The sequence below is a fragment of the Phodopus roborovskii genome, unplaced genomic scaffold (assembly GCF_943737965.1).
Source record: "Phodopus roborovskii unplaced genomic scaffold, PHOROB, whole genome shotgun sequence".
Taxonomy (NCBI): domain Eukaryota; kingdom Metazoa; phylum Chordata; class Mammalia; order Rodentia; family Cricetidae; genus Phodopus; species Phodopus roborovskii.
In genome coordinates, this window is record NW_026126409.1 from 29,963,408 (window position 1) to 30,104,976 (window position 141,569).

The following is a 141,569-nucleotide window of genomic DNA, read 5'->3' on the forward strand; positions in this document are numbered from 1 at the left end:
AATGGCCTCCTGCCAGTTGACATCAGAGATCCTGTTGGACTGTTCTGCCTGTTATCTCACTGGAGCTGACATTGACCTGGGGGTTGGATATGAAGCTTATGAGGGAGATCCTGTTGAGTGGGCCTTGATGTGAGCACAGGGAGGGAGCTGGGGACTCCTAGAAGATGTGGTCAGGGAAGGGGAGGTAGGTGTGGATTCCCTGCTATGTTAATCAGGAGACAGCAGAGGTCTCTAGACCAGCATTGCTGAAGTATCAGGTGGGTACCCTGGTTTCTAGGGAGTGTGGTGCCTCCTTTAAGAAACACAAGCCCCGTGTAAGAAAGGTTGGAAGTGGTACCAATGGTATGCTTTCCTCAGAACGTGAGCTGACACCCAAGCCAGGAGCAAAATGAAGGCTCACAGCAGCTGAGGAGTATCCAGACCTCCACAACACTCAAGTGTTAATTTTTATTAGCTACATTTTGTTTATGAAAAGGATTAGTGCATTTGGTTTATTGTGACATTTTCAATAAATAGATGTAAGCTTACAGGACATGTAATTAACTAAGTCCATTTCAAGCAGAAAACTGGTATCTAGAACTTGTATTTCTACATTCCAAGCTACCTTTCTCCATCATCTGCATTTTCCCTTTAGCATCTGATATCTAATCTCAGAAGAATAAAGAATATACTATGTGTGTATCTCTTTTGTATGAGGAAGTCTAGATCCTAAGTTCCTGGAGGTTGGGTACTATTTGGCTGCTTTATGCCTGCTTCAGACAGGCTAGGTGGGTATTTGTGCAGTTGGTTCCTGTGCCCAGTCCAAGACTGGTACTCTGGTCATTTGTCTCTTCTTCCTTAATGGAAGTCTCTGGAGACTGAAGATCTGTATGACCTTTGCATCTCTCAAAAGGGAGTGGTTCACTGGAGTCATAGATCTGTCCCAAGGCTGCCAAGACCAGGCAGAGCTGTCATGGCAGAGATGCCCTGCAGGCTTGTTTCTCAGTTGCTGCATCCAGGGACCATTTAATGTCCTTTCTGGCATAGTACTCTAAGCTGAGGAATGAGCCATCCTTTATAGAAAACCTTCTTCCCCCTAACTATTTGTAAATGGAGTTCTTAATTGGTCTAATTAATAAAAATCCAGAGTCAGATATAGAGGAAAATGCTGAGAAATCAGAGAGAAGGAGTAAGACACACCCACACTTTAGCTCCTTAGCATCTCAGCAGACAAAAGATCGAGTTCCTGTTTCTTCCTGCTTATCTCCTGTGTCTGCCCAGCAGTCTCACTTCCTGTCTAGTTTGTACAGACCTCCAGACCTCTATGGTTAGCTAGTGGCAAGCTCCATTCTCTGACCTTCAGACAGGTTTTATCTGTACAAGCAAGATGTCACCACACCCAATTGCAGTGTTACACAGTGACAAAAAAGTATAGACCAAGTCACATGCACTAATGATGTGATCTCAATCAGTTTCCTCCAAAGACTTCCAAGAACCTTTTGGGGGTTTCATGGGTCTCTTGTTAATGTTTGTACTGTGTGGTTTTGTGTGTCAACCTGATGAAAGCTAGAGACATCAGAGGAAAGAGCCTTGGCTGAGGAAAGGCCTCCATGAGATCCAGCTGCAAGGCATTTCTCATTTAGTCATTGATGGGGGCAGGCACAGGCCATGGTAGGTGGAGCCATCCTTAGGCTGCTGACCCTGGGTTCTACAAAGGAAAGCAAGCCAGAAGGCAGCTCCCCTCCATGGCCTCTGCACCAGCTCCTGCCTCCAGGATCCTGCCCTGTTTGAGTTCCTGTCCTGACTTCCTTCAGTGATGAACAACAATGCTGAAGTATAAGTCAAATAAACCCTTTCCTCTTCAACCTGCCTTTTGTTTATGTTGTTGTTTGTTTTAGGGTGTGTGAGTATGTGTGTTTCCCTTGAGCCAAATGTTGGCTCATGGGCAACCCAGGCTGGTTTAGAACTCAAACAGACTTTCCTCTCTGCCTCCCTTTTGCTGGGATTAAATACATGTGACACTATGGCAGCAATCTTTTGGGTATTTTCACATTTATTGGTACAATTGCTACTTACCTACTTTCATTTGAGTCCTTTCTAATTCCCTCAAAGCTATCAGATCTTACAACCTCTCTGAGAAACTGACCACATCTCACAGGTGTGCAGAACACCTGAGTTCAAATGAAGGTCACCATCCTCAGGAAAACAAGCACATAAACAAGTTCTTGTTCTTGAAGCAAAAGTCCATGATACTGGTGCTTCCCAGGAATCAGGAAGCAAACGATAAGAAACCTTTAATTCCCTCATAGTCACTGGTGTTCGATTCTGAAAGGCTGACTGTGTCTACTGCTGCCAGATGCTGAACCAGTCTCCGAGAACATAAATTGACAGAGACATGGGGCAACATAAACCTCAGATGGAAATTATGCTTATGATTAGCATCTGGCAGAACTTGTTGCACAATGTCACTCTGAATGCTACAGAACCAATGTTAGCACCAAGAAAAGTATTAAAAGCAGGAGCTGGTTGGGGTGTATGTGTCCCTGTTATAAAACCCACACTACTGACATTCCTGAACCTGATTGGCATCCCCCCTCCCCATTATTGGTACCTCCTGCCCTACTGAAGCAGGTCCAGGAAGAAAAGAAAGGGTAAGCATTAGTCTAAGTGCCCTGTGAGCAAGACAGCCAGACGTCAGTGACCCTTCTTTGTGTGCTAAGGAGCATTGGTTCATTCTACTAATCTCCAACACTTACATGAGTAAAGGGGAAAGCTCGTGAGGGAGAAACCCCCACTTCAGATCATAGTTCCAAGTCTCCAACCTCACCTCCCAAGCTGTTTCTCCACCCACTTCTCTTCCAAGATCCTGGACCATGAAATGATACAGAGGAAGATGTGGGTTGGTGAAGTGCTGCCCAGACAGAGCATCACACAGAACCACACATGTTGCTTAGGTCCGGTTGTGTCGAGATGCCTGGAACCTTGCATAGTAGTTGGTTTCACAGTGCGAGCCTTTGATGTGGTACATAACTGTTTCTTTGAAACAATCGCAGCACATTCCAGGATTTAAGAGGTACATGGCAGACAGCACAGCAAGTCCATACTCATCCCTTCCTAGCACGGGTGATGTTAAGGTTGGTGAAGATTTCAACAGCCCTATGGCTTTTGCTCCTCTGACTTCAGCATGGGACTGAAAAAGAATGAAATAAAAAAATAAGATGTTGGTGCACACATAGTTCTTTATACCTTCTGTGGTAAAGCCAGAAGGAGGCAAAATTAAGGAGCAGAATTATTCAAAAGCAGTCTTTTCTCCTTTTTTTTGAACTATAATCTGTTAATTGTACAGTACACAAATCATGAGTCAGTCCTGACAAGTGTGTACACTGTTGAACCTGCTTGAGCTAGTCATTATTTTTAAGTTCTCGGATGTCTAGCGGAAGAGCTAACAGGATAGCCTAGTTTATCCATTCTTTTCAAGTGAACCTGTATTTTTCTTCTTTCTTCCTTTTTTTTTTTTTTTTTTTTTTTTTTTCTCCTTTTGAAAGGTCAGGTCTTTGGGGAAGCTGCTAGCCAGAGGAGGGAACAACCTAATTCTTCCTTGGTCAAAGAGTTGTATTTGTTTTCATGAGGATAAGAACCTATTTTTTCTGGAAGAAGTAAGATTTCTGAAGAAGACAAATTCTCTTTCATTCTTGGCATTGTGAAAATCTTGAAGCATGTCTTTTTTAAAACTATTCTCAAATCAACTTTTTAAAAATCCAAACCCCAAACATCACTAAAGACATCTGAAAATTTTTCACAAGTAGATTTTATTTTTGATGTACAATCTTTATTCAATACATAACTGATTTGATACTTTCGTTTTGTTATATTATACGCTGTTCTTCCTATAACATATATTATAGTTATATGTTTAATGGGATATATTAAATGCAAAGACCAGCCAACAAAAGGGCTTAAACCAGAGTTTCTTGGGAACATCATTCGGTGGCTGCCCAAGGAGTAAGAGTAAATAGCTTGGTATTTGCTAATTCAATGTTTTCTGTGACTTCACAGAACATAACTATAGCAAATAGTGAGAGCTGACTGTGTATATAAAGCACTTAAAGTTCTTCCAGGATAGATAATATTGCAGAATCCTATGCTAAATGAAAACATCTTTGTAGAAATGAGAGAGAGAGAGAGAGAGATAGAGAGAGAGAGAGAGAGAGAGAGAGAGCAGGCCCTACTTGATGGAGGGCTCTGCAAGAAGCAGGATAGGAAGCTGGGGTGGGAAGGGGAAGAGTCCTGGGATGGGATGGGATGGGATGGGATGGGATGGGATGGGATGGGATGGGATGGGATGGGATGGGATGGGACAGGACAGGCATCTCCCAGATCTTTCCAGAAAAGCCTGTGATTTGCAACAGTGAGAATCAGTAAAGGTCCTGGAAAATTTGGTGACTGAAATTCCAAGACATCCCTGGGCTTTTTGAAATAGCGATGTTTCAGTAACCACAGCTCAGTATCACATTCTTGTCCCTTGTCCAGGGAAGCTGAGAAAACTGCTGCCTGCTGTGAAGTCAATAGTCTCATCTGAGAATTTTCAGGTCAGGTTTTCTTAGAGTCAGAACCACACAACCCTAACTGCTAGCTACTCCCCATGGCAGTGCGTAGGGAGACAGAGGTGCTTTGCATTGGGCAAGTAAGTTTCTGTTCAAATCCATCTGCATGGCCTTGGGCAGGTAACTGAAACCCAGTGAGCCTGGACTTCTTCACCTGTAATGTGAGAAGACACCCTGACCTTGGAGCTCCATCTCTGACTCTAGAGATCCAATGTCTGACATATTGTAGGCAGCCGACCTTTCTGCTTGGTTATCTCTGTCTGCTGCTCCTACTTGCTCTGTTCTGATAATGCACCCTTCTCCCCGGAGTTGCTCTGTTGCTTTCCAGTAAGATGGAAGACTTGATCTCAGTCTGATTGCCATTTTCCTCTTCCTCCCACTGGCTGGCTGACTTCACCTATCTGGGATAGAGCAGAAAGAACCAGTGTGTTCAGTCTTGCTCTTCTAAAGACTTCCACTGCTGGGGAAGGCTTCTTGGCTGGTTAGAATGTGCATCTGAAAGCAAGCACTGAATCTGATGTCAGCCTTTCCAGGGAACTTAATCTGGGGCCTCTGGGGCACTGCAGATACTAACATAGACCAGGTGGGGAGGGAGTGAGGGCACAGAGCACAGGTGGTCACCGCCTTCCTTCTGAGCTGCATCTACCACCAGCTGCGTCTTCCCCAGAGCTATCTGCAGGCTGTTAAGCAAGGCTCCATCTGTTTGCCACTGCACAGGGCATAGACATCCCCCACCCCCACCGCCTGAATAGGAGACCTTTCTATGGTGAGTTGGTCCCTTCTCACCTCCTTCCCTTCTATCCCAAACGTCTGGCCCAAGTCTGCCTCCCTTCCTGGACGTGTCCATCCTCTGCTCCAACTCCTGCCCTGTATCTAAAATTCAAGTTTCATTCTAGTTTGCTTTGGGCCATTCCCAGTATCCATGTTATTGCTGGGCCTCTGCTAAAGACTCAGTGAGTAGGAAAACCTTGTTTCCATTGGCCAAGCCATACTCTCCTGATAACTTCTACAATTTCCCTCAGACTCTCTGGTCATTAACTTGCAAAGAGATGTCAGCTCCCTGGCAGCGTGTGATGATGGCTTCCCTTTTGTTCCTCTTAACTGCATTTTGCTTTAATCGGTGTCCAGAGTCTACTGAACTTCAGTCCTGACCACCAGAAGACAGGCAGGCATTGATTGTGTGATCACTCATCAAAGAGCTTTGAAGTCAGTGGAATTTGCCCAAACTTTCAAACCTGCTCCATTGCTATCTTCCACACTAGCTGAAGAACCAGATTGGGGAGATTGGAAGGCAATTCCCAGACACATGTATCCACTCGCCTGACTTAGTGTCTGTCAAGCACTGTTGTGTTTTGTGTAATAAACCAAGGAGTTAGACAGTATTAGTATTAGTGTTACCTTTATTTTTATTGGTTGTTTTATTAATTAAGTAATTTGAACAACAACCCAAAGTTTGGTAACAATAGTGCTAGGTTCAGAAACCAAGTACTGTTCCTCAGAGCTGGGATTTGTAGCTCCCTGCTATACTGTGTTCAAAAACAGTATTTTTCAAGTGAATACATCATTTAATTTTATGACATCAGTAGTCTAGGGACATTTAGAGGATCATGGAGGACAGTTACCCAGTAGCCACCCACTTCTCTAGGCACCTGCTACAGCTCTGACCACTGCTTGCATCTCTGGCAGACAGTGGACATCTGAGTAAGTTTCAACTTGAAAGAGGAAATCTCAGGAGAAGATGTAACTCGGCAGACAGTGTTCCATTAGTCAGGGACTGTTTGCTTAGTATTCAGAACCCCAGCACTGAGCAGATGCTCTGACATATGGCTTCTGTGGTCTAACATCTGCTTGTTGGATGGGCAGATACTGTTTCCACTTCCACCTTCTCTCTCTCTCTCTCTCTCTCTCTCTCTCTCTCTCATTCTCTCTCTCTATTTCTCTCTCTCTTTCATGGATGAGGATATGAGGGTTACAGGGATGGGAAGGATATGATAGTGGTGTCAGCAGTAGCATGATCCTGGAAGTGAACCAACACTAACTGTGTCCCTTATCCAGTGAACTCACTAGCTTCTTGAGGTCTTTGTAAATCCTAGGGACTGAGAAACAAAACCTCAAGTTTTACTGTAATTCTAAATTCTCAGGAGTTATAAGTCAGGATTTGAGGACTGAGAGCCAGTTCAACATTAAAGGTGTTACTCACATCTCTGATCTCCCCTCTGTGTGGAGAACCCTCTTTCTGCTGGTACACCCAGGGCAGGCTGTTCCCTGATCTCTCTGGAAGTGCCCCTGGGGAGATAGCAATATTGAATTTCCCAGAGAAAGGAACAAACATGTATAGACAGTTATTTGGAAACATGAGATCAAGAATGTCACATGCAAATGAGATCATTATGAACACTCTTATCTCCAGAGATATCAAAGAATTACAGAGGCCACAGAGTTTTGAAGTTCCTGCACTAAGGCATACTGTCAGCCAGAGGAAAGAATAAATGCAACGAACCTACCTGTTAGTCAGTTTTGTCACTGCTATAATGAGAAACTGACAGAGACAACTTAAGGGAGGAAGCTGATGTTGCTCATGGTTTAGCACTTCCTGGTGAGCAGGGTATGGCAGGGCAGAGGAGTTCACATCATGGTTGACAGGAAACAGAGAGGGAAGGAATACAGAAAGAGACCAGTGTAAGACAAAGTTCTGGAGGACACGCCCCCAGTGACCTATTTGCTCCATCCAGGCTCCAATGTGCATTTCACTGCCTCCCAATAATGCCATCATACTGTGAACTCATCAGGGAATGAACTGACCATATGATCAGAGTCCTTGTGATCTGTTCAATTCTGGGAATGCTCTCCCAGGCACACCTAGAGGTGTGCTTCCCTAATGTTCTAGGTATCACTCAACCCTATCAAGTGAACAAAATTAATCATCATCATGCCACCAGCCAAGTCATTCCCCTTGAACTGATCTTTGTGCCTGAAAAGCTGACCACATAAACAACCTTCATAAAAGAGAACAATCCCTTTACTGGGGCACTGAGATAATTTTAGAATTTATTTCTTTTAAGCACAATATTTAAAATTGATTGCTACCTTACTCCCTCTGCAGCATGTGCATTAATTTTTCTGTGGTTGTTACAATTAATTACCAGAAGTCAGGTGGCTGAAAATGACAGAAACTTATTCTCTGTAGATTCTGGAGGTGAGCAGCCCCAGAACAAAATCCCTAGTTTAAAGTAGAAGCATGTTCATGAGGAACTAAGGGAGAATCTGTTCTCTGTCTTCTAAGACATCCTTCACCTATGGTGTCCCTCTCATCTCTGCCTCTACAACTACTTAATATCCTGTGTTTTCATTGCTGTGAAAAACAAAAATGCCTGAGGTAATCAACTTCAAAGAAGGAAAGACTTATTTGAGCTCATGGTTTTAGATGTTTCAGGCCACAATGGTAATTTGTTCCCAGAACTCTAGGCCCTGTAGAAAGGCAGAACATAGTGGTGAGGACTGCGTGGTGGAGCAAAGCCATGGATGCTAGATGCATGGTGTCCCTCAAGCAGAAAGACAGTAGAAGAGATGGAATCCTAATGCATCCCCCAAAGGCATGCTCACCAGTAACCTACTTTGTCCAATGACTTCCCCCTTCATCATCTATCTTCTAAACTTCATACTGCCTTCTCCACCTCCATGTAGTGTTGCTAACTGAGGAACAGCCTATAAATACATGAGTCTTGGGACCATTCCAAACTTTGACTATAACATCATCTATATGTCAGTGCTCCATCTACTTTCCTCTTGTGAGGATACTTAGAACTAAGCTAAGAGCATATTCTTACAACCCAAGATAATTTCATCTTAAGATCTTCAGTTCAATGATGTTTTCACGAATAAGTTGATATTTACACATTGTGAAGGAGATTCATTCAGCTACAGCTCCCTAAAGCCTTTGGTGCTAGAAAAATGCAAGACTCAAAGCTTGACAAGGAACTCGATAGTCTATCTTCACCTACCCACATGTACAGCAGAGAATAGTGAAGAAAGCAGGGGAAGGGGTATCTGTGGAGTCATCTGGATCTTCTTCTTCCCCTGGGGAGGAGGAGAGAACCTGTCCCAAAATTACTTCATAGGTAATACAGCAAGAGCAGAGTTCTTGGTGGTCTATTTTAAGTTGTCTCATTTGGGGATGTTCAGACTCTTGTTTTCATTACCTCCTGGGGAAAAGTAATGGCCTGAGCATAGAGACCAAGAGAAAGGAGTAGGGTGACATGAGTATGTATGTAGATCATGGAAGACTCAGAGAACAAAGATGGCCTACCAAGGATAGGACACTGAGATCCAGAGAAGAGACCATACTCAGAGGCCCCAAGATGGAACAATGTCCCCTGGTTGGCAGAGAGACAGCACTACTCCCATTAGAAGGTCTCCAACTGGAATGTGGCCCACAGGGAGCAACACCATAGGGGTCATGTCACACCGTTTGTCTGCTTTGCTCTCTTAATACATCTATGCCCATCAAAAAAGGACCTTCTGTTGCCTTGCCATCCCACCTTTTCCTTAACTCCAGTCCTGAAAAAGCCAAAATCGATGCCTGGAGGAGGAGAGGGAGGAGGAAGAAGAGGAAGAAGAAGAAGAAGAAGAAGAAGAAGAAGAAGAAGAAGAAGAAGAAGAAGAAGAAGAGGGAGATCGGGAGATCACAATGTCAAATCTGGAACTCAAGGCAAATTCACACCAGAAGAAAAATGTTAACGATGAAGTTTTTAATGTGGATGCCTACATTGAATAGGCCATTTTAATTATTGAAATGTTTAATTTGGGCCATTTCTGTTCTTGAAATACTGCATTCCTGCAGTAGTATTCATCTCATACTGGAAGATCTTTTAATAACTAAGACTGACAAAGTCTTGGACCAGCCTGGGCTTTCATCCAACCTTGGATGAATGAACCAGCCCAGAGAAATGCAGAATGGATTATAATGCACCAAAACATGTGTGTTGAGGGGAGATATATTCTGTGAACACTTTCTCAAGCTTAGTCAGCTCACAGAACACTTGATTCCTTTTTAATCACGTAGTCTCAGATAATTATTTTGTCCTGAAAGCTGGGTTTTGCTGTCCTTAACCTACATGGAAAATCAACCTGGGGTGGGTATACCAGCCATAAATCTTCAGGAACTTTTAGTTTCAAAAGTGAATAGCTGAAACAGCTTTCACAGTGTGTGTCATTAAGTCACAGGTTACAAAGATTTCTGTGTCATCAGGGAGTGCCCATGTCCCAACAGTCATCTGTGCCACTGATCTCCCTTGCCACAAATAGCCACAATTCAGTTGACTTCCAAATGCGGTCCATATACCCAATGTCAGTTTCAATATGGCATTCCTCTGGCCTAGGTATGAGGCTCACTCTGTCCCTCATCCTCCCAGCACTAGAAATTCCCCATCTTTCATTAGCCTTTGCAGGTGCTTCAAGTGAGACCTTGTGTCTGCATTTATCTGCTTCTGATGTCTAACCTTAACAGCTGGAGGAAACAAAAAGAGCCAAGAATGATACAGAACAGATGGATACCAGACTACACTTTTCAGTGCCTGGTCTCTGTAGATGCAGGTAGTGAACTAATATGGGAGTCAAATGGACAGAGTCTTGTCTTCCTGTAATCCCTGGGACACCAGGGCATGTCACTCTTTCAGTTTCAGTTGTCCTCAGGGTGGCCCAGGGCACGGTATGAACATGATTAAATAGTACTGAGTGAAAAGTCAGAGGACATGTGCTGTGCCTGTGGCTAAGTACCTCTGGTTTCTATGTCATTCACCATCAGGACTTGTCTAATAAGATCATGGAAGCAACTACAAAAAGGGGAGTAAAAGTGCTTGTAGGCATAATAGGTGGCACAAGGTTAGTTGGTCTTCAGTGGTTTCATTGGAGGTGGTGATGGAGCTCATGTATTCCATCCATCAAGGATGATGAATAGACCATGTTCTTTTAGCTACACTTCTGTCCCTAGACATAGAGTTACCAAGAATAGGACACGGGGTAATATAATAAGGTACGAGTGTGTGTAGTGGTTTTTAAAAATCTCGGCATATTTGACAAGTGACAGCACATTGTAGACAGATGTCTTCTAAGTAAACAGAAAGGAAAGCTGAGAAACAACTCAGTTTGCATTCAAGCTACAAGAAGCCTCAAGAATACATTGGTGCCCTGAGAAGAGAGGGTAAGCTGGGGGCATCACTTTAGACAGTTATAAAGGTTTGTTTATAAACCAAATATGGAGGTACATGCCTGCAGCCCCAGCATTTGGAAACCAAGAGGGGGCGGTAAGAGAGCTGAGTTTGCAGAGAGATGCCTTGTTTAAAAATCAAACAAACCAAGTCCTATTTACAAAGCAGTAAGATGTGAAAATGCCCTCCCATCTCTGTCAGTTGGATGAGTGGTGAGGGGTTAAGTATCCCTCTCTGTCCCCTACAGAAATTTGCAAGTTTATTGTCTAAAGAATTAAAGCAAATAAGTGGCTAGCAAGTGAGCACTGTGTGTGTAACAGAGCAGTGATGTTTGGTTGAAAATGGGAGAATTCATGGAAATATTCCCAACCTTTGTCTCCCATGCTCCTCCTGAAATGCTAGAATCAGGGGTAATACTCTCCAGACAGTGGGCTGAAGAGGTTTCTCCAGGAAAGAATCAGCTTGACAGAAGAAACTTGAAGACACACATGTTGGAATTTCCCACACAAATGTTCAGTTGTAGCCAACTTATATGACTCCATTTCTGCATAATATTCTCAACCTGGTTTTTGGCTCTGCTGGTCTGGTAAAGATCCAAGGATATGGATCATCTGAAGCAAGTCTCAGATATTGAAGATTCTAGAACAACAGAAAAGAGCAACTTGGAGCCCCAGAAACTATGCAAGGGCATGAGGATCACCTGCTACATTAGTTAATTGTGTCAGTGTGACCAGACTACCTGACAGAAAGAACTAAGGCAAGAAAGATGGATTTGAGCTCATGTTTCAGAGAGTATGGTCTACCTTGATTGGGAAGAAATGGCTGAGCAACTCTGATGTGGTAGGAAAGTACAGAAATGCTACTTATATAGAGATGGACCAGGAGGCAAAGAGAACTAGACCAAATGCAAGCTGAATTGTAAACTGAAAGGTCTCTCATGACCATTAACTAGGTCCCATCTCCTAAAGATTCTATAAGCTCCCAAACTGTTACCACCTGGAAACCAGGTGTTCTAAGGCATCAGGCTACAGGGGTGCCTTCCATTTTTCATTAAAAATATAGAAACACTGAGGTTGAGATGGTTCAGTTGGTAAAGTGATTACCACACAAATGTGGGGATCTTAGGCAGTCAGTGAGCTAGAGGAAGACAACTGACATTGACCCCTGGTCTCTTCATACCCACACAAACATATGCAGCACAAGGAAGTGGTATTATTATGGACAGGGAGATTCCAGTTATTAAAACTTAAAAAACAGGAATAGAGACAAGAAAGGAGTGTAGTGGGTATAACAAATAGTCTGGCCATCAATGGTTTACTTAACCAACTATAAGTCCCACCTTAAAAATATTCCCAGAAGTTTTAAATACCTCTAGGCTTAGGAACTAGGTCCATTGATAAAGTACTTATCATAGAAACCTTTTGATCCCAGCACCAATCTTAAAAGCCAGACATGAGAGGCACATGTTTGTGATTCCAGGATGGGGAAGTAGAAAAACGTGGATCTCTGGGGCTTGTTGGTCAACCTAGCCTAATAGTGAACCCCATGTTCTACTGTGAGATTCTGGAAACAAGGTAGAAAGTGCCTGTGGAATGACATCTGAGGGTGATCTCTGGCTTCCACACACATGTGCACAGCCCTTCGTGTATACATACATGAACATGCACCACCTGCACATGTGTGCACACACAGAGAGTGCCTCTGGACAGTACTTGTATACTTCTTTTCACCTGTCATTCTATAAACAATGCATTCTAACTACTGTAGAAATAGTGTTTACATCTCAGCATGTTTCAGCCATCCACAGATGGTCTAAAGCACATGGGAGGCTGAGTATATAATTAAATGCAAGTCCTGCACCATTTTCTATAAGAAGCTTTGGTATCTGTGTGGATCCCCTAACCAGTTCCCTGAATACTGAAGAACAATTGTGTTTATGTAGTCCTGACATTTGATCTCACTTGTATCAGAAAAAGTGAACAATGAAACAGTGCGCATTCCATGCTCTCATTTTCTGCAGAGAACAATGAATATCAATTCTCAAAGCTAAAAAGGCAAAGTTGCATTATAATCAATAATAGTGTCAGCCATAGACATCAATGTAAAAAGAAAATAGCTGGAATAATTCAAAGCAACAGCCTCAAGAATGAGGAAACATGACAGCTGGTGGCGGGGGGGGGGGGGATGTTGGGGATGAGACTGATATTTTTTGATAATGAGCTTTGATGAACTATCTGACCCTAAAATATGTGCTTTTTTAAAAAAAAATTAAGAAACCATTTAAACCAAATTATAGGAGCTTGTGCCCAAAAGTCAAGGTTCCTGGATTAGAATGTGGATTTCTTCACTAGTTCCCTTCAAATCTTGGAAAATATACTTAAATTCTGTCTTCTTCGATTTACTTCCTTTTCTGTTTGGATGCAGTGAAAAATGGTACTGCCATATAAAATTATATTTACAACCAATGAGATAACTTAAGAAGAATGCAGCATGGAACTTGGCATGTGGTATTCTCTTAGTCAGTGTTCTATTGAGATGAAGAGACACCATGGCCATCGCCTGCTTATAAAGGAAAACATTTAATTGTGGCTGGCTTACAGATCAGAGCTTTAGTCCATTGTCATCACAGTAGGAAGCATGACAGTGAGCAGAAAGACATGGTGCTGGAGAAGGAGCCAAGAGTCTACAGGCAGAAAGAGAGTGGGAGTCACTGAGCCTGTCTTGAACATTTGAAACCTCAAAGCTCATCCCCCAGAGACACACTTCCTCCAACAAGGCCATACCTCCTAATGCCTAAGCATTCAGATAGAAGCCTATGGGGGGCCATTCTCATTCAGACCACTACAAGTAGTTAATGAAGATTGCCCTGTGTTGTTTTTGTTGGTTTTCTCCCTTAAAAAATCTGGTATAGTTTGTTCCAGGTAAGGCTAGATATAGAAAGTTTTAAGAGCTGCTTGGGGGCTTCTAATGGACAAGGGAGATAAAGTCAGTAACCTGTAACTAGAGGAGGTGTCCTTCTGGATCTTTGTTGGAACCTTACCATAGCCATGACAGAGCTAGTTCCTGCTGCCTCTTGCCAGCCATCCCACTTCAGCCCTGAAGGACCTAATAATAAAGACACAAAGTATCACTCACTTTGATACCAAGTTTCCTGCTGTGGTTTGAGTCAGTCCCCCATAGGCCAGTGATGCTATTGTGACCTTTAAGGGCTGGAACCTACTAGTTATCAGGCCAAGTGATCACAGCTCAAGGACTCTGAAACAGAAAGCCAAAACAACCCCTTTCTCTTTATCAGTTGATTATCTCAGGTACTTCTTATAGTAACTGTCTCAGTCACTATTCTATTGCTGTGAAGAGACACCATCACCTACATGTGGGCTTACTTAGAGTTCCAGAGTTAGTGCATTATCATTATGGCTGAGAACATGGCAACATGCAGGAAGTAGTTGAAAACTTTAGCTTTACATATTGATACATATAGGAAGACTCTCTGAGCTTGGTGTGGGCTTTTGAAACCTCCCCACCCTGTCCTGCCCCAGTGCTGTACCTGTACCTCCTCCAAGGAGGACACACATCTTAATCCTTCTAATCTTTTCAAACAGTTCTACTTTCTGGTGACTAAGTGTTCATATAAGCTGGGCAATGGGAGTCATTCTAATTCAAAGTGCCATAATAACAGAAAATTAATCTGCCCATCTGAAAAAGCTAACATAAAAGTATTCTAAATTGAAACCTATTTGGGTTCTATAAATTAGTGTTGATTTCAGATTCATATTTACACAATGGATTTTGATGCTGAGACATACTGAAGCCCAATCTTCAGAATACTGAAAAAAAAAATCACAGTGCAAAATTTAGGGCTAAAAATTACTATGAAAAGAAAAAAAAATACCTATAAATATTCTCTAAATCTTTGTTGGATTCAAATGTTAACATTTCCAGAATATATAGTTTGACCAATACAAAAAAAATCTTAAAAGGAAAACTAGTGTATTTCAATTCTAGGAATTTACAGTTCTGCATTTCTGGGTTTCAAGAATGGCATCATTCCATTCAACTCCAAGTAGCCCGAGGCTGAAAAAGAAATTGTGGGCTCATGTGGTTGAGACAGCCTCATGGCACAACCAACAGAACAGGAGAAAGAGGTCAGGCTCCACCTAGAGTGGCCAGATAGGAATGGGTGGAGCTCACTCACATCCCTGTGTTCGTCTACGTGCAGGCTTGTTGTTGACCACAAAGGCAGAGATGGGTAGGAAGTGGGAAAGAATAAAAATGCAAACTGGTCCAAGTATAGAGACTTAGATGTGTGTAGGTGAAAGTCAAGGGGTGGACCCAGCCACGAGGGTGATCACCTAATGTGATGCTAAATAACACCTGGTAGGAAGTAAGGGACAAACTGGGCCACAGCCCAGACACACAAAGCCATCAATACGATCAAAACCTTGCACTTGTGTGTGTCCCGTTGCATGAACATCCAGGAGGACAGTGAGCTGTGAGGGTCAGGTGGACAGCAGGTTACAGGAGCTCACAAAGCTTTGGGCAAAAGGTTTTGCCTCTAAGTAAGACAGGAATTCTTCAGATGTCAGAGCTTCAGAGTCCCAGGATAGAATGAACATTTCAAAACCCTTCCGAGTGAACAACAGCTAAATGACCCCTTTGATGAGGAGAAAATCCACTGTGCTGGTCAAAACAAGTGAGACAGTCTGGAAATCTTCCCAGACAGACACCCTGCTCTGTTTTTGACTTTAAGCCTATCACAGGGGAGCTTGGTGACATAATCATGTCACTGGAACACAGTTGTCTTTCAGACGAGAAGATGAAGGGCCTCCCCGGTGGCTTCCCCATGGTGTGAAGAAAGAGCAGCCTTGTGGTTTGACCCCTATGACCAGGTCTTCTTTTCCTCCTGTGAAATCTTGAGTACACACCCCTCTTTCATCTCAGCCGCTGTCTCTTGGCTTCACTTCAAGTCTCACATGTGAGGTAATAACACGGTATCCAAGAGTCCCAACTTCGCAACCTCTTATTTAGCACCCATGATGGGTTGTTTCTGACTGATACATGAGACTTTGGCAAGGCCCAGCTTGGGTCACAGGCCCAATGTTTGGATCAATCATTGTTATTGGGAGGATGGAATGAAATGATTGTTCAGACCTGGACTATATGCCCTGTGTCCAGAGACAGCAAACATGTGTCCAGAATAGGGGAATTCAAAAAAGCTTTCTGTGAAGGGGGGTGGGGGGTAAATAGCTGTCCTCACATTTTAACCCATGAACTGTTACCTAAGTTGCTTTCCCTTTGGGGTCTATTTTCTTTGCTAGATCATGAAGAGTCATCCCCTCCTCAAACCCTCAGCAGCTTCTGGTCTGGATCACTCACCCCAAATTAAGATTGCTCTTTCTGTATCAAAAAATAAGGGACCCAGTTGAAAGCCACCACAATGGCAAGCCCGGCTGCAAGATCCAGGTTTGCCTGCCACTCAGGTGTGAGTAGACTGAAGGAGGGGACATGGTAAAGGTCCCCTGGGTTGCTGGAAAGGGTCCTTTCTGGGACCAGCTGGTGAGAGTCTGTCTCAGTGTTTGCTACACAAATATTTCCAGTTGGCTCATAGTACAGCCCAAGATAGTCTCCCATTTAAAGCAAAGCAGAGGGTTCTGAGCTTTTTATCTTCCTGCATTCTTGCCAAGATTCTCAGCCCCAAACTAGCCACACCCCTAGCACTTGTGTATTTTGGAAGACTTTTCTCTCTGCAAAGTTGCAGAGTTTCTGGCTTCAAGTCATTTACACATTCCAGCAATAGAGGACATCAGAATGTGTATTTAGGAACTAGTGGGCATCTCTGCGAGCTAAGGGAGGCTGGTGCTCCAGATTGGCACTGTACCATCAGATCCCATACCTGGTCCCTTGGGGCTGCCATCTTTATCCTCCCATCTAGAACACCTGCACCCAAGTCCCTAAGGAAAGCTGTTGACAGTTTCCCAGTCGCCTTACCGCCTAGTGCTGTTGATAGTAAACACTGCGAATTAGGCAGGCTTTATTGATTGCCAGACACCCTCCTGCATCTCTCATTTCACTCTGCATCCCATTTCTACTCTTCCACCACCTGGCCACAAGCAGACAGTTTTTCTTGCTCTTCTGCACTAAACAACTGAAACAACCGCAGTGTTTACACTACAGCCCTGGAGCTCAGAGAAGCCTGGGATTCTGTAAGAGTCCAAAGCAGTCGGGATTTCCTCCCTACACATGGAGAGGTGTGTGCATTTGTAAGGATGTTAAGCGGTGAGCTCCTAGAAGTGGTCATAAATGGGATGTATGTACCTCTTGGTGTTCAAGATTGGGTTTGACTCCCACTCAGAGGAGATTGACACATCAGGGTGAAGTAGATGAACTGTCCCCAAAACAGAGGTCCACCATCCCTGGGGGAGCAAGGATAGTCAATGAAGTTATAAGAATAAAATATTTTTTCTTTAAAAAAAATAAGTTTAAAAACTTTATTTTGGGATATATTTTAAAATGAATATCAATTCAGAAGTATAACTGTCACTTAGAACAGAATAAATCAATAGCACAGGCTATCTCTGGATGATAGAAGGCCCTGGGTTCAGTTCCCAGTACCAAGACACACAGAGAGAAATCAATAATATCAATAAAACGAAAGGGTGCATTGATATGGAGGCTACTGATCAAAATAGTTTTATTACTAGGGACAACCTGCAGGAACAATTTGAAGAGCATTAAATTAGAAGTTATGAACAGTCTTGCCTCATAGATTTGTAGCCTTATATCCTAAGACAAAGGATGCCTAATATAGGCCTGCTAAAGAAGGAGTGAAAATAGCCAGTGGTCTCCCAGCCATAACCAGATTCCTGTCGGGGGAGGGTGGGGGAATGAGGGGGGGTTGTTTCTGACTGGGACTTTGGTTCCTTCCACCTTCCCAGAGGGATTTAGATCATAACCAATTCTTGGAAGAGAAGGCAGCTGTGGTCAGACTGTGGTTCCAACAACTAGGCTGTCCTTAGTAAAAAGGCTGTCATGGCTCCTAGTCATTCTGTACTGGAAAGCTTTGATGGAACAATGTTACCCTGGGTGTGTTTAGGATTTTTCTCTAGAGGGGCCTGCACCATCGCCATCCTCTAAACTAGAGATGGCTGAGTATTGGCCACTGGGCCCATAACCTGTGCAGGAGAGCTTGTTTAACCTGTCTGGCTTCATCCTCTCCTTCCACATCTCCCTTCCTCCTTTCTCTTTTCCCACTGTTTTCCGCTGCTCCCCAGCTTCCGAGGATACTGACAGTTCACTCACTCCTCTCCCCAGGCAGCACAAGTTGCAGTGACCTCGCCCCATCAGCCAATCCTCATGGAAAAAACTATGGGGAGTCTGTTCCTGCTCACTTCCACACTTGCAACTTAATCCTTTCAAACTCCTCCTGGACAGAAGCACACACATACATATCACATACACACATGCACACACACACACACCACACAGACACATATACCACACACATACACACCACACATATACCATACACACACACACCACACACACACACACCACATACACACTCACACTAAAATCCTCAATTTAGGTGACACTTTTGCCTCCCTTTGTTCCTCATGCATCATCCAGACAAACCTACAGCTCCGTTCACTGTAGTTTTTGCACAGTCTCAAGGCTCAGCGACATGGCATGAGCATATCGTCATGTCTCTATTCCTCTACCATAGTATAAACCACCCAAGGCCAAGGTTGAAAACACTTCTCCACAATTGGTTCTTAATCCACTGAGTGCAGGAAGGAAGGAGACCTGAAGCCAAGTTTCTCTTCACAGTCCTGTCAATCCACTGGAATGAGAAATATGCAGGTGCTAACAACAATAGCAACAACAGCAAAGCTCCGGCCATTGTGTGCCTCCCTTTGCTTTCAGTGTGAAACCAATTAAGGCTGATAACTGGTTGAGCAGAGACCAGCAGACCAATTAATTACACACCTTGTTCAAGCAGCCTCCTTCTCCCCAAACTGTGAATCATCTGCTCCAGGTAAATGACATCTCCTGCTGGCTTGGCTCTAATAGTGGGATTGTTTCTTAAGATCATTTTTGGTTCTTAATCAAAGCTCACCCAAGATTGTGTCTGCTTCTTGGGGCCTCCGACTTTGCACCAGGAACTCTGATTTGCTCTTGTGTAGGAACACAGTTGCTGGAAATCTGCCAGTACTCCCCAACCAACACTGATTAAAATGATAGAAATGTGACTTTACATAAAGGTAATTCTCTTTTCTGGCTGTCCCCACCCCATAAACACCAATTGCTTTTTTTGCAGGGGGTGGGGGGTTGCTGGGTAGATCTAAAGGCTTTGTACATGCTAGATAAGTGTTCTAACATAGATCCCTTGGGAAGTCACTTATTAAAAATTATTTATCTAGTTACACAATTTACTAACTTTGATTACTAATTTCTCTACCTCACTTCATATTCTCAACCAGGAAAAAAAAAAAACATTTTTTTAAATGCTTGACACACATACCTACCTCTCTGACTTGCAAGCAAGTCAGATATTATTAAAAGCTACCCAGAAACCAAGGAGTGGGGGAGTGTCATTGGACCCTGAACAAACTCTATCAGGGTGCCTTTTCCTCCTAACCTCTCATGCCCACACCCCTGTCCCAGCAATGCATTCACAGAGAAAAAATTCTCTCACAAGCATGGCACTCCTGGATGTTTAAAAATAAATTTTGTGGGGGCTGGAGAAATGGCTTAGTAGTCATGACTAACTCCCACTGCTAAAACCAAAGTTCAATCCCTAGTACCCATGTTGGGCAGCTCACAACCACCTGTAACTCCAGCTTCAGGAGACTCTGAAGCCTGTAAGCTTCGTGGGAACTAAAACTCAAGTGCACCTACCCATACACACATAAACACAGAGAGACACATGCTCACATACACACACATACACAGACAAACAGACACACACCCACACACACAGGTGTGCACACTTGCATACTCGCATGCATGCTAGAACTAGCAACTAAAAATAAAAAGCAAATCTCTTGAAATTAAATCACATTCTTTCCCCTCTGGCTGAAACTATAACCACCAGAGGCACCACAATCTTGCCTAGAAAATAACTGACCGGCAAGTCAAGTAAGCAAATCAGAAGGTCATCAGCCGCCTCAGCACCTGTGAGCCTGAAGGTGACTTTCTAGGTCTCTCTGGATCCTTTAGACATTGGGTAAAAGTGAATTGTCTTAGTTAGGATTCCTGTTACTGTGACGAGGTACCATGACTATGTAAAGGAAAGACATTTCATTGAGATGGTGGCTTTCAATTTCAGAGGTTCAGTCCATTATCACCATGGTGGGACATAGTGGTGTGCAGGCAGGCATGGTGCTGGAGAGTTCTGCAACTTGCAGGCAACAGGAAATGGAATGAGTATTACGGCTGAATGAAACTTGAGGAAAAGAGACCTCAAAGCCCACCCCCCACAGTGACACACTTCCTCCAACAAGGCCATACCTACTTCAACAAGGCTGCACTTCCTAATAGTGCCACTCCCTTTGGGGGCCATTTGCTTTCAATTCACCACATTCCACTCCCTGGCTCCCCAAAGGTTCGTGACCATATTATAATGCAAAAATACATTCAGTCTAACTTCAAAAGTCCCCATAGTATGTCACAGTCTCAACAATGTTTAAAAGTCCAAAGTTCAAAGTGTCTTCTGAGATGCAATCACTTAAATATAATCCCCTATAAAATAAAAATAAAAAAAGCATATCTTATACATCCAACATATACTGGCACGGGATGTACAGTACATTTTAAACCACCACAGGCATTTTCTCCTTTTTCTTAGTGTCATTTTCCCATTCTCCCTGTTTCTACCAAAGGTTACTGTGAACACAGACAATATATTGTATATAAAAAGCCTTGAATCCCTACTAAGGAGGCATATGAGTTCAAACCACTGCTGTATTGAAGATGCTACCTTTAGTGTCTTTGGTAACACAGTTAAAAGTTCTGTGGCTGGTTGCTACTATTGGTGCAGAGTATGTGGATGACATTATACCAGTCAACTTTTCATCACTATGACAAGATACCTGAGAAAGTCAACTTAAAGAGGAAGAAGGTTTGGAGCACATGGTTTCAAAGATTTTTGTCTACTGTTGGCTGTCCCTTTTGCTTTGGTGTAACAGAACATCATGGAGTGTTACGAGTAGATTTCCCACCAGCCTGGTCCCCAAATGACACATAGAGACACTGTATTAGATATAAAGCTGTTGGCTTGTTACTAGCGTCTCTTATTGGCTAGCTCTGTCTTAAATATTAACCCATTTCTATTAATCTATGTGCTTCCACGTGGTCTTGACTTACCGGAGAGAGGATCCTGACCTCTTCTCTCAAGTCTCTACATGTTGAATCTCCTCCTACCTCTCCCTGACTCCTCCTGGCCTCCTAATCCCGCCTTGCTTTCCTATTGGCCAAGTGCTTTATTCATTAACCAATATGAGAAACATATTTACAGAATGACATCTCCCATTAATGGTGGTATAAGATAGAGGAGAAAGATGGCCAGGAAGCAAAGTGACAAGGAAAGAGGGAGAAGGAATGGTAGGGGAGGGGGGAACATTTTAAATAAAAGAAGCCATTTCAATGCAAAATTCCTAACTCAAGGCCAGATGCAATTGATCTTGGAAGGAAATAGCATGAAACCCTCTTTTCCAGTAATATCAGCAACTATCACAATAAAGGTCTATAATAGCCTCAGACAGTGCACCCATTCCTGCTGGTGTGGAATAGCTACAGAAAGCTGAGACCAACTTGGCTTCAACACTGGCCTTCATAGGCTCTTGAGAACACACACCCAGGGCTGCTGCTCCAGAATGGATGAGCAAGGGCCGATCACTGGTTGTGGTGAACCTGTTTTCTATCTATTTCTGCTTCCAGAGTGACCACTTCTCAACACTCTGTTATCCCAGAGAACCAAATGCCAATGGTCTCCAGGGGGATATCTGATGACTGGGCCATAAACTATAATAAAGGAGTTCTCCAGAAGGTTGACATAACCTCCTGCCATTTGGCTGAGTGGCGCCACTGGAGCTGCAGCTGGCCCTTTCTGGAGAGCACAATCCCTGGAAACAAGTTTTCTGGTTGTCTCTTGTTGGTGCAGGGCAGGGCCGAGCCCCAGGAAAAGACTTGTAGTTCCATCAATCACAGAGACCTGTAGGATATTATTGCCTGAGCAGATATTTGCAACCTAGTTAGCTTAACCCTTCATATTATATATAGGTGAGTGTCTGAGGCTGGGGTCTGACAGATGATCTGTCCAAGGTCGAAGTCCATCCAGCTGTATCTGAAATGCAAAGTATACCATATACCAGCCCAGGGCCCAGGACTCTTTCCCCAACACCTTCCACCTGTGCTCAGGCAGGTAGCAAGCTATGGTAAATTGGATACTTTGGAAGGAAACCCAGCTTCCCATCCTATTACCCTCCCTAAACAGCTTGAAGACATGCCACTCTCTGAGCTTTATTCTCCTCATTTATTACTTGGTATAATCATTCTTGTCTCTGTAGGCTGAATGACATGGGGGGCACTTCCAACACAGGTCTCTGTGAAGGGTAGCATTGATTACTGATACCACTTAGACCACTAAGTCATCTGTATGTACTGATCCTTATCCAGGGAAAGAAGCTGGGGCAGTTTGGGTCTACCCGGAAGGGTGAGGGTAGCCCAGAGTGCAGAGGATGGGCTCCAGGGTAGAATACAGGAGAATTCAGAAAGAAGTTTCTGGGCTAGCTGGGGACCAGGAAGCATAAAGGACTTTCCAAAGCTGGCTGGTTTGCCGAGACACTATAGTCTCTGGGACTGTCACATGCACACAGTGGTGTTCAGAAGACTATGGAGTAAGGATCAGCAAGGTATAAAACCCCTCCTTTGGAGGCTGGAAAAAGAAAGCCTACCACCTACTCAGCCTGCTGTGAAGGGACTGAATGTGTGAGAGGCAGGACTTAGCTCCCGCACATTTGTAACTGAGATCCTGGGCTCTGCCTCTCAGAGTGGGAGTGGCCTCAGAACACTATCATGGATGGTCCACCACCTAGGCTGTCATCAGTTATTTTTTGATTTGCTGTAACCAAGTACCTGCCAAGAAGAAACTTAAGGAATGGATGCTTGTTCTGGCTCAGGACTTGAGGGCACAATCACTCATGAGAGGGGAAGGTATGACAGTAAGAGCATACACCAGCTTTCTCCTTCTGGAAAGACTTCAAGACGCAAAGGGTTGGGGAATGTTAGTAATCAACCAGTTTCCTCCATCCCCATTTTTATTTGGCCTATGGAATGGTACCACCCACATTCAGGGCAGATCTTCTCAGGAAACACATCCACAGATGTGTCCAAAGGTGTGCCTCACTGCTGCCCTGGGTGTTTCTTAATCCAGTGAGGCTGACTATCCAAATTAGCCATGACACCAGCAGTCAAGTTGTGATCTTTTGTCCAGAAGCCCAGTATTACCCATGAGCATGTTAAAACTACAGAAAAGAGGATGCCCTGCCTTACACTACCCTGTCCTGCCTGACCCTACTCTACCCTGCACAGCCCTGCCCTGCCCTGCCCCACCATGACCTACTGAATCCGGAAGTCTGAGACTGATCTCCAGGGAACTGGTTACCAAGCCCTCTGGGTGATTCTGAGATTCAGTGAACTTGAAAACTATTGACCTGTGCATTTCCCATGGCATCTAATCTTGGCTGCACCTAGAAAACCCAGAGCCAAGGCTGCAAGCCAGATCAGTTGAAGTAAAACCTCAAAGACTGGACCCAGTACCAGCATTCTGAAAGCTTCTTTTCCTAGATGATTTCAACATGCAACCAAGCTGAAGACCCACTGACTTTGGGTGAAAGCAGTTATGCACACCATTTGTGTGAGTGTTCAACATAACAGTGTCAATCTACCTGGGATGCTGGACCAGCAGCCTTCCCTTCGCCCAGGGATCTCTGAGTGTGTCTGTTCTCCCCACTGTACTTTCTTTCTGGGCTGTTCTGGGCAGATCTATACCCTCACAACAAGTTCTGAGCATACTTACTCCCTCCCCATCCTCCCACTGAGAGCAATGATGAACGATGAAGTTGACTGAGGCGTAGTTGGTCAGTACTAAGGAAGACACAGAAGGAGGTTCCTTTGTTGATGGACCACAGACTGACTAATTAAAGACAATTAGAACTCTGCCATGCACACATGTCTTCTTTGTTGCTTTTGTCTACAGTGTTCTTGTATTCCAACATTTATTTAACCAGAGCAAGCTAACAAGTACCCATCTGCCTTATGGTTTATTTGGCCTTTGTGTTTCACTTGGTAACATCAGAAAGTCTGGTGGGGGAGGGGCAATTCATGCCACAGGATGTCCTCTGTGGGGAGGGGTAAGTTATAGAGGGGGAGTGAGAGAAGACTTTCCCCCATAGTTTGTAGATCGTGGCAGTATCAGGAGGCTAGTCTGTAGCCTTAGTTAGGACCAAGACTCCTGATTAAAATGCTATGCTCTGAACTGGGACACCAGAGGCTAGAGGGAGTGCTTTGGGCTTCTGATCGTTCCTTAGTTTTAGAAACCATCCCAGAAGCCCAATTTAGAAAATTGTGCAGTGTGTGCTTTAACAAGTTCAGCCTGATGATATCTATCTAATGCCCATCCCCAGGAACTTTTCCCCTCGGAGTCTCCACGGGCTCTGAAGCCACTCTATGAGCAGAAATGAATGCAACACATATTGAATGACCCTGTGCAATGTTTCTGTCCATGATACAGTGACAGAGCAACCTGATTTCCCTGGAACTTTCCCATTTTAATCCTGAAAGTCCCATAGGGACAAGAAGCCATTGCTGCTGAAAACTCTGGAATGCTTGGTTACTCCTGAATTCTCTCTAGAGCTAATTATTCCCCTCCCCTCCCCGCCCCTCTGTGTATGACACATTCCTGTGCCATCTCGCCTTCTACCTTGAGTCAGTATCTTTTGTTTTTCTGCTGTGTATTTTTGGTTAGCTAGCCTGAGAGCCTGTCTCTACCTCCCATCTTCCCATAGGAGACACATGGCTGTACTCATCTGGTTTTTATGTGGGTTATGGGGATTTGAACTCAGGTCCTCAGGCTTACACAGAAAACAGTTTTACCCACTGAGCCATCTTCACAGGTTTTATAACATCTTTCTTCCCTTATACATCCTCCTGTCTGTGATTCACATGATTCCTTCTCTACAATCAACACTTGTGTTTAAGAAGTGTGAACACACATTCACACCAACACCAATAGCCTTTTGCTCATGATGCTAACATGAGTGTGTGTGTGTGTGCATGCTTGAATTTCTCATCATTTTTATTATGGCCAGCACTACCCTGTCTCTCCATAAGGATGAGTCTAGACATCTTTTTTCCTTTCAGTCAGTTTGCAAGGGCAAATGTGGAGTGTATGTGTGGGGGGGGGGGCGGGTATGTGTTTCAGAAATAAAATAAAAGAATACCTCATGCAACCAAAGATAATGTCTTTTTATGTTGGGAAATAAATCTTTATCACCCATTGCTTCTGTGCCGACTGCTGTGCATGAATACCAGGCATCAAGTTAATGAATGTGACTAATGTGTCCCCTGGGCTGGGGAGGCTGGCACACACCCTGCATTTCTTTGTCTGTTAGTTCTCTACCATTAGGTAGGGCTCTGGGGCTTTGTTTAGCCACTCCTCACCTTGCACTATGAGGAGCAATGGGCTCCATTGCTGGCTAGTGCTTTTTAGCCAGAACACTGCTGTAAGAGTATTACATCCTCTCACTCAATTGTCATAGCACCTCCAGATTTCCCCCATGTTTAAAACATTAGTTACCCATCCTACATCACTGACTTATTCTCTACTCTTCAGGTATGAAAATTGACTGGTGGGATTCCAGCCAGCATCCACCCCTCTCCATCACATATCCTCCCTCCCATCCACCGCGGTCATTTTTCACTTGCCCTTTCATTGTAAAATAGGAAATATGTTTTTCCTCTCTCTGAGGCTACATCATTCATCTTTGAACACTTCTTCTCTCACTAGATAGCCCAGGCTGACCTTAAACTCAAGTTGGCCTTGAGTCCATGGTGACCCCCTGCCTCAGTCTCTCAAAGTTTGGTATTATAATATACTACCAAGCTCAGCTTTCAAATAACTGTATTAAAAAAAAAACTGTTTCAAACTTCTAAATGATGGGCTGCAAGTGTGTAATGTTCAAAAATGGTAGCACAACATTATCTGAAGTTGTATATTTGGCCTGATGGTTATATTCATTGTGATGTAAACCTCTTATGTCAGCTTTGAGGTCTCAAGGATGGCTGTAGCCCATGGAAATTCAGTTCTGTTTTCTCATAGAAACTAGGAGGATTTCCAAAAGGAAAACACAGTCCCAAAATTACTCAAAGAAACCACAAAAATCTCAATCATCTCAACCATGTACTTTAGGATTCCCAGTTTTACTCAGTTCAACTTGCCAGCACAGCACCTTACCTGCGGGGTGTGTGTGTGTGTGTGTGTGTGCGTGTGTGGGAGTACAGGTGAACATGTGCCACAGTACGCACAGAGGACAGAGGACAGCTTTGGGTATCAGCCTCCTCAGTCCACTTTGTTTGAGAAAGGGTCTCACACCTCTGTGTGTGCGTGCAAACTTTCTGTCCCTCTCCTGTCTTCTACCCAGAAGTAGAAACACTGGACTTGCAGATGTTCTACAGTGTCCAGCTGTATACAGATTTTGGGGATGAAAACTATGGTCCTCATTCTTGTACTTGACCATGCATTTAACCTACCCAGGCACCTGTGTCGATGTTTTCAAATGAACAGTTGCAAAGAGCTATGTCTTTATGTGACCTCACAGGTGACTGGTTCTTAGCACTGCTTTTGACCCCACAGTGCTGTGCATAGTGGCCAGTGTACTTTGGCTTTCTTCCTGTTCTCCACTTACAGCTCTTGTTGTTGCCTATTGACTATCTCACTCATGGGCAGAAAAATCTATAACCGCAGTAAAGACTAAATGGAACGTGTATGACTGTGAATCCCATAGCATTTAAAAAGCAAGCATCATGCTGTGACACAATGGGAGATGGCTCTCCCTGCACTTCATGCTGCCACTACCAGGTGTGGCATGAGATGCTATCTTTTTCTTTCGTGGTTTAGGATGTGCACGCTGGCAGAGGAGGGCTGCCAGAGTTATTGTTGTGAGAATTCTACATCATGCTCCACTGGACTCGGGAATATGGACCAGGGTTCACGAGTGCTGTCTTCATAGTAAAGCCATTTCATCTGTTTTCATTCCCTCTCACACTTTCCCTCTCATTACATGTGATCCAAAGATCTTCCAAAATGGAGTGCAGCCTGGTATGAAATTAAATTAATCTCTTATTTGTCTTGCAACAGAGAGGATGTATCCTGAGTGTTAGTAGGCCGGAAAGTGGAAAGCGATTATGGTTATTTAAAAGAAGGCAGAAAAGGGCTGCAAAGATACTCTATTTATTTGAAAAGGAGAGGAGGAAAGGTCATTCAAATAGAAGATTAGAAAAGAGAAAAGTATACAGTGTGTTATGCATTTGAATCCTCCAAGCTCCTTCCTTTGAGATAGGGCAGTTTCTCTCTGGGTTTGCCAATCTTGCTGTTCCTATTTACCATGCCCATTCTGTGTACAGGAGAATGGGAGCTCTCTAGGAAGTACCTTGCCCTGCTGGCTTCAGAGGGATGACTTCCATCAGGCAGTTCCTTTAACTCATTCTTTCCCTCTGTTACAGTGGCTGCATTTCATAAACAAAGGCACACACAGGAATGCTATCACACAGGAGTGACAGCCATCTTTGCAGTGTTTGTATATATGTCTGCACATGCCCATGAGTCTGTACTGGAGCTGGAAGAGAGCAGCCTGTATGTTTCTGTGTAGGGATTACTTCTCTGACAGTCCTCCGAGATGCTGCATTCTGCAGGCTGGAGAGATCCTTCTGGAAATGCCACACCCCAAGTGACCATGTCAAGGACCAGGCAATGCTTATAAGGAAAAGCCAGAAGGCAACTCATGGAGTCATAGGTGCTAAAAGACATCTGATTTAACAGGAGGACTACTGTGCTGCAGTTGGGAGCACAGTTTTGCCTTTCTTAGCTGTGGGAATTGGGGAACATCACGTGACTCTAGGGGCTGCAGCTCTCCTACTCTCTCCTACCTGGACAAATTAAATGTTTTAAGTCAGAGCATCTCCACCCTGATGCTCAGTAGACTCACTTGATTTAAAGGGAAAAAAACTGGGCATACACGGGCCTTACCTGAAACCAAATTCAGCCTACAGGGAGAAACCATAAAGATGGTGTGTTCTTTGAGGTTCCCACAAGAGACGCTGTGCATCTAGGGTAGGGCATCCCTGAGGGCTCAGCACATTGACACTGGAGAACTAGTCCCTGCCTCCATTAGGTGCCCTCTCAGCTCTGCTCTGTCTCCTTGACTGACCACATTGCCCAGCTGTTCTCTAACGGAAAAGCCCGCGTGCCAAAGTCATTAGGCCCACAGTTCCAGCACTCAGTGCTGAAACACCTGCAGTCAGCTAGACTCTGGCAACCTAAAGGATGGGGCAAGGCTGACAGCAGGGAGTGAAAGCTCTATTGTTAAAAGGAATCAAACAGCAGGATGGTGACGGAGCCAGCTCTTTTCTCTCTAGGACCTCTGAGCAGCAAGCTGGTTAGCTGCTACCCTGAGACATCCCTCCCTTGCAGCTCAGAGCTGGGATGCACAGATAAACTAATTGAATCCATGGCAAGAGTAGCATTTCATCTTGCAAGCATGTCACACAATTTCCTTTTCTAGGGCAGCGACAGACACACTTCACTCTGCCACGTCCTCCTCTCTCCTCTCAGAGTTCTTTGTATTCTTAGTTCTCAGCCTACCCAGCCCTACGTGGTCACCAAATTGACTGTTGCATCTAGTCTGAAACGTCCTCTACCGTCTTCCACAAGCAAGAAATGGGTCTGTGATACTCTCAGGTTCACCTGGAGACCCGCTGGCGCTGATCTGAGAGTGAACACTTAAAAAAAAAAAAAAAGAAAAAAGAAAGAAAGAAAGAAAGAAAAAGAAAAAACTTTTTTTCCTTTCTTTCCGCCCCTCCCCTTATTTTCATGCCAAACCTCATAAAATATAAACCCACCTACTCACTCATCTGTCCCAAACCAGCCACTAGTTCACTGTCAACTACAGAACCAAGTTCAAATGCTTAATCCTGGCATTCAAGACTTTTCATGATTTACTTGGCTCAACCGCCCATCTTCAAGCTAACTTCTACTGTCTTGAGCTTGGCACACGAGCGCTACATACCTTTGCCCTGGGCATTATGCTGGCCTTCCCCTGTCACCTGGCAGAATGCACTCAGGCAGTTCCCTGGTCAGCCCAGGTGCAAAGGACCCCTTTAAAAGAAAGACCTCTGGCCACTTATGCTCCTCTCTTTCTCTCCTTCCTACTGTTTCCCTGGAGCAGATAGGACTTTTCCTGCCTCCCTCTTCTCTTCTGTCCTCTCTCTGACTCTGTGTCCCTTTACCTCTTTTCTCTTTCCTTCCCCTACCCTCCCCTTTCTAATAAAACTTCTCACTAAGCTCTGTCTGCCTGGTGTGTTTTTCCCTCCGCCTTGGTCAACCTCACTCACCATGGAATCCACCAAGGTCCCACACACAAGGTTCCTCAAGCTTTATCCTAACAATCTCTCTTCTGAAAATTGGTCTGAAGCTTACGCACTGGACTTCCCTTTGTGCTCCCATGATACCTGCTTGTCACCAGGCATGTTTAGCCTGGAACAGATACACTTAATGAAGGCAGAAACCCAATGCCCCAAATAGGGTAGACACTGTTTTGCTTGTCGGGTGAACCCTGCCTGGGAAGGAATGGGGACCCCAGGATAATAGCATTCCGATCTTACCAGCATGCAGACTCTAGCAGTTTGACCTATGATCCCCTTCTCTGTTCCTCCCCCATAGAAAGCTCCCCAACACCCCCCCACACACACACACACCTCCCTGTCCTAAGATGCTCCACCTGGGAATCAGCTGCTCCCAAGTCCCCAGGCTCTTTTGGTCCTGGTTGGGCCACGACAGGCTGTGGAGACACACCCTGATGACTCCCATGTTGCCAGTGGTGAAGCGAATCCCTCAAGCCAAAGCTTAGGTCATTGTCCCTGAAAGACGACCATGTCTGAGTCAGGAGGAAACAGGTAAAGCAGGTGTGACTTTCCATTTGTGGGGGTGGGGGGGCATGTATCTTGCTTTTTCACAACTCATTTTAATGTCTATTTTGGTCTTGGGTTTATTTTGGGAGACAGTCTTTCTTGATCCCTCTCCCTTCTCCAGATAGCTGAGCCCCAGGAAGGCCTTACATGCAGGGGGGTGGGGGGGGGAGGGGGTAAAGGCTAGTCTCCTGCCATTTGCTCACTATAGCTCTTACTGGGAATGCCTTCTTGTCCCACATCACTGCCCACCCAGGTGGTTTCCGAGGAGGCATTGCTCCCATCCTCCATCCATACCTATTCGAGGCCACAAAGCCATGCAGCTGCCAGGACCAAGAACTCTGTGGGCCAACAGAAGCCACATCCACCAAGTCCCAAACAGCCATTGCCACCTTACAGTGATGAGACATCAGACCCTTCTGTTTTTTGATCGTCTGAGCTCAGATAGGATTTGGTGTTCCTTTGGTTCTGGCTCCAGCATTCCTAGCACTGGGCACAGGAACCAAGACTAGGCCGTCTGTGTCTCAGAAACCTACTGATATTTGTGATTTTATAATATCTCTATCCAATTTGCTCTCTTCCAATTGACAGTATCCTGTTCTAGCTAGTGTGCAATTGGGGTAAAGGACAGAATGACTTCCTATAGCCATCTGAAGTCTACCAATCCATTATCTCAGTCCTGTTTCCATTTCCTAAGAGCTTATCTTTTGAAAAATCAAAAGCCTCAGAATTTTTTTTTCCTTCTTTTGATCTTTGCCCTCATGTCCCTTCCCTTGCCAATGATCACAGTACACTCACTGACTGGAGAGAAAGGATGAGGATAGCCAAAGGGAACTTAAGGGAATTACAGTGAAGAATGTAAGTGTGTGTAGTGGAGCCAGCACCATTCTTCTGATGATTTGCAACTATAAATGGTTAAGCCCCAGCCATCCAATGAGGCAGGTTGACCATTATCATTCCATTCTACATCAAGGAATCAGAGGCTAGGCAGAGAGCAAGTGCAGGAGCTGAGACTTCCAAATGCAGGAAGCCTGGCACTGGAGAAGTGGTTCTCAACCTGTTGGTTACAACCCCTTTTGGGAGTACAAAACAAGCCTTTCACAAGGGTCATTGCCTAAGACCATTGGAAAATACAGATATTTGCATTATGATCATAACAGTAACAAAATTACAGTTGTGAAGGAGCAATGAAGTTTTATGGTTGGGAGGTCACCACCGCATGAAGTACTGTTTCAAAGAGACGAAGCATTAGAATGATGGAGAAAGGGGGCTCTAGATTCTTCACTCTAGCCCTCACAACAGCTTTTAGGAACCAATGCCCTGTTACCCATCCTTTCAGGATGTGTAGGAGGTGTGTTTAAAATATTATGATGGAATCTTATTTCTGCTAAAAGTTCTTATGTTGGGATTTAATTTTGATGACTATGAGACACCTGTCAGTCATCTCTAGGCATGCCAAAAGAAATCAAGAAAGAGAAGAAGATCTGAGACGTATTTAAAAGCATTGTCGACCGTCACCAGCACTACTGCCACCACCCCCATTGGCCTGTGCTTGTTTCCTTTGACGTTTCAGCAGTGGGCTATGGTACCCAACCTCCAAAAGGGTCTGCCAGTTCCATGTGTTTGACCTTGCAGGCCTTTGGTGGCTCTACCCATCCTGAGAATTACTTCTGTTCAAGACTATCTGCCTCCAGAACAGCCATCCTTAGTCTGGTTGTATTATTATTTGTTTGTTGTTGGTTTATTCTCAGAACTTTTTGCAGTCTCTGGGGTACTTCTCAGGGGAAAAAATACCATATAGATCAAATATGCATACAATTTTGTTAAGCATGTTTCTCAGGGCTGTACTGGGAGAATCCAGAAAGGAAGTTACTCTTATAACTTCTTTACCTTCAATATCCAGCAAAGAAGAAACTAATTGAGTTTAGCCTGTTTCCCCCAGACTCAGCCCTGGCCCATCAGTAATGTCTTTTTATAATAAAGTAAGAGACAAAACTAGCTGAAAATGCTTGGCACTAACAAAGGACTCTGTTAATTGCACATTCATTGTGCAATGTGCATTTACCTCTGAGAACCAAGCACAGAGTCCCTAAGAGCTGCTTAGAGGGACACTCCTCTAGTTCCTGGACAATGTGAGGATTACAGGCAGGAAAGTTCAGAGCTCTTATCTTCTGTGTAACTTCCAGAACTCTTTGATTGCAGCATAGGCAGTCCTCTATGGGATTTTTCTGCTTTGAGAAGGGAGTTTAACATTTCAAGTTTTAAAATAGAGAAAACAGTGGGGTGATGGGAGATGTCATTCTGTATATATGTTTCTCATACTGGTTAATGAATAAAGCACTGTTGGCCAATAGGAAAGGAAGATAGGAGGGACTAGGAGACAAGGAAGATTGGAGGAAGTAGTAAGGAGGAGTCAAGATGGAGAGTCTGGAGAAAGCAGAATGCTGGACGGCTCCCCGGTAAGATAAGACCACATGGAAATACATAGAAATGGGATAATACTTAAGACAGAGCTAGCAGATAAGAAAGTAGTAACGGGCCAACAGAATTATATCTAATACAGAGTCTCTGTGCGTTATTTGGGGCTGGCACGGCAGCAGGACAAGACTGGCGGCAGGCGGAAAAACCTACTCCTTACAGTGGGGTTCCCTGTACCTATACCTCTAGAACAGCAGCTCTTAACATGTGGGACATGACCCCTTTGTAGGTCCCATATTAGATATCAGATACTTACTTTACATTTCATGATAGTAGCAACATTACAATTGGGAAGTAGCGACAAAATAATTTTATGGGGTCACCACAGCATGGGGAACTGTATTGAAGGGTCACAGCAGTAGGAAGATTGAGAACCACTGCTCTTGAATACCTTGGGACAGTAATTACCTCAGCCTCTTACTTTTCTAATCAGAGAGCAGAGGAATAGCTTGGATCAAGGCCAAACATTACTCTTTCTCTGAAGGAAACACAGAGATGGTTCAGGAGAAACTCTGTAAGCAATTCAGAGCCCTTTACAAGAAATCATTGTACCAGCAAGTGCAAACACTGCCTAGATTATCATTCGTGGTTAGTTGGATTCATGCCACCGGGGTGATTATTAAAAATAAGTAGGGCAAGCCAAGCAGAGACGCCCAAATGAAGTTGGGAAATAGCAAGAAGACCTTCATTTTCATTTCCCTTTTCCTTTCTTCTTGTGTTGTGGTAACATGGTTGATCCTTCTTATTCATCTCTGTCAACATTCTCTATGACAGATGGTTTTGTTCCCGTGGCCTATTCCTTTTATCAAGTTTTGGATCTTAACTGTGTTCATGTATGTACCATGAGAAAGAGCATCTCAATTGTGTTCATGGGTTTCTGTAATACCATGAGAAAAGGCATCTTGGTTACTTACAGTGTTCTTGAGCCTTAGTGTTGCACCACATCTGTCAGTAACTTTTGTTTTGTTCTTTTGCAATGTTGGGGATCTGACCTGGAGCTCCTCAGATGTTAGCCAAGTACTCTCCTACTGAGCTGCATTTCAGGCCTTATCTGCCTTCTATAACCTCCATTATGTGTCTCTCTGTGACTCTGTAAATTACATTCCTGTAAAACTGGGAGTGCAGGCCAAGCCCTATAGAAGACTATATTTTAGCCTATTCTTCAGAGTCAAGAACTTGTGGGGCTTTGGGAAGTAATTAAAGAGTGAAGCTTTACTCAGCTCTTAAACTTTCCATGAGCTGGTAGTCCTTGAGATGCTTCTGATAGGCTCACCTAATCTGTTCTCCCACAGGGCTTGGCAAAGGTAGAAGCTCTTTTTGTTTGTTTGACTTGTCAAAAATAAAGCTCCTTCTAAATTAATTCATAAGGAAAATAAAACAAAGCGAGAAAAATCACAATAAAAGTTGATCAAAGATGGGGGAAAGTATACTGGCATCAAAGCTCTGAATTTTTGTCCTACACTGGGAATATTCAAAAGATGATTGCTTTGAGTTTTTGTTTAAAACAACTGGGCAAAATGGGAGAGACCTGAGACAAACTTTGCATTCAAGGAGGAATATCCAAGAGCAATCAAGGAACCTACAGAAGGGAGTGTTTTAAAAAGTATATCTGTCTGGGCACAGTGGTATACTCCTTTCTTTAATCTAGTTCTTGGGAGGCAAAGGCAGATGGATTTCTGTGAGTTAGAGGCTAGCCTGGTCTACATAGGGCCAGCAAGAGCTGTATAGAAAGACCCTGTCTCCAAAAAAAAAAAAGAAAGAAAGAAAAGAAAGAAAGAAAGGAAGAAAAGAAAAGAAAAGAAAAGAAAAGAAAAGAAAAGAAAAGAAAAAAGAGTACCTCTCTCAGACTTGGATATAGGTCAAAGGGGGGATATACTTCCAAGAAAGAGTCCAACAGTGCCCACTTTCAAAATCATTTCCATCCCAGATTTGTTCCTTAAAAGTACAGCAAACTGGAAAAGCAAGCAAACTAATAAACATTGTAAAAATGACAAATGATTTTAAAATATTCACTGATAGGAGTACCATCTTCCCACTGAAGGAACTTGCCTTCGACGAAGACCTCAAAATTAATAAAGGCAAATGCCCCAACAAGCATGCATTCACAGAAACATTCACACTAAGAACAGAAACACAGATATTATGAATGGAAGATTTTAAAATCAATTGCCAGATTACAAGATAATCCAAAAGGATAACTAATATTAAAAATATGGTAAAGTCAGCCAATCCAGATTACAAGGAAAATAAATGAAATAAAAACAGTATTGAAGGAATCACAGTTCAAGCACAGAAAAAAATAAAGTAGAAAAACAGTTGAAGACATTAAGGGGCTTGAAGAGGTGGTTCAATGGTTAAAAATGCTCATTGCTCTCTCAGAGAATAGGAGTTAAGTACCCAACATCTATGTTCCAACTCCAGAGGAGCTAAAAATCTTTTCTGAACTACTTGGACACACACACACACACACACACACACACACACACACACTAAATCACTTATAGTATTGTGTAGTGGCATCTTGCCTGTGAATCTGTAACAGAAGCCATGTCCCTGAATATGCTCTAGGTCATCAGAACACGCAGGTGCCAGAACTCAGAGTTGCTACAGAAATTGTTAGAATGTGTAAATTTTGCAAGTATCCTTCCTATTCATAGAAGTCACCACTGCAGCATTTTTCTGCTCTTCTGATCCAAAACCCAAGAGAAAGCCCATGAGGGAGAGACCAATCCTCACACTTTCCTCTTTCCACTTCTGTCCTCACCTGGAGCCATGCTCAAAGGGGTGTGGCCACTGTTACAGGTTCATAGACAAAATACCACTACAATATTGCACTAGTTTCAGAGTCAAACAGTCAGAAAAAAAAATGTAATAGAATGGGGATGATGTAGTATCCACATTAAAAATGGATAAGGGTTTTCTGTTATGTTACCATAAAAACCCAATTTTCATATTTCAAAGACTAATAATTGCAGAGAAGATTCAATTTCTAATAATCTACAACAAAAATTAACACCACCAGCATATGACAGAAAATAATGATATTTACTTACAAGTAAGCAAAAAGAAAACAAAAACTGTGTGTGCTTGTATGTGTACGTATAAAATTCACAAGGGACAACTAGCCTAGCAGCTGACTTCTTGTCCCAGCAATGGAAATCAGAAGACATTGGAATGAGCTTTTTCCTTAACCTAAGAAAAACAACTCAAAAACTAGACTTTAATCTCTATGAATTTAGAATGAGATTTCTCCCCTTAATCTAAGAAAAATAACTCAAAAATCATAAATTTGTAATTCAAAAATGAGAATGAGATAGATATTCTAAAACAATTAACAAGCAGTGATGTATAGAATAGACAATATCTATAGCAATTTCTGAATAAGCATTCCCTAACGAAAATATAAACCCCAGTCAGATGTATGGAATAAAAGACAAATTTTGAGTAAAGAAATTAGTAAAAGTTCTGGGTAATGTAATCAAATCATAATATGAGTACCATAACAACAACAACAACAAAAGATAAAACCAAAAAATATCCTGGGATAGCAGTACAAATGAAATAATTGTAGTCAAATGTGTCTATAGCATGTATTATTAAGACAATGGTAAATACGTCGATTAGTTTTAGATTTCTAAGTTTGTAAAATGTCCAAGGTAGTCATTAAAGTAATACATATGCAACAAGAGATTTGCATGTATGCACATGACAAAGCTATATATCTGTATGGGGAGAAAGCAGACAGAAAAGTTCCCTGCTTCTCCCTTCCCTCCTGAGTAATAACAGGGCTGTCTAATCCTCTTATTTGCTGTAATGACTAGTATGAACATTAGCTCTTGCCGCCTCTGCAACTTAGCCAATTGCACATTTCTTGGAGAACTGACTCAAGTCTATGATTTTCTTTCTAGGTCCCATAAACAGTCAGTACTGGGCATTGTATGTATGTATCCGGTGCTTAATTAATCATTGGCATATATGAGATATTATGAACTATAATTTGTGTGGGTTTAGAAAGGTAACCTATTGACTCATTGGAGTCATTATTATGTTCTAACACATAAAACTGAATGCCATGTCTATGAATTTGGGATGGGTTTAAAACTCTGAAAAGCACAGTTTCTTTTTATCTTGATTTGTTTCCTTCCATCTTCTAAACTACTTGATAAACTGAGTATATTAAAAGCAGCTTATTTCAGGCATTTTAAAAAAGAAGAAACTAAACATGTACACAGGCTCACAAAATGCACACTTGTCCTATGAGCAACTATACAAACATGTTTTAATGTCTTTATTCTGTGTGGCTTAAAAGCCAGCATGTGGAATGCATTCTGTGTCCATGTTTGTGTTTTCTAGATTTTATTTTAAACAAAAAACTCAGGAGAAGGCCAAGATAGAGTGTTGGATAGAGGCAGGGTCTTGTACATGCAACTGAGGATGAAGCATCAATTCCAGATACCCTGGTCAACACTCATGAGGGGCTTTAGGAACCTGAGAGTTGACAGATAGGTTGTGGCTAGAGAAGCCAAACTGAATTCTAGGCATTGGGGAAACAAATGACTTCCTGAAGCAGTGGTTCTCAACCTGTGGGCCATGATCCCTTTGGAGTCACATATCAGATATTTACATTATGACATAATAGTATTAATTCATAACATAATAATTCATACCAGTAGCAAAATTATAGTTATGAAGAGACAATGAGATAATTTTATGACTACAGGTCACCACAACATGAAGAACTGTATTAAAGGGTCACAGCATCAGATCAGAAAGACTGAGAGACACTGTTCTGGAGCCTGAAATCACATGGACAAAATCACTTTCTTGTGCATTCATTCCCATCCTCAATAGCCTGATACCATTATTGAAGATAAGAATGAGAAAGGTCCTTACAAATGTGTCTGCTGGAGAGTTTTTTGCTAATAATGATGGTTACTCTTCATCATTAACTTAAATTAAGAAATACCTATGGCATCATACTGGTTAGTTTTATCTGTCAACTCAACACAACTTAGAATTACCTGGGAAAAGAATCTTAATGGTGAAGACTCACCTAGATCAGGGCATACCTATGAGGTTTGTCTTAACTGTTAGCTGATCTAGGAAGATCCAGTTGATTGTGGGCGGTACCATTCCTTAGGCAGGGATTCTGGAACAATATAAAGAGGAGAAAGCTAGCTGAGAGCAAGCAAAAAGCAAGGGTTCATGCATTGTCTTTCTTTGTTCCTGACTGTCAATGTATTGCTTTAGGTTCCTGCCTTAGTTCCCAACAACAGGAAAAAAAAAAATCTTCCCAAGATTTGTTGTTGCTATTATGCTATTATATTTCATTAAAAACAAGAGAGCGCAACTAGAATGGGCATTGACATACACGGTGTCTTTCTATGGGCTGGAATCCTGGACTGAATGAGGGATTACGTCATCAGGCACCTGCTGACATTAACTCCACCATGCTTCCCCTGCCATGATGGACAGGAGCCAAAATAAGTCATCTTCCCTTTAAAACAATTGTCAGGCAGTTTTGACAGCATTTTATTTTCTTGCCACAGAAGCATTTCTTTGAGTGGAGGCATGGAGGTACCCACTGTGTCAAAGGTGTGAGTGGAAATGGTTGGGGCAGCTGAGAACACTGAAGTCTGACTGTTCAATGACCCTTAGTCAGTAATGATCTCAAGCTCTCATGCGTAAGAGAACCTCATGGCAGTCTTTTGAAAATGCAAATTTGGGGACTTCATCCTTGGGGAGTCTAGCTAGAAGGCCTGGGAAGGGTTTATGGGTAGAAATGTATCAGGTACCCTTAGGTATACAGTGCAAATCTGTTTTCCAATGTCAAGAATGATCCCTGCTTGCATTGCTAACAGTGTGATAGAGCCTGAGGCTCTTAACTCACTCTACTCCATCACAATTTCCTCTATACTTCATATATGAGGACACCAGATCTTGTCAGGTTTGTGGAAAGAATTCTAAGAACTTGTTGATCATAAAGCAACGGTGCAATGATGTAGAGCCTAAATTCCACTCTTCCCAAATTATCTTAACAAAAGGAAGTACAGTGTCTTCTTGATGGTGTGGAATGGGAAAGGACACCAGCTGAAGCCCAAAAATAGATGAATCATATCCCAGGCTCCATCAGGGAATTTATTCCTGACATTTGGCTTGGTTGGATTTCCATGAATGCACAGCTGCTCAGGCCATACAAAACAACTTCTGGTGAAGAAACAGGAACTTTACATGCTGGGAAAGCTGCTGGCTACTGCCACAACTCTTGTCTTGTGCTCTTGTCTAAGAAAGTAGGCACTGGTAAACAAGATGTTCTATGTCCACAATGGGAAGGGGGGCAGTTTGCAGAGTGGGAAATGCATGGGCCTTTGTCTTAGGTGTGGTAATGCATTACACTTTGTTGTTCACCCTGTCCTTTGCATGTGGCTCCGTTTATCCAGACATCTTATATTGGTTTTTACTCTGGTCAAATATCTTGAGCTGGGGAGATGGCTCTGTGACTAAATCATTTGCTCCAACAGGTTGAGGACCTGAGTTCAGATTTATTGAGATAGGAGGCAGAAACTGAAGAATCTCTAGAAGCTTGTGGGACAGCTAGCCTGGTGACACCAAAGAAAACATGTCTCAAACAAGGGAGAGGGTGAAGGCTAACACCCAAGGTTGTCCTCTGACCACATATGCCATAAAATATGAGCACACAGAGTACTAGAACACACATAGGCACACATATAGGCAGGTACACAGACACACAAGTACATACAAATCAAACACATGGTCAGAAAACTGAGTGGGTGGCCATGAGGATCATTTTCCTTCTGATGCACTTGGAAGACAGATCTGATGATGTGGGTTGAAGGCTTGACACCTAGAGGAACCTCAAGACTTAAAACCCAACCATTGAAATGTGGTATGTTTCATTTAGTATTTCTCTAGAGCCAAAGTTTAAGATAGTGTAGAACCTGAAGTTTGAGACAGTCTCTAGACTAATTCAGTAAAGAGATGTCATGTAACCAACTTGTTCTTTCATTTGAATTGTGGGAGTCCATGATCTTTCAACTTTTCTTTCTTTTTTTCCTTATCTTTTCCTTTCTTTCTTTCTTTTTTTTTTTTTTGTTTTTGTTTTTGTTTTTGTTTTTTTGTTTTTGTTTTTGCTTTTTGCTTTTTGTTTTTCAGGACAGGCTTTCTCTGTATTGCTTTTCCGCCTGTCCTGGAATTAGCTCTGTAGACCAGGCTGGCCTCAAACTCACAGAGATCCACCTGCCTCTGCCTCCCAAGTGAGTGTTGGGATTAAAGGTGTGCACCACCAATGCCCAACATTCAACTTCTCAATAGGAAGGAAATGGGCGAGTATTGAGCATTACTCTGACATTTTAAAAAATGTATCCAACTTTCCTAATAAAATAATTGTTCACTATGGAGGCCCTACTGCTGCATGAATACAAGGTTTCAAAATCATTCTAGCCCGGCTATTCTGTGCTTTCCCAGGGTGACACAATATGTGTTCTCAAGGACAAGTTTGAGTTTATTGTTTTTATGGTTTTAGTTCCTATTGCCACCAAGAAGGGTGTTTGATCACTGCCTCAGCCTCCAGGAGGAACTCAGTCACCTCAGCTCCTGAAAGTACACCTTTAGACCACACCTATAGACATGTGGTCTATAGAATGTCTATGCATATCCATGAAACAGCAATGCTCCACAGATACTTTGGGCATAGCTAAGTATGCTCACAGATGCTTTTTGAATCATGTTATACACACATAATTCCAGACTCAGATCTAACTTTCACAGAAGCCTTTCCCGGCTTCACTCATATCCTAAGCCAAATGCCACTCATCCACTCAAGGAAGGAGACTCTTTCCCTTTCCAGTTCAAAGCCCTACCCCTCATCTCCTAGGGTAATTGAGGATTCTCTCCTCTAGGTACCCTGCTCCCCACTGTGTGCTCACAGACCTCCAGAATTTGGCCATGCCCATCACAGAAGTCACAAGAATATCCTTATGGCTGGCATAGCTGCTTTCAATCCTGACACTGGCAGCAGCATGGGTGGCAGGGCCTCAAGTAGCCATTCTTCTTCTCATTCCTTTCTCTAGTCTGAAGAGAGTTTGGAAACATATATCCTTGCTCCCCATCTGTTCCCAGTCTTTCAAAGCAACTGGACCACAACACACACACACACACACACACACACACACACACACACACACACACACACAACTTCTGGGAAGCTTCTAGGGGTAATGCTGTTCTAGATCAACTGACATAGCATAATCATATTGCCACATACCTTCTCTGGCTTCCAAGTTCCCTATAAGCAGAGGACAGTTGTTTGCCTTATAGTTAATGTGCTAAAAGTTCCCACCCAGCCATCCCTGCTACCACCAGGGGAATCTCCACCACAACAATATTACCTTTACACTCAACCCTGTCATGCTCACACATCAAAAGATGCAGCCCTCTGTCCACAGAGTACCCCATTCATAAATGCTGACTTTAAGTAAACCTTTCCTAGAGCTGTCCAATTCAATCCCATACTCCCAGAATACTGGGCTCATCTACTCTTCAGTCACACCTTCTGTGATAACATCTGCAGTCACAGATGGTTGTCATCCATGACATCCCATACCACCATTGCACATGTGGCCATCCAGGAGTTAGATAAGGTGAAGATGTACAAAGAAAGCAGCACTCCCAAAGAGCAGCAGACAACTGCCTTTCTCTTCTTTATTGACATAATTTTGCACATACAATGAATTTCATAAGCAGTTTAGATAATGTGTGGTTGGTGCAACAAATACAGTCCATGGAAAAGCAAGACAGTAGGTGGCCTGCAAGGATAGAGGACCTTAATTGTTGTTTTCAGCCTTCCCAGATTGACAACTGGGATTCTAATTTAAATTGTGCTGGCAGAGAATATATTAGACAAAAACTACAGAGCCTTTGGTAGTTATTATTCTCACCTGAAATTTAAATTGAAAAAAAAATTAAAAGTGAAAGAGCAGTTGAAGAAAACTAATTCTAACCTTATTTAAATATCAGTTTCCAAATAGATTAATTTTACAGATTCTGAAGCCACTGAGTGAGGTTATCCATGTCTAAGAACTCAGAGAATTTCAGAAAAGTGGCTGTGGTTGCCACAGTTTGGTTTTACCGAGCATTTAAAATGGAGATGCCTAAATCTAGATTATACAAAGGCAGAAAGGATCTAGAACGTGCCAGAGAGACTCTCATCCGCCTGTTGATGCTGTCACAGAGCATAACATAAGTTGACACTTGGGAAATACTAGTTGAATTAGTAAATAGTCATCAAGTATCAGCTCTACTGGGTATTGAGTAATTTAAAACATTGTTTTCCTATTAGAAGTCCTTAACAAAGAATAAATTGAAAGAACTACATTTTAAAAACCATTTAATGGTTCAGACAAAGGAGCTTCTGGAATGATCCTAAAAGCACAAGCAACAAAAGCAAGAATTGCCATATGAGATGAAATCAAACTGAAAGGCTTTTAAGCATCAAAGAAATTAATCAACGGGATTAAAAAGAAAGAAAGAAAGAAAAAAGGAAAGGAAAAAAAAACCCTACAAAATGGAAGGAAAATGTGTGTGAAGTATTAATCTAAGGTGGAATTATGCTGAAGAGACAAAGACCTCTAGCCCCTGTCATAGTTTAAATAAAAAGTGCCCCCCTCAAAAGGGTCAAGAGTTGGAGGCTTGATCCTCCCCTAGTGAGTCTGGCTGTTGAGAATGATTAGATCGTGGGGGCTCTGACATAGTCTAACTAAAGGGTTCATACTGTGATATAATTTTTGGGAGGTCATGGGAGATTCCACAGTTAGGAGAATCAAGTCACCGGAGTATCCGTGTCTCTGAGGGCAATGTCATATTCCAGCATGAGCGAGCTCCCTCTCCTTTTTTCCCCCTCTTGCTCCTCCCAGTCACCACAAAGTGAGCAGCGAAGTTCTGCTACATGCCCCATGAGTGAGGTGGAACCTCCCCATGACCAAGTAACCATGAAGTCTTGTGATCATGGGCCCGAACCTCTGAAACCATATGTCTCAGCATTTCCTCGGAGGTGCTTGTTAAAGTAACAAGTAACACCAAGCAAATATAAACTCAAATGGCTTAACAGCAAAAGAAAAATAATCAGTTGAAAATGGACAATGACTTCAGTAAACATTTCTCAAGATATAAATGGCCAATGAGTGAATGAAAATAAAACATTCAACATGACTAATCATTGCGCGCCGCGGGGGTGGGGGGGAGATGCAGATCAAACCTACAGTGATATCTCATCTCAGTAAGATTGGCTACAATAGTACATACAATTTTAAAGCCCCAAATCACAAATCCTAGAGTGGACATGGGGAAGGAGGAACTCAGAGACTGCCAGGGGAAATGTTAACTAGCATGGGAACTATATGATATGTACCATACACCCACACACAACATGCGCGCCTGTGTGAGCGCACACATATATATGGAAAGACGTTCCTCAGAATATCAGAAACAGAACTACTCAGGAGTTCTGTGGAGTATATGCAATCCCACTGGGAAGTATATACAAGGGGAATGAAGTCATTTTGTCAAATAGCTGCTCTCCCATATGTATTGCATTCTATTCACAGTAGTGGACATGTAGAGTTGTGGATTAAGGAAATGTGGGGATATGCCAATGGAATACTACTCAGATAAGAAGAAGAATCCATGTTAATAATCTGTGGCAATATGCATGAGACCAGAGGAATGCATGATATATAAAATGAGTCAGACACAGAAAGACATGCATGTTCTCACTTATATGTGGAAGATAAAAACCTGATCTCAAAAATACAGAGTAGAATAGTGGTTACCAGATCTTGGGAAGGGTGTGGAAGAGGGAAGGAAAGCAGGTTGTTAAGGAGTTCAGGGGATTAGCTGGGTAGAATGAATAACTGCGGGATAGCTATGGCTAACAAAATTTTTATTAAAGTTCAGGGTCTCATGTAGCTCAGGCTGGCCTTAAATTCTATATTTTACTGAGGGTGACCTTGAACTTCTGATCCTCCTTCCTCTACTTCCTCTACTTTCTGAAATTACAGGTGTGTTGGCCACAGGGCCAAGTCTATGCAGTGTTGGAAATGGAACCTAGGGTTTTGACCATGCTGGTCAAGTGCTCTATCAACTGAGGTATAACCCTAGCCCCTGGAGGGCAACAAGTAAATGCATACCTCAAAGTTGCTACTAGAATTGATTTCAAATGTTGCCAACATGAAGAAATGATGTGATGAATATCTGAAGTGACTGACATGTCCATCACCCTGATTATTTTACATTGATTGACATGTACTGAAATGTCATGTGGTACCACATAAGTATGCTCAATTGCCTCCATTAAAAATTGTTAAATACATGTCAATCATATAGGTCACTGGAGAATCTGGGTTAGAATGTAGAAAGTGGCCAAAGGGTCTCAGCACTGGATGAAGCCTTACTCCTTGGGAACTGAGCACAGCCTACAAGTGTATAAGGAAACTGTGCCCAAGCACCGAGCTCTAGCATACACAGCAGCTTTCCATGCGGATACCAGCTATCACCTTACATGCAGACTGGAAGTGAGCAAGCAGATGGATGGGAAATGGCCGGGGTCAGGCATCAGCTGTTGGAATAAAAGTTGGCAGACAAGCATCGGTGAGTGCCTGCATTTAAACTGGAACACTTGGTATGAATTTATCTTCTGCTTATCTTAGCTACGAATGCATCAGAGTGTACTTTGCTTACATACAGAGTATTTATGGATGCACTTCCCTGTTCTGCCAACTTACGGGCAGGTCACAAACCTAGTATCCAGATCTTGCTTATAAATGGCAGCACCTTCCAATTCTTCAATGGGAGAAATGAGGGTTCATGGAAAAAGGAAGGCTAATTTTTGGCCTGGAGTTAGAAAATACCAAAGGAGGGTGCAGAATCTTAATAGTGGCCGAAAGTAAGCATGCTCTTCTAAAACCCACAAAAATAGCAAGAGCAGGGGAAATGGCTCAGTTAGTACAGTACTTGCTGTATGGGATTGAGGATCAGAGTTCCATCCTCAGAACACATGTATAAAAAAAAAAAAAAAAAAAAAAAAAAAAAAAAAACTGGGCATGATGATTTATGCCTGTAAACCTAGCACTGGGAAGATGGAGCCAGGAGGATAGCTGGAGCTTGTTGGTCTAGCCTAGGCTAATCAGCCATCCTCAGGCCAATAAAAGACCATGCCTCAAAAATCAAGGTGGGTGGCTCCTGAAGACTGATACTCTGGGCTGACCTCTGGCCTGTACACACATACTCGTGCACCTTCCACACACATGGATACACATGGACACATATGCACAATAAAAGGATATATCAAAGAGGTTCAGAAGCCACAAAGGATCTCATCATGCTCCAAGTTAAAACAATTTGAGCAACAAAGAAGAATCAACACGTGACTTAAAGTAAGAGTCTATGTCAACACAAAACATTGACTAGCCCTGGCTCCGGATCCTATTCCAAGCACTATGTAACACCTATCAGGTGCTTTAAAGCCCCTTCCTGGTTGATGACCTTGACATTTTGGGGGATGGGGACACACCACCTGTTTTGTAGAATTTACCAAACATGGATTCATTCCCTTTCTTTCTCATGACTTCACATGGGTTTCCGGGTTAGAGGAGGAAGAACAAAGTAAGGGGAAATGGGTAAGGAAGAGACATTTGTGCAGAAAAAATTCAAATAGTCTAAGTGCATCTTCTTGATGGTGATGAGTACAACTCTCTCCTTGTTGAGTGAGGGCTGTGCAGAGTGACATCCTCCAAGAGTGCATATGGAAAGGGGAGGAAAAGTGACTGGCCACTACAGCAAGCAGAATGTTCCCTCACTTGGAGATCGAGGTCAACAACAGCGAACTGTCACAATGACAGCAGATCTAATGGGTGCAATACATCCAGACTCCCCCCAAATCTGTGTGTCCTTCTTCCTCAAACCCGAAACCCATGTGGGGTCATGAGAAAGAATGGAGAAGAATTTCACTTGAGGTACATTCTACAAAAGATATGACAACTCTTTTCTCTCAAATCCCAGAAGGGGTTAAAGAGCATGTGATAATTAGATGTCACAGAGTGCTTAAAATGGGACCCAAAACCAGAATAAAGAAAAAATACTTAAAAACTAAGGAAATATACATAAATTATGGATTTGTGGGGGGTTTTGTTGGTTGTTTTAAGACAGGGTTTCTCTGTGTAGTCCTGGTGGTCCTGAAAGTTTCTTTGTAGACCAGGCTGGCCTCAAACTCAGATCCTGGCTCTGCCTTCTGACTGCTAGGCTTAAATTCATATTGATTTATGGATTATAGAAAACAGACCGTAACAACATGAGAAACTAGGCTCAGGGTATGTGGGAATTCTTTGTACTTTCCTTACATTTTTTCCTTTATCAACCTGTTAACTTGACTTCTGGGAAGCAGGCCTCCAGGCACACTTGTAAAGAGTTACTGGCCTTAAGGTTAGCTTCTGAGAATGCCTGTAAAAAACTGTCTTGATCTCATTCATTAATGAGGGAAGACCATTTTAATTTGCCGGTGGAGCCATTCCCTAGTCAGAGGACCCTGAACTGTATACGAGTAGAGGAAGTAAGCACTAGGCTACTTAATTGGCAGGAAAGAATATGATGACTTCTCTCAAGCTCCTGCCTCTCTATAATGATGGACTGAAATTTGGAACTATAAGCCAAATAAGCTTTTCAGTTGCTTTTGTCAAGAGCACTTTATCATAGCAGGAGTAAAATCCAAAACTGGTCTAAAGTTTAGTTTTTCCCCCTTCCATAGTGTAAACAACCAAATGCATATGAATCCTCAGAGAAATGGGTTTGAAGGCAGGGTGAGAGAGGGCTGGGTGCTTGGCTGTAACCAGGGGCTCTTTGGTGGCAAGGCTTGTGGCTTCTGGAATACACCCTTACACTTTGAACCTTGGCTGCGATAACTCCAAAGACGCTCAAGGATTTATGACTGTGTTGTTTAAGCATCAGAACAAGAAGCAAAGATTGGAGAGTCCTCTAATGATTAACCCACATGTTTGCCTTGTTCAAGTTACAAAAAAAGAAAAGTCCTTTATTTCCAAAGAATTCAATCAACCACTTATCAGTAAGACTTACAAAAATATTTTGTTTACATGACATATAAATATGTTAAGTAAGGATTCCTTATATAATAATAGTTCCTTGTTGACTTTTGAAATCCTTTAGAAGTCTATAGTGACTGGGTAATCACTCAAGAAACTCATTTTAGTAACACCTTACTTTTCTACATTTTCTTCTCTACATAGCTAATATTCTAGGTCATTCTTGGGGTTGAAAACTCTCACCTGTTGAGTTTATATTTATGACTTAAAAGCCCTTTGTATTACCTCATTTTTCATTGCATAAGGCCCATGGTGCCTGTTAAATTATACATTTATGTTAATCCTAAGGAAATCTTTCTTGGCTATAAATATTCTATTCTCCTATTAAAGGTTAATGTTTTGTCCTATCGGACAAAGTACAGGTTCTACCTCATCAACAACTTCATAGATGTAAGTAAGGTTTTGCTTTCATTCTCCGTGCCTCTTTCCAAAATAATTAGTGAGCATCTTCTCTGGTGAGGATTCAGGGAAACCTATATGGATGGCAGACAACATGTATCAGCAGCTCACAGATGCATAGGAGAAGCAGGTGAAGTTATAGGTAATCAATGTTACTGTGTGAGGATGAGGCTAGAGATTGAGGAGGATGCTCATGAGGAACCACTGGACCATAGCTGCTTTTAAGTATGCTCATGAGGAAACCCTGAACCACAGTTGCTTCTGAGGGAGAAGTACCTCTTTGTGCTTCCTTCCCATGCTCAAAACTTTGTTATCATTTCCAGATGATTCCTTCTTGGAATGTATCTGAAAGTTGATCCCTTTGAAATCAAACAAGCTACTTGTAAGGACCTGGACTCCTTTAAGCAACACCTTCTGCAAATACAAAATGAGGTATTTGTGATGAGTCTCTGAACGAGTTCTCCCCGATCAAACCCATAGAACAGGAGGGATGTATGAAAACTGACAATAATGACACATTGCTTTTTACAAAATTTAGTCAAATATTTGAGTGGGGAAGGCAGACATTTTAAGAGTTAAGTAATCTACTGAGATCATTTTTAATGGTTTTAAGTTGTTTTTTCTTAGACAACATTTGATCCTAAGGAACTTGATTGGGGGTATCTGCTTCTTACAGCAACTCAAAGTGGCAAATAGTTAACAAGCTATAATCTGAGAATGATTAAGCTGATTTCCGTGGCTGTCTTGGAAAAAGAATGCCCCCATTGTAATCTATAAGGGGTCAAAGTGGAATCATGTCAGAGGGTCTTAGTGTCATGCTTTTGCTCCAAAATGTGCTGAATGCCAGAAGCTTGTGTCATGTTACTGTGGGAGACAGTGCCAGTGTCAATACACAAAACCACATTATAAAGAGTAGGCAGAAACCACCAGCAAGTATCGTCAGTGACACTGTGATCAGCATTAGTCACCTCAGCTCAGTCTACCAACACTTAGCACTGTGCAGTCTAACTGTTTTTTTTTTATTAAGGGTGAATTTCATTAAAATTATTATTTTTCACAAGAAGGAGACACTTGAAGTCTATGGACATTGTTGGGAGAAAAAGGTATTGACACACAGACTCAACATGCTCACTGCTCTTTATATTGTATTTAAGTTGTACCTCAGAAAAGAGTTTATTAACACTGAATGTTAACCAAAAAATGCTAATGAGATCACCAGGGCAACATCTGAACTCTCCTTCATGAGAGGCAATAATGTCTGGAAGGGAAAGAAAAGTTACAAGGTGATTATCATATTACCTGGCTTCAGTGTGCTGTGGGTGGGAGCCCTGGGTACAGCTGTGGTGTTTAAACAATTGTTTGGTTAAATATAGAAAGTCCTGATGGTGGATTTTTGTCTAAATCACCTCTCTGCCAGAACAGGATGCTCAATTCCAGTCTAACTCAATGAGCTATAGCTTAACTGCCTTGGTAAACCAATATTCCAAGCATCTGGGATGCACAGAGTGTTGCCTCAAACTCAGGGATGGGATTCATTCATCTTCTCCAGTACCATCTGCACTCTGGAAATGGGCCACAGGGTGAGACAGAAGTCCCACCTAGAAATAGGCTATCCAGAACCAGCTAGTGAGGATCTGCCCATGACCTGCCTGGTGCCTGTTTTCCAGAACTCTTCTGGCAACTTCCTTACTTCTCTTCTTTACTTTGTTGGGAATAACCATTACTTACCCTTAACATCCTACTTACAATCTGCCAGGAAATAGCTCTTGCACCAGGACAGTTTAGGCAGCATGTGTTCCCATCACACCTGTGGCAAGACCACTCTCTGGTGGGTGAACACATCCTGAATCCCCTTGATGGTGGAATGAACGTGGCTTGGACATTTGCCCACGCACATACTGTAAAGTAAGGAAGCATGATGGGTCAGTGTTAGGGAGGAGAGTGGCTTGCAAGATCAATACTACTTACTCTGAAATCACTAGTATGGATTTCAGCACATGGGAGAAGGCCACAATTAATGCTATCACCTCAGATGAAAATCAAGATAACCACATCTTGGAAGCAATGCAGGAGAGATCTCAAAATCAATCCCAACAGGGAAAAGGTTTTGCCTGAAGTGTATGTGTGAGAGAGCTAGCATGTCTCTCTCCTCTTTCTGTCTCTCTCTGTGTGTGTGTGTGTCTCTCTCTCTTTGTGTGTGTGTGAGAGAGAGCGAGAGAGAACGTGTGTGTGTGTGCGTGAGTGTGTACATACATGTGAGACACAGGCATATATAGAACATAAACCAATCCAACAGGGAAAAGGCTTTGCCTAAAGTGAGTGAGTGTGTGTGTGTGTGTGTGTGTGTGTGTGTGTGTGTGTGTACATATATGAAAAACACAGGCATATATAGAACATACACACTGCTTTGTAAAAGAATGTGCCAACCATCTGGGATGTGTTTCCTCTGCCCCTGAGAAGAAATTTCTTGGCTTGCCAGGACTGGCACTAATTCAAATGAGATAATCCCAGCAGAATCAGTCACCTTGTCATTCCAAAACCCAGATAACATTTAGTTTTAAAGTAATTATTTCTGTCCTTCTCTCAAAGGTGATTAGGGCATACCACTAATTCCCAGAAATAAAGTGGTTGAAGTTTGCCACTTATGCTATTGGCACTTCCAATAGAACTAGAGGGACCCTATTCAAGAAAGCATGGGGACTGCGCTCCATTCCTGCCTAATCACTTTGGTCCCAGAGACCTAGCACAATTGTCTGATGTCTGTAAAATTCCTGAAATCAGACACAAGGAGACCAGTCTCAAAATGAGCATGGAAGAGCACAGTTTGGGATTAAGAGCACTACCTGGTCAGATTGCTTGGGAGAGTTTATTTTTAGAGGTCAGCAAGCTTTCTAGGAAGTGCCAGGTAGTTTAGCTTTGCAGATTTTGTATGGTCTTGGTCACAGCAGCTCAACTGTGGAAAAGGCCTGGATTTCCAAAGAAAATCCAACACATTGCAAGTTCTTTGTATTTATAACATCCGTTCTGCAGATTTTTTTATGTTGTAATCACACACAATGGAAAAAAGGATTTGGCATTTGAATGCTTGCTCTGCCCCTATTAAGCTATGTGACATTAGGCATGTCATTTGACTTTCTAAGCCTTGATTTCCATATCAATATTGCCACTAATCGTTTTGAATTGTGGTGAAGACTGAGGAAAATGATAGTTGTCAAGCATAATAACTGTTTAATGACTGTACTGTCACCCGCATTCACTGTCCTCAAAAGTCCCCATATTCGTCAACATGAAAGCCAAGCATTGCTGCCCCAGCCTGTAAGCAGTATGTGTAAGTTCTATAAACCATGATCAAGCTTGTCTCCCTAGAAGTTCCAAATCCTGATTGGCTCTTTCTGGGTCTCCCCTAGTGATCGTCATTAAGGGTAAATATTCACTTGTTGCCCTTAAGCAAATCCGCCTAGGAAAAGGAATCAAGCTCTTTCCATGTGCTTTAAATCTGTTTAATGCACCGTTTAATTGCATGTGCTCACATTTTTGTGTTCTTGTCCCTCTTTTCTAGACACAAGGTTCTTTTGTCTTCGATTTTCCAATAATTAGCACAGTAGTGATCACATAGCAAGCAGTCTGTAGATGTCTTTTGAAGGAATGTTGGCTACAGGATGGAATGGAGACAAGGAACTAATATAAGATCAAAGTAGGAGCCTGTGACTCGAAGGTTGTTTTCTTGGGACTCCGGTTTCCTACCCTGTATGGTGCCTCTGCCAGGGACAGGGCCATTCTCAATGGGGAGACTCACTTTGGTAGCTTCATTTCAGAGAGGAGCAAAGCTGATAATGGCATCCATTCTTTACACTCAGCTGAGCAAGAGGTTTTAGTAGATTTTTCTGTAAACTCAGCTAAAATTGTGTTTCTTGCTCCTCTATTCTCTCAGTAGAAGAGGCTTAGTCTGGTTCACTGCAGCTCCTTGAACCATTGTAGGATCCAGACTCCATCTAGTCCTAGGATGATCCCTGCCTGCTGCATCACTCAGGGCCACAGCACTGGCTAGCCCTAGGCATCAGGCGCACGGGAGTCAATGTGCTGTTGCTATTTGCCATCCTGGCAGTACCTGCCAATGTGGTGTATTTTCTCCTCTGTCCCTGATCCTTCAGGCACACACACAGTTGACTCTGTCCTCTACATTCTGATTCTGTCACACCCCTGGGGCAAGAGGCACTAATGTCCTAAGTGATTTATGAAAGAAGGGTAAAGGGTACAAGGAAATGAAATGGACACAAGCATACGCATACAAAGGAGGAAAAAGAAACCTAGTTAATGGTTCCGAATCGCTCTGCCACAAAGATCATTCAAATTAAGATGAATTGAGTGAGGGGAATGTGCACCTGTGTACAAATAGCCTGGGAAGTTCTCGGGAACAAAGCTTCTATAAAGTACCGAAGACATTGGGAAGTAGAGCAGACTTGCTATCTAAAGTGAACAAACAAGGACAACAAAGTTGAGATGATTACCAGCTGCTTCGGGGCCAGCATGTACCGGATCAGAGAATGCTCTCCTGAGGTTTTAATGCTTAGATACTCCAGAAGAGATGGATGAGGAAGGCCTAGATAGATCATCTTTAATATCATCTGGAATGTGACTGTTCAGGAAGGAATGTGTGTCTCTGTGTGTGTATATTCTCAGAGAACACAGGGAAGGGGAGGAGATGTAGAGACAGAAGTGTGTTGTTGTATTTTTTATCATTTTGCTCTTATGACTCTGCTCTTTTGGAGCCCCACAAGCCAGCTTCCAAATAAATACACTGGGAGCTTATTATTACTTATAAATATCCAGCCTTAACTTGACTTGTTTCTTGCCAGATTTCTCTTCACTTAAAACTATCCTATCTACCTCTTGCCTCTGGGCTTTTACCTTTCTCTATTTCTGTATATCTTTATTTTCTTTCTTATTCTGTGTCTGGCTGTGTGACTGACCCCTTCTTTTCTTGCTCCTTAATCTCTTCCTCCCATATTTCCCCTTCTATTTATTCTCTTTGCCTGCCATCCCCACCTATCCTTTCTCCTGCCTTGCTATTGGCCTTTTCAGCTCTTTATTAGGCCAACCAGGTATCTTAGACAGGCAACGTAACATAGCTTCACAGAGTTAAATGCAACACAAAAGAATGCAGCACATCTTTGTATCATTAAATAAATGTTCCACAGCATAAGCAAATGTAACACATCTTAAAATATTCCTCAACAGAACTGGGAAGGGAGAGGAAGAGGAGAAGGAGAGGGGGAGAAGAAAGAGAAAGAAAGGGAAAGGGAGGGAGGAAGGGAAAGGAAGTAAAGGCAAAGAAGAAGGGAAGGTGATGGGAAGGGAGGGAAGGGGAGGGAAGGGAAGGGAAAGGAGGGAAGGGGAGGGGAGGGAAGGGAAGGGAAGGGAAGGGGAGGGAAGGGAAGGGAAAGGAGGGAAGGGGAGGGAAGGGAAGGGAAAGGAGGGAAGGGGAGGGGAGGGAAGGGAAGGGAAAGTAAGGGAAGGGGAGGGAAGGGAAGGGAAAGGAGGGAAGGGGAGGGAAGGGAAGGGAAAGGAGGGAAGGGGAGGGAAGGGAAGGGAAAGGAAGGGAAGGGAGGGAAGGGGAGGGAAGGGAGGGAAGGGAGGGAAGGGAAGGAAGGGAAGGAAGGGAAGGGGAGGGAAAGGAAGGGAAAGGAAGGGAAGGGAGGGAAGGGGAGGGAAGGGAGGGAAGGGAAGGAAGGGAAGGAAGGGAAGGGGAGGGAAGGGAAGGGAAGGGAAAGGAGGGAAGGGGAGGGGAGGGGAGGGAAGGGGAGGAAGGGAAGGGGAGGGGAGGGAAGGGAAGGGAAAGGAAGGGAAGGGAGGGAAGGGAAGGGAAAGGAAGGGAAGGGAGGGAAGGGAAGGGAAGGGGAGGGGAGGGGAGGGAAGGGAAGGGAAAGGAAGGGAAGGGAGGGAAGGGAAGGGAAGGGGAGAGAAAGGGGCTCATTAGAAAACTAGCATATAGAGTTTTGGAGATTTGGAGGTTTGGTAAATCCAAGCTCTTTAGGGTAGACCAGCAGGCTGGAAAACCCAGGGAACTAAAGCTCAGGTCCAAAGGTCATCTGTGGCAGAATCCCCTCTTGCTCACAGAAGCCAACTCTTTGATCTATTAAGGTCTCAAGTACCCAGACAAAATCCACCCACATTAGAAGGTTAATCTTTATCCCATCTTATCCAAGAAACACTTCCACAGAAACACCCAAAATAATGACTGTCTATATACCTAGGCACCCCAGAACTCAGCCAAGTTGGCACATAACATTAACTACCATGCTGTGGTTCATAATAACTCATTCCAGTTTCTATTGAGTTTCCCACGTCCTGACAATCATGTAATATCAAATGGGTCTGATTTTGAAAATACCTTTTGAGATTCTATGAGGTCCTGTAGAACTGCCCATGTTTTCCACTTCTTTCTTCTCCATTCCCCTCCTCCCTTTTCTCTTTTTCTTACATCCTCCAGCTCCCTAGGGCTCCCTCCCGCAAAAGGAGAAAGATGCTGGAGAAAAAAATAAAAAGACAGTTTAACTGCAATACTTTTACAGGGCGATACCATGGCATGTTGCAACACTCTTATGCCTGAGGCAAATGTGTGTGAGACAAATTCCTCTTTTAGGTGCACACCATACCATAACCTAGCACCTACTGAGTTTAGCCCTTTGATGTCTCTATACGTATTTTTCTTCTTACTCTGATAGGTAATTTTCAAGATGAAACAAAAGTTTAAAGCACTGGTGTTTGGCTCCCAGTTTCCTATGGGAAAAGTTTTAAAACCTTTTGCATACAATTACTTATGTAAGCGCTATTGCAAAAGGCACTATGGGGGCAGACTCCTGTGGCTGTCCAGTCTTTTTACCCTGGCTGGTACAGATGTGGACAGGAAGTGGTGTGCTCCTGTCCATGTGGACAGACTCAGGCCCAGAAAGACAGAGGCAGAGACAATGATGCATGTTGGAATGTCTGTGACAATTTGCCATGATCAGCCTGCACTGGTTAGAATCATATTTCAAAATATATACTTCAAGCAAAAAAACAAACAACAACAACAACAAAACCAAAACAAAAGAAAAGACAGTTCTTTTATGTCACGCCAAACTAGAAGTGCAATTGTTATATAAACAAGTTATAAGTCTTGGTGTGGGGTGAGTTAAGTCAAGTTTAAGAAAGAAAGAAAAGGATTTTAAAAGGGGGGGGGGGCTTTATATACAACTACCAAACATGAGATATAGCCTAAATATCCATCAATTTATAAACGGATAAATAAAGTTTAGTAGGTTTCTATGTAGAATATTACTCAGAAAGAAAAAAGAGTAAGTACTGCTATGTAAAACAATATGACTAAGCCTCAGAAGTGCTGTGCTCAATGTGTGAAGCCTCCCTTGATGAAGCCTCACTTGAAATGCTAAATACCGGATGATCCTGTTTGTATGACATCACAGGAAAGGCAAAACTATTACGGCAGAAATAGAAGAGCAATGTTCACAGGCTGGGGATGACAACAAGGGAGGGAAATTTGGGGGTATCTTGACTGTGGTGAGTCCATGACTGTTTTCTTTTGTGTACATTTTTAGAAAATAATACTTAAAAGAGGGTGATTCCACTTAAAGTAAATCATAAAACAGTCACACCTGAAGATGGCTAATTTGATGTCCATAAAATATCTCAGGACATATGACCATGAAATGGGGTACACAATAGCTCCAGAACCTCGAGAGATGGTGATTCCTGGAAACCAGTTGCTGAGGAACAAGGAAGGTGACCGGGAGAACCTTGCTGACCTTTTTTCCCTTCTTACTCCCAGAGTGCCACACATCTATAAGACCAACGCTACTGCCTGGAGGGGAGAAAGGATGGGACACAAACCCCATTTCCTAAGTAATTCTGCCAGGTGAGCTTTGCCAGCACCTGGGTTGTTTCTCCAACACTTACCCTAGGTCTTGGAAGACTGGATACATACAAGTCAACTTAAATCTTCTGGGTACTTGCCTGTGAGTAGGGGTGGTTCCCCAGAGGAGTTTGCTGTGCTCCCAGCTGGTTTACTATCTGCATGGAGGCTTTAAGTGGGCTCCCACCAAGTCAGCTGTTCCTGCACATGCTCCTGTTTAAGTGTGGCTTGTGACCTCCAGACTCCAGTTGGAATTTAACCCCCATTGTGAGATAGTCAGGGAATGGGCATTTGACCTAATGCTGGTGCTTAGAGATAGGGCCTCTGGGGGGTGGTTAGAGTTAGATATGGTCCTGAGAGGGAGAGGGGGAGGCCTTGTTATTGAATACTCCTGTTTGTATAAGAGGGAAACAAGGAAACACACACTCACACACACACACACACACACACACACACACACACACACACACACACACACACACACAGAGAGAGAGAGAGAGAGAGAGAGAGAGAGAGAGAGAGAGAGGCAAGCACTGGCACCCTGCTTTACCAAGTGCTAGCCCACATCACTTCCCGACTTTGCCTGTAAGCAAGTCATCATCTGACCTGGGCCCTGGGCCCTGGGTCTTGAACCAGTACTCTGGGCCAAACCAGACTCTTAAAATGTATTCAGTCTTTAGTATTATGTTATAGCAACAGAAAATAGACTAATATAGTATCTTTGGATGTTATGCAAAAACATAATATGTTTTTGCATGTTATGCAAAAAAGACAGGCTTTTTACTTACCTTGAGGGATTGAAACAAAGTATATGGATGAGGTAAAGCCATCAAATTTCAGGACAGTGATGTTCCACTTACAGTGCTGGCCAACATTTCATTGAACCCAAAGCTATAGGCTGTTAGCCCGAAATGGAATAATTGAATCCTAATTAACTGAAGAGGAGGAAGGGGTAGAGAAACAGGAGGATTCACAAGGATGGGAAGATAAGCCAAATCAGATCCCAAATGGCACCCAACAGTGACTTGAACTATGGGGCATCCCCCGTCTAATTTGCATATCTTCTTATCTCCCTCAGATTCACCTGGGTCTAAACTTGTTTACTTCTTGGCTACATTGGGCCATTAATGCATGCACTGCCACTTGGCATACTGCTGCCTTGCATGAGCAGTGCAGTCCTTCCTTTCCTGTGAGAGCTGCAGAAAAAAATTCATCAATAGCACCATGCTAACTGATCCACTGCATAAGCACTGCAGAGACCTGACTTCTCTGAGTGATGTGCATTCCTCCACACCTGAGACCACTCATCTCAAACAACCTCCTGCACCAAGTCCTCTTCTCTGGGTGATAGTAGAGCATATCATATTTTACTGTTTCTTAACAACATGGCGACTCTGGGTTGAGTTGGACTTTCAGCTTTGTATGTTAGAGCATTGACTCCTTTTTGGTAACTTATCAGCTTGGGGTTGGCTCTAACACTAACCCATAATAATAAGGATTGCATAGGAAGAGATGAGGCCCCTCAGTCAGAATGGGGGCCATAAGGTCCTGGCGGGCCTGCAGGCACATGTGCACACACACACACACACACATATCCAATGAGCATCCTGAAGGTCATGCTGCCTGTGGCAGGAAGATCACTGGGTAAAGATGGACAAGAGGTACTTCAGGTCTAGTAGATCTTCTTCCACCACCATAGCTCACAGAACCAAACCCCCTGCCTGCTTCTTCCTGCTGAAATGCGGTGTGTCTATGCTCACGGGAGCACTCGTGTGCTACAAACATGGCAACCAAGGCAGGAAACAAATTTTGCCACAAGACCAAGTTAGAGTAAATGCCTTCTTGGCAAAGGTTGGCAAGAAAACTGGCAGATTCTAAAACAGCCACTGCAGGTGGGAATGGATGTCAAATGGTTGTAAATCAGGAATTCTAACCTCTGGTTTATTGCTTGGTTGGTTGGTTGGGGTTTTGTTGTTGTTGTCATTGAGACATGTAAAATCTTGTAAAATGTTTAAAAGTAACAAAGGGAGGTTTGGAAGTAACCCCTAATGGAGGCTGGTGGTTGAGACTTCAGGACAGATTGAATAAGAGGGCAACAGCACAGGGTGAGGGGTGGGGGAAGACAAATGACCTAAGATGAACATTGCAAAACAAACAAACAAACAAAAACCAGATAACATCTGATGCCCTTTTCTGGCCTCTGCAGGCATGTGACAAGCAGACATACATGCAGGCAAAGCACCCATACACATAAAATAAAATAAAAGTAATTAATAGAATTAAAGTACTCTTCCTCATCCCATTTGATAGTCAAGAAAATGGAAGTCAATAGAAGCACCAAGAGGGGCCATCCTAGAGTCAGAGGGATGATAGTGATGTCATCGTTGTTTAAATCCTTCAAAGGCTTGCAGGAACTGAATTTAAGAGTTGATTTATCCAGCCCCCCATGCTGCCAGATGGTGGTGGTGTAATCCATTAATCCCAGCACTTGGAAGACATTGGCAGATAGATCTCTGTGAGTTCGAGGCCAGCCTGGCCTACTGAGAAAGTTCCAGAACAGCCAGGGCTACACAGAGAAACCCTGTCTTAAAAACCAAAAACAAATGAACAAACAAAACAAACAACAACAACAACAAAAAAACCAAGCAAACAAAAAAGGTTGACTTATCTGGCATCCTAGCCATCCCTGTAGAGATACAATATACACAAATTGATATTTACCAAGACACGGCCATCTGGGATAAATCTGGGCTGAACTGATTGGTAATTTTTTTTTTCTATTCTCCCTCCCTCCTCCATGCCACCCAAATGTAGCCTCTTGCAAAACAAGGACTGGGGACCTTTTATAGCTCCATGAGTTACTGAGGCCAGTTTGCAAATCACAGGTTGCACTGATAGAGATGTGGCTCTCAGGCCGCTGTCTGAAATACAATAGCATTATGGTGTGTGCCTGTGCCACTGGTCAATAAACAAAGCTTGTCTGTGCCCTGATCTGAAAGTCACATTTCTTTTCCTCTGGACACTAACTCTGTAGGGCCCTGCCAGTGAAGGCCGCCGTCATCCCAGGCTCAGTCAGCTGAGTAGCAAGAGGTTTTTGTGTTTGTTTTGTTAGTTTTGTGAGAATCCATTTCTGTTTGAAGACAGATTCCTTTGTGATCAGAACTCCAGCTCTGTGCCATGGCTACGAGTGGTCTTGTGTCTTGAAATGCTGAGCTGGGGTGAGAATATTAGATAATGGAAGATTTATTTAAAATGCAATTAGAGATAACTCTCTTCAGATTCCTGGTGTCAGATGTTTTTCTATGATTTTATGTCTTGGTGCCGTATCTTTCTGGAACCTGCTTTGTCATCCAGTCCCGTCCCACCCCACCCCCACCATCCTCAGCCCTCCCAACCCCAAACACCACCTACACACACACACACACACACACACACACACACACACACACACACACACACACACACACACACCGGGCAAGCCTGTCTGGCAGCTCTGCGGGTGTCCTCTAGGCCTCTGCTCACAAAGCCTACTTGTTAATCAGCCCATCACGTGTCTTTTGACCCCCTTCCTACCCTGGTTTCTCCACATCTCTTCCAGCCAAGGACTGCTACCACTTTGAAAGGAGAAAAAGCCAAACAGCCCGTCAAAAGAGCTATTATCCTAAAGAGTCCTTAGCAAGGCCTAGAGCTTTCCAGTAAATGGGTTCAAGCTGCTCTTCCCTTCCCCCTTCTAGACCAGCTGACCCCTGCTCCCCAAACGTGGACATTCACCAGACATCATTTTGTCTTCCCCATCAGTACTAGCCAGGAGTGTCAATCCTCAAGTTTGCCACCCTCTGATTATATATGAAAGGCAGCAGTGGTGATAATAGCTATTGGGTTTTTGAAATTGGCAATGTGGTAGTTCAAATGAAAATGGTCCCTTATAGGTTCACAGGGAGCGGCATCATTAGGAGGTATGGCCTTGTTGGAGTAGATGTGGCTTTGTTGGAGTAGATATGGCCTTGTTGGAGGAAGTGTGTCACTGGGGTTATTGGTTTTAATAAGGATCATGAGAAGCAAATAGGCCGACTAGGTGTTTATTCAGGGAGAAATAACTTACAACATAGACAGATGAACACCAGCAGGTTCCTGGTCCCAAGGATGCCTCTGAATGTACCCCTGTCCCCGTGCTCTCTGAGCCCCCTCCTCAGACTTAGTTCCCCCCCCAACATGTGTCCCTGTCTCCACCCCCAATGGGCGAGGTCTATGCCACAGGTGCAGACAAGGTGAATATCTCACTACAAGGGGTGGGCATTGAGGTTTCAGATGCTCAAGGCAGGTCCAGTGTCCCTCTTTCTGCTGCTTGGGGAGCTGGATGTACAACTCTTAAGCGCCTTCTCCAGCACCATGTCTGCTTGCATGATCCTATGCCGTGCCCGAACTCAACCCTCAAATCACCAAGAGACCCTATCTGATGCAAAAGCAAAGAGTCTTTAATTTTACGAATTTACTCAGTTCCCCAGTCCATCCCACACAGCTGGTGAAGCAGACAGGACCTCAAGCAGCAGTGGGCCAGGGAATATATTGGGGTAGAGCAAGGGGAGTGTTTGGGGGTCCTCTAGTTGCATAGCAACAGTCTCAGCATTGATGCACCTCTGGGCTTGGGTGACCTGTGCTGTATTGATTGGTCAGCTGCAGGATGGTTGCTATGCCTAGAGGCCCTCTCAGGGCAGTTGCTATGCTCTGCATTCCATTGTTGTCAATAAAGCACATCCAGAGCCCACCAGCTAACTTCTGATTGGTTCCTCTTCATGTGGAGGGTATCTAGTTTCCTAGTGACTAGAAGGTCAGATAAGGTCAGGAGCTCAGCACATGTTGCTGAGTCAGGGGCCTTTGTCTTGCTGGGTCTTTTCTGCAGCCTGGCATGCCTGCCAAAGCAGGGGGCTGAGTGAGGGTCTAGGCCCTTCACCCATGCTCCCTGCCATGCTGATGATGGACTAAACCTCTGAACTACAGTCAGCCCCAACTAAATGTTTTCTTTATAAGAGTTGCCTTGGTCGGTGTCTCTTCACAGCGATAAAAATCCTGAAATACGGGACTGGGAAGAAAAATCTATTTTCTAGAATTCTTGATGGTGGATTATTGACTGGTCTGGCTGTGAAAATCTCCCACACTGAGAATCAAAGAGAAGAATATTAATTGTATGGGTTTTGGCTTAGTAAGATACAGATGTGCTTGCAGATGTCTCTGCAATTGGCCCAATCGGCTTAGAGAGGACCTTGGCAACTGTGTACTGTGTACCGGAAATCGATTGCTTTGTATATTTCAAATAAACAATTAAACAGAACTGCATGGTAAGTGTCATTATATGTCTGGCTTTTTTTTTTTTTTTTTTTTTTTTTTTTTTTTTCTAGATACCATTCCCTCTGCACTCATGAGTACTGGAGCAGGCCTCAGAATTTTCCTCTTTCCAGCCAGTACACCAGTTTGCTGCCTCTCCTCCTGAGCAATGTGGCCTATGCACAATTCACATAAAATTAAGGTCAGTGATAAATTATAGCAAATTGATTATATTGTTTAACCATGGCCAAAAGTCTTGTTTTAGGACATCTCCCCAAGATCCCTGTGCCCATTGATGGTGGGTCCTCATTCTCATATCCCTTTAGCTCCCTCTGCTCTATCCCACCCCACTCCAATCTCCTTCCTGTCTCCACAGACTTGCATTTTCTGGATACCCCGTACAAGTGGATGCTACCGCAAGCAGTTGCCTGTGTTTGTCCACTTTCAGGGCTGGTAAGGTTCTAGAGGAATATAGTGTTGTGATGTGAATCAATAATCAATAATTTCTTTTTTCTTTCTTTCTTTTTTTTTTTTTTTTTAGTTCCTGAATAGCAATTCCATTGTCACAAGTAAAGCACATGTTATTACTCATTCCTGACCAGATGGATGTACAAGCTCTTCCTACTCTGGCTATTATTGGTTATGCTGTATGACTGTGTGTGCAAGCCTTTGTGTGGACATTTTTTCATGTCTCCTGGGTAGATGACTGGAGTGGAACTGCTGGGCCATGTGAGCAGTTTAGGCATAACTTGTAAAGAAGTTGTAAAACAGTTTTCCAAAGGATCTATCCACAAGGGAGGGTTCTTTAGGGCAGCCTAATGGAACAGTCAAAGGGGGTAGGTGATGCTCTCATCTGCAGCCCCTCCTCACATGAAGGGCTCTGCTGCACCTGAATACAGTTTGGAGAGTAAATCAAGCACTGGAAGTCATGAATTAATTCCCAGGTTGTCCCTCTATGGCTTTGGTAAGTGTCACTTCTCATTGTCCAAGGGAAGACATCTACTTTTTTGTCCATACACATGAGAGTTCAATTATGGAACCAGGCCATGCTCCCAGCCAGACACCCTAAAACTGCAGTGGGGAGGAACTGTCAACGAAAAACGGGCATCCTCTTTGCAAATCAGCCAAAGGGGTGTAGACAGAATGGATATGTGAACTTCCCATTACACGGTGGCTTTCAGGAACTTGGCTCCTGAATTATACTCTTACAAAACTAGTCTTAGAAAACTATTTATCTTCTCATTGGGAGTGGCTGCCACTCACTGGAATGTTTTTGTTTTAATAAATATGTTAGTTTCCTATTGGCTACTCTAAAAAGCATCCAAAACTGGATAATAAACCACATTTTATTCTCACAGTTCTGAAATTCAAAATCCGAGTGTTAACAGGGCCAGGCTCTGTCTTTTGGTTCTAGCAGAGTTCTCTGTTGTCTCCCCTGGTGTGTGATATTTGTAGGCAGTGCTTGGCATTCTGTGTTTTATGGATGCAAGATGCCCTCTTTCTAAAATGGTGATTGGTGCTAGCAGACTATCCTTGGCATTCTATGACTTCATTTCATGGTCCTACTCATAATGTCGTTTCCCTTTGTGTCTCCACAGTGCTGTTCTTTATGTGCCCTTTTCTGTCCAAGTTTACCTTTTCAGAAGGATGTCAGCTACACTGGGTAAGGACCCATCCTAATGGCCTCATTTTGCCTTAGTTAGACTGTAAGGAACTTCCTGCCAAATAAGACCATGTTCTGACTTCTAGAGGTTAGGGTTCTATCATATCTTCTGGGGGCAGAGGGACACCGTTCAAACAACAGCAACATTTTAAAAATTGTTCCCTGTAAAAACATAGTAATGCTTTCTGTACATCTGATGTACATCTTCTGTACATCAACTGTACAGCTAATGAAAATTATTATATGAGAAAGAGAAAATGTGACCCACACACTCTGCATCCCAACATTGACATCTGGGCCATATAGCATGTAGGCAGGAAGAAAGATCATGAAGACTTGGAAATGAACTAGCTCTCAGTTCCATATGACTTATGATGTAGGCATCTTGCATTGATATTTAAATGCCTTCCAGTTTGGGCAGAAAAACCAAAAACAACTATCCAGTGCTTAGTATATAATGATTGATCCTGAATAAAGCTGCCTAGGACCAAAGTTAGAGAAGAATCAGGTGTTGTTGGGCAAGTTGCTTATGAATTTAATTTGGGTGAGATGTGGTGGCACACACCTTTAATCCCAGCACTCAGGAGTCAGAGGCAAGTGTTTCTCTGAGTTTGAGGCCAGCCTTGTCTATAGAGAGAGTTCCAGTACAGCCAAGACTAGGAAGAGAAACCTTATCTTGAAAAACAAACCAAAAAATAATTTAGGTTCTTTATTTTGGGGTGGGAATGAATTCTGGGGTCAACTCTTGCACCTACACAAACACTCTACCACTGACTGCACCTCAACTCAACCTATCAGTTTAATTTAGTTTAGTTTTGTTTGTTTTGTGGTCTGAGATGGGTATCTTGCTTACTGCAATGCAAAGTCTGGCCTCAAAACCCTGGGCCCAAGTGACATTCCTGCCTTAGCTTCCTGAACCCTTGAATGGATTAAACAATATTTTTGACCTATAAGGATATGACAATATAATTTTAGGGCAAGGATAAACTGGCAAAAGTTCTTCAAATGAGTTCAAGATAGTTCTGGGTTGGTGGCTGTAAAAGTCTGGAAAAAGCCAAGCTGTGAATGCTTAGCAGGCCACCCTTTCTCTGATTTGTAAGGAATGTCATTCACTAGTGAGAGAGAAGGAGCCCTGACAGTATTATTATTGTTATTATTATTTGTTATTGTTATTTTCATGGCATATGTGTGTTCACAGTGCCATGGTAGGTGTATGAGGATCAGAGGACAATTTCATGGTTGGTTAGTTCCAGGGGTCAAACTCAGGTCATCAGTCCTGTGCAGCAAGTCTTGTACCTGCTGTGTAATCTTGACACCAGCCCCACATCCAGAACACCCTACCCCAGGACAGTTCTTTGCGGCAATAATTCCTTCTCACTTTACTCACTCTCATTCTCTTCTGTGGTGGTGTTGTGACCCTGAAGGCCACCAGCCCAGGCCTGACATCAAGCCCAGGTCTCAGGGTGTACCTGCTCATGGCTTGCTGATGGTAGATTACCTGGTCAGCAGCCGCCACCACCTGCACCATGAGATGCTCCTGTTCTCTGTGTGCATCCCTGTCCAGCCCACATTACTCACCTGTCCACCTGGGTTCTTTCTTCTATGGTGTCCTTTGCAGTCTTCTACTGCTGTCCAAACAGTAATTGAGAGCTGAAGCTTGTCTCAAACTTTCCCCCACCTCATGCAAGTAACTAGGCCTGGAATTCCAGTGATAACTCCTCTTCCATTCCCGTCAGACAGAATTCAGTCAGGATTTTCAAAGTCTGGAGGAAAAGGGCTATCATTCATTTTCATGGTCTCTTATAGACTACTGTGTCTGACAATCCTCCTCTTCTTTAAGCCTATTTTGTTCGTTATCGACAGTGTGGCTCCTAGCACCACTCTTGGGATTGCAGTACTGTCCTCTCCCCTGCCAGATGGCTACTGGGGATTGCAGAGAGTCCTGCTAGCTGGGCAAGCTTTCCACCACAGAGCTATAATACCCACTGACTTTCTTATCTGTATTGAGAATACTATTGTCCTATCAGCCCTTAGAGATTAGAATTCTGCTGGGTATCTTTAATTCCTTTGTCTTCCTTCTTAATGTCCTCTACACCATAGTTCTGTGCGGTTTAAGTGAGAGAAGCCAGGTAATCACTGGGCACAGTCAATGCTTCATTATGCAGCCTGCTAAATATGGCACTTGGTCAATTTGTGCTATAATGGTCTCCAGGTCTGCCCCTCTCAAAAGCCACCAGTACCCATCTTTTCTGTCCTCCTTGCCTTGTCCTTATCAAAGCCCAGTGTCTCCCATGGACCTAGGATAGAAACTCTCTGACATGCGTCTTTCTAATTAATCTCTTCCTCCACTCCTTATCCATCTGGGGTATTGGGTCCATGGAGCACTGATGAGAAACTAACTAGGTGGCCCTGCTACAGAAATGTCCTTGCTTTCTATCCAGGGTCACCTTACTATTCTAATGTGTCTCCTGTCATCATGCTCCAGCCAGACTGCCAGAGAAGTCTTGGGCCACTCCCACATCCATTCCTTTGTAGATACCATTCCTTTAGTTTGGAAAGTCCCCATTGTCCCTAAATAGCAACCTTTCTTGTTGTGCAAAGGCCCGGCCTCCATGAAAGGATTGCCTGTGTCCCTTTTCCATACTGCCCCAACTCACATCCATTCCCTTCTAAGAGTCTCTGTCCCTTACTGTTTTTCCTACAGTCTCAAGTCAGTGCTTCCTAGGTTGAAACAACTCAAGAAATATTCACTGACTGAAATGAAATACTTCTCTGACATTGAGGTGACAGACATTTCTGTTTCATCCAGATGGAGAAAGACCCTGCATGAGAATTCTTTGGCCCAGTCTTCATGCTGTCTGAGCCCTCTCAAATATCCCAGCTTGCATTTTCCCAGAATAATTTAATGGCACACACTTCCTGATTGGGCCTCTTTGACTTTCTCGTTTTAAACTAGTTTACCTTACCCCAAAGCACCCCTATCCCAATCTCTCAATCTCCTAAAATTTAACTGTTCTCTTGTACAGAATGGTGCCTGAGCACTAAAACCCCCAAGAGAATTGCTCTTGTGAAAGGTCTGACTTGTATCAGAGACTTCAAGCCCCAAGTGGAAAGCACCATGCAAACCAACCAGTAAATCGCCAGACACAAAATGCTTTGTATACACAAATTGCACTGCATTGCAGTGTGCAGGGTACAAGTCCAAGCAGAATGTCCACCACATGCGTGGGCTTACCAGCTTCACAGAGGCTATAACACATTTAGCAGGGGCAGGAGGAGCTCTGTGCAAGAGAGTGGTATTTCATGTTCATCCCAGCCACTCTTTTGAATTGTTTTTCTTTTATTCTTTTGATTAGGCAAGCTAAAGCCGTCTTTGCAACCACGCTGCTGGCATTGAAAAAAAAAAAAAGCCACGTTATGGATCAGCAGCAGCAGTATTGTGCATTTATCTCCTGTGAGCACAGCAAACCATCTGAGAACAGTTTATGGAGCAGAAACTCCAAGTTAACCCTTCACTTGCTGTGGCATGCTATAGAGCCTGAAGTTTTGCTGTGTTGCAAACTTTGCTTCTTTTAATTATGCTCCTTGGGTTATTGGTACATTAAGGATAACTTAGATAAGGGGAGTAAAAAGTGTGAAAGTGTCTCTTGTGTGTTTGGCATGACCTTTATTTACCCTAGGAGGTGGGTGTGCCTCTTGGAGAAAGCTTTGCAGAGAAAGGACTGAGTGACTTGTGGGGCCTGAGTCCCAAGACCTCTGATGTCTCAAAAACCCTGGAAGAGGACCCAGTGTTACTGAACCACAAGCCCCGGCTGTGTTTGGATTGTGTTTTATACCTGGATGCTTGTTGGCACCGCCCGCATCTGGTGTCTTTGTAAGTGGCTAGATCCTTCATCAGAACTGAATGCTGCTGGAGTTCAACCAGAGTTTTCCTTATGTGTTTGTTGAAATGATTTCCCCTCTGGCTGACAAGAGAAGTAGGATGGAACTTACTGTATCTAGTAAGGTAACACACAGATGATCAGTGGTGTCAGGAGTCATGGTTTCACTTTAGGAGCCCGGGCAAATTATAAATGACCATCTGGGCCCGTTTTAGGCTGTGTAAAATGGGATAACCAGGTCCTGTGAGGTTGCCTAGCACAAAGTAGGTTCTTTATGAATGCTAGTATTACTTCCATCCATCTATATCTTCTTCCTCTCATTTTACCCATACTCTTACGACTAATGGGGAACATTGAGTGATGAGTAAATATTCCTTAAGGTCCCTTTCCACTTCTAACATAGACACCATCCATATCTCCCTCTTTGGTCTTTTGTATAGTCCTGCATTATTAATACCACATAAAGAGGAAGAGAACATGGGGTTCTGGGGTGGTACCTTCCTTCTCTCAGTGGACTCATCCTGATTAAGGACCAAAGTAAGAGTTACACCAAACTGCCTGTCTGTGAAACAGAGGGAGCAGAGGTAAGTATTCAGATGTGTTTGTGGGGGCTTTTCCATTTTCATTCAGGCTGAGCACTGAGAGGCAACTTCAGTACCTGGGTACTTAGGGGAACACCCAGGGCAAGGTGCAAGTCTGCCTGTCCTACTCAGGCAGCTGGAAGGAGGGAGGGAACCGGCTGGTTCATAGGCTGTCTTCCTCCTGGGAGTTAAAAGAGTTTTCACCCTAGGAACAATATCTCGAACTCGCTGTATCTCAGGGAATGACTCACGCACTGGAAACCGTGTAAACACAGGAGGAGGGACCTGGGTGCCCCAGCATGATTGAAGACCAGTCCTCCAGGCCAACTCTTGCATTCCATTGCTAAACATTAAAGTTCAAAGGGATGTGCTGAGCCATTTGCCAAAGACCTGGACACGAGGGGCTAAGCAGGACCTGGAGTCTCAGTAATGCTAGCACTGCTCCAGTCGTCTTAGCATTCTCTCAGGCTAACAGTAAGTGGCTGCGACGATGCCCACGCCCCTTTCACAACCCACCTCCCTTGATCTCATTATCACACTCTGAACCCTCTCTTGTCCTTTTTCTCGTTTCCCCGCCAGGGTCTCCCAGGGTCGCCTGGATGGAGTGATGCAGAATGCATCTACCCCGACACACCTATGTGTGCCTTGTGGTTAAGGAAGGCTGTGAGCACTGGAGCTCATCTAAGCCGAACTGTCCTGAGCAGAGACTGAGCTGGGGATGCTCGGGGGGGGGGGGGGGGGGGATTCTGCTCCAGGTCGAGGGGCACCAAGGCTCGGGCTAGGGGCGGAGCCTCGGGGTGGCGAGCGAGAGGGCGGGGCACGGTGCGGAGAAACGAGGGACCTGGGTAGAGAAGGCGGTCCTCCTGGCTAGTCTGGGACGAGCGGAGTGGCGGGAGGCACAGGCCCGGTGGGGACGCCGGGCACGGGCCGAGGACTGCGGGGGTGCGGCGGGAGCCGAGCAGGCAGCGTCACCAGAGGCGGAGGGGGCGGAGCCGTGATCGCAGCTGCCACCCGGCCGCCAGGCCCAGGCAGAAGACAGCCGCCCTCGGCCGGGCAAGCTCTCCTAGCAGACACGCTACAGACAATGCTCCGAGTCGCCCGGAGGGGCAGCGGACCGCTGGGCCCCCGACGGCGAGTCTTCGGGAGTGCAGTCCCGAGGTGAGCCCACCACGCTCTCTCCAGATCCTCCTGTTTTTTGTTTGGCGAACGTGGCGGCCCAGGGGTTTTCGCGGGGTCGCTGCAGTGGCCGGGCGGGCCAGCCCCTGCTGGCGTCCCTCGGGGTGACAGGCGACAGATCCGAGCGCAGGGAGAGTCGGACCGCGTGCGCCCCGTTGTGCCTTCCGTGAAGTGCAGGCGCCAAGCCGGGAAGGCTGGGGAGTCGGAGGGGTGTTTTCAATTCATTCGAGAAACGGTTGCTTTGAAACCGAGAAACTTTTCCTTGGAGTTCCGGGAAGGGGGAATCGATTGCTGTAACTGGTCTTGTTGGTCTGGCCACGCTGTTTTGTTTCTATGTGACTGCTTTACACCGTGAGTATTGTCAAAGGAGCTGAGGAGCAGAGGCTGTCTGGGCTGCTCCGACCAGAGCCGGAGGTGACGATTTAGAGGTTCAGATAAACCACCCCTAGGCTGCAGCGGAGATCCGAAGGACGGTGATGTCCCATTGCTGGACCTTGGTGACCACTCCATACCTGGAGGTGGCTCCCAACTTTTGCTTGTGCTGCACCCTCTCCAGCCGGGCGCACACACCCACATGAACCCACATGCACACGCTTGCACGCTTACACTTGGAAAACAGAATCTCCACTCGTGAGTCCTGGTAATGGGAATGGAGGAGGCTGGGCATTCCCAGCCCACAGCGCTCCCTCACTGTGTCTGTTCTCCCAGGTAAGGCTCTAGGATGGCTTTGAAAAGCCCATTGCAGAACCCAAAGGTCTAAGGGTGAGGAGTTTTGCAAGGATTCAGTCCAGAGTCAGGTTGCGAAGGTTGAACCGAACCGCTGCTCTCAACTCTCATTTACAGCTCCTGAAGACACTTGGCAGGAAGCCCCTGGGAAAGCAAGTGGGCTTTCCTGGGGTCCTTCCGAACTTTGCTCCCCTTACTGGTTCCAACTGTAGAGGCTGCAAGACCATATTCCTCCTGCAGAGTTAGATTGCTCAGCAACGGAGAATGCAGAAAATAAAATTATGTAAATATCGTCATTTACCCTCTGTGTCTAGCAGGGAAGATGTTGCCTAGACCACTCTGGCCAATGGAATATAATGCAATATAGATACTTTCCATACATCCTTTTTTGGATGTTGCATTAATTAATTTTTAAAATTTAAAACAATTAATGTTAATTTCTTTGTGAAAACAGAATTATTAAGATGAGAATGTTTCTTGAATTCTCACCAGGTTAAGGAATAAGCAAATTTGGATGCAAATATGAGGAGTATTTGGAGCCAAGATACTTAGTTTAATGGATCTGGCCACCCTGATTCTTCAGATTCTTTTTGAGATAGGGTGGGAGTGTATCTGACAGCTCAGCCTTGTAAATTGTAGCCGCAAACCTAGTGCAGAAGTTTGCAGAGGCAAAGCTATTTTATCATGACTTGGATCACAAAGAATGTGAGATCTTTTTCTAATCTTACACTGCATCCTCCCACTGAGAAATGGGAGAATTTGCATAATTCCAGGGGGCCCCACCTACCCTCAGAGGTAGGAATGTGAACCAGAAAGGTACCATTCCCAGGCTTTGGAGAGCTGGCACTGCCCAGGGCTCTCTGCTCCAGCTTTGTGAGTGTCACTTGCATGTTTCATCCTCTTTTCACTGAAAGCAAATAGGAGAGACAGTTCCAGGCACAGAAGTGCAAATCTAAAGAGTTCATTCTAGCTCTATAGACAAACTGGGGATTTCTGTTTGCAGCGACAGAGAAACCAGTTTTAACAGGACCCTGTGGGTCAATGATGGTGGGGAGCACAGGGTTTCCTTTGTTTCTTTTATTCTGTGACTGCCCCCTAAAATCCTTTGTGTTTCTGGCCAGTTGTATGGTCCATGTTTTTGGTCAGCCTGCAGAAAAATGTTAGAGTTGAGGAAGAGAGTAAAGGGAGTGCTCTCAAGGTAGCTTCTGGCAGGATAGTACAGTAATCAGGAGCCTACTGAACTCTCGGGGCTGCCAGAGGCAATGGCTACCAAGAAAAGGAGGGGGAATCTTAGAAAGTAGGTGTCTGGGTGTTCTGGATTGCCTACTGAAGAAGAGAGGAGATGCAGCCACCCAAACTGCTTCTGTGTGAATGTGTGGCAGCCTCTGGAGGAAGTGGTTGGATGCCAACCTCCTCAGCTTCCACAGCCTGACCAGGAAGCTGAGGAGCCCCAAGGAGCTGCTGTCCATGCTTTCTCCCCAAAGCCCACCGAGGGGCACTGGAGCCTTGTTTACAGTAGACATGGGCCTGAACGTGACTTTCCTGTGACCTGGCATGTCACACATCAGAGACTCTAGAATATCAAACTCTATTTCTCTGGAGACCAAAACATTTTCTTCTCCCACCCTCTCCTAACCCTGCTGCTGCACCCACCCCTTACAAACTTTAGCTGCAAGCCTATAGCTCTCTGGGACTTGTGCTTGTATAAAAGACATAATCTGGCCATGATTCCTCTGCTTGTTGAAAGCCTGTGACCTCTTCTGGAAGATTTGGCAGGAAGAACCTGCTATTTGGGTGTGTTGGGAGGAGAAGAGTCTAGTAGCTTCATTAAAGAAAGACCCTACAGTGAGGGTAGAAACATTCCCATTTCAGAGTGTTCATTTAGCTTAACGAGGAAGCCGTTTCCTCATTAACTGGCCGGAGTAGGGGTACATCTGGCTTCTATACTCATCTATGAGTGTGGGAGAATAGAGAAGGAGTGCTTCCCACAAAGAGTCTGGAATGATCTTTGGAGCTCCCAGTGATTGTATCTGGCTGGTCCTGTTGATTGTTTAGAGAGAATTAACCTCAGGCAGATTCCCACCAGAAGAGGTAGAGTATAACCGCAAGGGCAGCACTTTCCCTGTTTAAGGAGAATCTGTTCATCTCAGATTGGCCACAAGGTTTCCTGTTTAGAGTACTCAGCTCAAGGATGCCAACTCATCTTCAGTAAAGCAGCAAGCACATAATGGCAAGCTGCTTGGTACCCTGAACAAGGTGTGGGGAGGGGACGATCCAATCAGTTGGTTTGTTTTCCTAGCCCAGCAAACTTGGTTGGTATCGATGGCCAGATTCCAGCCTTTGCTGTAGTATCTGTACCTATAGAATGGGATTCACAGCTACCTTATAAAAATGCTATTTGGATTATCTGTGTGATGCCATAGCCCTTTGAGCTCTTCCTGAGGAGTGAATTTACTGAGGATTGTGGAAGCAATTGGGCTTTTATATTTATTTTCAGAACCAACGAGCTATTTTGACAAGGTGACATCTCTCCCCAGGGGTATTACAGGGAAAACCTATTGGGTAGATAACCTCTTCTTTCATATTTTGTCCAGTGTCTCTTAGGCCAGAACTGTCAAGTCAGGCATTTCTGTCTTCTGTTTCCAACTTGGCATGTAGCACCCTGCTTTGTTTACCTCAGCACAGATTTGAATGGTGTAAAGTAAGCAAGGGGCAGGACAGGATTCCCATGATTCCAAGACGCCTTTTTGGGACAGGTTAACACCACATCTCTTCCCCTCTTCAAAAACTTGTGAGAAGTATGGATAAGTTTCCATTTCAGAGTCCCTGACTGCTTCTGTTCTCATTTGGATTTTGTTCAAAACCTGCATGTTATTACCTATAAAACCTAGATTTTATTTGTGGTATTACTTTGTGGTTCTGGTTCTTGGGCTGTACAGGGTTACTCACTAAACCTGAAGCTCATTGATTGGCTAGACTTCCTGGCCATCAAGACCCTGGGATCTTCCTGTTTCCACCACTCAACTCTGGGATTATAGATGTATACTGTACCATCATGCCCAGCTTTGCAGTGGGTGCTGAGGATTGAACTCGGATCCTCACAATTGCACAGCAAGCATGTTACCTATTGAGCCCTCTTTGAAGTCCCTGGATGTCTCCTGTGTTGTCTATTTGAGAAAAGGGGCAATGCCTGTTTGTAGAGTTTTTAATAAATCTTCCTGGCTAAAGAATATCGAAGTTTGTGACAGCTGCGCACAGGCCCCAGAAAACAAGGACTAGTCCCTCTTGGCATCTTTACTCCTTTACTCTCTTCCTCATCTCCAGTCTTCTAGTAGTCTCTTATTGCTAATCACAAATCCTAATCTTCCAGGGAGCTGATCCAGAACCCATCTGTGCCTCCTCTAAGACCACATCAGAGAGCTGGGCCCAAGATGAACCCGCATCCTATTGGCTCACAGTGCTCCAGACCATTCCACTGAACCCGGAGAGCCCAAACATGTCTGCGTGCAGTGACTTTGTGGAGCACGTCTGGAAACCTGGATCCTGCAAGAACTGCTTCTGCTTACGGAGCGATCACCAGCTAACAGCTGGCCATCCCAAGGCTAGAGCAAGCAGCCTACCCACGGTAACTCGACTGCCTGCCAGGCCCGAGAACTGCCGCCTAGAAGATGAAGGCGTGAACGGCTTGTCCTACTCAAAGCCCACCATTGCTGTAAAACCTACCATGATGAGTTCCGAGACCTCCGACTTGTGGACTGAGGCCAGCCTGGGTCCTGAAGTGCCGAAGGTGAGGCTGACTAACCCAGCTGGTATTTTTACAGGGGCTATTCTGATTCTAACACATGCTGGCTGGCTGGCAGCCATGGAGGGCTATTGGAACAAGACTATTGCAAGCTGCCCTGAGCTTGCAGTCCCCCTGACAGCTGCTATTTGGCTATTGCCATCTACCTTTCTATTTCTTCCTTTAGACTAATGTCTGTTAGTCCTGTACCGCAGGATACTCTCCTGATTTGGAGACTTATCAAAGGGAAATTGAAAACAAAGAAAAACAAAAGCTTGGAATTACTGGGTGTAACTTTAGGTATTTACAGAAGCAGCAGCCGTTGCACAGTGACTGCCATGCCCTCAGCACCCCTCCACAATGAGCTTCTGCAACCCTCAGCTCATGCCCAGTGTCATTTCATCTCTCTCTCCACCCACTTCCCTTCCCTGTGCACTGCAGAGGAAACTGTAAGCACGTATATTTAAATGATAAAGCCTGAGAACATAGAGCCACGATGCACAGTCACATCTAAAATATCAGCAAAACAGTTCCTTGTAATTATTTAGTACTCAGACATTGTTCATGCTTGTAGCTTTTCTTTTTAATTTATATGTGTATGTATGGGTGCATGTGTGTGGGGTGTGTGTATGCGTGTAACTGTGAGTGTGCCTGAGGTCCACTAGGGTTTCTTCCTCAGTTTCTCTCTGCCTTTTTTTTCATTTGTTTGCTTATTTTTTAAAGATTTATTTATTTTTATTTCATGTACGTGAATAGTTTGCTGGCATATGTGTATACCACATGCACGCCTGGTGCCTGAAAAGGCCAGGAAAAGCTTTCAGATCTCCTGGAACTGAAATTGCAGTTGTTGTTGTTGTTGCTGTTGTTGTTGGCTACCACATGGGTGCTGAAAACTACCAAACCTAGGTCCTCTGGAAGAGCAGCAAGTACTCCAAACCTCTGGATTCTCACTCTTGCTGCTCCCTCTACCTTGTTTTTGAGGAGTTCAATGTTTCTCAGCTAGATTGACCGGTCAATGAGTCCCACAGCATCTGCCTGTCTCTGCCCGCTCCCCCAGCACTGGGTTACAGATTTATAACACCACACCCAGCCTCCCAGGAGACTTCTGGGTTTCTGTACTCAGAGTGCATCCTTGCATAGCATTGAGCCACCTCCCAGGCCCTCACATTTCCAGTTTTGAAGTAGAGGTTTAGTGAGCTCTATCTAGAATCACTAAGCATTATATCGCTAGAGGTTAGAGCTTTCTTTGCCTCCTGAAACAAACCCTTAGAAAGATGTAATTGTGGTGAGGGTGTGTGGGCCAGGGCTACTGGAGGCTGCTGTCTGTGGACGTGTCTCTGAGACCATATGCCGAGGACGTTCTAAGAACTCTAGTCTCGCAGTGACCTCTTCTAGTGTCCTGGATTTCCTCAACCCATGTGGTACAAGAATCAGGAAGGGTGTGTGAGTGTATGTGAAAACAAAGGTCAGCTTTAAATCTAGAGAGGTTTGTGTGAAGAGAGGCATTTCCTGTGGTGGCAGAAAGCTCCATGTCCTTTTATGAGCTGCTCCATTTTCCCTGAGCTGGCTACACCCAATTCACCCAGCAAGTCTTGGCACCTTCAACTTTCACCCATATAATCCAGTGACTCTGTATTCAGAATCCCCTGGGTAAGGAGCCCCATGCAAGCCCTGCTTTGAAGCTATCTGCACAAATGGGCGTGGGTAAGAAGGGAAGGAAAAGGGACAGTAACTTTGTTGACAGGAATGATCAGGTCACATCTTCGTCTTGTTACCCAACTAGTCCAGCCACTGAAGCAGATGGGATCAGAGCTCAGGACTGTAAAATGGCAGAAAGGGCAGTGGTGTGGCATGGCTCAAAAGAAAGTCTGTCAAAATGCCAGGAAGCCTGGACGCAGCTCAGAAACCATCCCTTTGCCTCCTGGTCTACACCTACTTCTCATATGAAGTGCTTTTTAAAATCATTCAGGAGCTGGGTGGTGGTGGCACACATCCTTAATCCCATGGCTTGGGAAGCAGAGGTAGGCAATCTCTGAATTTCAGGACAGCCTGGTCTATAGAGCAAGTTCCAGGATAGCCAGAGCTGTTAAATAGAGAAACTCTATCTGAAAAAAACAAAAAAAGCAATCAAACAAACAAAATCATACAGGGGGTCTGGAAAGATGGCTGCTCTTCCAAAGGACCCAGGTTTGATTTCCAGCACCTGTATGTACACTCACAAAAGTCTATGACTCCAATTCCAGGAAATCTGATGCCCTCTTCTGGTCCCTTGGGCACCAGGCACTCACTTGTGGTGCTCACACATACATGCAGCCAAATACCCATACACACAGAATAGCAAAGTACTTTTTTAAAGAAAGGGAAGAAATCATTGTGGCTCGTTTCTTCAGGAATGTGCCATAGCTGGGTTATCCAGTGACCATCAGCAGAAGGGAAGATTAAACAAAATTTCAAACACTTTTCAATCCAGTGGAATTCTTTCTCTCAGCCATTGTCAATTTTTACTCTTTCAGTTTTTGGTTTGGTCTTTTTTACCAAGCAGACATAAGCCCAAAGCATTACAACCCCTGGGTGGGATGCGTAGCTCAGTATCTAGAAAGACGAATGGCTCACTGGGTACCCTAATCATGACTGTCATGCCACCGGGTAGATCGGTGGGCATGGGCATTGCTTGTCCATGATCCTAGCATGGATCTGCATGCTGTCTGAGACAGGTAACAGTGTTATTGCTTGCTTTTCACTTTTTTCTCTCTTCTCCCTCCTCTGACAAAAGGATAATACATGTTTTTTAACCCTGGGGCTGTGTAGGTGAGCTGGAGAAGAGCCCCAGGCAAGTCCCCATTCCAGAAACAAGAGGATGGGCCAATAGTTTACCTAGGCAGTTTCCGAGGAATGCAGAAGCCTTCAGGCGCCCTTGCCTGCGCAGATGGCAACTCTTGTTGTCCCTCAGCCTACACCATGGTTGGACTGCACAACCTAGACGCCCGAGTGGACAGGAACACTGCCTTTCAACCCGTGAGCTTCCAGGAAGAGAAGGCTGGGAGGGAAGAGCTACCCTCAGCTCAGGAGAGCTTCCGTCAGAGGCTTGCTGCCTTTGCAGGGATGACATCCAGCTGCCCCAAGGGCCCCAGGCCCTGCCCTTCTCCACAGCCCCCCAGGGAGTCCCTCCCCTCAGAGGATGACAGTGACCAAAGGTGCTCACCCTCTGGAGACAGCGAAGGTGGAGAGTACTGCTCCATTCTGGACTGTTGTCCAGAATCCAAGGATGCTGTGCATAGCACGGAGGGCTCTGGCAGACGTGGAGGGGACTGCTCTCCCATGTGCTGTGAGCAGGGGACATGTGTGAGACCAGCAGAAGAGGAAAAGCGTCTTTTGAACTTTCCCAGAGAGTGTTGTGGCCAGGGATCCCCAGCGAATCCTCCCCGTCTGGGCCCCAAGAAGCCATCCCTTAACTCAGAGGCTGCCAGCTCTTCAGACGGCCTGTCCTGTGGCAGTGGCAGCAGCCGTACCAGCAGTCCCTTTTCTCCCCACCTTGAGAATGACCGCTGCTCTCTTGTGAAGGAGCCAGGCCTGGGGAAGCAGCAGGACTCTGGTTGCCATGTAATCCCCTCTGGCAAATGTGTGGGTCAAGCTGGGGAGCTCCAGCCCCCAGCCCTTCCTAGGGAGGCTGTGCAGCCTGAACCCATCTATGCTGAAAGTACCAAGAGGAAGAAGGCCGTGCCCGTGCCTTCAAGGACCGAGACTAAGGCTGAGCAGGTACCCTCTGGCCACAGTCAGGGCCAAGTATGGACAGGTGACACCTGGGCTCAGAAGACATCCTCTGGCTGGAGCCAGGACAGGGAAGGCACAAATGTGGCTCCTCAGGTGGCAACCACCATTACTGTCATTGCTGCCCACCCAGAAGAGGACCATAGGACTATCTACCTGAGCAGCCCTGACTCTGCTGTGGGGGTGCAGTGGCCACATGGGCCTTCGAACCAGAATGTACAGGCTGGTGAAGAGGAACCATTGGGTATGCAGGGGCTAAGCTCAAGGGAGAGCCATCCACATAATGTGACTGAAAACACGCCCAAAGAGAAGCCCGCCATTCCTCCTAAGCTATCCAAAAGTAGTCCGGGAGGGTCCCCAGCATCACCCACAGCCTCTCCTCTGGCTGACCACAGCGATGGGAACACTGGTGGCAGCTGTTCTGGACCCCAGCTTCTGTCTAGAGTTCCTACTAGCCGAACTTCCTCCTGCCAGACCAATGGTGTTGCTGCCGGGGACCCTGCCAAGTGTCCCCCACCAGCTACCCCTTCTTCAGCCTTGGATCAGAGACGGCCAAGATACCAGACTGGTGCTTGGAGCCGCCAGTGTCGGATAGAGGAAGAAAAGGAGGTAGGGCAGGAATTGTTGAGCCAAAGTTGGGGAAGAGAAGTGGAAAATGGTACCACAGACCATTCAAACTCCTCTACGTGGCACCGGCTCCGTCCCACCGATGGCTCCTCTGGGCAGAACAGCAAAGCTAGCTCTGGGATGAGCAAATCGGCTTCCTTTGCCTTCGAGTTCCCCAAGGACAGAGGCAGGATGGACGCGTTCTCACCACCTCCCCCTCCTCCAAAGTCAAGGTGAGTAGCACTGGCTGTTTGTGAAGAATCATAAGAAAAAAGCACCAGTCTGTAGGGCCTTTCCTAAAAACCTTTGCTTTTGCTGCCTCTCTGGAAAGCCTAAGGCCTATCCTGGAGTGCTGGATGCTAGGCACCAGTGTCTGCCTGAAGGCCATTGTGCATTATGTAAATTTTCCAGAGCCCCAGCTCAGCATCGGGAAAGCAGGAACTCTTGCTTGGTGTGTGTGCTCTGCAAACAAGCCCAAAGCCACGTGTGGACTGGCTGTTTGTAATGAATCTTACAAAGCAAAGAAGCAAGGGTGGGAGTTGTGGGAGGGGTTACTGTTGGGGTACAATTCAGTGGCATAGCACTAGTAGCAGATGTAAGGCTGTGCCTTTTTGATCTCTAGCACTGTTTTTAAAAAAAGCACTTGGGGCTGTAGTGTGGGCAAGCTCAGGGATATAACCCATGTTTAGCCCAAGTGAGGCCTGGGGTTGGATCCCCAACATCACAAAACAAGCAAAACAACACTACCAAGTTGTTGTTATTTTTGTCACTTTTTCTTTTTAATCTATCCCCTCCTCTGATCAATAAGAATCTTCCACAGTGTTTTCTTGAAAAGCTTTGGAACAGTCACCTGTTACAACATGGAAAAGAGGGCTTGGGGTGGGGGGAGGCGGGGTCACACTATAGGAATTAGGTAGATAAAGCCAAGAATGTTCACAATAAACTAGTACTGCTGTCTGAGGCCTTAGGGAACTTTTTTTCTTTCTTTTAAGGAAGCTTTGCACATGGTTAAGCACCTCTGATGTGGGTTTTTCAAGGGGGAAAAAAAAGTACAGTTTGGGGTCAGCATGCTGAACGAAGCTCACAGCTTTTGCCACCTTCTTGCTATTCTGCTGCTAGTTCAACTTGCCTTTCAAAAGCTTCAGGGAAATGTCTTTTCTAAGCTATTGAACTGTGAACAGAATTTAAATTCTGGGGAATCTTTTTTTTTTTTTTTTGACGCCGTTTTGGTGAAAGCAAAACTGATTTTGATCGAGAAAGGAGCAACCTGCCGTTACAAAAGTCAGGCTTTCCAAATGGTCTCTTTATCTAGACCTGTGGCTTCCCGTGTTCTGTTCGAGCAGCAACCTCTGGGTTGCTTTCACAAGCAAGGGGATTGACCACAGAGAGAAGCCGCTGTGACATTTGGCTTTGAACATCAAGGTGTTTTAGGCTGTGATGTGATCTAACACAGGCTTGCTCTCATGACCACTGCTCTGTTCTGGTATTCCATTGGCTACCCACCACACAATACTGACACCTTCTAGGGTCTTGGGTGATTGTAGACTCAGTCAGGTTCCCTCAGCTACAGTTTCATTTCCCTGAAGGAATGAATGGTTCAGTAGCCGAGTTCGAATTGCAGCAAGGATTCTTTTTTTCAGACGTGAGACATAATAACTCATTTAATTCTTAGAATGGACTCCCAAGAGATGAATTAGCAGCCACAGTCCACAGATCACAAAATGGATTGATAGCTGAAGAAATCTGTCCCTGGCAGCCTCGCCACAGCTTGTAGCTCAGCTCCCAACCTTATAGCACACATCCAGGCATACAGCAAAAGAGCAGGGTGTGAGGACGGACCACCAAAGTTGTGCCTGTGTGCACCAGATTCAATATCACAAAGCCAACCCATGCTGTCTCACGGTTATCGGTTGAACAAGCCGCATACTGTCTCCCAGAGTTTCCAAAACACTAAACTGTTGTCTACCCTAACCCTAACCCCATTATAGAAATGAAATGAACAGGGTTTACCCAGGAGGTTAGCTGTTACTAAGGTGAAAGGTGCCACAGGGTGTCAAGTGTGACAGTGGCACCCCTATCTTGTAGGGAGCAGCCTGACCCAGTCCTGGGAATACCAGCCAAGTCTTAGAAAAGTAACTAAAACTTCTCACTTAAGAGTCTTGGTACTCAGAGGGGGTTTGAATTAGCATCTAGGGTGAAATGAGAAATTCTAGGTCCAATATGCTAGGACAAAAACCTGTGGATTATATGTGGCTCAAATGAGGTAAGGACCTCAGGTGTTCTGGGTTCCATTTCCTCAAGAACAAACAAACAAAAAATTCAAAACCATGGCATCAATTTAGAGTAAGTCAAACTAGTCCATGTGAGCAAGCAAGCATTCTCATTTTTCTTGTGTTGCTGGCATTGTCTTCTCAATCTTTACATCTCTCCTGAGAGCAGGCTTGGGACTATAAACTGACTGTGAATTCTGGAACTCACTATGCATTAAATTCTTTTAAGAGTGCAAAGGACCCCAAAGTATTCTCATCTCCGAAGTCAAGCTGTAGGCAAGTGATAACCTTAGGGGCCACACAGCCCCAGATGAATCAATTCCAATCATGGGGCACATCGGTAATTAGGGAAGATGATATCAGTTTTCCAGGATGGAAATTGTGGAACATCTTCAGGCAACATGGAAGTTTAATCCAATTTCCATGCATAGGGCCAGGCTTTGTTTCTAGTGATCAGCCTCGTTGTGTGTGTTGTGTCTGCTTAGCACCTAGACAGAGGTTCACCTGCTTCCCGACCCCTCCCTTGAGGGGAATGGCTTGGCTTTCTTCTGTCCTATATTGAGTGTTAAGTGAGTAGCTTATCTATATGTTTGAGATATTTAACCTCCTGCTGTAATGTTTTGCAAGATGGACTCTCTAAGCCTATTTAATGTGCCTTTCTTGGCCAAGTCTGGACTCTTTACTGACTGCTGCCAAGGCAATTGCCTGCACCCACACTGTTTAGAATGATGGACCTTGCCAGGTTTCTGGGTCACCTTGTCCCTTGTTCAGGGCAGGATTTTAAGATAAGGATTGACAAGTACTGTTGGTTGTTGGCTAGGAAATAAACAATCCAACAAACAAACAAAACTGCAGGCAAGAAGTGTGGGCTGTGCGTGCATGCATGCACACTTCATCTTTGAGACTTGAGGCAGTTAAGGGAGAGCAGCAGCACCTGGGCAAACAATTAAGATGCCCAAGAATCCAATTTCTTTCTGCCTTTTGTTTCTGGGCAGATGCAAATCTAGTTTGACATGACTTAACGACTTTTGAGAGACAAGGTCAGCAGAAGGCTATTTGTCTGGTTAGGACCAGCAGGCAGGCCGTTCACAAAGAGACCCAAATTAGAAGCAAAGGCCAGGGCTCAGAAGTGGACTTGATGGTGGAGTAGGAGAACAGTTGGGCTTATGTTTCTGCATGGTCTGCATCCAGGTAAGGCTAATCCAGAGAAAAGTTTCCCACGGAAGTAGGAGGTATTTTTTGCTTTTATGTCACCAATTTTCTGTTTAATCCACTCCATGGAACATTTTCTTTCTCTTTTTGGGAAGCTAGGGAGCGATGCTGTTCCTTGTTCAGTTCCCTCCCGTGTGAGAGGGACAACGCTAACAGTAGAGTTCTTTCCTGTCCACAAAGGCAGCCACTTTTCTAGCAGGAGATCTGACACATCTTCATTGTGTGGTCTCTCCCGAAACATGGCCACACAGCATGACCTCAAGGATAGAAAGGCCGTGAGCAAGATGGCTGTTTGTCCTCAGCCTCCATATCCAGTTTGATTAAAGCTTGTAACACTTTATTTCAGCCCCACTTCGTGCTGTAGTAAATTATAGGTGGTGACACCAATGCCTAGCAAGACTTCATGGGCTCATCTGGGTGGCAATTTGAAAACTCAGTTTGTATTAGGAAGCACTGTGTGGGATGCTGCCTTTTCCGGGCTGCAGCTGGAACCAGCCGACTAGCCCATGGTTTGTACTTGGGGGTGGGGGGTGTAGATAAAGAAGGGCTAGCTAAAGAAGTTAAGATACAAGATGGAGACACAGGAGAGCCATTCATTCCATACTGAATTCTATGTAGTCCCAGCTACTCGGTGGCTGAGACAGAAGGATCACTTGAATCCAGGACATCTGGGCTGTAGTACCGAGCTGGTGATTGCACTAAGTTCTAGGCATCAATATGGTGACATCCCAGGAGCGGGGATCATCAGGTTGCCTAAGAAGGGATGAACTGGCCCAGGTCAGAAATGGAGCAAGTCAAAACTCCCATGGAGCAAGTCAAAACTCCCATGCTGAGAACGCTCTCTAACTATGTGTAGCCTCTCTGGCCATATTTAAATTAGAGGTGGAATTGTGTCAGGGAGAATGCATACTGTGCATATTCTGTGGGAGAAACTCCACCCTCCACACACAGTTTAGCAAATGGAACATGGCACATATGTCAACAGTGAGGTTTATAATCCTCTATGCCATAAGCAAGCCAGCAGTTGGCCCCTTCCCATGAGCTTGTGGACAGAATCTGGAAACGGGGAAGGAGGAAGTATTTAAATTAACCCCTGTCCTCTTGGTTCATAATTTTTTAAACAATTTCTGACTTGATGCATATATATCCAATATCTTTAAAGAACTTCTATGCAATTTTGAGTGCATGTTCTTGACTATGCCTACAAGTTAGATAATCTTTAAACCATTGGACCTGCTTTTTATTGGGCTTTGTGCAAGATGCCAAGAGTCCAGCCACAGCGTTTTTTCCTCTTAGGGTCTCTATAGGGTTTTCTCTCTTGGGTTCTGAGGGTGTCATCAGTGTGAATTAAATGAGCAGGTGTGCAGTCTGACCACTGAAGGCCCACCCCTGCTGTGACTTCCTTTGATGAGGCTGTTTTCATAGATCAGGATTTTCACCACAGCTTGAGCTCTGTTCAGCAACAGAATCATGGACTCAGTGCAGCATGCAGGACTCACTGAGTGACAGCCCTCTGTCTCACACCCTGATGATGTCACTCTCCACAAAAGCACCTCACTCCTTCCTTGACACAAAGCAGGTGCTCCAGAGATGTTGGCAAGAGACCAATAGCTTGGACTATGAAGTGTCCTGAACCCAGGTTTCTTGGAACCCTGTGCTCTGTGCATGCCTCACTTTGGGAGGGTTGTACAGTTTGCCTTGCATTGCACTAAAGCTTGACCTGTGTTTTCAGCTACTCAGGAGCTGAAAGTCCAGAGAGTGCATGAGTTATGTTTCATGTGTTCCTGCTGAGCATTTCCATCATACCCTTTAGCACAGAGCCAGCCATAGAGCAGATATTCAGTGCAGAATCAGTTTTTTAATAAAAGTTTCTGTGGACTGGAGAGATGGCTCAGTAGTTAAGAGTGTTTACTGCTCTTGGGAAAGACCCAGGTTCAGATCCCAGCACCCATTCCAGTTACAGAGGATCCCACACTCTCTTCTGACCTCCACTGGGAAGCTGTACATAACACACTCAGGCCCACATAGATACACATAAAATTAAATAAATAAACATTAAAATTTTATTGCTGTGTGATATGTGTGGGCATATGTGCCATGCTGTGTGTCTAAAGGCCAGAGAACAATGTTGTGCAGCCAGTTTCACCTTTGTGAGGGTTCTGGGGATCAAACTCAGGTCAACCAGGCCTGCACAAATGCCCTTACCTGCTGAGCCATCTTGCTAGCCCAGAATTTTTAATTTTTAAGAAGGCCACAGCACACTATGGATTAAACAACTTTTCACCTGACTGGCATCACCCATTGCAACTCCATGGCTGTCCCTGCTCAATAGAACTTTGCCACCTTGAGTTCAATAGGCTGAGGTTAGTAATTGCTCCTGCTTCAAGGTGGGCAAACATGGTGGGGCACAATACATTCTTTCATGGATTAATCCCTTCCCGGTGATTGTCCATTTTAGTCTTGCAAGTGGCCTCTCCTACTTACCTTTGCTGTTTGTTTGTTTGTTTTAAGCAGAGCCAGGTGTGTGGAGCCAGTTCCCCCTTGCCACAAGAATGTTCCTCTCAGGAGGTACTCGTCTAGAACCATTTTCTTCAACAGTGAATTACAAGAATACAAGAATTACAAGAGGCTGCTTCCCTGAGCATGACTTTTATGTCCTTTTTGAGGGAGGTTAGGAAACACAGATTAATGTCTCTGTGTGACAGAGACCTCTCAGTCTGCATCTAGTAACCAAAGGGACTTGGTTGCTGGGATCTCCTGACTGCTTTGGGAGCATGGGAGTAACCAGCTGGTAGGCAGCTTTCTCTGTTGGTGCACCACGGGTACACATGTGAGTGCACATGCTCGCTCACACACACACACACACACACACACACACAGAGAGAGAAAGAGATATGAAAAAGTATGGCAATAGCAATAAAGAGAAATGAAATTAAGAAATAGCAAGCTTGCCATGCACCAGATTTATACACCAGATATTACCAAATTTTGGCAAAGAATAGACTAAAGCTATCTATGTCCTACTGGTAAAAGTTGAGGCTGAAGTGATTTTTATTTTCATAATAATATGGTAATGTCTCATAAAACTATTAGGATACACCACAGCCACACAATCTCCATTCTTGAGAAATGCACAGAGGGGTCAATAAAAGGACATATACAAGGAAAGCCATTGCATTATTGCTGACAGTAGCAGGAAGTTTGAACAATCGCAGATACTCATCTGTAGAGAAACAGGTACGAGAAAGGTCACTGAGTATGAAATGGGACTGCTCAGACTGAAAGCCAAAAGCAGTGAACTAAAAATGTGTGCAAAACCCTAGATGGACCTCAGATTGGAGTGAAATTATTGAAGGATCAAGGACACATTGCAGAACACAGTTAATATAAAATAATGCAGACACAAAGTAACAGTGTAACATGCCATATCTATGGGCTGTGGGGAGGTTTCTGGCAAGTGAACCCAGAATCTGGTACATGCTAGACAAGTACTCAACCACTGAGCTACACACCAAAGCCTTTCTTATAGCATAGTAAGATGGGGTTTCACTAAGTTGCAGACTAGTCCTGAATTTGTGATCTTTCTGTTTTCCCTATTCTTCTCCCACAACTTGCTGGGATTATAGATCTGTACCGCCAGGCCCAGCTTCCCTTCCCACCAAAGGAAAGATGCTTTCACATCTTTTTAGATTATTTTTTAAGCTGTGGTAAGTTACCCCTAGCATAGTTTGCAGTCTTAAGCCATTTTTACATGCAAAGCTGAGTAGTAAGTGCAGTCAGCACTCCATATCCATAGGAGATGGATTCAAGCTTTACCCACGGGTACCAACTTCTCCTCATGCTTAGGTCTCTTGTAAAGTAATTTAGCATTTGCATATGACCTACCCACATCCCCCCAGTTACCCTTAATCATCACTAGAGTTATCTAAGCAATTCACACAATGTAAATGATTTATAAATAGTTGTTGGACTAGAGTGTATGGAAAATTGGGCGAGAGTGTATGGAAAACAATGGTAGGAATCAAAGTGTGAATATTCTCAACAGAGACCACGTTGACTTCCCAACACTATCTCTCTGTGGCTGGCTAGGTCTGCAGAAAAGGAACCTGTGGGTTGAGAGTCAACTACATACTCACGTAGTTGTACAGTCGATCTCTAGAGTTCTTTTCATCTTTCAAACTGAGACTGTACATCAAACAATAATTCAGCACTTTCCCTTACCGTGATAGGAGCCATTCTATTTCCTGTTACTGATTCTGTGCTAGATATTCATGTTAAGATGTCTTTTTGTGATGGGCTGCTGTGCTTGGCACAGCACCTTCAAGTTTCAGCCATGTTGTACTTTGACAGAATTCCCTCTGAAGGCCTAATATTCTGCTGTGTCTTGTCCTTTGTCCATTCATCTGTTAATGGACACTTCCATTTTTATAGCTGTTGTGAATAATGTTGCTTTGTGCATGGTCTCCTGTGCCCTGCCTTTGCTTTGGGGACGTATATAGCTAAGAGTTAGAATTGCAGGATCATTTTATATCAAATTTAAAAAAAAAATTTGGAGGTGCTGCCACACAGCGATGTCCCTTAACTGTTGTGCTACTATTATTCCCACCAGTGGTAAACAACGGCTTTGATTTCCCCACATCCTCTCCAAAACTTGCTACTTCCTGGGGATTGTTTGCTTCATTTTCATATAGTAATTCTCCATATGAGTATGAAGTAGCATCTCATTGTGATTTTGATTGGCATTTCTCTAATGATTAGTGATGTTAAAAAAAATCTTTCCATGTGTTTTCTGGCTATTCTAACCTTTGGAAGGAGGTCTCTTTAAGGTCTTTTCCCTTTTAAACTTCTGTTGTTACATTGTCATAGTTACTGACTTGTGGAAGTTCATGGGTACTGCATGCTGAATTCTTATTAGAATCAGTGTTTACAAATGTATTTATTCCAGCCCATGGGTTGCTTTCTCACTGTGCTGTGTGTGTCCACTGACCTATGAAAGCTTTTCATTTTGATGCAATCCTATTTATCATTCTCTTCTGCGCATCCCTTGGTTCAATTCCCAGAAGTCATTGCCAAATGCAGTGTCATGAAGCTTTGGTCCAATTTTCTTCTGACAATGTGATTGCTTTAGGCTTTACGTTTACCACATTGGGTTAGTTTTCATTGGCTAGGTCCAAATCCATCCAGTGCTCTAATCTAGCATCTCTTATTGGAAGGTCTGTCTTTTTCCATCAAATGGTCTTGCCACCTTGACAAACATTGTCTGAGCATGTGTGTCTCGATTACCAGAGTTTTGTGACGACCTTTTGTATTAAAAAACCTGAGATTTCCAGTATGGTTCTACTTTGACAATATTATTTCATTTTGTTGTTGTTGTTGCATATTGTGTTCCTATCAATCTTAGGATAAAATCTCCAGTTTCTGGGGGGACCTAGCATGAATTAATTGTGGTCCTAGAGACATATTTGTACATTTTTTCTAGAAAAGTGCTAGGCAGAAGCAAGGATGGCATGTATTTGGAGTAATCCAGACTGAGAGGTTGGAGCTGAGGATGAGAGTAGGGAAATGGTAGCATTGAGGAAAGAGTTCTGGGGAACAACCAGGGAGTGTGAAGAGAGCCTGTGAGTAGTTCTAACCCTTCTTAGATAACAGACTGGAGCAGTACAAAGAAGACTCTATCCTGTTAACTTTTTTCCAAGCAGCCTTCTAAGCAAGGAGGTAGAAATGGGGTCTACTATAAATATACACTGATTTCTTAAGACAAGTAGAAGGATACGGGTGCATCATCGGGAAAGTGGACTTGAACTTTTTGTCAACCAAGAACACAAGTATGAAAATTCAGAAACCAGACTCACCAAAGCCAAAAGCTTAGAAACAAAAATATTACCACCAGGTGTAGATAATCTTCATGGGTGGATTGTTATAAGAATAGATAGCTTAAGAGTACAATCACAGTGACTCACATAGAGACAAGAGGTCACTACTGGCTTGATTGGGTCAGCCACTAGAGGTATTTGCTGGCTCATGAGGAAGAGATAGGAAGAGGAAGGTTTTGTCCTAGGGAACTTGAGATATTCAAAGGAGATTATCTTCTGCAAATGACAGGATAATACAATAAGGGTTGTTCTTTTCCTATACTTGCCTATACTGAAAGCCAGGCAATGATTCGAGTAAACTGATTGGCTGGGGACAATGAGTTAAGTAACTTGATTGGCTGGAGGCTGTGTTGGCATCTGCATCTGGACCTATACTCTAAATGATCCAAATGTATAACACATAGATTCAAAATGAGGTCTGAAAGATGAACAAGTCAACTCTTCCTGGTTAATTTAGAATAAAATATGTCCTCAAAGCATTGTCTTGGTTGTCCTTCCCCCTTTAGGGTCTCTAAAATGCCATAATGAAAACAGAAGCATAAAGGTAGAGTGAGCCCTGTAACCCTTCTGGTTTGGTAGTGACAAAGGTAATGATTGATTTACTAGAGGCTGCTGAAGTCATCATTCTGTTATCGTATCATTCGTCCATCCTACCATCTATTCCTCTGTTCATCCATCTAACTAGCACTTTCTATATGCATGTAGTACTTTGTAAATACTAAGAACTTTCCTAGCGTACTTAAAGACACGTGGTCATTTTTTACATTATAAATGGGAAGGCGAAACAGAGAAACTAAGTACATTTTTTTTCTCAAGACACACCCAGTAATTTTGGGAAATCCCAGTGTTTTGGCTAAGCTACCACACTAGTGGCCTCTGAGGTGACCCGGAAACCCGTTCAGGAGCTAAGTCAATTGCTTTGATGGCTGTTCTTCCACAGGCTCTCGAGGGCCCTACCTGTGTACAGGGCAGGTCATGGGAGTACTCCCTGTGAATGGAAGCTGCTTAGTTTTTAACTGCTTTCATCTCCTCTCCCAAGGCATCCATCCCTCTTGTGTGAACAGGAGTGGGAAGCTTCCTTCTTATAAACTTTCCAGCCTATGTAGCTGGAGCATGTGTTCCTAGAGGGTTGTCCTGGAGATGAAGGGTCATGGTTTGGGCAATGGAGTCTAGCAGCTGAGCTCTTCAACACTCAACATTTCTCAAATGGCTTTGTCTGCATCTTCAGCCTTCACTGAAATCTCATCCCAGGAAGCTCTAGGTGTCTGCCATCTCACCCCTGTATCCGGCAGCCCAATACATCTATGAGAAAGCACACACTGTGGCATAAGCTCAAGACTGCTTCTAGAAACCCAAACGATCCATCTTTAACAAATGTTGTGTCTTTTAGCAGCAAAGTGTAGAGTTAGGGCAGATACCTGCAAATTTCTGTTGACCAATTTTGATCCATTGACTAAAAGCAACTATTAACCTGACACTGTGTGTGTGTGTGTGTGTGTGTGTGTGTGTGTGTGTGTGTTTATGAGACTATCAGTATGCTAGCCAGCTTACTGTCAATGGCAAAATACCTCAGTAAAGAACTTCAGTAGAGGAAGGATTCATTTTGGCTCATGGTTCAGAAGATTCTGAAGAAGGGTCAACTAGCTCCTTTTCTTCAGGCCTGAGGCAATTCAGAATGTCACAGCAGAGGAATCTGCTGGCCTCCAGTCATCCAGAAAGCTTAGTGAAAGTGAGGTAGGGGCTGTGAACAGACATATCCTTTAGGCTACTTAAACTTTCTACTGTCTCACAGTAACGTCTCAGGTGAAGGACCCACCCAAGAGTGGCTAACACCCCAGTGAGGTCAGAGCCCTACAATCCAGTCTTCTTCAAGGACATGGTTGTGCTGAGGACCATCAGCATATGAGTTTGTGGGGGACATATAGTCTGTGGGTGATACTCCAGATGCAAAGTCTAACAATGGGAAAAACCAGTCTCTCTTGGTCCAATATGCTCACTCAGCGATACACACAGATGACTTCTATGATCAAATCATGGGACCTTTCTGAACACATCAAGCACTTAGTTATGCAGATAACAGTGTCCTCTGATTCAATCCTGTCTTGTCAATTTCTGCCTGGAGACATTGTCAGGTCCCATGGTTTAAGGTCTTAGTCCTTGGTTGCTTCTGCCCTCTTTCAGATCTCAATGACAAGCTCAGGGTTGTTTTACCTGTGCTTCTAACTAAGCTGTAAATCGGGCTCCCATAATTCCTTCCCTAGGCTTGATTGATTTGCTAGAGTTACTCAGGAAATAGATCCATTTACAGGCTTATTATAAAGATTTCCCAAAGGTTTCTGATGATAAACAGGTCCAGGGTACATGGCCGGGGTGTGGACCTTCTGTGTCCCTTCTAGTGCACCACTCCCAGGAAACAGATGTGTTCAGTTCCCTAGAAGCTCTTTAAGCCCCATCCCTTAGATATGTGACAAAGACATGATTGACTAAAGCATTTCCTATTAGTGATTAATTTAACCAACAGCCTTCTCCCTTCCCTGGAGCTTGGGAAGTGGGGCTGAAAGTCCCAACCCTCTAATCTTGCTGTGGTCATCCTTTCTGTGGCCAGCTTCTACCCTATAAGCCCTCTAGGTGCTGTCAGCCATTACTATATAAAGATACTTAGCATTAGTATAGAAAAAGATACTTAGCAGCTTGAAAACTCTAAGAATTTCAGAAATATGTCAAGGAAACTAGGGCAAAGATTAAATATACATTTTACACTACCATAGTTCCTCTTGAATTAATTATGGTTTTATTTACATTTTTATTTTATTTAAAATATTAGTTCTTACTTTTAAATGTTTGCACTAAATGCAAAATTGAGCCAAGAGGCCTTTGAGGCTGTAAAATCTCATCGGAATGGTGGGGCACTGGTTGCACATGTAAATGAACAAGCCTGCATTGTGGGGACCAGGGGCATCATCTGACCACAGATAAAAGTAATTTTCTATACTTATACATGCAAATAAGTGAGTGGGAAAAGTTCCCCAGAGCAGTCTGTTCCTTTTAGTCTTTCCAGGTGGCACTGGGGAAATAACTCAGAACATCTTCACCAAACAGCATGGATAGGGCAAGTTCATGGACATCATCATTAGTTCTCAAAAGTTGGAAGCCAGCTTGGAATACATGAGGCCATTTTTAAGTGGTGTCTCATGCCTTTAATCCCAGAAGCAAATGCAGAAGCAGGCAGGTCTCTGAGTTCAAGATCAGCCTGAGTTCCAGGACAGCCAGAGCTAACCCTGCCTCAAAACAAACAAAAAAACAAAATTAAAAAAGTGAAAAGCGCCAAAGACAATAATAAATTCTTTTTAGGCTTGTTGCCAGTCTAATCCCATATTCTCCAAAAAGACTATGCAATGTATTGAAATGTAGGCTATTTTAAAACTGTTGTATTGTGTGGATACAATCAAAAGTTGCTAAGCATTCCTTCCTCTTGCATGTTTTGCCAAGTGAGGGTAATTCTTTCTTAAGGAAACCAATTCTTCTCCCAGATGCCAGGGAGATATTGAAACAGAGGCAGATAAACTGAATCAAGAAGTATTTAATATTCACTGTGTTCCAGCATGCCCTGCCTGTGACACAGGTCTGCAAGCAGTGCCTAGTTTGGAAAAAAAAAAAAAAGCTTGGTTCACATGAAACAGCTAGAATATTTTAACCAGGTTTATACAGCTAGGCCCAGTGACATGATTCACCTGGTTCAGTGTGAGTTCCAGGGAGAGGGGCTGCCAGAGAAGACTGGAGTAGGGGAGGGATTTGTGGGTAAATGAAGGCTCAGGGTGGAAGGCTGGATGGGAAACCAGGGGAGTTCCTCTCTGCCTGGACAGGGACAGGGGAAGGAAATGCTGGATACTCCGGTGTTGAACAGAAGATGAGTTTTGTTTGAACAAAGAATCTATAAGGGAAAATGGTAGTATACTGACCCAAATGGTGTCCCCTTTTGTGTGTGTAGGATTGTTTACATGCTGTTGACTTTTTCCTTGAGCTGCTAGCTCATAAATAATGACATGTAGGCTTCTTATTTGATTATGAAAATGAGGCTTGTTCCTAACTAGTTCTTATAAATCAAATTAACCCATTTCTATTCTACTTCCTACCGTGTGGCATTGCCACATCTTGCACTTCCTGTTTCCTCTCTGTGTCTCCCAACTTCTGTGTGCCTACATTCCTCCTCTTCCTTTTTCTCCCTGGAGATCCCGCCTATACCTCCTGCCTAGCTATTGGCCAGTCAGATTTTTATTGCACCAGTCACAGCCTGCTTCCAGTGCTATACTCATTCAAACCAGGCCACACCTCTTAACCCTCCCAAACAGCTTTACCACCTGGGGATCAAGTGTTTAAAAGGATGGGCAGGTTGGGGGGCATTTCATGTTCAGACCACCACATTACTCATTCAGCTAGGTCACCAGTTCTCAACAGGGTCACATGTGAGATACCCTGCACATCAGACATTTCTATTATATTCACAACAGCAGCAAAAATAGTTATGAAATGGCAAGAAAATAATTTATAGTTGGGGTGATCATAACATGAGGAACTATATTAGAGGGTCACAGTGATAGGAAGGTTGAGGGCCACTGGTCTAGATGCCTTCAAGTTCTGTGATCTACCTCCTTCCACCCACCCCTGCCTAGTACTGTGTTTACAGACTTGTAACAGCAGCGTATCCAGCTCTACTCCCTGGTGGGTTTTCTAATGTGTATGGGAGAAAAACTATGGCAAATAAGATGAAGCATCCCTGTGGGTACTCTGTGTAGGACTCTTCATTTAGCTGTCAAAATGATAGCATTATTCCAAAAAGAGTTTGAGCCGGGATTGCAAGACTTTCTGAGGATGTGGCTTGCATTCTCCCTAAAAGAGTTTAAGAAATATATTCACTACCTGTTTGCAGGTCTGAAGCCAGGGATTGTGTTAATTCCACTCTCTCATGCATCCTCCAGCTCCTAACACAGCATTCAGCACAGAACAGACAATGTGTATATAACATTAGGGGTCCTAGGACTGACTGCTACTGCAGCAAGGGCCTGCTGCAATTAACACACCATCTGAGAGAAGTTCAAGGAGGGGCTGTTCCTACTCATCAAGCAAACATGAATCACTTGATAAACTTTCAGAGAGAGGCCCAGTGCTAGAAAGTTAGTAGAGAAATGCGCTGTATTTTTAGAGCCAGCCAAACAAGACAATTGGTGATTAAAGGCGCAGGTCAGAGGCAGAGCAGCCGTCCCTGCTTTCCTGTGCCCCTGCAGGAAGTGCATTTTATAGAAAAGTCAGAGAGGAACTGAGGGAAGCTGAGAGCCTGGAACTGGGGACCCACAGCAGTGTAAGGAAGGAGTCTGGAGCTGGCCCTTCACCTCACAGGCTGCTCCATGCAACCCCGAAGTCAGCGGCTGGCCAGTCACAGGGCTCATGAGGGCACCCTGATTAGGACAACACCACAAGCTGGAGGCTAGGATGGTAAGAGCTGTGCCTTGTTTCTAGATGCATTCACTGACCGTTGGAATCTAAAACCAATGCTTGACCTCTACTTAGTGATTTTGAAGGGTGTGTAGAAATGTTTAGTGGTTTCCACTTCTGGAATACGAATGTTGTTAGCCTTGCAGTTTTTTCCCCTAGGTCTTCTCCATGTTGTCACTAAACTTATTAATAGATGTGATTGATCCTAACACTTGGTGGTGTGTTTATCAAAATGGAAAGAGTTTGCTTCAAACTCTGATACAGGTGTTACTTATGTTTTCAGATCTTTCGCCAGAGGCAGGAAGCTTGTCTCTAGGTGTCTAAGGGCTAAACTAGATCCAGCGGAGAGAATGGCAGTTTGCTTCCGCCACACTGTAAACCGTGCTGTCATCCGTGGGTTCTAGCTGCCATGTGAAACTGGAGATGTGGCCTCATGCACATGGCCTCCGTGAATGGTTGCAGCCATTCTGAAAGCTCTCATTCTGGAGGCTCTGGGAGTATTTTTAGACGAGGCTTATTCCGATGAATGAGGAAGTCTGGCAGATGGTTCTTCCGGCTGACTCCTCCCCTGCCCCTGCTCCCCTCTGCCTCCCCAGCTTTCTTCCAGTGTAGTATAGTGACCACTCTGACAAAACTTCACTCTCAGGACAATGGAGGGAAAAGCCCATTCTAAAAGCACCCAGCAGCAGCTGCAGAGCGAGGTGTGGAAAGACGCTGTGCCACTGAGTTGTGTGTTTCACTCAGATCTCCTGTGACCCTGCACACAATCAACAGTGGGAGGTGGGAAAGGAAGTCTGAGCAAGAATAGGTTGTGTGTCACAGGACGGAGCAGACATCATGGGATCTATTTCCCCACCAAAGAGAAGAGACTAGTGTATGTGGGTTTTGTCCATTGAAGTTACTTCCTTAAGTCATAGGGTGTCAGATTTCATTTTATAGAGGGTTTGCACCAGCTTTGTGAGAAACAAAACAAATTGAATTATGCATTGTAAGTATAGCTTTGTTATGCATTGTTAACCCACTCCTGTTATCACTTGGCCTTACATCTGAAGGAACACTCCACTGAGGTTCAGAGGCCACCTTTGGGATTTTAAGCCCTTCTCATAGAGTCTTAAGAAGTCTATTGCACACACAGGCTGAAGAATCAAAAACATCTTGACTTAAGTCTGGGCTTTGATGGCAAGCTTGCCTTTCATTTTAAAATTTGATGTGGTTTGGCTCATTCCCTGATTAAAGTGGCAGTCCTCAAAGAAGGCAGATGGCCCGGGTTTCCAGTGTGGAAGTTGTTGATGCTGTTCTGTGAGAGCCATCACTTCTGAGATTCAGCTGCTGGTTGTGTGATTGGCAGCAGTGAGGATGAATTACAGGGCTTCATATACATACATAGGCAAGTGCTTTACCTAGTGCATCCCTAACCCTTCCTAACATTTTATTTACTGTTTTGTTTTTAATGGACCCTCCCCCCTTCAGTATATATATCAAAAAGTATGTCCCCTTGAATAGCCAAGCACACCCAAGGCTTCTGGATTTTTAATTCCTATGGGAATCAATTGCATGAGATTTACCGGGGGAGGCAGAATTTTACCTCAGATGTGAACATTTGCCCAGTCTTCTGGGTACCTCTGTCCTTCTCCAAATGCGCACACTCACATACACTGAGAATTTGTCCTGAAACCAAAGACAAAAAAAGGATGTGCTGTGTCCACTGAGTGAGACTCTAAAGAGATGGCTTCTCCATTATATGGGTCAGATTCAGAAGGACTAAGATCTGAGAAGCACCACTTTTCCATCCACAAACTCTCTTGATGGGGAATAAATAATCACCGAGCCTGTGGTTTCCTCGGGGATTGGATGGATGATGTGCTTCAGGTCATACCAGGTCCTTGCCTTCCATTCAGGCTCTAGTGGGTCCTGTCCCATCCCCACACCTGAAGGAGATATACTCATTTTCTACATATCATATATTTTAAGCATACAGTGAAATCTCCCTGTAGATATTTTCTGGTTGTTTCTACTTTGTTGAAATGAACTACTGGCTAGTAAACTTTTGTGACCACTAGAATGATTTAGCTACTCATTCTCTGCTAGTGATTTTAATAACTTCATTCAAGGATAAGTAGGTCTAGGGTGGACACTGGGTTAATTTTCAGGATTCACTAAATTGGTGGCGGTGGTGGTGGTGTGTGTGTCTGTATACTAATTTATGATCCCACAAACAATGCAAGCAACTCCCCACTCTCCTACATCTTTAAAAGATGCCTATTATTGTTATCCTGCTAGATGAAGCCAGAAATTGTTTGTCTTACAGACTTTTTACTCAGGGAGGCTGACCATCTTTTTGTTGAGTCTTGTTTCATGAACTGTTTCTTCACTTATATTTCCTTGGGAAAATTTTAAAACTCACTGAGTACATGTGTGTGGGTGTGTGCTTGCCATGGTGTATGTGTGGCGGTCAAAGGGCAACTTTTGGGAGCCAATTTTCTCCTACCTTGCCAGTTCCAGGAAGGCTTGGGTGTACTCACTTTCTGAGATATTGCTGTCCTCTATTGCCTTTTCAAAACTGGAGTTGTTGGTGGTTTTCTTTAGGTCTTCTATGGATATTCTGGATACCAACTTAATGGTGGATGGGGGGGGGTTGCAGATATGTAGCTTGTTCACCCTAACACTCATTTCCCCCCTTCCTATGCAGTGCTTTCCATCACACAGAAGTTTAAAATTTTAAAGCACTGAAAATTATCTAGCCATCCATCTACATTTCTTTTTCTTTTCTTATTTAAGTCATGGTTTCTTACTGAAGGTCAGAAACGTTTTCCTTGAGAGCTTCTGCTTATATAGATTTAACCCTCCCCCTTTTCTTTAACCTCCAAAGAAGTCATGTTGTATACAGTCTGAGATGCAGTGTCTGTGTCCCATCATCACTAGCTGTTTGATAGTTCAGACTCACTTGCTGCCTTCCCATCACTCAAGTTCTGCATGTATCACAGCAAGTTCTGACCATGCAGGGCTGTACCTGGGACACTCCATGTCCTGGTTCTGTGATCGCCAGAGCTCATTCTTTACTGATGTCACTTGCACTGGGAGGCCTCCGTGGATTTATGGGAAGTTCTAGTGACCTTTCAAGAATCGCTTAAGCCTTATAAAAATGACATCTAATAATTGAAAAAGGAAAAAAAATGACTCAGTTCATTTTGTACTTCTGATGTAACCTTTACAAAAAGACAAAGAAGAGAAATTGTGGCTGGCCTGTAAATGAATATAAACATGAAACCCCTAAATTACATCAATAAAATTCAGCAATTGGTCATAAATCGTAAATAAAAAATGCCTACCAGAGCCCAAAACTTGTTCATATTTTGTATTGAAGCAGCCTTCGTCCTGCTTTCGTATGGAGATTGGCATCCAGCACTCAAGAGCTCCCTTTTCTTTCAAATTTGGCACACCGGCATGTATATGTGTGTGTTCACACATGTCCAAGTTTGTGATCACTTAGTTTGTTTATTTATACACAAGTCATTCAGGTCTTTTATACACAAGTCTCGGTTCTTTTGAGACAGGGTCTCTCTCTCTCTTCTCTCTCTCTCTCTCTCTCTCTCTCTCTCTCTCTCTCTGTCTCTCTCTCTCTCTTTCTCTCTCTGTAGTCCTGGCTGTCCTGGAACTTTCTTTGTAGACCAGGTTGGCCTTGAACTCATAGAGATTTGCCTATGTCTGCCTCCTGAGTACTAGGATTAAAGGGAAGTGCCGCCATCACCCTACTTTCTCGCTCTTTCTTTGTATGTGTATGCAGGAACATGTGCCCACTTGGTCATGCAGAGGTCTGAGGAAGCCAGATATCTTCTATTGCTTCCTGCCTTATTATCTCAAGATAGGCTCTCTCATTGAAACAGCTCCCCCTTTCACTAGGCAAGACAGCCAGAAAGCTCACAGGATCCACCTGTCTCTGCCTCCCACAGCTACACCTGCCTTCTAATGCAGGTGCTGAGAATCTGAACTGAAGTCCTCATCTTGCAGACCAAGTGCTCTTATCCACTGAGCCATCTCCCTAGCTACTGATTGTCTAGGTCTAATGATTGGGCAAATCTAGAGAACACTTTGGAGCCAGCCCCTCTCCTTCATGGAGTTGTCCTCATTGAAGCTTAGTTGTCCTCATCGAAGCTTCATCTCGTGATTTTTGAGAAAGCCATTTGTGACTGTATTCCATCCCAATGACTTGAGAAAACCAACCTGAAGGAGGAAAGGGTTCAGTCCCTGAGACTTGGATCCAATGTTTCTGGGCCTGGGACAAGGAAGAGCATTATGTCTGGTGTCAGGAGACAGAGCAACATGCTGCTCACTGATCACTTCATGGTAGCCTGGGGACAGAAAGATAAAAGGAGAAAGGACTAGGTATAAAACATACATTTCAAGGACATGTCCCCTATGACCTGCTTCCTCCAACCAGGCTTCATCTCCTAAGTGCTCCATTGCCTCCCAAAAACCCATTATGGTCTGAATTTATCAAAGTATTCATCCATCCATGACATCAGAGACCCAGTTATCCATCCAGTCACCTTCCAAAGCCTCCACCCTTGAACTCTGCTACACAGAAGGCCAGAGCCTTTAACACACTAACTTTGGAGGCTGCTTACACTCTATAAACTACAATGCTGTTGCTGAAACAGCTGGTGAGAAGATACATTGTTAATCTCACCAGAGGCTTAAGTAAAGACCATTATTCCCATAGGTGAAGAGGTCCTTGTTGTTTGCTCTGTTTTCATTTCCTTTTATTTCTTTGTTGGTCTTGTTTTGTTTTTCAGATCTTGACAATGATCCTAAAATGTTAAGATTTCCTTTTACCATTATTGTCATGGTCACTCAATATTTGATGGCTTGAGAACAAATGTTATCATGGGTCTTGGGGTAGGGAACTACATGATTTCTGAAGAGCATTTTCTATGATAGCAAACAGGCTTTCTTTCTTTCTTTTTTTTTTTTTTTTATTATTTTACATGTCGATCCCAGTTCCCTCTCCCTCCCTCCCTCCCTTCTTCCCTCCCTCACATTTACCCTCTCTGCCCTCTCACATGCACCCTAACTACCCTCCCCTCCCATCCCCCCACCCCAATTCCATATGTAGGGGAATGCCATTCAGTTGGGTTCATGTAGGTCTGACAGGTCATGTGAAGTAGGGACTAGGGCTTCTCTCCTGTCTCTAGATTAAGGCAGTTATCCCTCCATGGGGGATGTGTTTGCGAGGTCCTGTTGAGCACCAAGGATACATCCTGGCTCCACTGTCTGAGGTCCCTTAGACTGCTCAGTCTTTCTGGCTGAGACCCATATTCAGGGGGGCCTGAGTCAGTCCCATGCTGGCTTCCCAGTATGGGGGCCCATTAGCTCCTCCTTATTCAGGTCAGCTGTCTCTATGTGTTTCTGAAGCCTGGTCTTGTCCTCTCCTGCATCTGGGTTCTAGTTCGACTCAGTGTTTATGTATGGGTGTTTGCTCCTGTTTCCAACAGGTATTAGATGAGGGCTCCATGATGGTGGATAAGTTAGTTGTTGGTCTCACTATCTGGGAAGGGCATTTAGGTAGCCTTTCCATGGATGCTCAAATTGTTAGTTGGCAGCAGTCTTGTAGTTCTCTAGACCTTTCTTTGGGTTCAGTTTTATCTTCAAACCAATATTGGCTCCCTCTTTTATGTTCTCTCTCTCTCTCTCTCTGTGTGTGTGTGTGTGTGTGTGTGTGTGTGTGTGTGTCCCTGTCTCTGTCTCTCTCTCTCCTGTCTTCTATTCCTAATCGGGCTCAATCTTCCTGGTCGCACATGTTTTCCTTTCCTCCCCCTCATTTTCTCCTACTTCTCTCTCCATTCGCTGCCCCCCCACACACACTTCACCTGAGCTCTGCGGGACTTGTCCCTTCCCAGTTCTGTGAGGGACTTTATATGAATCTCTTAGAATACACCTTGTATCCTAGTTACTCTGGTGGTGTGAATTATAGGCTGGTGATCCTTTGCTCTAGGTCTAAAATCCATATATGAGTGAGTACATACTATGTTCCTCTTTTTGTGACTGGGTTACCTCATTCAGGATGGTTTCTTCAAGTGCCATCCACTTGCCTGTGAATTTCAAGATACCATTATTTTTTTCTGCAGAGTAGTATTCCATTGTGTAGATGTGCCACATATTCATTATCCATTCTTCAATTGAGAGGCATCTAGGTTGCTTCCAGGTTCTTGTTATTACAAATAGTGCTGCTATGAACATAGTTGAACAGATGTCTTTGTTGCATGGATGTGGATCATTTGGGTATATGCCTAAGAGGGGGATTGCCGGGTCCTGTGGTAAACTAATTCCCATTTTCCTGAGGAACCACCATACTGATCTCCAAAATGGCTGTACAAGTTTACACTCCCACCAGCAGTGGAGGAGTGTTCCCCTTTCTCCACATCCTCTCCAGCATGAGTCATCATTGGTGTTTCTAATTTTAGCCATTCTGGCAGGAGTAAGATGGTATCTCAAAGTTGTTTTGATTTGCATTTCCCTGATAGCTAAGGATGTTGAGCACATTCCTTAAGTGTCTTTCAGCCTTTTTGATTTCCTCGATTGAGAATTCTTTCTTCAGTTCTGTACCCCATTTTTTAATAGGGTTATTTGGTGTTTTGTTGACTAGTTTCTTGAGTTCTTTGTATATTTTGGAGATCAGCCCTTTGTCGGATATAGGATTGGTAAAAATCTTTTCCTAGTCTGTGGGCTGCCGTTTGGTCTTGTCCACTATGTCCTTTGCCTTACAGAAGCTTCTCAGTTTGAAGAGGTCCCATTTATTAATTGTTTATCTCAGTGTCTGTGCCCCTGGAGTTATGTTCAAGAAGCGGTCTCCTATACCAATTTGTTCAAGGGTGCCTCCTACTTTCTCTTCTAAGAGGTTCAATGTGGCTGGATTGATATTGAGGTCTTTGATCCATTTGGACTTGAGTTTTGTGCATGGCGACAGACATGGGTCTATCTGCAGTCTTTTACACACCCTCATCCAATTGTGCCAGCACCATTTGTTGAAGGCAAACAGGCTTTCTGTAAACCTTTCTGAAAAAAAAGAGAGAACTTAGCCACAAAGAAGCATCTCTCAATTCCTTGACTATAAAATTGTGGACATCAAGTGAGGCAGTTCTGCTGCCAAATCAATACTACTACCACGTTGAATGTTTCCTATAGCAGATACTGTGTCTACCATAGTGAGACATAGTAAGACGAAGAGGCCATCGAAGAATGTCCATTTAGGCAAATGGGGATGAGCTGGACTGATGGTTGGTCTGTCACATTTCACAGTGCCACTGTCAGGTGACAAGTGAACAGTCATGAGGCTCTTAAAAAGGAAAGGAGGGGTCAGTGACCTGAACACTCTGCCTGGTGCTGCTTGTTTAAAGGCAAAGCCTTTGTTCTTACAGTCTCATAGAAAGCCAAAGTGCAGTTTGGGCTTAAGGGTTAATGTGATTCTGTTCAAGCATTCCACTGGAAGTCTGGTTAAAATTTAAATAAACTTTTTCTCGGGTCCAAGGAGCAGACCACTGAAGCTGTGGCAGAAGGGCACCAGCAAACAAAGGCTTCCCATGGTTTTAGCTCTAGTTTGCAATTCAGTGCAGGGCTTGCAAAAGCATCCAATTTCTGCAAGCTCTCTATACAATCTCTGTATGTCACTAGGAAATCTGGATGATGTTGCTCCCAATTTTTTTTTCTTTTTAAAGCCACATTTCACAGAATATAGTAGATGACATCAATGGCAGATGGGATTAGAGGTAAATCCAAGTTCCTCCCAAGAATGTTGGAACTTGTCTGAATTCTTTGAGTCTTCTAGGCCAACTCAGCAAATACCATTCATGTGCATAAGATGTCATAAGAACCCCTGTTCTTGCTCCCCAAAATTACTTTTTGTATAAGTTCCTGGTGTTGGGCAGCTTTTGGGAGCATGGGAGGCCTGTGACCCATCAGCAGAGTCTCTCAATGGAAAGCAAATGAATCACATGCATGGTTTGTTCCCTCTCCAGGCACCTGTTAAAAATGAACAAGAGCAGCTCTGACTTGGAAAAAGTGAGCCAGGGTTCTGCAGAAAGCCTCAGCCCGTCCTTCAGAGGGGCCCACGTCAGCTTCACCACGGGTTCCACAGATAGCCTCGCCTCAGACTCCAGGACCTGCAGCGATGGAGGTAACTAGTGTCAGCCTTTCTGGAGTCTTAAGGAAAGTCAAAAGCAATCACTGGAGTCTGTATTTATCTGCAGCAAGAACTCACTGGTGAGGCAATGTATCTCACTGGTGTTTTGCATCCATGATGTGGCCTGAGTTGAAGAAAAGGTCATCCCAGAGCCCATCACAGCAGTAGTTTATATAAAAATGTTAGGAATTTATCAAGGTTGGTGGCTAAAGTTAGAGATCTGCTGTCCAGGTTTCATAGCAAAAGAAAAATTTTTAAAAGAATGTAAGGTCTGGTGGTGGTACCCACCTTTAATGCCAGCACTCAGGAGGCAAAGACAGGTGGATCGCTAAGGTCAAGGTCAGCCTGGTCTACAGAGCAAGTTCCAAGCAGCCAGAACTACACAGAGAAACTCTGTCTAGAAAAAAAGCCAACACCCCTCCCATATATATCTATCTCAAACCTGTTAAAAATTTTTCAGTATTTTACCTAACTTTTAAAGTAGCAAAATGGTATTTTTCTATCATTGTAAAATTTCCGCTTTATACCTCCATCAGATCTTATATCCCTCCTCATATATCCATTAGGACATTTTGTCCTTGGGGCCAGTGTGTTAAGCAGAGTCAACTGGGGAGCAGTTGTTTAGATTGTGCTTGGTTCAGAAAGGACAAATGTGATTATAGGGCCAGGTCTGTTGTGGAGAATGGCTGGCTGGCTGTGAGGGCTGAAGTCATCAGCTAAATGGCTACCAGAAGACTCTAAGGCTTCACAAAGTCACCTTTAACTATACAAGCATAAAGCTGAGGATGGTGGTACAGAACTACAATCTTAGCACTTGCCTAGGGGAGGTAGGAATATTAGACGTGCAATGTCTTCCACAACAATGTGATTGGAATCCAGGTCAGCCTAGTGTTTAAGAGACACTGACTCAAAACAACTCCAAAAACCCAAATAAACACAAACTTACTGTCATATTAAGATCACTTCCCTCTTTGATTTAACTGAGTAATTCAACAGATGGAGGTTAGAACTTGGTGTTTAACAAAAGCCATCAGCATCAGCAACAGAGAGGCAGAGAGCTCTAACCATGCGGTGGACAGTAGAACTTCACTCAAAGCAAGAGCCAGAGTGCACCACTGACTTATTGTATAGCTAAAAAGCCAGAGCTAGAGCAACGTAACTAAACACTATGGCAATAATGAGCTTGTTTTTCTCCACAATAATACCGATAAGCTTGAAAATAAAACTCGCATATGTGTGGGTGGGTGTAGGTGTGTTTGTATGCATACTCTGTCATTCATTTGATAGATGTTTGTTATAAACTATGTGCTGGGTACAATTTCAGATGCTGAAGAACCAGGAATAACTGCCCAGTCCCTTTCTTCACAGGGCACATAGCTAGTTCCATATGTGCAGTAAGTACAGTGGTAAAAGAGCAAACCAGGAAGCAGGAAGCTGGTGGGGAGGGGTAGGAATGCCTGTCAAGGCAAGAGACAGGAAGTCCACAAAGATTAGACTGTAGTCAGAATGAGTGACAGCTTGACCTTCAGCAAGCACTTGTCACTTCTAGCTCTACATAAAGGAGGTCATATTTTCCAAAAAAGATCCTCAAAAAGCCATCGGCAACTGTCAACCTAAATTGAATGTGTGCTTTATCAGAAAGGCTTATTAGATTGTTAGATCTTAAATCCATAGGTTACCTAAAATGTTATGTAAGTAACTATGCTAATACAGTATATGACCCAGTCCTTCAAAAATTGAGTTGGGGATTCTGCCTTGGGAGATGTTCCTGAAGGCCAGGGGTTTGTTCCGGAGGAAAATATATTCCCTTTAAATACATTCTTTCAGTATCCTGAGCTACCCTGTCAGTAAAGAGGCTTCATCTTAAGTGGTTTTCTTTAAACTGAGTTTTAAGCTATTACTTCAGTAAGTCACATGTATCTGTGATTAACTATCAACCAATGCAGAGAGGTATGCGGTGAAAAGTCTCTCTCCTGACACCCATCCCAGTGCCACTGACACTTTGAACACTTTTTATATGTCACTGTGAATCTCTCAAATGTCCTAAAATTCAGTTATATACGTTTTTGTGCTTCAAGTCTTTCCATCAGAACCTTTAGTATAATTCAGTTTTAAAAATCGCTGTATATGGGGGGGGGTGAAAAAAAATCGCTGTATATGTTTTTCATTATGAGCCATCATTTAAACCCTTCACTTACCAGTACTTGTTTAAGTTGTCCTTAGAAAACTAAAGTAGGATCCTGAGACAGACACTGGGGAGATTTGGTTAGATTATCTGAGATAAATTCTTAGAAGATATAGAGTGGTGCATTATTTCAAGTAGTTATCCTCAATTTGTCCTCTTAAAAATGTCAGCTTTCCTGACATTGGAAAGTGATTTGAATGACATTTTATTTTAGCTACCTAAGAAGAAAGCCCTCACCAGTTGTGAGACAGCAAAAGGTGAAAGTCCCCCCCCCCCAGCTCCAGAGCCCCAGATGGGGTGCTGGCTGGCAGAGGAGGCAGGGGGCTATCTTCCAAACACAGACTTTCGTCTTTCCCTCCATGCAAACCACATTGTCGCTTGCAGGGCTGATGGGATGGTCTAGAGAGATTCCTCCCAAATGCCACATTTTCCAGCCAGCTGCAAAATGCTAATAACATGCTTCCAGTTCAAGCCACATTGATCTTCTTGGAAAAAAGCAAGTCATCCCTTTGAAAAGAGTGCTTTGCTTTGTCCCTTTATTTTTCCATGTGATATTGAGCCTCTTCGGCTTCTGCAGCCAAAGGAGAAGCAGGCACATGGTCCCTTTGGGAAACTGAAGCTCCAGAACCCCTGAGCCCCTCCCTACCTTACCCATTGGTTGGCAGAAATCTCCCAGACTGCCTCTTCCTGCATGCCAATGTGCCAACACAGGTGGTTTGGCTATACTTTCCTCATCTAACTAGGGATCAAACTGCCCCAAGGTCTGGGCAGAGTTTCCCCCATTTGATTTGTTTCCAATGTCTTACATTTAATAGACGCTTAAGGAATATTAACTGACAAGTAGGCAAATCTATGAAGCTTTTCGTTCAAATGTCAATTCATAGACTATTCCAAGTTTTACACACACACACACACACACACACACACACTCACACACACACACACATTCAGTTCACTTTGCCTCATCCATAGTTGGAGCAGTGGCTAACACACTTACACAGCTTGGTGATCTCACGAGGGACTATGCCTTCTGCATCCATGCTCGCCTGGCTTCAGGCAGCAGAGCATGGTGCATGGAAGAGCTGAATGGTGCTCACTCATGTCTCAAAACCAGGCTGACCACTTCCTCTGTAAGCCCAGCTCTCATTTGGCTGTAGAGACAGTGGAAGTACCTATTAAACCCAGCAAATAAGAGGAGACTCTGTCATAAGGTAGACCTCATGCTACCACATTTGAACTTTTGCCCTGTGCTCTGAGTGGAGACTAACCTGTTTTTCTCAACCATTGAAATTCTGACTTCTTCTTTGTTTTCTAAATATAAATATAAATATACCAAACCAGCATATATCCTTCCTCCACCTTTTTGAGACCCACCCAGCATGCCACAGGTGATGCTTTTCGATAGAGGAACCTCCTCTTGTCAGAAGTACCTACACTAAAGGGGTGCTGGGTGTTCATCTCTAGCTGAGCATATGTTGTGTGTGGAATGGGAGATTGGAAGGAAAACTTGGCAAATGGTGTTCAGAACCCTTTGTCTTAGTTCATACGCAAAGTTACTCAGCCAGGAATTTAGCTCAACATTAGAGTGTTTGCCTAGTTCCCAGAAATTTTTCTCAGTCTTTCCTTCTGCTCACTATAAGCCAGAATTTGGAAACAGTGGCCCAGTGCCAGCATAAAACCAAAATATAGTAGAAATAGTTTCATGTGCCATTGAATTTGATCCTTCTGGCTATTGGCCAAAGTCATTAGGATTTCTTTTTAGGCAGATTTCCTGGACCAATCTATGGCTTACCTGTGAATTACGAAAGCATTTTGGTGTCGGGGGATGCTTGTCTTCTCCAGGCTTTGCTGAGTGCAGAAGGTAACAGCTGCTGTAAATAGGCAGATGCAGGCAGTAGCAGCTGCTGTAAATAGGCATTTAGGCAACACAGCATTCAAAGGCTATTTGCCCCAGGGCAAGAGTCGAAGAACTAGTTCTCCAAGAATCAAGAAAGTTCAGAGTCACCCTGGAGTGACAGCTTCCTCACAAGCTAGAGAAATCTGTTCCATGTAGAAGGTCACATGGTAGCATCCATTTCCAGGTAACTCCATTGTATCCACACTGGAGAGATTATAGGACCCTGCAGCTGCCTTCTCAGTGGTGGCTTGTGGCTCATATACCTGGTTGCACAGATACACAAGTGTGCACATTTGTGTAAAGGTCAGAGAACAACTTCAAGTAGCCTCCACATTTTGTCGTTGTTGTTGGTTTATGGTTTAAGGCATGATCTCATTGAGCTGAAACTAACAAAGTAGCCTAGAGGGACAAACCCTGGGAATCTGCCTGTCTCCCCTCCTCAACACTAGTCATGGAATTTCAAGCTTGTACCACCATGCCTTTCTTTTTCTATGGGTTCTGGAGCTCAAACTCAGGACTCTTTACCACCTAAGCTATCTCTCCAGACCCATTTTCATTAAATAAATAAATAAATAAATAAATAAATAAATAAGCCTTTATGTGTGTGCGTATATAATGCCTAGTTGCATACACGAAGTCCACACTTCAAGTGAGCCAGCCACCACTATTTTGTGCAACTTCATGCTTTTGCTTCTGTTGGGCAGGTATATGATGCGGTGCCTCCACAGGAACCCTGTCTCTGGGCCTCTGACCCTGGGAACACTGATTCAGGTCCGAACCCGAATCAGATTTCACTCCACTCCCAACCTTCACTTCTAGCCCTTACCCTGGTGATAATACACTGCCATTTTCTGGTACCCAGAAGGCTAAGTGATGAGGAAATAAATGTATCTAAAGCACCCGCCATCTTGCTCCTAAACCCAGGGATGCTCTCACCTGGGCTTGGGGGCCTCATGGGCAGATGTCATGTCATGTCCTTGACATTTTTTTTATCTGGGGTATCATGAAGCGACAGTCCTCCATCCACTTTTCCTGCTAGCACTGAGAGGAAATGAATCATCCATAAACTTTGTCCTCATTACTGACCCAGTCCATGGCAGTAGAGCCACTTTCCTGGGGAGCATGAGACTAGAAACCCGAGAACTCCAGGTTTACAGAGTTCAGTGTAATCTCCCTGCCTCACACTGGCTGGTTCTGGAAACTGCTGTGACTATGAGGAGAGAATTCCTAGACATGGAAAACCTGCAGGTCCCCACTGTGCCACTACCACTGTTATTAACTTGAACCTCCTGAAAGAAACATAAATCATTCTGGCAGGAACACCCAACACTCCCACCCTCGCTAAGCCTGCCCGCCGTTAGCTAAGCAGGGCCAGGTGGGAAGGACAGCTGCTGTAATCCTGATAAACTGTGTGTGTATGATAAACCAGGAAGCAAGGGCAAAAGCCACGGCAGGCTGGAACAGGGCAAGGAGAACAGTGTGTCATCCCCTGTCTTCCTGTTTGATTTTCTTCCTTTCTTCCTTTCTGTCTTTTTTTTGTCTTGAGATAGGCCCTTGTGGAGCCCACGCTAGTCTTGAACTCAATATGTAGCTAAAGATGATTTTGAATTTTTGATCTTTCTGATTTCTAAACTTTCCCACAGACTTGCCTTTCTCTGATGTCAGAAAGGTATTTGTGAAAGCCCAAAGAACTGCACACTAAAACATAGAGCTCTGGACTAGAGAAAAGGCACCATCATTAGAGTGTTTGCTATGCTGTAAAAGCATGATGACTTGCATTCCAGAGCCCATGTTAAAATATATACATACAAATATATACATACATACATACATACATACATACATACATACATACATACCAGGTGTGGTAACACCATCTATGATTCCAGTGATGGGGAAACAGAGATAGTTTCATTCCTGGGGCTTGCTGCCCAGGGTGCTTCTCACCCTAATGGTGAGACCAGACCCTTTCTCAAAAAGCAGGTTGGATGGCACCTAAGAAATGGCATCCAAGGTTAATCTCAGGCTTCCACATTTATACACACACATGTACTTGTGCATACATGTATAAACACACATGCACACATCACAGAAACACAGACATCAAAGAAGGGGAGGAAGCACCCTAGTAAATAATACTTCCTTAAACCTGGCTTTTCAGGAAGTGAACTCAATCACATAAGTTATGTTCGTTCAAGTTTACTATTGCTATTACAGCGTTGTTTACAACACCTTAGAATCACTTGAGTGTCTGTCAAGGGACAGCTAGTTAAATTGTGATACTTACCTCCAATAATATATTATGACACCACCACAGAAGAATGAAGGAGATGAACTCTCTCCAAGACATGAAAGAGAAGCAGTAGTCCAAAGACGACTCCCATGCATGCAGGTTTAACTGGGTTATTAGAACAATGTGTGAGAGATTGCTGACAAAGAAGTCCTCTGATCAAAGGTACACAGTGCTAAGGGGGAAAGCAAAAAGCATTCAGTCTACTGCACATATACCGTCTAAAGAAATAGAAAATAAATACAATAAAATGAACTGCTTTGATAAATTAAAAAAAAAAAAAATCCTATAGCACCCAAACCAGTAGCATTGATCTCTAGCCTTATGTTTTTTCTTTTTATTATTTTAGGTCCATCATATGAACCTGCCCACTCACCCACCATCAGCGGGAAAAAACTCTTTGCCCCTGTCCCTTTTCCATCAGGCTCCACAGAGGACGTGTCCCCCAGTGGTCCTGCACAGCCTCCCCCTCTACCCCAGAAAAAGATAGTGAGCCGTGCAGCCTCATCCCCTGATGGCTTCTTCTGGACCCAAGGCTCCCCTAAACCACGCACAGCAAGCCCCAAGCTGAATGTAAGCCACTCAGAAACCAATGTTTGTGTCCACGATGAGCCTCCTTTTAGCTATTCCTTAAACTCTGGAGACCCCGCCCACCGTGTCTTCTCCTCTTCTGAGCCTCTGGAGAAAGCTCTCAAAGGCAGCGCCCCCTGGGGTCCAGCTTTGGGGCTGGCAGGCAGCAAAGGTGTCTGTGGGAGCCCCAGTCTCCAGTGCAGAACGGCCACTCCCACTTCATCTTCCCAGCTCAGTGTGTCCAGCCAGGCCTCCTCCAGCAGCACCCAGCTTCAGCTGCACAGCCTGCTGAGTAGCATCAGCAGCAAGGAGGGCACCTATGCCAAGCTGGGGGGCCTCTACACACAGTCGCTGGCCCGCCTAGTGACCAAGTGCGAAGACCTCTTCATGGGTGGCCAGAAGAAGGAGTTGCGCTTCAATGAGAATAACTGGTCACTCTTCAAGCTGACGTGCAACAAGCCTTGTTGTGACTCTGGGGATGCGATTTATTACTGTGCCACCTGCTCTGAGGACCCTGGTAGCACCTATGCTGTGAAAGTAGGTACCACCCCCTTCTATCCTGTGGTCTGGGAAGCTGATCCTGGTGTGTCATTCCAGCTCTCCAAGCTTTTGGAAGTGGCTAGTTAGCAAGCTTCCTTTTATACTTGGTACTTGGTGATCTCTCTCTGCCTGGCTGTGGGAAGTATAATGAGAACTGTGGAATGAGTATAAGATGTGGTCTGTGTTCTTATGTTTCTGGTCCAGTTGCAAGAGGAAAACAACTTGTAATGCAGCAGGGTTCAGTCATGTATTCTCCAGGGTTTTACTCTCTGCTAGGTATTTCACAAAAATCTGAAGATAAAAGGTGTGAGTGCAAGATTCCTTATGGAGTTTATAATCCAGTAAAAGAAAGGGACAGTTAAGGTGCCTGCTCCTCAAATATTGGATGTTATGAGTATGTTTTCCCACCAGCCTGGTCCCAGAGCCACGTCAGCCCCAAATAACACACAGAGACTCTGTATTAGATATAATGCTATTGGCCTGTTACTAGCATTTCTTATTGGCTAGCTCTGTCTTAAATATTAACCCATTTCTATTAATCTAAGTATTTCCATGTGGTATTATCTTACCAGAGAGAGGGCCCAAAGTTCTACTCTGTGGGTCCTACATCTTGAAACTCCTCCTACTTCCCCCTAATCCTCCTTCTCTCCTAGTCCCACCTATCTTGCTTTCCTATTGGCCAACAGGGCTTTACTCATTAACCAATAAGAGAAACATATTTACAGAATGACATCTCCCATCAGTTGGAGGCAGGAGCATTAAATTTAGACATTGTCCTGAACTGTGTAAGTAATGGTAACATTTGCTCAGTTACCTATGTCATTGGAGTGAATCTTACTTGAGGTTTTTCTTTGAAAAAAACTTGTAATACCACCAGAATGGACAGATTGAGAGCCCTGGTGAGTATGTTCATGGAAGCTCTGTACACTTAGAAGTCACCCTCTGTAATGCAGGTACAGGCACAGCTTCTAGAAAGCTCCGTATAGTTATACAGATAACACCAGATCACAAAAGACCAAGAGAATAGGGAGAAAATACTGCCAGGTCTGGTGATCCCAGCTACTCAGGAGGCTGAAGTAGGATGATCCAAAGTTCACAGTGAGCTCAAGGCCAATCTGGGTAAGTCAACCCAACTGTCTAAACTGGAAAAGGGGTTCTGGTATGTGACTCAGTAATAAAGTGTATGTGAGAGTCTTGCTTTAGTCACCAATGCCACAGGAAATAGAGAGAAGGGAGGAAGGGGGGAGGAAAGCACCTGTCTCAAGGAAGCTTCTATGATGTTAGTTCTTGGACTTCATTGTCCCTTCATGTCTGAACCTAGAACCTGACTTCTGGGTAAGCTAAACTTCACGCTCACCCCTCCTCCCCACCTGCCCAGCACCTACCCCAACCAAAGTTAAAAGGAAAGGGCCCACAGTTTCTTTTTCTGTTAGGGTGGCTGTATCCAATATATTTACTTCTTGACTTATGCTGAAGCTATGTCCCCAAATACTCATTATAAATTGCAGACATGGGAAGTTGAAAATGCATTGAATATTCTCCCTAATGGCTGGCTCAGCAGTTCAGTTAGTGTGGAGTTGCTTTTGTTTCCCATTGTGATTAGAAGTGTTTCTTATTGCCCCTGCCCCATCCCAAGGAAGAATCTCCCTGCACCTTGCCAACTGAGGGAAAGGGCAACTGGGAAATGCAATTGCTATTGAATTTGTCTTTCTGTCTTTGCACCATCACAAACTAGAGAAGATAGTCATACTTGTAACTGTTGGCAGTCAGGGATCATCTGAAGGGGAGAGGGTGATTGGAAAATGATCTACACAAAATGAACCAAATGCCCCAGGTTACCTTGTGAACTCCCTGAGCGGAGAGGGTGGAGGGGAATTTAGATGTTCAGTGAGTGTGAGAACTTGGTATGTGACTCATCCTTGACCCTGTCTTCTGCTCATGAGCTCCCATTACAATCACCCTTGCTTCCTGGTGCTGAATCTGGAGGTCTCGTGTGGTCTTAAGTCTAATGCTCTCCCAGCTAAGCTATTTTGGCTATGTTTTGGTTTCATGTAGTCTTAAACAAACTTAATTTGAAGAAAGTGATGGGATCACATGGCAAGAACCAAGGGAGGGTCTAGTGCTGAATTCAAACCTTGGATAGAGAATCTTTACCTATCTGTGAGTGATTGTGCCAAGTAGCTTGGGATCTAGAGCCAATGTTCCCCAATACCTAACAAAATGTTCAGCCTTCCCAGAGGATGGTAGAAGCAAGCATTGATCTCCAATTAAGAAGGTTCCAGAGGGTTCCTATTTGACTTTCCTGGAGAGGTGATAGTTCATTGAACCATCTGTAAAACGAAGTCTGGAGAACACTATCAAATACTCACGATATGATACTGTAATTGGGGAAGCCATTATGACTTTATAAATATGCCTGGGCTAGTGATGGGGGGCGGGGAGCTGTGAGCATCATTTGGCACATGCAGCTGTTGCACTTCATTAGCTCTGCAGTCTAGACAGAATACAGTCATCTGAGAGCCCGCAGGAGGGGGAGCTGGGCTCCTTCCCAGCCGCTGCCTGTGTGTCCCTGAGCTCAGTTCCTCTGTGCATGTTAAGCAGGTAGCTGACACAGAAATCAAATGCAGCATTGCTTCTGAATTCCCAGTGAAGAATGGCAGATAGGCACCTGCCGGCACTTGACTGGAGCCCGCAATCATAGGTTCATTGACCTGCAACATCGAGAGAGACATAAACTGGCTCTTAGAGCTTGACCCTGTGAATATATAGCAGAAAGAGGAAAATAAAACCATTAGTCCTTTTGGGGGTGTGTGTGAAGCTGTTTCTTAGCCATGTAGAGATACAGTTCATAATTACGGACCTATGAACCTTTTTTCTTTTATTTACTTATATATCGCTTAGCAGACACGACTTAGTACAGACTGTCTCCCATCAATGAGGCTCTATTTCTAAAGCTTAAAACAAGACAAAGTTTGCTAGCTGAGCTGAGCCCAAGGTCTTTGGCAAGTTCCAGAGCTGAAACCAAGATCAGGGTCCCCTGGAAATGAGATGGGTGGCAGAGGAGGAGGTAGGGATGATGACTACTGTCGCTTCTCCATTTCTCAATCTCCATCTCACACTGTAGAAGGATCTTGGGATACTTCATCTAGGACTGGGAGGGGGCTGGTTTGCTGCTCCTGAAAAAGCTCACTGCAATGGGGTGGGTGGTTATGGTGTGGGCCCTTCTTGAGACCCTGCTCATTGATTTTGTAATGTATCCATCCAGTTACTATTTACCCAGCTCCTTCATTTACATCTCTGCAGAAAATGGCAGTGGCTCAACTGGGGCTCTGGACCCCTGTGTTTTATGGTCTGGAGTCCTTTATACCCTAAAGGAAAGGCAGACTTGGAAGCCCTTCCCAGGCCCTGGCAGCTGCTCAGTTAGGGGTTGTAGAGAACTTGAAAACCAGCTCTGGATAGCTCTGCCCTACCACATGGCTACAGACATAATGGCAAGAGCAGTCACCATAGCAACCCTTTCATTACAGGCTCACCACGGGCCAGGCTTGGTGCCCAAAGCCATACCTGCATCATTTAAGCTAATCCTCTGGAGCCACCACTGTCCCAGTTAAAAGCACAAAGAACACAGAATGAGAGATAAATGCCACTGACCCTCAACATTGTTGGTTCCGTGTTCGTCACACAATCTGTCCCCCTGAAATTCATTTGTAACCCACAAATCAGTACTAGAAGTGTTTTCTCATCCTTTGTGGACTTGTGCAGGGCAGGGGGAAATGGTGATGGCCTAGAGTGGGTGTTTGCAGCTGATGGGGAATCAGGGCACACTCTGCACCTGCTTTCTGTTCCATCCAAAAGCATGCACTACTTTTAAGTATACTCAGTGCCTCCCTTTTCAAGGTTTTTGTGCTTTTCATTGTTGATATTGTTCATGAGTTTGATGTTTAACACCCTCTGCCTCAAGTGTAATGCTGAAGGATTGTTTGTGTTTTTAAGCAGGGAGCCCGTGATCCCATGATGGGACTTATAGAGAAAATATGGATTATATATTGTGTTAGCTGTGAATTCACTATCAAAAATACAGATCAAGTAAGGCCTCTCTAAACAGAAACTCATGTAAGACAAAGTCACCTAGCCAGCAGTTGTTGAAAAATACTGTGACCAGAATCACTGAAACCTTGCCTTATGTTTATTGGACCGTGCCTTGTTCCCTGTTTGTTGATTCCATATTTGAAGCTCCTTTATAGACTGCAACTACTTCAGAAAAGACCCTCCTGCTACTTGTCAAAGGTTGTAGAGTTGACATTTAAACCCACATATTCTCCTTCCCAAAGCCAGGGCATTTGACTTAGAGAACATTTCCCAGGTGCCTAGTCGAGTAGTTTCAACTCCCAAAGCCTCAGTTTCCTGTCTGTGAAAGCATGCACTGCTTTGAGTTTTGGGGGGATTTAGGGAGACATTGTGTGAGAGCCACATTGGCAACACAGTGCCTAACACATGCAAGAGTCCTGCATGTCTCTGCTGTGCATGAAGAGTGACAATCCCCTACCTGTCCACTGAGAGCTTGACAGTGACTGGGCAGTCACTGGGTATTGACAGGCAAGACCTTTTTGAGGACCTAGCCCCAGCAATTTCCTTTCATTTAAAAGTGTCACAAGGCCAAAGGACTGGCTTAGCTGATAAAAGCATTTGCTGTACAAGCCTTACAACATGAGTTAGAGCCCCAGAACCCACTATGGAAGGACCAATTAGGGGGAGTTGTTCTTTGATACCCCCACCTCTCCCACACTCCATGGCCCACACTCATACACAGCACCCTCCCCTCCTTGCACACACATGTCATCGTCATAATAAAAATAATAAAAACACTCAACTTAGTAAATGAAAGGATTCCAGAGGAATGTCTAAAAGCAGTATGGCTGGGTATGGTGCAATGAGACCCTGAGGCAAGATACTTTACACATGGATTCTAAATCAGTTGTATTAGTACAATAGGGAGTAGTGTCTGGTGTAGACATACTTTCCTTTTCTTTCAAGTCTGCCTCCACAATAGAGAGATTAGTGCATTAATGTGTTACCTACTCCCTAGTTAGCTTTATTTTTTTAAAAAAAAAATGAGGCTGAATGAAATTTTTGGTTTTACAATTCCATTCTGTAAGGCTGTGAAAGGTATATGCAACTGAACTTTGGAAAGCTTGGCCCAAAAGCTATGTGGCACTTCATAAACACAGTGGTGGTCAGTCCTTGGCTGCTGGCATTTCCCAACCCTGGGCAGCACTGCATGAAAGCAGAAGACAAGACAGGCAGAAACACACAGAGAGAAAAATCTTTAGTTCCTTCCCATGTAATTGCAAGGTAACTGAGACCCAAAAGTACCTCCCGGGTTGACTTGAGAATCTCCAGTTGAGTTGGTTTCAATGACGATTATTAGCTTTCCTCTGTTGGCTGACCCCATCAGTGAGTGCAGAAGAGACCTCATCATGGCTGTGTAGATTCCCCCAGGCACTCTCCCATAGGAGAGTTGGAGATCATATGTCTTGTTTATTCCAGCTTTCAGTTCTGAGGATGCGCTCCAGCCCTGTGGGCTCAGTTCTCAGGAGAGGAGCAGTTTTCTTCCTGCTGTTGTGGCTCTGCCTTGGAGCAGAGTTCAGCATCCTGCACAGCAGCTGCCATATCAGCCCTCAGGTGGTTTTAGAGAGCAGGCATTGCCTGTTTAACCTAGACCTAGGGAGCAAGGCTACTGAGAGAGCATGGCCAAGCCCATGGTTCCTGGAGTTCCCTCACGGTGAAGCACCACCCTGCTGCGTTCACAGGAAAGGATGGGGAGACAGACTGAGTTTGGTGGAAACTGATCAGCTTTGTGAGGCTGCATCCTGGCCGTTCTGTGGACAAAGAGACATCTTCCTCTTGTTCCACAGTGCCCCTGAAGCACCACGGACTTGATTTATTTTCTTCTGTGGACAACACTTCTGGTATGGAAGAAAAGAAGCGGTGTGTGTGCTGCTTAAACTGAAGTCTCAGAAATGCTGTCATATTTTTCTAAAATTTGAATGCTTTAGCACTAACAAGCCTTTGTGAGCCCCATTGAGTGATTTTTTTTTTAACTTATGATATGAGGTATGGAGTTGTCCACCTCTTGGTACGATACCAAATATCCCAGCATTTGTTCACAGAACCCTGGATCCCACTCCTAACTTTGCTTATTCTTCTCTCCACAGATCTGCAAAACCCCAGAACCCAAATCAGCCTCCTACTGCAGCCCATCTGTGCCTGTGCACTTCAACATCCAGCAAGACTGCGGCCACTTTGTCGCATCTGTGCCCTCCAGCATGCTCGCTTCCCCGGACACATCCAGCAAGGACCCTGTGCCCGCTGCACCCTCACATTCCCCTTCCCAAGAGCAGGACTGTGTGGTGGTCATCACCCGGGAGGTGCCACACCAGACCGCCTCCGACTTCGTGCGGGACTCTACGGTCAGCCATAGGGCAGAGCCCGAGGTTTACGAGCGGCGGGTGTGTTTCCTGCTTCTTCAGCTCTGCAATGGGCTGGAGCACCTGAAGGAGCACGGGATCATCCACAGGGACCTGTGTCTGGAGAACCTGCTGCTGGCGCACTGCAGCCCTCAGGGCTCCCCCGGACCCTCTGCCACTCCCACCGCTCCCACCACCACCACCACATCCCGATGCCCCTCTGCCACGCCCATAACCACCGGTGCCTGCCAGGGAGGACCCCATGAGAAGCACCTGCCCAGGCTCATCATCAGCAACTTCCTGAAAGCCAAGCAGAAGCCAGGCGGTACCACCAACCCTCAACAGAAGAAGAGCCAGGCCCGGCTGGCCCCCGAGATTGTGTCTGCCTCCCAGTACCGTAAATTTGATGAGTTCCAAACCGGCATCCTCATCTATGAGCTGCTCCACCAGCCCAACCCATTTGAGGTGCGGGCCCAGCTGCGGGAGCGTGATTACCGGCGAGAGGACCTACCCCCACTACCCACACTATCCCTTTACTCTCCCGGTCTACAGCAGCTGGCTCACCTGCTGCTGGAGGCCGACCCCATCAAGCGCATCCGAATAGGTGAGGCTAAGAGGGTGCTGCAGTGCCTGCTATGGGGGCCCCGGCGGGAGCTGGTGGAACAGCCATGTACCTCAGAGGAGGTATTGTGTAGCACTCTGAACAACTGGATCGATATGAAGCGAGCCCTGATGATGATGAAGTTTGCAGAGAAGGCGGTGGACCGAAGGCGGGGTGTGGAGCTGGAGGACTGGCTCTGCTGCCAGTACCTGGCCTCAGCAGAGCCTGGAGCCCTTTTACAGTCCCTGAAGCTCCTGCAACTTCTCTGAGCCTCCAGTCTGGCACTCCCACCGCCGCCTTCCATGCCGGTTCCATGCCCTTTCCTTGCCTGCATCCGGGTTACCCTGGGAAATGGTACAAGTGACTGTCGTCCTTGGATGTAATATTTTTTATATATATACATATATAATATAAATATGAAAGACCGAGGGTGTGATTTCACACATGCCAACCCCCTGTCCTCACAGAGCCCCCATGCCTCCACAACCACCACCTGTGTAATTATGTACAGTTGCAGCTTCATGCAAGGTCCTGAGGACAGTTCCACAGACAGAATGAAGCTTAGCCACCTGCCTCACTACCCCACAATGGCGTCTCCTCACCCTTTTGTCAAATTGTTATTTAAAAGACAACCTCCACAATAAAAGTCTTACATTATTGTTGTTGTTATTATTATTTTGGGTTGCATCACAAGCAAAGCCCTTTTACCTCCAAGTGCTTGAGTGTACTGTACTCTTGGATGAGTGGAATCTATTATCCACGGCAGAAGAGTGGATTGGCTGGCGCGGCCTTTGGTCTTGCTCCTCTTACCAGGTATAGCAGCACTCCCCAAAAGTCTGGGTGTTTTGGGTATGTCAGTGTGGATCAATGTTCCCTGTTTCTCTTCCCACCCAGCAGGCTGCTAGAAAGAATCCTTGGATGGGCTCCCAGAGGTTTGAAATTTAATCCTACTGCTCCAACCTCATCTCCAGTTTGCCAAAGCTGTCAGGATTGTTTCATTGGGAGACCTGGCTACAAACAAAACCCACCTGACTAGTTCAAAGGAAAAACCCTAACAGTCTTCCTAGAAAGTATGTGGGCTATTAAAGGGACAAACAAACGCACAGGACACTCCTAGAAGGTGTTTGCTGTGAGGCCTCTGTAAGCAGAATTGGAAGGGTAGAGTTTCCTGTTGCATCAGTTTCCTTCAATCTCCAGGCTCATCTGACAGCAAGGAAGCTTGGATGATGCCACCAGGAGCATCACCTCCCCAGGCAGGAAGAAGGAGAGGGGTGCCAAGTGGCAAGTAGCATACTTCCCTGCCAGACAAGACCTGTGCAAGGTTGAACTCTGGGGTCTAGCTGCCAGCAGGATATCTCTGTTTTAAACCCTCTTATGGATCTATTTTCTTTAGCAAATAGATGGTAGGTAGATAGATAGATAGATAGATAGATAGATAGATAGATAGATAGAGATAGATAATTATTTAATGGCTGTCCACAGTAATCTCAGAACTTGAAAGGCAGAGGTAGTTGGATCTCTGGGAACTGGAGGCCAGTCTGGTCTATATAGCAAATTCCAGGTAAGCAAGGGCTACATAGTGAAATTCCGTCTACAAAACAAAACTCGTCAAACTCATTTAACATGTGTTAATACCTTCTATCTACTGAAGCTAATATTATTGTTATGTCTTTTTTTTAATGCAAAGAAATAAGAGGCGGTAGATCTAATTAAGAGAATTAGAATCTAATTGAAAGAGTTAGGTTTTCTAAAACCAGATGCACATACTGATGACTCAAAGAGAAATATCTCCAAGGCCCTTATATTCCTACCTGAGGATCATCTTCCAGCTGCTAAATCCACAGGTTTCTCATTCCTTGTTAGTGGCTATGGTCAATTTTTAAATACACACAGAAATCATAAAATAATAGATGTCTGGGTGATCTGGGGTGTGATTAGCAGCCAAGCAGGTTGTCCCTATCCACACTTCACTCCCCTAGCAAGCTCCATCCTCTGGCTTCTCACACCAGGTAAACATCCATTTTTTTCCCTCTCATCTGTGATGAAAGAGCACCTGGGGCATCTTCACTTGTCACTTGAGCATTGAGGAAAGAACTGGCTCAAACTAGCTCTCCCTATGTCCATGGAAGGTCTTGGAACTTAGAACATGCAAATCGCAATTCCCTGTAGGATCTGGCTAAATGGATGGAGCCTTGTTTCTCTGCTGTTTGTTGCTGGGAGTTTTCCAGGCAAAACCTCCGCCCTTGATGCTGTCTTTTGTTTTCTTGTCCTTTCTCTTGAAATAAATAATGGAGAAGGAAGAAAGGAACGATTTGCCGGAGGACTATAGGGTCAATTGAAAGCATGCACGGCATATTTCTTTTCAATTAATTGTTCCTTTTTAATATGCCACCTACATCAAGGAAAGAAAGATGTTGAATTTGAGAGAATGATTTTAGTCACCAAATAAAGCAAAAATGGGAGGGGAGGGGATGAGAGAATAAACAATGGCAATGAGTTCTAGTTGAGGGTAATGGAACAAATTACACTTACTTTTGGACTCACCAGCCTCACCTAGAAGAATGCACCCTCTGGCAGAATTCTTTCCCTTGTAATTTTAAGGAACTACCCACGGGGGGGGGGGGAAGCAAACTTTTGCCCAGCCCTTGGTTCTACAGGGACTTTGTTGAGGAGTCTTCATTTGAAGATTTGAAATAATTAACATCCTAGTAGTGTTTGGGAAGGGAAAGAAAGAAAAAGTATTTTTCTAAAATAGGGCAAATTCTTATATCCACCACAGATAAAGTGTGTGTGGGTCAAACCTCTTCCCAGCAAAGGCAGATCCCTGGAGTAATTGTGACATCCAGTTGCAAGTAACAGTTTGGCAAATAGCTTCAGCCATGCTACATTTGGAGGGGCACTAAAACTGGGCTTGTTCTTGCTGAGTTCACCTGGGTGTGCTGCTTCGTCTAGCTCTAAACACAACCAGAAACAACAGTTTTGTTGTTTCTACAGTAGGGCTGTAGGACAGAAATAACCCAGGCTGTGAGGACCTGGTACAGCACCTGGCTAGTTAACACTTCCTCTGGGGCTGAGAGTGAAGGTTGGTGTAAGAGGGCCAGCTTAAGCCTTCCCGAGCCCTTGATTCACTCACCATCACAAAAAAATATTTCAATGCCGTGAACCAAAGATTGTTAAAAACAAATCTACTGTGAGCTCTCCTCCCTCTTTCCTCTTGGCTTGAAAACTAACTACTGGTATTTTTCTTCTCCAGTTCTGAATCTGGTCGCCCCCATATTCTTTGCACATATGTAATTTTTGTTGCTAATGGGCCTTCCCTACTTTTGTGCTAAGAAGTGGAATCTTTTTTACTTTGCCCAAATTCTTTCTGTAGGAGTTGTGACACCTCGCAGCTGAGTCCTGAACATCACTGCCAAAAGCAAGACAGGCACTTCAGGGGTTGTTTGTTTATCATAACACATGGCTCGGCTCTAAAAAGCCCAGGCGCTACAGAGCTACAGTTACCACTTTATATAACACTTCCTGGTTTTCAAGAGCCAAGGGTTGGAGAAAATGCATGTGATGTACACATGCATACAAAATATTATGAACATTTGGGAGAGGGAAGATGCATATTACATCAATGACTTCTCTGAAATCTGTGTTTCAACTGCATTGCCAAGAGGGTTGGGGAGATGGCTCAATGGATGAAGAACTCAGTATGAGAACATGAAAACCTGCATTTGGATCTCTACCAACCAAGTAAAAGCCAGCCAGCCCAGCACGCACTTCTAACCCTAGCACTTGGTGGGGTGAAGTAAGCTAGTCCCAAGTACTTACTTGCCAGCCAGTCTAGCTAAAATGGCAAGCTAAAGATTTTGGGAGGTGAAGATCCCTAATTGAAGATAACAAACGTCACTTTTTATCCTCCTTCATACACACCCACAAATGAGCATACACACATACATACAAACACATACACATCCCAAAATAGTAATCTAGCCAAACCATGGTCCATCTGCTGCCATCTAAGAATCTTTCAAAATCTACAGATAAACCCAGTAAATCTCACTAGAAGTAGTAGATTTTTAATAAAGGGAGATGGGAATGGAATTAATTCAACAGAGCCCAAAATGTGGGGCCTTGGACAATCAGTCGGTAAATGCTTGCCAACTATACAAGTGCAAACATGAAAATTTGAGTTTGATTCTCCAGAATCCATCTTATAAAAGACAAAACAAAAAAGCCAGGCACACTGGGGAGCCCCTCCCCATGATGCCATCATTTTAACTCTTTTATATATGTGTATCATTTCTTAGGAACCTTCTACAGTAGTGGGTCTCCATGTAGCTTTCTCAAAAGTCTTTAGTGTTAGTTATCCCTCCCCATATAGCTACTACATGCTAGTACATTAAAAACTCCAATACCTCTTTTTAAGCTGTTAGACAGTAGGGTCCCAAAGATCTGCCACCCCCCCCCACACACACAGACAATATAGGGTGTTGTCACTGACCTTGGTTATCATCTAGAATTTAACAGTAAGACCCTATTCCTGAAGATACCAAAACTTGAGTTCTAAAATGTAGAGAAATCAAGTAAGTAATGATCTGGAAGTTTCAGCCCTATTGGCTAGCCAGATGCTGCTTTGTATGAAAGGAGAGAAGAAAAGTACTCACTAATCTCAGTCAGCAAGAAACCCCATGAGCTACAGTGAAGACTGTCCCGGCAAGTATGCCCACTGGCGAAACTGTAGAATTAGTTTTATGGTAGCAACCAACCAGCTTCTGGTTGGATTTAAGGCCTCCTCCATGAGATGGAACCAATAGTTGGTACCATTTTTAGGGCCAAGAATTTGAGACTAAATGGATCATGAGACCTAGGGGAGAACCCTAGAATTTATTCTGCTACTGGGCATAGATTTAAAACTACTCCTAACGACTTATTGCTACACCCAAACATTAGTACATCTCTAGATATCACCAGAGAAACTCCTACTTGCAGTAGACAGCCATTAATTCAGAGACCCACAAGTGGTCAGCACGTAGAGAATGAGAGATTGCAGAGTGCTCAGCCCTAAGTGAGACATCCACATCATACCTCCTCCTCCTAAGCCCCAGGAATCATCACAGAAGTGCAGGAATCATCACAGAAAATGAAGAAGTAGAAAGTTATAAGTGTGTGTGTGGGGGGCTGACTACAAGGAATGATGCTTTCTAGACTCCCCAGGGAAGTAGTATATATGAAATCACAGTGGTTGTGATCTATGTGAGCTCAAATCTGACAAAATTCCAGCATGAAGGTGGGAAGTCCCTCCCTATTCTGAGGAGCTACTGCCATTCCATACCTGCTGGAAGAGGGAGGGGCAGCTTTCTTTAAGGTAGTGACCCCTGGTAAGTCATCAACGTTCCAGGGAAGGCCCCACATCTAAGAGTATTGGAGCAACACAAGTTGAACTCACTAATGGGGATAGAGAGACAGAGAGAGAACACAATGGATAGGGAGGTGGTTGTCCACCTGTAAGGATTCGCAAGAGGAAGATGAATATGATAAAATGCATAGCATGAAATTCTCAAAGAATTAATAAAAATATTATTACGGAAACTAAAAGCCAGGCATGATGGTGTGCATTTGTAATCCCGGTGCTAGGGGTGTGAAAGAGATCCTTGACACTTCCTGGCCTATTTGATGAAGTCCAGGCTAATGAGAAGCCATGTCTCAAGTTTACAATGTGGATAGCATGGAGGAATGACAACAAAGTTGTTTGTTCATTTTGGTTTTTGGTTTTGGTTTTTGAGACAAGGTTTCTCTGTGTAGCCCTGGCTGTCCTGGAACTCACTTTTTAGACCAGGCTGGCCTTGAACTCACAGAGATCCACCTGCCTCTGCCTCCCTGGTGCTGGAATTAGAGATGTGCGTCATCACTACCAAGCATATGATCATTTCTTAAAAGGCCCTTCCTAGACACCATCCTGACTTCTCAGAAGTAACTGAGGGTAGAGACAGGTGGAGAAAGTTGAACATGGATGAGAGTACAAGATGATAGGACAAGCTGCCCACATCTCCATATGCTTACATCCAACCCTATGACTGTCCCAGCATCCCTGAATGGCCGTTTGTGTCTGCCTGCCATTACTGGGATCATAAACACACTTGTCTGACTGTGTTCTTCTTACACATCTAGAGGAAGGAGGAAGCTATACCTGCTTCCCATTTACTAGATTGCAGGGAATTCAGTTTCAAAACTGGCAGTCCTAGATTCCTTAAAGATTAAAGGACTATGAGTTTCCCCTTTGGCACTGAAGGTGGAATTTAGGGTTGGGCAAGCTCAGGAAGCCCTGTGTTAGCCCTCAGCCTAGAGTGGTGCCACCTCTCATGTCCAAGACTGACGCTGTCTACCACCATGATGACGTAAACAAACCTGTGTTTTCCTAAAGGAGTTGTGGGATTTTCTTTCCTTTCAACCTTGGCTCATTGGGTTTTTGTTTGTTTGTTAACTAAATAATAGGTGACAATGAAAAGTTAAAGATTTTCCAAACAGTAAACCAAGAGAAATATCTTTCTCCCATGCATCCAGCCTAATCTTGTTCCTCCCTTCTTCCTTCTATTCCTAGCACTCTGGCCAGTCTCTGCTTTATCCTCCCTGTGTTTTATCTGCACAGATGAGCCAGACACCAGTAGCCCTTTTCAGCTGTGGCTTCTGAATGTGCAGAATCACCCAACCAGAGATTATGAATATTCATTAGAAAAACCTTGCACCTGTGCTGAATACACATTGACATTTTTCTTGTCATTATTCCCTAAACAGTACTGTGTAACAACATTGTGTTAGGCATCATAAGCAGTCTAATGTTATTTAAAGTATAAAGGAGGATTGCATATGCAAATACTCTTCTGCTTTATGTAAAGGACTTGAGTATCCAAGAAGCTGGGCATTCGCGGGTGAGGGGGGGTGGTAGTGTGGGTTTCTCAGGACCATGGAGGGATAACTGGGTACACTTCTTATACTGCATTAACACAGTAGAAAGGTAGGAGCATTTGGCCTTCCTCCCGTCACACTACCTCCATAGGAACAGTCTTGAAAAAAGCAAGCATCTGTCAGGATAAGTCTCGTCACCTCTTCCGCCCTTTGCAGGCTTGGACAATCCCAACTCAGCAATTTTAAGTATCTCGTCTGGTCTTGCCTCTTGGGTTAGGTTTTAGGACAACCCATTCTATTCCCTCGGGAAATTAAAGATTGTTTTCTTCCCATACAAAAATCTTCTGCTGTACCCTAACCCACAGCTGGCGTTGGCAGAGGACCTCCGTGTTAGTGCCTAGAGCAACACTGCTAGTGTTTGCATTTGAACCTCCACTTCGAAAATATGGCTTTGATCTTTTGCAGCAAACCCAACCTGAAGACTACCGCCAGTTCTCAGGGGAAAGTACTTGAGCATAAGCTTCCAGACTGGGTGTCAAAGGATGAATGAGGCTGTATGACTCTGTGCCCTGGCTTTGTGATGGCTCCACTGTAGTAATTTCCTTCTGTGACCTTAGCGAGCTTCAATGTATGTAGCAACAAGGACTCCACTCGTCGCAATCAGTTGTGGAACTTGGACCCAAAGGACCTGGTGCTATTAGTTTTGGCTGACTGAGCCACTGGCCATTTAAAGCACCTGATCGAACATGGACAGAAGGAAGCCAGCTGGCTGGGTGTGAACCAGTGGAACTGTTCCCTGTGGAGATAGGCTTCGGAGAGGGACGTGGGGGCACACACAGCAAAGGGCACAGGCACAGAGCAGGCCTTCTCAGCCCCAGTTCCCTGAGCCCCTGCAGCTGGGCCTGGCAGGCTCCTCCCAACTATGAATCACACATTTGATAGCAGCCAAGACCTGGGCCAGCTGCTGGGCTCTGGCTTATCACCCCACAGTCCCTTTTGTTTCAAGTCTGAAAAGGCAATAATAGCTCACTGGGGACAGCATTGGAATGACAAAAACTGAGGGTATTGTTCTGTGGAGATGGAGGCCATTTGTGTCTTTTTGGTAGGCTAACCATTTCTAAGCAACACCCAGCTCATGTGTGTTCCTACAAAGGAGCTTTATACTGGGGCTCAGGCCTGGGGGTGGGCGGTGCTTTGCTGGGGGGATATTATCACATTCCAGGGAATAGGCCCTGTGAGGTCTGGAATTTCTCTTTTGTGGACAATTCTCTGAAGGGGCAAAAAGGGGAGGTGGAGAAAGACACTTAATATTCCGAGAGAGTGGTGTGGTTGAGAGCAGGCAGGGAGTCCTGGGAAAGAATGCTACCACTGGGCTCTGTGTGGTGTCTGTGTGTCTGTAAGTGGACACCACTCCCTTTGGTGACCAGAAACTGGCCTGGCATTCAGGTCATCTGTCTAGCTTTCACTCAAGATCCCTGTGGTCTGTGGGCCAAAACAGTTAATCCATCAATACCAGTGACCTATTATGGTTGTGTGAGCCTCTAGAGGCTTTAGTACAGTGTCTGATGCAAATACTGGAAAATTATGAATGATGTAATTGTAGGCTCTTTGTTTACCTGCCTTCTCTATTTCAGAAGACTTCAGTGAGTCTTCCTATTTGAAATATTATTGTACCTCCTTATAACATTTCTGGCCTTTATGGGGAAATCTGGACAGGTAAGCCAGAGTTTAACAGAAACTTAATGCTTACAAATGTACATGAATAAAGAAGGGTATATTCAAGCCTAGAGTCTGTGTGGGGCCAGTTGCACTCTGTGCTAAGCTAGGCACTGATGTATGTGTTACTAGATGTCTGCTGGGTTCAGAGCCTTCAGTGTTTGGTATCCCTTCAGCATTCAGTTCAAGTCATCTTGACTTGACAGCTAATGCTTCTTCCTCTGACTGCCTTTCGCTTCTGGATCCTTCTTGATCTGGGAGATATGGCCCTTTGTTCCATCATAAGCACATTCTTTTCCATTAAGTAAACTGAAAGCCATTTGACCACGTTGGTCATGCCCTGCACAACTCTCCCACCTCCCTAGTCTCTTGCATTGTATACAGTAAGTGTTAAATAATGCCACTTCTCTCATCACCTCGACAGAAAGAAACAACTTAGGGGGAAACCATTTCTTCTGGTTCGCTATTTCACAGAAGTTTCAGTGTGATGTGAAAGGAAGAGGGGTACGGGGGCTGCGGTGGCTCCTCCTGTAGCTGCAGAATCAACCAGGCCCAGAAGCAAGCAGCATCGGGTATAAACCATCAAAGGCCCACTGGTGACTCACTTCTGCCTAATTGCACCTCCTAAACCCCACAACCCTCAAATGAGTACCAACAATGGAGGACCAAGTGCTCAAAACTTGAGCCTAGGAAGGACATTCAGATTCAAACCATCACAAATATGTTATCACACCTCTGATGGTTGCTTGCCTTACAGGTGATGACTGATAAACAAATGATGATGCCCTACAAGCTGTACCAGGTTCATAGTCTGTAGGATGCTTTTACATGCTCTATCTCCCTACAGTGCTCTTGGATCAGACAGCATCCTTGTAGGGCTGCAGGACAATGAGCTTCAGAGAATTTGAGTTGCCAGAGAGTCCTATGACTGATAAGTAGCAGGCTCAGCAACAGTGTCCTTTCCACCACAATGTAGCATCATCCTTGTTTCTGAAAAATGGGAACAGGCCATTGTCCAAGGACCTGAAAACCTCTACCCTTCATGCTAAAGCTGCTACTAATTTTTTTTTTGTCTTATGTCCACCACAAGGGTGACAGCATGGCATATCATTAGCAGTATTAAAAACCAAATTCATCCAGGTGTGATTGTACACACCTGTAATCTAGTATTTGGGAAGTTGAGGCAGGGGGAATATCATGAGTTCAAAGCCAGTCTAGAGCATAAAAGAAGACCCTATCTCAAAATAACAACACAATATTAAGCTCAATGTTTTGTTAGGCATGCCATGCTCATAATATCTGGTTTCTAAAGCATATAGCAATGAGATAAACAGAGTGATAACCACATATCAGTGAAAGCTTCTTTTTGAAGGACAAAGACTTGCTATACAGCCCAGGCTAGCCTTGAACTCATGTTCTCCTGCCTCAACGCCTAAGCAATAATAACAGAAATATTCTACTCTGTCCAGTCCACATGCTTCTTTCATTATAACCATTTTCAACTGAATAATCTAATTGCATTGGTGACGTCCCCTCTGGTACCTTGAAGGAAGACAATTCTCTCCTGGACCAGGCCCTCCATCCAAGCCCATGCTCTCTCCCAATGCCAGATTCTTATTCTGAGACCATGTACATCCCTGTGAGATGGGTGAGGAACCAGCCTAGTTCAGCCCCTACCAGCCTGCTGCATCCGGCCTCTATGTTCTTCACACCCCTGGTAGCAAACCTGCATTCAAACCTCTGTGATGCCACACTCAGCTTCCTGAAGTGATTTTGTCCATCGTATTTCACAGTGTTCAACTCCAACTTGGATGAGAGACTATGTGAAGATGTAGAAGATTCCCTGATTTTGCTGCCTACCAAATAGGCTGTCTGTACAGAGAGGGAGCAACAGCCCTTAGGTTTCCTAAGCAGCATGCTTTGTGCTCTACATTATGAGTTCTTTCTCTAGAAATCTTAGTGTTATTGTGATGCCAACTTTGTCGGGTGCTCGTATTTGTGCTAAAACCATCCCAACAGGTTTAAATAAAACTAGTCCAGTACCACTAAATGTAAGTGCTTTCAGAATTCACAATTTGATAGAGAATCACAGAGACAAAAACCTTTAAATATTGTCATTATAAAGGAATACTGACCCAGTTCCTGAAAGAGAAAAAATTCACGAGTTTCCCAAAGTTTGGGTTTGCATTAAAAGATACCCTTCAATTTTTTGGCAGTGTCTTCCAGTGCTTTCTTTCAGAACTGCCTCCCACTGTTCTGTTTTTACAACAGGGATTTGGTTTTCCAAAATAATTTTTCTGGCCTCCTGGGACTTGGGAATCTGAAGAAGCCACCCCAGTACTCCTGCACTGAAATCGGTGGATTAGGACTCTGCCTGATTTCACTTCCATTTCTGTTCTGCACGTCTGTCAAAAGGAGGCAAACCCCAAGCAAACCATTTCACAAGGCCTCATGAAACTTTGTCAGAGCTATGGCAGGAAGAATGTGGTTTCAGGAACTACTTCGAAGGTGCCAGGGAAACTAATCTCCTCAACCCAGGACCCTGAAGATCCCATTGCCGGAAGTGGAAGTGTGGATATGATAACTCTGTGTCCTGCACACAGATTCCTTCCTTCTTCTCCTGCTTCCAAATAAATAGCTATATGGGCAGTGAAGCTTACATCAAAAGCTACTTGTCACTCAGTGGGCTTCCCAGATGGGAAAGTGTTTGTTTTGGGTGAGAATGACAATTTTCTCTGCATCTGGAGTGGAGAGAGGGGCTGCCAGCAGGGACTCTGGCTGGCTGTAGCAGGGTAACCTTGCAGTTGCTGGTTCTTCCCAGCTAAAATCATCCAGAAAGGTTAGTGGAAGGGAGTACAATAAAGGCAGGCTTTCCCAGCACACACACACACACACACACACACACACACACACACACACACACACACACACACACACAAACTGGAGACCAGCAAAAAGGATCAGAACCTACTGGCTGCCAAGGCCTCCAATCTCATCTCTGGAATGTAATGAGCAGCACTCAATGCTTGGCAAACTCTGATATCTGATAGAGATCTACATTACCTTCAGATTAAAAATATACATATTAATGTGTGTACACACAGGTGCGTTTGCCTCCATGACACACATAGGGAGGTCAGAGGCCAATTTGTAGGGAGTGCATGCTTGCCTACTTTGTTGAGGCAAGGTCTTGCTTCTGCTGTGGAACAGGATACTCCAGACTAGCTAGTTCAAAGTTTCCAGGTGATTCTCTTGTTTGCATCTCCCATATGGATGTAGGAGGGATGGAATAAGAGATAACTGCTATTACATCCAACCTTTTATGTAGGTTGTAAGGACTGAATTCCAGTCTCTGTCAGCTCCCTAGCCCTGAAATGATTTAAAAAAAAAATACCCAAGAGGTAAAATTTGCAAATATTAACAGTTTAACCAGTTCTTGCATTCAGAAGATGCCCAAGGAAATTTATCTCCATTCAAACGTTTATGGAACATGTCACAAATCAAAGTCCTGGCAAATGTCATGTCTTCCCTTTGTCAATCCATGCACTATAAGGAAATCAGTTTGGTGCTCTCTGAGGCTTTAGCAGTCACTACTTTTTTTTGATGGATAGATATTGTAGCTTTGTTCATTTATTAAGAGCTGTGATAATCTTGGAAAGTTATTTCAAATCCCTTTGATACCCTTAAGACACTTTCCATTGGGTACTACATGACCTCAACATCCTTAGTAAAAAATAATTGTCCATCCACCAGGTGATGGATAGTTGGACTTGGAAAAATGATTACAATTGCTGTGCACACTTATGTGACATTTTATTGTTATCTTCATTTTTATTGAAATATATTCTGATCATGGTTTACTCTTCCCTATCTCCCCCCAGATCCTCCCCATTTCCCCAACTATTTGTCTCCACACTGTCTCTTTTTCTCTCTCTTTAGAAGACAAACAGGTAAACAAACAAACAAGAATAAATGCAGAGATAAGAAAGACAGAAAATGAAAGAGCACAAGAAACACATGCACACACATATAAACAGAACCCACAAAAGTACAAAATTGGAAAACATAATAGACAAGCATAAGACCAATAAGATAAAAGATGACCTTACAACACAATATGAAACAAAAATTAAAAAATACCATTGAGTTTATGTGTGTGCATTGGTCTTGTACTGCTGGGGGTGCTGTCCTTAAGTGTAGTTTATATACCCAGTGAGACACCATTAAAGAAAACTAATTTTTCCTTTCCAAGCTTTGCTATTTGGAGAAAGCACCTTGGTTAAGGGTGGGAGATCATATCCACTTCCCCCTCTGGTTTCCCCCACTGGGCCCCATTTGGCTTGAACCTATGCAGGTCCTGTGCAAGGTGCTACAGCATCTGTGAGTGTCTGGAAAACACTGCTTGTTTCCACCCTCTCTGGCTCTCATCTCCATCTTTCTGCCTCTTCTTATACATAGCTCTCTGATCTCTAAGGGGAGCATTTTGATGACATTCCATTTAGAATTGGGAGTCATTTTAAGGCTACATTTCTTTAGCAGAACAGTATATCTGGTTTTCCTCTATGTCTATGTCCTTACTAGTTCCAGGTTCTTAGCTACCTGAGTAGTGCCAGTCAAAGGTTCCATCTGGTAGAGTGGCCTAAGTCCAATCAGAGAGTGGATGGTGACTCCCACAGTGTTTGTGCCACTATGGTCACCATTGTAGATCAAAGGGCTTATAGCTTGGTGTTTACCTTTCTCTTCGGGTAGCATGAAGAATGCCTTCCAACACATGAATGCCAGTCAGTAGGGGTGAAGGCTCTACTTAGACACCAGTACTGACTCCTCTTTTCAGTAATGTCTATTAGTGTTGTCTTCAGCATTAGATAGAATCTTACCATCAATTTGTGGAGAACAACTAGTATCCTTGGCAATAGCCTGAGTTGTTGGGGGCGGGGTTTCCATGAGGCTCCTTTAGGCCAACAACTCGATTAGTTATAACCCATTCCTGGCACCAGAAGTTTTATTTGGTGACAAGTGATGTCCAGTTGGGGCATTGTCTCCCCCATTATTTGGTGATTCCATTTAGATTTCTTTCTTATATGTATGTATTTTAAGAAACTTCTTATAGTAATAAGTTTCTATATCATCCCTTCTCATCTCTCTTGGCTATCTATCTAAGAGTGAGTTTGCTGAGTTACATGTTACATTTTAAAAGCATTTATATGCTGTGTTCATAGAAAACAAAGCCAGCTGTATCCATTTAAAACACAAGGAAGCTGAAACCTTGCCTGTGGAGTAGTAGAATATCTAGCCACCCTGTCTTTTGGTTTTCAGTTCATTGTATTAGAGGATAGTATAATTGAAAGAGGTTGAAGTAGGCCGATTAGTTTTTCAAAGAGCACCTAAAAGACTGAGTTTTGGGAGAGGAAGAGATTTGGAATTATGGTTACAATAACCCTTCTAGAAGCCCTAGGTAGTAACTAGGTGCAAAGTTTCTCTAGCATTTGTGCTGGGCTCTATTAAGAAACCAGCACTGCATAACTGTCGGTTCCTACTGATGTCTGAGGAGTGGCTTCCTGAAAAGATAATAACAGGGAAGCCAAGTCCAAGCAAGACAGTGGCTCCCTCTTTCCAGCCTTCCCCACCCTAGCATGTTCTTCATGCTGCATGGGTCCCCCTGATTTCTATCAGTCAAGCCAGACTTACACCAAAAGAGCCATTTGCCATTAGTTGAATAGCAGCTCTTTTGCTATCTTTTTATCTGTAGTACCTAAAGTGCTGGCCATGTGATCTTTAGGGTGTTCTTTCTATCACAAGTCTTTGTTAGAATCTTAAGGTCGACCGAAAGAAACAGCAATTAGAAATGGTAACACACAGAAGAACTATAAACATGAACATACGTGTGTGCTAGAATGGGGGTGCTTTGGTGTGCAATGTATAAGAGCAGGAGGATTTTGCCTTCTGTGGTAGGCAAAGAGAAGCATGAAAAGCATCATAGATAGTGATTCAAGAAGTGCTCTCTGAGGATACTTAGAAGACTACAATTTGGACAAGAATGGGATGAAGATTTTATTTTTTTAACATGTTTTTGGGTGTAAACTATTACAACTAAAAATGTAATAGGCTTTTCACATACATCTGTAGATAAACACACTCCTGTACACCCATGAAATCAATGACATGGTGAAATAATGAATATATCCACTTGAAAATGTTTCCCTATACATCATCCCTTTGCCCTCATGTCTTGTGTTTTTCAAGAGCTTGATACAATAGAATCATAGAATGTGTATCTTTTTCCCTTCATCTACTAATAACCATTCTGAGAAGGATCCACATTACTATGGGTGTCCTTTCTGTTATCAAATGACATTCTCTTGTATAAATACAAAACAGTTTGTCCTGTTTCTTAATTTTTTCTTTTATAAACTGGTAGATGAAAGCAACAAAATTGTGCCCATTACTAGGGTACTGTCAGTTGTCCAATACATATGCACAGTGGGCAGTGTTCAAGTGAGATTAAAGAAATGCATCACAGACTGGAGAAATGGCTCAGCCATTAAAGGCTAGGCTCACAACCAAAAATACAAGAGCTGTACCTGGTTAATCACTTATTATGTCCTTGTGGTGGTTTGAAAGAAAATGGTTTCTAAGAATGAGGCACTCTTGGGAGTGCCTTGTTGGAGTAGGTGTGGTCTTGTTGGAGGAAGTGAGTCACTGTGGGGGCAGGCTTTGAGGTCTCTTTTCTCAAACTGTCATCAACTTCCTGCTGCCTTCTGGTCAAGATGTAGGCAGCATCACATCTGCCTGCACACTGCCATGCTCTCTGTCATGGTGATAATGGACCCAGCCTCTGAAACTGTCTCCATCTCAATTAAATATTTTCTTTGTAAAAGTTGCCATGGTCATGGTGTCTCTTTACAACAATTTAAAAAAAAAAAAAAAAAAAAAAAAAAACCTCTAAGACAGTCCTAATGGAAAAAGCATTCCAAATATTTTCTTGTATTTTTTTTAAATATTATATGGTGTATGACTGTTATCTATAGCAACAGGTACAGTCATTGTCATCTTTTGATGAGACTGCGTTGCTTCCAGTGTGACGTTACAACAGGTAAGATGGCCATGAACACTCACAGGGAGCACTCACACACACACTTTCAGTTAGAAATCTGCTTTCCTTTATCCAAGTAAATACATAAGAGTAGAAAAGGCTTCCAGGGTAGGTGTTAACGGAGTATTTTAGGGTTTTCCAAAGCAGTACATACTTGCATGCAGCATGTTGGAGTTCCAACTCCTCCATATGAGCTGACAAGGCCAGTCCTTTTCATTTTAACTTTATCCATCTGTGTCTGCATTGGATGTATGTAGAAGGGGGTAATTTCTAGTGATGTCCATAAGAGACAATCTTAGAAATATGAGCATGTTCAGTTTTCTGTTCTATGTCACAAATCATTTTTATGAATAACATCCAAACTGATTCACCTTTCTAGTGAAGGTTTGTCTGTTGGTTTTCACACCTCCAGATTCTTTTTTTTATTATGTTGGCCTCCAGTGTGATCCTCAACTCTTCCATGAATCACTCTGGGGAGCAAGGTAAAAGGAAGCCAGTAAGGTAGTGAGCCACGGGCCTCAGCCTGGTGTGACAAGGAGAAAGGGTTGATAAAAGCACCGGACCTATTTCCACACTTTGGTGTTTCTGCCCTAGCATGAGGCTTACTTATAGCTACTTACAGCCTGATTAAAAGTACAGCTTTTATTTTTTTCTGTCTCACAAACCACTTATTTGATTTCATGTAAATATGCCTGCCTTTTATAATCATTCTGCTTACAAAAAAAATCAGTCCAAAAGTTAATGCATATTTTCCAGTTATATAGTTCTCTTAAGACTATTTAGAAGCACCACTTATTTCTTTTCTTTTTTCCCTGAGACAGGTTTCTTGTGTAGCCCTGGCTGTCCTGGAACTCACATTGTAGACCAGGCTGGCCTTGAACTCACAGAGATCCACCTGCCTCTGCCTCCCAAGTGCTGGGATTAAAGGTGTGCGCCACCATCACCACCACCTGACTACTTCTGTCTTCCTTGCAGTACATTCTCCTTTCATAAATGCAATCCCTGGAGTTCACAAAATGGCTCAGAGGCTATGAACACTCACTGTTTTTTGCAAGGGACCTGAGTTTGGTTCCTAGCATCTACATAGTGGCTTATAATCGTCTGCAACTCTATTTCCCAGGGATCTGATCTCTCCTTTTGACCTCTATATATGTGCTACATATATATATATATATATATATATATATATATATATATATATATATACACACACACATTGTCAAATTGACTGCATCTGAAATTAACTAAAACTGAACAGTAGGACATACCTATAAGGGATTTATATTTAATTTGAAGTAGGAAGATCCACTTCTAATCTGGATATTTGAGAGGGGATAACACACCTTTAACATAGACCTCTGGGGTGGGAAAGCCTGCCTCTAATCTCATATAGGACATGGAAATAGGAAGCTTTTGCTGTTTTGCCTGCTTGCCCTCACCTTGTTAGAAAGTCCATTGCTTCCCTGTCATTAGAGCCTATGTCTTTGGGATTCCATTGTAAACTGACGATCAACTGACATATCCAGCCTCATTGACTCCTGGATTCTAACCTTCCATTCATAGGCATCTATTGTTAGATTAGCTGGATCACAGCCTGTAAGTGATTCTAATAAATCCCCTTTCTATATATACAGATATATACAGAGATTCATTCTATATATGAGTAATATGTTCTATTACTCTAGAGAACCCTAACTAATACATAGGCAAAATGCTCATAAAAATAGATCTTTAAAAATAAGGTTTTTAAAAATATACACAATCCCATCATTTTGCATTACTGCTATGTTTGGGAATTCAGTCTTGTCCTACTCTGGAGAGGAACTGGACATGATGACTGCTGTCATACAACCACTCACAAGCAACTTCCTTTCCCTTTTTTCTTCCTACATTACCCTTCTCTATCTCTTTCTGGTTTGCCTGGGTTCTCTCTCACCTCATGCCAGTGGGGAGACATTTCTATGAATTGAAAGACTCCCAGAAAAATTTCCCCACCCAGGGGGATTTCCCAGCTGAGTCCTTGGCCCTGTCCAGGTGTCTGGGTCATCTGGAAGTAGTTCATTTCCTTTCTGAGTCTGCCCACCTCCCAAAGCAGAGCTGCAGACCCAAGATACTAACCCATCCGCTAGCAGCTGGAGGGGGGATTTCTCCCCACATTTGGTCTTTCCCAGTCTTGTGGTGACGGAGCAGAAATCCTTGATTTTCCTGAACACACTGCCACTACTGTTTAAGTACTTGTTGCTGCCATGTCTTTTGGATATGGCTGGAGATAGATACCATTAACTCTGTTTAAAATCAGAGGAGGATGGGATCAAAGTCAAGCACTGCATCATTGTGTTTCGTGATGACTCAGAGCCAATGATGACCCAGATTTTCATCATCTTATTTGAATTGTCATCAGAGTCAGCAGAACTCAAGGTAGTGTTTGACTTAATTCAGCTTTTTTCTGTTCCCTGGTGGGATGTTTCCATGTATTCATGAGGATTTATGAGGTAGACTCATGAATATGGAGAAGAGATTATTACCTACTCCTTTTCCTTAGCTAGCAAGTCTTCTTGGAGCTCTTCATAAGCCTTTAGCAGCCTTCCACTACTTACATGGCTGTGATGGAGCAAATATTGTATGTTCTGTGGAGGTTTAAATCCCACAGTGGTCCATAAGCCTGAGTCCTGTTTGGGTGAGCTCTCTTTCTAGCATCCAGGTGTGTCCACTTAAGGTTGCTCACTGTCCTGTAACTACCTTGCCTCCATATGGATATGCTCAGGCCTCTGAAAATGTGTCATTTGCAGAGTTCCTAGGAAAAGTCCCATGTCATGGGATATGTTTGTAGAAGGGCAGGTGGCAAGCTGACAGTGGTCATGCACTAAGTGCCCTGTGGGTGAGGTGGTGGTGACTGCTGAAGTCAACTCAATGGAATGTTCTGAGTATCACTCCCTTCAACCAAGGTTGAAGATGAGGTCTGTGAGTCAGAAGCAAGAGAGGAGCCCTGGTGGACATATGCAAAACTGCACACTATGAGCAAAGAGAAAGAAAAGAAAGAAAGAAAGAAAGAAAGAAAGAAAGAAAGAAAGAAAGGAAGAAAGAAAGAAAGAAAAAATGAAAGAAGGAAGGAAGGAAGGATGTGCTGACTGTTGCTAGAACCCAGGATGGGACTCAACTCAAGTCCCATCTGGCCAGACTGGTACACTCCTTTCTAACAAACTGAAACTTCCTGCTTCTTCCTGAATGACTTGACTCTTCCCTCCATGCCTTGGAAGTCTGTGGGAGGAAGCCTCTGTTCTCCACCAGCTGCCTCCTTAATAAAGGAGCTGTGGAAAGGACAGGACAATCCTGTCCTTGCACATGTAAAGGAATCTCTGCCTGCTGATTCACTGAATTGGAAAAAAGAAGGTCCACATCTACACCTAGTCCAAGAACTCCCTCTCTCCCTCCCGTAAACCCTCATTGAATCATCTTTTCTCGACGGAAAGACCAAAGGGGAAAAATTGGCCACTGTCCCAGAATCAGCACTGGCTGAGTATAGCACTTTGAATGATGAAACTCAGGCAGCTGAGACAAGGAGAGAAGACTGCAATAGTCCTAAGAGTGAGATATGGCCTATGGCCACTCCCCAAAATACAGCATCCTCATCCTATACCATTACATTGGTTCTGTATTTCTGGATTCATCAACTTTAGGTTAAAAATGTGAGTGGGGGAAGGGGTAAGAATTATGTCTACATGAAACATTCATAGGCTTTCCCCATCATCATCCCTTAAACAATACAATATAATAACATTAACATGCAATTTATGTTGTATTATATTTCTTACGTGTTAGGAGATGATCTCCAGTGTGTGGCAGAACCACAGAGGTTATATGTAAATACTACATTGTTTTATACAGGGGACATAAGCGTCTGTGGATTTGGATCCAACAAGGGAAGGGGTTTTACTGGTTCCCATTTCCTGAGGATTCCAAATGACAACTCATTTCTAAAGGTATTCTGTGTCTTAATGAAAGAACTAATTACTTGGGCAGAATCAGGATGAGGCTGGTGGAGCCCCGAGCTGGAGTTGGGTAGGTATATTACTTGGAGCATGGGTTCTAGGTTCTGAACGGCTCTAAAAGTCGCAGCAGGGGTAAGTCTGAGCATAGAGGACAATGCCTCATGATAGCAAAGAAGCCTGTGGCAGATGGGATAGTGAGCTGGTTTTACAGGTCCTTGATGCTTAGTATACACTTGACGTGTTTTGGAGCCGGATCTGTTCTCCTCTGGGAGAAGCCTTTTGCACAATCAAGGAGTGAATGAAAAGTAGTGAACTTGACCTTAGCTGAAGTCAATCAATGGCAGTTGGGCATAGAACTTCAGTTGGACCAGCCAGGCAGACAGGGTAAATTCAGTCAAGTGCCTAATTTAGAGGAGACAAAACTATATATTCTTTCTTATAATTGGCTCCTCTCACTCTGACTTCTTTAGACATGGTGATCTATGCAGGCTTTAAAGGGAGTCACTGCCTCATTCTTTTCATAGTGACAAACTCCTGTCCTGCGAGTGCTGCACAGTTATCCTTTCTCTTCTTTCACAGAGATGAGTGAGTAGTTATCATATGCCAAGCCCTTTTCTACATATGTGTGTACAAGATCCCAGCCTTCCTTCTACCATCAGTCAGACCTATGGTACATTCACTGCTGACTGCAAGAGGCAAACATATTGGGTCCCTAGCACAGGGACCCAATATATCTGTTGTCAAGATATGGGAGCGAGGAGGATTTTTGAAGGGCAGGTAGCCGGGTCCTGACAGATGGAGGGCTGCTCAGACAGCCCAGGATTTGGGTATCATGTTGCCCTCTTGGGAAACAGCAGCAGGCTTTGACTATGTCAGAACTCACTGCAGCTTGCCCAGGCTCAGAACTCCTGTGTGAAAGCCTGCAATCTGAAATGCTCTAGAACCCGAGCCTTCCTGAGGTCAGCAATGATGCCACAACTGGAAAATTCCATATCTGATCTCAGGTGACAGTCGGAGGTTATGCAGAAACCACTGCACAGTATCACCTTCCTGTGGTGACATAAATGGGTTATGTAATCCAAATGAATTCTGTGGGACTTGAGTTCCATCTCTAAGATAGCCCGTGGTGTGTTTGGCTATTCTTGGTTGTCATCTTGACTACATTTGGAACTGAACTAAAACCCAAGCAGCTAGGGGGTACACCTGTGAGGGACTTTCCTTAATTAAATTATTTATGTGGCAAGACCCACACTTAATCTGGCTCTTTGGAGTTAGGAAGATGCACCTTTAATCTGGGCCACACCTTCTGGTGGCAGTTTATATAAAGGACGTGGAAGAAAGAAGTTTTGCTTTTTGCCTGCTTGTCCTTGTTCTCATTGGCAAGTCCATTCCTTTATTGGCATTGGAGTAAACTTCTTCAGATTCCAGCATATACTGAAGACCAGCTGAGACATCCAGCCTCATGAGACTGAACAACTACTGGATTCTCAAACTTTCCTTTGGTACACAGTCATTGTTGGACTACTTTTAAGATACTCTAATAAATGGTGTGTAGTGGTGGTGGTGGTGTGTATGGATATATATTCCATTCCATTAGTTATGTTCCTCTAGAGAACTCTGACTAATACATTACACAAATAGTCCTAAATTTAAAAATATCCCAATCTAAAACACTTCTGTTACCATTTAGGGGTCTTGATTGGTTTATTTTCTCTGACAGTTAAATTATTAAAAGGCAGGAAAAATCTTGAGTGTGACAGTCAGGAGTAGGGAAAAATTTCAAACACAGAAAACAGAATCAGCTGATGAAGAAAAGCTTTTATTAGGTGTGAGAAAGCATACACATGTGCGCTTGCGTGCACACACACACACATGCACACACACACACTGCAAACATACGAGGAGGAAAAGATGTTCTGCAAAGCAGACAGGGATTGAGGGGATTGAGGGATCTTCCTCCCCTAATTTAGGGTTGGTCAATTTGAATAAAGACAGGGTAGCTGATAGACCTACAACTTTGGTATAAACAGGTCCTGATCTGGCCTTGAACTTGTGGGGGGGGGCACCGACTGGCCTGGCCTTTGTTTTAGGTCTCTAGGTATTAGTCTCAGGTTGGGAGGGTGAAAAAGAGGTCAGACATCTTGTGGAAGGATGAGGAAGAAGTTATCTTGGAGTTTGCCACCTTTATTAACTAGTCAAGGCCCTTCTCCCCATCTATATACCTACCAGGCAATCTGTCATACTACTAGCCTCTCACTTCCGGCTTCAGGCATTTGAACAAATAATAATAACCCTGTATGTATGGGGAAAGTTAGGCAGAGGAAAGGCTGGACTTCTGATCCCCGACTGTCACCATCAAAAACTCACGCAGTGTCTGAATTCAGACAGCTGAGGGGAGTACCAAAAATACGCTTCCTTATGGGTCCTTCATTCTCATATGACAATAGCCCAGATCTGACAACCTCCCTATCAATAATACATTATTTGCCTGGTGCGGAGAAGAAAAAACAGCTAGAATCTAACAAGTAGAGGAACAGAGAAACCAACCATGACAGGACTCCCATCAAAGATGACACAAGCCCCAGCCCCATGTAACCAACAATGCCTGTCTAATTCAAGTATCGGGGAGGCAGAGGGAGGGGGACTGAGAGTTGTGAGACCAGCCTAGGGCAATGTGTAGTGTGAGTGTCTGGGGGGGAAAGTGCTACACAAAGGCAGGAAGGATGTTTCAAAGGAAAATCTTCGCACAGGAAGTAAGAAGGCAAAAATAAAAGTGAGAAAGAGCAAAACAACCTAGGTCACCTGTGGAAACCACTGAGTGAGCTCCTGAGGCACAGGAGATGACAAAGTCAATAGGAAGCTAGGGAAATTATAATAATAGCTGAGACGTAAATGCCAGTGCCTGCATAAGCATTTTTAACAGCATGAAACATTGATTACTTTATTTGACTCTTCTCACTGAAATGACTGTGGCATCAAAGAAGTAATCTGTGTCACAGGCTGTGGATAAGAATCAATGCCTGGAGGGAGGAATAAGAAACTCTGTGGTCCAGCACTCACCTAGCATCTATTAGACCCTGGGGTTCAACCCCCAGTGCAGGAGAGAGAGAGGGAGAGAGAGAGGGAGAGAGGGGGAGGGAGAGAGGGGGAGGGAGAGAGGGGGAGGTACCACTATCCCAGTATCACTATCACATCATGTAAGCATACAAGGAATAAATTCAATTGTGAAGTTTTGGATCAGTGTCCCTCCATCTCTTCCTATGTAATATGTTTCCTGTTCCCCACCAAGCAAGACTGCATGCCCATTATTCATTGTCATGCCAGCTCAGACTTCAGGTGTGTCCTTCTCTGGCCCTGACACACAGTATAGGTAACTCGCTGTCTGTCTCCATGAAGACCCAAGGGCCCCTGAGAAAGGAGAGCACACACATATACACAAGTGATCCTAAGAGGAGGGTGGTCAGACGTGTGTCAGTAAAATCTTATAAAACCTAAAGGTTCAAAGAGTCAAGAAAAGGATGGGTGTGTCTGCCCCTCAGATTTGTTCCCTGGTCCAGAACATGGACTCATGTAGGGTTAGAGTTAGGGTTAGGGTGAGGGCCTCAGTCATACCGGAATGTGAGCAAAACAAAAAGGGCAGTTGCTCAAAACATCCATGTACAAGCTGTATAGAAGTTAGTGGAACCCACTAAAAGAGAACCTGTTACCCAGGTTTTCACCAGTCTATAAGTTCAGTGTCTCAGGATTTTCTGTATGAGTACCAGGCTGTGAGGAGGCAGTGGTAACAGGGTGGCAGAGACATGCGGTAGACACCCAGCAACCTTGTCTTGTTCAGTCCCATGACTAGCATTTAGGAATGGCTGGATGCCCCACAAGAGCCACTGGACCTACGGATCCACACAGAAGCTGCCACACTGTCTAGAAACAATAGAAGAAACTGGCACTCACAGAAACATGTAGCAAAGTGATGTTTAAACAGAAAGACAGGACGAACGAGAAAACATCTTATCAACAAAGATATAAGAACAAGCCTCAAAGAATCAGTTGAAAGCAAAATATGAGGCAGGGCCAATAAACAAGTAATGACTGTGAATGTAACTAACCTCCAATGAGAAGGAAACCCAGCCAGCCTTGTGAAAATATTGAAGGGATTTCACTTCAATTTAGGCTTTAGGTAAGAGCTATGATTTAGCAGAAAAATGTGTTCATGCCCAATTATTTTCCTTGGAAGAAAGAACTATCGGCCTTGAAGGAGAGTTAGTCGTTACAGGTCCAAGTGTTCCATGTCCATCTTCATTTTCCTTAGGGTTCTTTGCTAATTGGCACCGAGTCTTTCCCTATTATTTGAGTAATCCCAAAGTGTTCCTGTGGACAGAATCCAAGTTGCTGGATGTTGGTGCACACCTTTAATCCAAGCACTCAGGAGGCAGAGGCAGGCAGATCTCTTAGTTTGAGGCCAGCCTGCTCTACAGAGCAAGGTCTAGGACAGCCAGGGCTGCACAGAGAAACTCGGTCTTGGGCAGGGGAGGGTAATTCAGAGGAAGTTCGATGGCATTTAGGTTAAGATTTTCAATACTAGGCTTATTTTGTTGTTGTTGTTTTCTGCTTGATCTTATCTATTCATCTGGGCGACATTTGATTCACGGAAAAGGGCAAGACTCCAAATAGCAAATACATAATAAAATATTCATCTCTTCGGCCTCTGAATTCCCACGTCACTTTATTTTGGAGGGTTTGTGTATAGACAGTGTTCTTTACTATCCCCCACTGTGACTGCCCTGGTCACACCCAGTACAACGGATACTGTTCAACTTGAACAAAACAAGAATTTTATACTGCCTGGCTTGTTCTTAATTCTTCCCTAAGGGTCTATTTGGTTTAGCATCAAATACTAGATTAAGAGACTAAACTTTAGCTGAACAGCCACTCAAGGGATTTAAACATGATCTCTTTACACAAAGGGGAGTTAGTGCACATCTGACATCACAGGCACAGGGCATACATGTTTACACATAGAACTAATCTTTTTCCTAATGTTGATTATTTATCAAAAGCAAACTGGAAAAAAAAATCACCACCCATCACACTGACCTATGCGCCAGTTGTGGGAACTGTTGAGTCAGAATCACTTCTCTCAGTTTACACTGAATAAAATCAAAGCAAAAGAAACTCAGAGAGACTTCTCATCAAATCTGCATGGCTGTCTGCACAGGTGTGCTTTGAGTGTCTGTGCTCCCATATGTTTGTCTCTCTAAGTGGGAATAGCAGGGCGGAGGAGGTAAATACGTGAGAAGGGTACGCTGCAGCAGGTGTAGTGAGTTGTCACAGGCTTTATTTAAACCCCGAAAAGTATTCAGATCTTCCAACATACATGTCAGTGCACCAAACAGGAGCTGCAGTGTGTTGTTCCATTCTGTATTCAAACCATAGTAGAGACATGCAGGGAAGAGAAGAGGAAAATGAAGGGTAATATTTCCAGTCCTGCAGATATTTCTGCATAGTGAATCTCCATATGCCTTTTTTTTTCATGTGCTAAATATCATCTTAACAGTTTTAAAGAGACACTAAGAGTATAGTAAGGCTTGGGCATGAGAAGGCTTTAAGGGACACCTAGCAGGAGCTCTGTCCCTCCCCTCCAAAGAGCTCCAAAATTCCAAGGCTTAAAGGTAAAGTCCTGAGAAGCAAGCTTAGATCTAGGCCAAGTAATGGAAGAATGTGCTAGCTCAGGAAAGGCAAGGGAGTCAAGTTACATTGTGTAGCTGGGCTAGAGCAGCTCTCTTGGACATGCTTTTCTTGTCACTGCACCAAAAAAGCAGAAACTTTCCCAGGTTTCTTTTTCTCATATATTTTTTTCTTATATCTTTCTGTCCTTCTTCCCTCCCTCCCTTCCTTTTGATACAATCTCATCTTTCCCAGGCTGGCTTCAAACTTCCTATGTCGCCAAGGCTGGTCTTGAACTACTGATCCTCATGCCCCTACTTCCTTATTGCTGTGATTACAGGCATGGACCACTTCCTTTAAGAGTAAATGTATTTAGTATAGTAACTACACTTATACAAATAATTATTTCCATAATCTTTGTGTGTACATCTAATAACTTGATGGAGACTTCATTGTAGAAAAAGGAAGGATATGCATACCATATATGGCATATGCATATACTATATATGGTAAATTATATGGTAAATATATATGTGTGTTATATATGTGTGTTAGATACATGGCATATAAATACCACACATATATGTACAATACAAAATTGTGTATGATGTATGCCACACGCACACACACATATAAATAGCACTATGTATAACATATGATGTATATATTCCATAGCTGTGGTATATATATACCATATATATGCACACTATTTGTAGTTTATATACAACATATATATGGTATGCACATCCTTTCTTCCTCTACCATATACATATTTATAGTTTAAATAGCCTGAATACTTATATCATTACATCTAAAAATATAACTTTGCATAAACTTAGCATACACATACCATATATGGTAGGTAAAGTTATATTTTTAGATGTAATGTTGTAAATATTCAGGCTATTTAGGCTGTTAGCTGTCGTTGATTCTCCAAAACTCTTAAGTTTTCTACAAATGGAATCATAGTGATAGGCATCGTTGTGACCTCATTTTCACCCAGTGTGTCAGCTCTTCTGCGAAGCAGGCCTCTTGCCTGGGTAGGGAGGTGGCGAGATAGAAACAGCAACCAAATAAAAGATTAGGTGCTCTCAGGGAAGAACCATTACTCATAGCTCCACACACATCCTGTCAGCTATCCTGCCCTGATGAATAGTATGTGACCGGAAACAAGGAAGTGATAAAACGTCTGGAATGGCTGCATCTCCTGGCAGGAGAAGGTGGGACAATAGAGTGATTTCACACACATTGCCGTGGGGCGGGAGAGAGGTCCATTCACCCTGCAGCATGCTGAATAGAGCTGATCTACAAACCCGCAAAGAATGTCAGATAAGAGCACACGAAGCAAGACAAGTGGGAACCAGGAGCAAAACTTTGCTTAGGAAGTGCATCTTTGTCCATTTCCCTTTTCCAAGCTCAGAAATTACATGGCTCAATTAACATAATATGAGTTTAATGGTTCTTTTCTGGTTGCCAGGGATTAAATCCAATCCCTTACTCACACTAAGCGTACATTCTGCTGCCAAACTACATCCCCAGCTCGTTACAGGTTATTTTCTGTCTCTTTAAATATGACAATAGGCAGTAACTTACTTGTAGAGTGACAGACAGACTTGGAACTGCAGGTAGCCCAGTGGCCTCCCAGCAAATGTCTCACAAATGGCAGGGACTCCCTCTGTGGATAGTGACACAGAGCTGTTACTTCTGTGATATCACTAGAATAAATGATGGCCCAATTAGACATGTCATTGTAGCTACAACATGTCTAATTGTCACTGAGTCCTTGGAGGATAATATGGTTTGGATTCTTGTGGAAGTTGGTATCTCCCTTCCTGAGTAACTGTGTGCCCAAAATGATATCACAGCAAGGGCAGGGTCTCCTTAAAGAATGGAAGAAAGGGACAGAAAATAGGTTTCTTCTTGCTCTTTTTTCTGATTCAGACTCTTGTGGAAACAGGAACTAAAGTCCAGACAGTGAGACACGGAGCACAGGCATGCTTACTATTGTGGTAGTAAGAGACTGCAGCATTCCTTGGATGTCTCTGGAATCCAACACTATGGCAATGCCATTTATCGTGGGCAGATTTGGGGTACTGGGCAAGGGCTTTTCGAGGATTCTCACCCTTATTTGGGGCTGTCCTGAGAATGGGACT

The 141,569-nt window shown here is 43.9% G+C and overlaps 1 protein-coding gene across 2 annotated transcripts; it reads left to right on the forward strand.

Annotated features, from left to right (window-relative positions):
* The first annotated feature begins 67,301 nt into the window (after positions 1-67,301).
* Prag1 (PEAK1 related, kinase-activating pseudokinase 1) lies at positions 67,302-114,722 on the forward strand. Of its 2 annotated transcripts, none has more exons than XM_051182276.1 (6): positions 67,302-67,593; positions 71,708-72,124; positions 74,927-76,725; positions 99,350-99,507; positions 106,235-106,992; positions 113,211-114,722. In XM_051182276.1, exons 2-6 carry the CDS (start codon positions 71,834-71,836, stop codon positions 114,330-114,332), a joined length of 4,128 nt encoding a protein of 1,375 aa, XP_051038233.1. In that variant the 5' UTR covers positions 67,302-67,593; positions 71,708-71,833; the 3' UTR covers positions 114,333-114,722. The 2 variants fall into 2 exon arrangements, with proteins under 2 accessions (XP_051038233.1, XP_051038234.1); XM_051182277.1 differs by lacking the exon at positions 67,302-67,593 and adding an exon at positions 68,179-68,319.
* Positions 114,723-141,569: the final 26,847 nt, after the last annotated feature.

What these genes read in the sequence shown, in the direction of transcription:
- Prag1 (XM_051182276.1), top strand. Translation starts at nt 71,834, where the DNA reads ATGTCTGCGTGCAGTGACTTTGTGGAGCACGTCTGGAAACCTGGATCC. An exon ending in CCCCCTCCTCCAAAGTCAAG is followed by an intron (nt 76,726 to 99,349) that starts GTGAGTAGCACT and finishes TTCCCTCTCCAG; the next exon opens with GCACCTGTTAAAAATGAACA. An exon ending in GTAGCACCTATGCTGTGAAA is followed by an intron (nt 106,993 to 113,210) that starts GTAGGTACCACC and finishes TTCTCTCCACAG; the next exon opens with ATCTGCAAAACCCCAGAACC.